At 43.0% G+C, this 142,228-nt stretch overlaps 9 protein-coding genes across 15 annotated transcripts; 4 read left to right on the top strand and 5 right to left on the bottom strand.

Annotated features, from left to right (window-relative positions):
• Nucleotides 1-14,061: 14,061 nt before the first annotated feature.
• Nucleotides 14,062-15,075, top strand: LOC6617781 (high mobility group nucleosome-binding domain-containing protein 5). The gene is made up of 2 exons (XM_002042057.1): nt 14,062-14,217; nt 14,383-15,075. The coding sequence occupies exons 1-2, from the start codon at nt 14,062-14,064 to the stop codon at nt 15,073-15,075; spliced, it is 849 nt and encodes a 282-aa protein (XP_002042093.1).
• A 6,163-nt stretch (nt 15,076-21,238) lies between these two features.
• On the top strand, nt 21,239-25,423 carry LOC6617782 (V-type proton ATPase catalytic subunit A). The gene is made up of 5 exons (XM_002042058.2): nt 21,239-21,344; nt 22,493-22,591; nt 22,949-23,646; nt 23,755-24,732; nt 24,800-25,423. The coding sequence occupies exons 2-5, from the start codon at nt 22,516-22,518 to the stop codon at nt 24,890-24,892; spliced, it is 1,845 nt and encodes a 614-aa protein (XP_002042094.1). The 5' UTR covers nt 21,239-21,344; nt 22,493-22,515; the 3' UTR covers nt 24,893-25,423.
• A 112-nt stretch (nt 25,424-25,535) lies between these two features.
• LOC6617783 (V-type proton ATPase catalytic subunit A) lies at nt 25,536-28,158 on the top strand. Its single transcript, XM_002042059.2, has 2 exons — nt 25,536-26,892; nt 26,987-28,158. The coding sequence occupies exons 1-2, from the start codon at nt 25,744-25,746 to the stop codon at nt 28,067-28,069; spliced, it is 2,232 nt and encodes a 743-aa protein (XP_002042095.1). The 5' UTR covers nt 25,536-25,743; the 3' UTR covers nt 28,070-28,158.
• Nucleotides 28,159-41,463: 13,305 nt separating this feature from the next.
• LOC6617784 (protein YIPF5) lies at nt 41,464-48,355 on the bottom strand. Its single transcript, XM_002042060.2, has 6 exons — nt 48,182-48,355; nt 47,914-48,119; nt 47,453-47,487; nt 45,547-45,657; nt 45,212-45,396; nt 41,464-41,947 (listed from the first exon to the last, which is right to left on the bottom strand). The coding sequence occupies exons 1-6, from the start codon at nt 48,274-48,276 to the stop codon at nt 41,785-41,787; spliced, it is 795 nt and encodes a 264-aa protein (XP_002042096.1). The 5' UTR covers nt 48,277-48,355; the 3' UTR covers nt 41,464-41,784.
• Nucleotides 48,356-48,519: 164 nt separating this feature from the next.
• On the bottom strand, nt 48,520-51,810 carry LOC6617785 (V-type proton ATPase catalytic subunit A). The gene is made up of 5 exons (XM_002042061.2): nt 51,730-51,810; nt 51,262-51,396; nt 50,377-51,074; nt 49,314-50,291; nt 48,520-49,258 (listed from the first exon to the last, which is right to left on the bottom strand). Exons 2-5 carry the CDS (start codon nt 51,335-51,337, stop codon nt 49,166-49,168), a joined length of 1,845 nt encoding a protein of 614 aa, XP_002042097.1. The 5' UTR covers nt 51,338-51,396; nt 51,730-51,810; the 3' UTR covers nt 48,520-49,165.
• Nucleotides 51,811-52,202: 392 nt separating this feature from the next.
• LOC6617786 (serine/threonine-protein kinase Tor) lies at nt 52,203-60,936 on the top strand. Its single transcript, XM_002042062.2, has 7 exons — nt 52,203-52,716; nt 52,772-52,992; nt 53,163-53,729; nt 54,113-54,846; nt 54,903-56,844; nt 56,904-59,441; nt 59,507-60,936. Exons 1-7 carry the CDS (start codon nt 52,491-52,493, stop codon nt 60,671-60,673), a joined length of 7,395 nt encoding a protein of 2,464 aa, XP_002042098.2. The 5' UTR covers nt 52,203-52,490; the 3' UTR covers nt 60,674-60,936.
• A 139-nt stretch (nt 60,937-61,075) lies between these two features.
• Nucleotides 61,076-66,810, bottom strand: LOC6617789 (ubiquitin conjugation factor E4 B). 2 transcript variants are annotated; one of them, XM_002042065.2, is made up of 9 exons: nt 66,464-66,810; nt 65,540-65,867; nt 63,987-65,399; nt 63,354-63,925; nt 62,850-63,246; nt 62,672-62,784; nt 62,040-62,364; nt 61,640-61,982; nt 61,076-61,574 (listed from the first exon to the last, which is right to left on the bottom strand). In XM_002042065.2, the coding sequence occupies exons 2-9, from the start codon at nt 65,744-65,746 to the stop codon at nt 61,306-61,308; spliced, it is 3,639 nt and encodes a 1,212-aa protein (XP_002042101.1). In that variant the 5' UTR covers nt 65,747-65,867; nt 66,464-66,810; the 3' UTR covers nt 61,076-61,305. The 2 variants fall into 2 exon arrangements, with proteins under 2 accessions (XP_002042101.1, XP_032580935.1); XM_032725044.1 differs by having other exon boundaries at nt 65,540-65,870.
• A 386-nt stretch (nt 66,811-67,196) lies between these two features.
• LOC6617790 lies at nt 67,197-68,919 on the bottom strand. The gene is made up of 3 exons (XM_002042066.2): nt 67,836-68,919; nt 67,423-67,551; nt 67,197-67,354 (listed from the first exon to the last, which is right to left on the bottom strand). Exons 1-3 carry the CDS (start codon nt 68,781-68,783, stop codon nt 67,301-67,303), a joined length of 1,131 nt encoding a protein of 376 aa, XP_002042102.1. The 5' UTR covers nt 68,784-68,919; the 3' UTR covers nt 67,197-67,300.
• Nucleotides 68,920-69,495: 576 nt separating this feature from the next.
• LOC6617792 lies at nt 69,496-107,275 on the bottom strand. 6 transcript variants are annotated; one of them, XM_032724732.1, is made up of 7 exons: nt 106,347-107,265; nt 97,260-97,301; nt 77,286-78,959; nt 76,434-77,208; nt 75,387-76,117; nt 74,125-75,322; nt 69,496-73,129 (listed from the first exon to the last, which is right to left on the bottom strand). In XM_032724732.1, the coding sequence occupies exons 3-7, from the start codon at nt 78,896-78,898 to the stop codon at nt 70,955-70,957; spliced, it is 6,492 nt and encodes a 2,163-aa protein (XP_032580623.1). In that variant the 5' UTR covers nt 78,899-78,959; nt 97,260-97,301; nt 106,347-107,265; the 3' UTR covers nt 69,496-70,954. The 6 variants fall into 6 exon arrangements, with proteins under 6 accessions (XP_032580623.1, XP_002042104.2, XP_032580745.1 ...); XM_002042068.2 differs by having other exon boundaries at nt 75,387-76,129; nt 106,347-107,264; XM_032724854.1 differs by having other exon boundaries at nt 74,644-75,322; nt 106,347-107,263.
• Between the last annotated feature and the right edge of the window lie 34,953 nt (nt 107,276-142,228).

Consider the following 142,228-nt stretch of genomic DNA (forward strand, 5'->3'; position numbering starts at 1 on the left):
ATCTTAAAATAAACTGCAGCTGCGCGTAAAAAGTGACAAGTTTTGAGCGGACGAGGACAGTTCTCAACTAAAAGGAACATGTGTCCGCTGTCCGCAGTCTTCAGTTTTCCTGCTTCCCCGGATTTTCCAGGATCCGGCACCACTCTTAGTTCCTTCACTTATTGGCACTCGGACTTTTCAGCACGTGACATATTTTGCAACATAAATGTGCTGTTCTTTTCCCTCTATTTGCGGATTTTGGCTTAAACTTAAGACAAGGTTGCGTAAGGCAAAAAAAAAAAAAACGGAGCAGAAAAACCTAAGGGGTCAATATGTTGACATATTGTGTGGTTTCCATTTGGCCATGATGAGGGGCAAAATTTGAGAAACGAAAGATTTTCAGGGCTGTTAACATTTTTCTTGTTGTTTCTTAAAAAAGAAACAAGCTTAATTGAAAACGAGCATATAAACCTTAAGGTATTTTATCAATTTTTAACTGTCAACCTTAAAAGCCAAGAAAATGGCAAAAAGGTAAGCCAAAATCAATAAGAAGGTAAGTTTTAAATTTCGCACCTCGAAGCCCGTAGAACTTCTTCGACTCAAATCCTTACTTTTTTGAACTCCCTCCTTTGAAATTCAGTTGCATTTGCTCAGCTGACAATTCATCTCTGAAGAAAGTTACGCGAAATATTCCCCCGTTTTTTGGCCATCCAGATGGCTTTTTTGGGAGTGAGATTGCGCCTGTGGTTAAAGGAAAATGCAAATGCGAAGGCAATTTATCAGCTTGGCGGCAACATTCAAAATTAAACGCAATCACATACAAAAACCCAAAAGTGCGAACAAGAATCGGGAATGGGGGAAAAACTAAAAGAAAAGACGGACGAAGGCTGAGCTGAAAAAAAAAAAATACAATTGAAAACTTTTGCAATACGCGGCTGAGCGAATGAAGGAAAGCGGGCTTTCCACTTGGCGGGGAAAATGAGAACTCAGCTCGGTGCGTTTTCATATCAAACTTTGGCTATTGCATTTTCATGTGTCTTACTTTCTTTTCACTGATAAGACGCCGGAGACGCGGAGTGCGGAGAGTGGGGTAGTCGGCGCATATCGTTGTCAGCCAAATGCACTTTAGCCGAGTTATCAAAGAGTTGAAATTGCATTGCCCAGGCCCAATGCGTCGCCAGCCAAGGAAAAGAGGAAGGCGCCACTTTTAGCAACAATTTCAAGCGCATTATCCAAAAAGGCTCCGAAAGGAAGTGAGCAGAGAATGCAGCTGCTGAGCTGCAAGCAGGACTATGCCCCTATGACACTGGACATTTTCAAATATGGTCACATTTTTTTTCAAGCAAAAATGTGTAAGCAGGACTATGACACTAGACATTTTCAAATATGGTCACATTTTTTCGAGCACAATACCAATACTGTGTGACACTTGAAACAACTGAGTTCGCAATTTGCAATAAGTTTAGTGTGCAAGACCTGTTAATTTTGCAAGGTATTACCAGTTTATTTCTAATATAAAATACAAATCGAATGCGTAGTGTCATAGCAGCTTAAGCTGGAGCAAAGGAGGAGCCGCATCCGCACTGCGCTCCAGAGGCACAAAAGACAAAAGTCAAACTTGGCTGCTCAGACAAAGCCGGCGTCGGTCTGTTTATCTTGTAAGGTAAATCATTCGAGACTGAAAGTCAAACAGCAGCCAAGGGAGCCCACGAGAAATCGAGGAGGGACTCAAAATGTGGGGCTGTGCGAAACTTTGGCCAAAGTAGTAGAGGCGACAAAGGCGGGAATTGAATTCAAACAATAGCCGTCATGGGACACAACCGAGTTGCACCATCTCCTGCTGCACCTGCTCCTGCTTCGGATATTCCCGCACCTTCCCTCACCAACATCCATCGACTCTGCCGCATTGCGTCGCTGTCGTGTCCTGCAAATTAGTTGCATATTAAAAATGCGTTGGCCAAACAATGACGAGTGCCTTGGGTGAAGCCGAAGCCAAAATTTCTTAGAAGTACTTTAGAGCCAGGAACCTTGTCAGGCACACTTGGAAAACTTGTATTTATCAAGTACTGGAGGTTATCCTTTAATAAGGATATTGTAGAATTATATAAATATAACAAATATTTATGCAAAATATTACTAAAGAAAGAAAAGACCCACATTGAGAAAAGATTTATTTTTAACAGTGCTAGAATGTGTTACAAGTGCTCAAGAATTTTGATGATTTTAACTTCGATTTTCTTCAAGTGCACTGCTTATCGAAAAGTCGCTGCACCCCTCCGCTGCCCCTCCCCCTCATTGAGCACTCGATTGCAAAAGCGGCAGCAGGACTAAGTTTTGCGCTGGCGTCGCTGCTGCCGCCGCTGCCATCAAATGAGAAAAGTTTAAATGACGCTGCAGTTTGCAAATGCCAAGCCGTTAAAAATGGGGATATCTGTATAAGGAGTCGGAGGATTTGCTGGGTCCGTAACAGGGGCAGCTGATTGGACAGGATGCGGGGAGGCAGAAGCACCCAAAGGACGAGGACGAGGACCAGGACCCCGCGAAGGAGCAACAGGAGGAGCAGCTCGAAAGGGCCGAAAGGAATGCCATTTAAGTGACGGTGAAGAGGGAGGTGCTGAAGATGGAGCACTGGAGGCAGCCCAATTTGTTATCTGCGGGAAAGTCGTGGACCATGGTCAGGGAATCATCAGTTAGCCGCCCGTCGCAGTGGCCTGATCCTGGACAATGAGGAGATGGGAAATGGGGTTAAGATGATGGACGATGCGGCAGGGAGACAGCCAGATAAATGAGCAAATTTTTCCAGATTCGAATGGAAGAACTCATTCGATGGTGTGGGAAAATACAAATTTGGGAACAAATTATTTATAGCTCCAACTTAAATTAAATCGTTTAACCATTTGCGTGCGAAATGGCAAACTAAACTTAATTATTTTCAGCTCTATTTAAATAATAATTTCAAGGTAAGGGAGAACATATCTAAAAATTAAGGTACCATATTTTTAGATACTTCAGATTAAAGGGAAATATATATACAATTTTTTCTGGTCCTCGTGCCATATTCCGATCAACTTTTCCGCACTCTTTTATCCCCTTCAGTTCATCCATAACCGGCATTAAAACGCAATCAGTGTTTAGCATGCTCAATTCTTATTTTCCTACTTGTTTCTCCTGCTTACACTAAAATCACTTCAGATCCTTCGTGGATGTGGATGTACTATGTGCGGGGGCAGGGATTTTCCCCATTTTCCGACACAGCCACGACGGCAAGTTGGGTTCCACGTTTTCCTATTTTTTGGCTTCCCACGCGACTTTGTCTAACTTTTTCATTAAATGTATTTCAATACTTTTCGGACCACACCCTTGAACTCTCCACCAAGAGCACTGCCAATTTTTCCACTTGACCAATTCATTTTTGGCCAACTCCGACCATACTCCACCCCACACCCCCGCTTGGTCCACCCACCCAAATTTGATTTTGTTTTTTCTTCGCACCAACTTTTAGTTGATTTAGCTGCCCCGCGACGCGAATTGAACTCGCTTGCTCTGCTCAACTGATTGCTTACAGTGAGTGCAAACAGTATTCTGATTGGTTCAGGGCAATCAGTGGCTGGGGATCGCAGAACTACAGCGGGATTTCACCATTTTTCTTGCACTTTTTGCAAAGCGGTCAGAGCTGAAAGGAAACATTCAATTCCAAATTGAACGCAGGAGCTGGTTGCAGAATTATACATTATAGTTATTGCTTGATTTTGCTCCTAGCCAAATCAATACTTATTTTGTTCATTTTAAAATCGAAAGAGCTATTTATTTTTTTCAGCCAATTAATATTGAAATAAATTCAAATGACACGGTTAAAAGCCAACCAGCTTCATATGGCCAGCATGTGGTTTTACTTTAATTTGGCTGCAAACTTTGCACGCCCACTGTTTGGGGGCAGTTTCAGCCAAGGATGTTCGAAATGAAACTCGGCCGTCAAGGTGATTGTTTTCAAAACTCAAGCGCTTCAGTTGGTTTACTTAGAGGGCCAAGTTTACAACAGTTTCGGAGCTGGCCGACAATCCGTGCCATCCACTTTTCTGGAGGTCTTTGAAGGCATTTGTAGGCGTTCGGATTAACTGGCATATACATATACATTTTTACGGTCAATTGCCGTTTGTCTGTCTGTCTGTCCTGTGGACTTCAACCCCAACCCCAACCCCATACTCAGGCACATACCCTTTAACCCCAGTTGCCCCAATTCGCTGGTTTGTTCTCCTGTTACTCTGTTTGTTTGTTTGCCCAACTCGAATTTGATTCGACGAAAACGAGAAATAAAAAAAAAATAAAACAAGTAGAACCCAAAGAGATTTGTGTGTGCGAGTCGAGCCGCCTGGCGACGAACTTTTGACCGGGGCGAACGCTGAGGAAAAGTTTTTAATTTTATTTATTGAAAAGTTTGTCCTGTTATTTATTTGCTAGCCATGTTGAAAATATGACCAAACACGGTTGGGCCGCTCAACTAGCTTAAAGCCACTTTTGCCCCATTTCACTTTGTTTGACTTGCAGATGGAACCGAAAACTGAAAACACAAACTGAACCAGAAGCTTTTAATATCTTTCCTCTCACACTACAAGAAAATCCCACTGAAAACCATTAGACATTCAGGTGTGTAATCGCACTAAAGCCAAACAAAAATATATATACCAAAAGTTCACACAGATTTGATTTACTTTAACCTGGAAATATTGTTTGCTGCATGAATAGACTTTCAAAATTAGTACATATATTTAAGCCAAATGGAACATAAAAATACCACCTAAATAAATGATGCAGAGAATAGAGAAAGCAAATTTAAACCATTTCAAAATAAGCTCTTAAGATGGTCTAATTATTTTTCTTAGTGGTGGCTCTTAGGCTTTTTGCCGGACATGCCGGGGCTTCATTAAAAACTCATTGCCACTTGCAAGTTTCGTTTATCATTAGAAGGATCTGTCAACTGTTACGGTTTTACAGTTTTCAACAGTTTTCCAGGAGTGGCGGCGGAGGGTTTGCGGAAAAACTCGCCAAAAATGTTGTTTGTTTGCTTCGGAAAAGTTTCTGTCCGAAGCCCATTTAAAAATAGCTTAAGACATGGACATGGAGGGCCAGTCCCTCGACAAACTTTTAGCTATGAGTACCATAAATTATGGTTAGTTAAAAGTTGATATAGCCGAAAGAAAAACATGCTCAACCATTGACGGTACAGTCGCGTTCCCTAATTAACAGTTGACTTTGGGATTTCCTTTGCCCAAAATGGAACTAGATTCGCAGATAGCTTTTCTTGGGTTTCAAATTAATTGCAAAAACAGGAACTTAAGAAAAAATTATATTTATATTAGAATATCGTCACAAAATGAAACTCTGTACAATCAACGATGGTACAACAGAATGTTAGCAAAATCACTGTTAAACTGTCCAGAAGTATGCAACATACTTTTGAGCACTATGAATTCTTTTAAATCATACAAAAATAGGACAATAGGTACATAATCCATATTCCCTTTACAACACTTACCAACAAGATGAGCTTAAAATCATAAATGCAATGCTTCATTTAACTTGACTGCTCATAAATTTGCGCAAATCATTTTAAGGAAAGACGAAAGCTAAGAGCACAAAATTTTACATTTTTAATTGCTCGTTGCGTTTGTTTTGTCAACGCTTGTTGTTGTTGTTGTTAATCTAATTTACTGCCTGCAACTTTGTCTCCTCAGCTACTGTTTTTTGGTTTTATTTATTTATTTATTTACTTTCGTTCTTTTTTTTTTTGGGTTTCTGTTTTTGTTTCGGCGGGCGGAATATGAGATGGAATACAAGTCTATGGGGCCACGCATTATAATGGGAGGAACATTCTAATTAACTTTTGTTTTAGCACAAACTTGAGTGGAGTGGCGTGCTGCTGCCTTTTGCAAGTCATGGGAATGGTCTTGTGTCTAGTGGATACAACAATGACTGGAGGAGCATATACTCACACTCACACTCGTACTCATTTATGAACTTGTGCCCTTGCAGTGAAATTAACATTGACAAAGCAACAAGAACAACACGAAGGATGCTTACTCCACACAGTTTTTTTTTTACTGAGGACAGGCAATTAAAATCGCTTTGTGTGCTTGGGTTTATTGTTTTTCGGTAGATTTTTTGTACTTCGAGGTTTTTTTTTTTGTAATTTTTTTGGCGCTACTCCGTCGCTTGGCGCTTTTGTTTGTCTTTGCGCTTATTTGACAATTTTATTCGCCTTTTTGTGCTTTTTCCTTTTTTAATTCAACTTTGTTTGCACATAATTTTTCGGAAACAAGCGTCAGAAGGCAAACAAATGCATGAATAAATACACACGAGATGAAACAAATGACAATGAATGCGAATGAGTGAATTGTTGCTGTTCATATAACCGCTTTCATTGTTGGTTTTTGTATGAAAAATGCTAAAGTCAAACAAAACACTGCCTGACGTTTTATTTCCTCTGATTTGATTTCATTTGATTTGATTGCTTAGCCGGAGGCAAAAACGGTAGAATGACTATTGGAGTTTAATGATTGATTATATTGTTGCAGCCCAGTTAACAGGAAATGGGTGTGAAATCTAAAGCGAAAATGTAAACACAATTTGTATTTTCTTAGTTGAAAAAAACATCATGTTTCGTCACAATAGTTGATATCAGAAATTGTATGTGTTGAGGTGCGTTCGTCACTAGTTTAAAACTCGCTTACTTTCAAATACAAAATATCATTCAATGAGTTAGTATCGTTTAAGTTAAAGTTAAATTTAAGTCCAATAATGCATAATAATGTTTACGCCCAGCAAAAATATCCAAGTAAGCTGAAATAAGCTAAACAAGCAAAAACGATTTTGAAAGCGACATACCAAGTCAATTTTCGACTCAATTTCAGCGAGTTTATCATGGGATAATTCTCCTTAAATATTGAAGATGATTTTTGCGTCCACCCCTTCACCCCCCTTGACAATATTTCGCCGCCCTCTCCTTAAATATCAGCATAAAGTTCTCCTCTGGGTAAGCTCTTTGCATAGACTACTTCAAAGTAACAATCTCTGGCCTTTGATTTGTGCACAAATAACCATAAACAAATTACAAATTAATAACATACTTCACTGCTTAGTGGCAGACAGGGACATTGTGTCTGTGTGTGTGTGTGCGGAAGGAGAGAAAAAAGCTTTGGCCATAACTTGGAGCTATCAAATGTTGCCGTTGAGAAACAGCCGGGATAGCAGCCACACTCGAAGAAAAGTTGATACATTACTTTGAACATATTCTTGGAAAAATGTTGAAAGCGTTGTTTTTTGGAGAGCCTTTTTAATATTTTTTCAGTAGGAAAGGATGCCCCTAATTACCTACAAAATAATAATAATAATAGATACTTTACTTGACTTTATATAGAAAATCTGTATATTTATCTGGCCTTGTTCCAATATAATACAAATTTTTTATACGGTGCAATGGGAGTCAAGTTCTGGACCAGGACCAAAAACCGGGGCCACAGACAAAATAGGCAGAGAAGTGGGAAAATATTGGGATGAGCAGGAGGACAACAGAATGCGGTATAAATTTACATATTTTATTGAAAATTGAATAGCGCCAAGCAGCAGCAGAAGCCACCAGCTCCTCGTCCAGACAACAACAGGAATAACAAAGTTAACAAAATCCAGAAGAGCATATCATCTGCCCCCGAAAACCCCATGAAACATAGATCCCCGAAGAACAAAAAGCAGTGTGCAGAAAAGAATGAAAGTTTTAATACGAAAGAAGCATTCAATAGAAAGGCAAGCACAATAATAACAAAGGGAGCAGTTGGGGGGTTGGATGGCTTTTCCGAGGGGAAAACTGGGAGTCATGACTAGATGAAAATATGACAGTAAGTTATATGCCAAAGCCAAAACAGGAAAAGAAGCGGAAATGGTGGCAGTAGCAGAAACAGGAGTATCGACAAACTGCCGAGCACCGCATCGAAAATGGTCTTTGCAAATTTAAGCGGTCATTTAATAATTGAACAAATGCTACTAAACATTAAAGAAATAACTTGGTTCGTGGTTGGAATAATTTTAGCTTAATAACTGCATTTAGCTGTACATTGTTGTAAAATATTAAATTGTTATGGCCTGTCATGAAATGATATAAAAACGCATTTGAAAGCGTACAAGCAGATTATAATAAAATTTAAAATATAAATGGCTAGATGTATTGAAAAAGTGTTGAGTAAATTAAGCATTGAACAAATATTAACTTAATAGGTGCATTTATTGTTGTACATTGTTTTATAATTCCGCATTGTTACATTTTAAAGTGAGTTAAGCCAAACCAATTAAACAATAAATGCATATTTAACAAATAAATAATGTAAAAAGTGCAGCCGATTTCCTTTAATTTGCAATTATAGTATTTTTTTAAAGTTTTCGAACGAAATTCCTATATCCGATTTCTTATGACTATCCCTAGATACCCAATAATACCCAGGGCATTGGAACATTGCAATTTGTAGTTGGTAGTTTTGGTGGAGGAGGAGGTGTTACTGCAGTTGTTGTGTTGGCTGATTCCGATTCCGAAGCGGATTCTGCGCTTGGCCTCGCTTACACGGAGATTCATTTCAAATCAATACACATAAAGAATAAAGGTAGCAAAACCACTGAACCACTGAGCACACGATAGGAAAAACGGATGGGCTTGAGGTCGGTGTTGCAAGCAGGGAAAATGGAATAGCTGAATCGAAATAAGCTGATGTCGGTGTGAGTGCCTTCGCAGGGCATCGCATAATTTAGACAATGTCTGTCAATGAAGTCGACCAATTCGATTCCAGCGCCATTCTCCGAAATTCTGCATTCAATTTGGGAATCTATCTCAGGTGTCGAAACAATGTGAGATATTTGCCATGTGCCTGGAAAGCTGTCATAAACTTCGATTATGCCAGGAGGAATCATATATAAGGCTGAGATCACTAGAGACGTCTAGTAATACCGTGAATTAAGCTTATGGTTGAATTATCGCTTGATGGGTTGGCAAGGAGACTGTTACTCATATTTAGCACATACACAAGTCAGTAACTTAACAGCCAAATAAAAAAGCTCAACTTTTAATAACTAATTCTGTGAGCCAAATAACCACCGTGAAAATCTATAATTCTGCTCTATGTAATGAAAAGTTTTGCCTTGGAAATCATAGCACGACAATCCCTTTAATATGCCGCATCAACCTGTCTTTTCAGCTGTAAAAAAAACAATGTAATTCCAGACTAAAGTTCGCTACCATAACACCTGAGCATGAAAACCGCCAGCAGACAGACATATTGCTCATACGCCACGGTGGTCGCATTCTCACTCACTCTCTTTCTCTTCTCTCGCCAATGTGAGTTAATTAGCTTTATTCCGCAAGTTTAGCTGCTTTCAACTTTACTTATCGATTTGCGAGGACACCCATTTCCTTTTCCACCTCGTCTTAAAGTCAAGCCGCAGAATCTCTTTTCTCCCAGGGCAAAGACTCGGTGTTTGGCCTTAATGAAAACTCACGCTTTAACAACCAACACACATCAAATCCACGCCCTCAGCAAAATCATTTAAAATTGTACAGACACATGCCACGCCCTTGCCGCTCCAGCCCTCACACACACACACGAACACACAGTAACGCACATGGGACTGTAAGAAGAAGTATCAGCCGCAGAGACTGAAGGTGAAATTGTTGCTAAAAATGCGGAGCGTAAAAGTGCAGCGTACGTGCAAAATGTACCACAAACAGGGGCGTAGCTGAAAGGGGTGTGTAAGTCATGTTGCCCCATGGAAAGCCAACAAACCCGGGCTCAAAGTTTTCAATGCGCGCGTACCGAAAACAAAAGGTTTTTTATTGAATTTTGAAATGCTGCGCTGAGGTGAAGTTCCTTCTGTTCGCCTCCAACCGCACAACACCCACCACCCACCGCCCACTCCCCGTTTCACTTCCGTCAACCCATCGACCCACATTTCAATACCGCTCGTACAGGTGTATGTGTGCGTTTAGTGAAAAAGCCGCGACTGTCACGCTGCATTTGCTGTAAGTTGGAGCAGCATCAGCCAGAAGAATACCTCAGCCAGGTGCGACTTGGGCTCAAGCAAAGCCAGCACGTGCCAGCGGGGGGTATGCACTTTAAAAAATATTATGGCATGTTCCTAGCAGTTTAATGTACTTTTTTTGATAAGTTGAACATGTCTTTAGAATGTACTGAGTTTGATGTTTAGCTAAGTCACTTATAAGGTTTTAGGGGCGATAGTTATATTATATATAATATATATTTACAAGCCAATCTTAAGTATTTGGCATAATGCAAGCAAAGCTGCTTGCCCCAAAAGTATGCAATGAAAATTTATTAACCAATACTCTGATTCTGCACTCTTTTCCTATGCACCCCCATATTTATAGATGCAATTTTGTAAGTTTTTTCCCTTACTGCATTGGAATCTGTAACCCGCGGGGTGGCAGATTTTCCACATCGCTAGTGCGATCAAAGTTTAGCGGGGATATTTTAAAGCTTGTCAAAAACGCTGCAATAAATAAACGTGGCTAGCTAAAGACCCCACCCTTAAACGTCTTGAGGCAGCTGGAAAAATGCGGCAATCCAAGGGCTCTGGGTCTGTGGTGGAAAACATTTGAAAGCGCTTGCGGGTAAATAACGTTTAACGGACATGCTTGCACCTTCGGCTAGTTGCCCCAGACAGCTGTCAGGTATTTAAAGTAGCAAGGTGAAAGGAAAGCAACTGGAGCGAAGAGCATTTAATTCACATGAAAAATTGAATACATATATAAATGTCTTTTGCATAGCATCTGCAGTGAAATTCTCAGCTCAAAGGCTATTAGAATGCCATTTAAATGCATTTTGCTGTTATTGATTAATGCAAAGCGGTTTACCTTAAATAAAAATGGCTTACTTTTGGCTTGGATCCTTCTTCATTCCGACGACCTTCAATGGATAATGACTTCTCTCATTCAGGAACGCACTACACAAAAACTGTCTACCAAATTAGGGCCAAAGTTGTTGGGCCAAATCGAAGGAATTACTTAGAAATGTCCAGGCAAATGAAATGATTACCTGGAGAGGATTCCGAGATTTCTTTTCATGGCAAAACCCACACATTGAGCCACAATTAAGCCTTTAGTCAATGCCTCTTGATCATTCCCCTTTGCGACGTGATTACATAAATCCCAAGCAAAAAAAGAAGTACGAGCTGTGGAGGTCGTGGGCGAACCTTTTTTGATTATGATTGGGACACATGGTGAAATGACTGCTGGTCAACTCAATATGGCTAAAAGCCAAGCGAGTTGGCCAGCAGGTCCTTGGGTATTAGGCTAATTGCTGAACCAACCTGAAAAGATATCCGGATGCGGATTGAATCTGTGGAGTGGATGCAGCTCCTTGACTCATGTCAATGCCAAGCTCAGTTTAATCAACGTTCCACAGACTTTTTCTCCCTCACTTAGTTTTTGCCGACATTTTTTAAGTCCTATAGTTTCGCATACTCTTTCTGTAAGCTGTCTTTCCATGCGAATGCAATTGAAAAAAGATGCTCTAAAAATATATCTATTAAAATCCTGAGATACCAAATAGTGCATTCCATAAAGAATTTATAAATTTATAAATCCGCGCAATTTCATACAACATATTTTGATTTATTTTATTGTAAACTGAAAGATTTTATCATTTGGGGTTATTTTATATTTGGGACATTATACAAATAACAGTTTCCAATATCGGTGACTTTTCATAATGCCATGATTTTGCATTGAGCTTAAGAAGTAGATTTTTTTTCGTTAGAGTATTCGCAGCGTACCCTTGTTGTTTATTCTTTTTTTTTTTTTTGTATATATGCATCCTGATGTTGGCAAATTAATTCAGGAAATTCAATAAAAACAAGCACCAAAACATGGCAAACAAAACTCGTCGAGTCGTCGAGAATTTGCCCTCAATGCTCGCAGCTCCATGCAATCAAAGAGTGCATAGATAAATCACCCGGCTAAATCCAGAGGGTCTGGGACATGGGCGGGTAGTTGGGTAGGGGTTTTCTGGATGCCTGTGCCGGGTGGCGGTGGGTTAAAAAACACGGCCAAAATGTCAATGCAAATTTAATGGCTGACAATTTATATGCATGCCAAGTGACTTTTGGCCAACTACTGAACTTTGTGTGAATGCGAAAGCAGCCGGGAAACTGGGGACAGTTTGGAGTAGCAGCGGCACAAAAACCGGATGCGGATGGTGGGTAGATTCGATGGTTGGGCTAGAAAAAAGTTCCGAAGGTGCCAAGTGGCTGTCAAACTTTTGCCAGCAAGCGGGCAAGTAGGAATTCTCCTCGCCCAAAATCGAATCGAATGGAATGAAAATGCGAAATCGAATCGAATTCCTCGTTTTGGTCCTTGCTGCCGCGGCTCATAAATTAAGCCGATGCATTCCCCTTCCGCCCACCGCCGCCCATGTCCTTCCGCTCTCCCTGCACTCCATGTTAACATTAACGGTTTATTTATGCCGCCGCCGACATTTAAAATGCATTTCCTGCGACCAGGTTGGCCTTGGTCCCTCAGTTGAAACCAGCAGGCCAAGAGAAATGGCCAAAAAGCGATGGATAAACAGAGCTGGGGAAAAAAAAGAGGATTAAGAGGCGCTGAACGTGAAGTCGAGGGGCCGAAGAAACAACTTTAAGACGTGTATTTATAACGCAACCGGGCAACTTTATGGCGACGCATCGGGCGCATAAATACGGAAAGGTGTCGACGTGACTCCGGAAATAGCCAGTGACGTAGTCCCGAAAATGCCTCCGGGAGTAGTTAAGAACGCCAGGAAGTGGGTCAACTAAAAGTTAAATTTAATTTCGAATAATTTCCATCTAATGCCAGTTGGCAATTCAATAATTTGGCGAGATAAGAATAGTTTGAATCAGTACAAATCGAAAGAGTTATTTATCACAATTGAAATTTAACACGGCAATACCACTTCTTACATGGCCGTCACTTACAACCCACATTTGTCAATTTATGTAATTTGCCTACACATTTGCTTTCCGGTATTGCCACTAAAACGCAGTCCTATCACTTCTTATATTAGCCCAAATTTTGTGGTCAAGTCCCCTTTGTCGTTATCAATCAACCGCATACAAGACACTCACAAGTGGTTAATAAATTATTAATTAAGTTGAAAATCAAGACAGCAATGCTCATGATTGATGGGTATTCGGAGAGGGATGGGAGGAGCTCCTGCCGCCGAACTCAGCCAATCGAAAGGCAATAATGCCCATTGTGCCACTTGGGCATTTGGTCTCGGTCTTCTGGCCTGGTGATTTCCAATGACAACAACAATGGGGCCAGTGGAATTGGATCGGTTTTGCAATGTGCAGCGTAACAAAGTCGCTTGTTTTGGCCAACGGCAGCAACAGTGGCAAGAAAGAGCTACCAAACCGCAAGAAGTTGGCCCGATCGAAGGGTTTTTTGTCGGGAACAACGTTATGCACTTAAAGACAAAAGAAATATGGCAAACAACCAACCGAAAAACAAAAAACAAATAATGAAGAAAAAGGGTAGGAATGCTGTACATTAAAATACTTCGACCATTTGACACCTCTTATAAGATGCACAATATTTTATGAAAATATAACCATATATCAAATACGTTTTGTAAATTGCAAGATACGCAAAATCAATTCATGCCATGGAATATAATCAGTATGTGTACTGAGATAATGAAATGAATTTTGAATTTAATATACAACAAATACTTAGAAATGGCGAAAATTCTTAGAAATATTTAATATACGATTTAATTTTCAAAACAATACATACCTTTGCAATACCTACTACTAAACGCAATACACCGAAACGAAACCAAAATAAAAAGGGGTGCAAAAAGCTGGCAGCAAAGTTGGCAAATCAGCCGCAAACTGTGGCAGGGCGAGAAGGGTTTGGATAAAAAGCTTCGGCGGCTTGAGGCGAGTCCAGTAGACTGCGATAAGCGGGCGTGGCAGCCACACCAGAAGTAGGGGAAAAAACCAGCGGGCAACAGCAGCCAGCCAGGATAACACGGAGCAGCAGTGGCATCAGCAATGTGGCCGGCTTGGCAAGTGATAACGCTGCTGGGGCTTCTGGCCACGGCTTTGGCCCTCCACTCCACGCCAGATGGGGCAATGGCCATAAGCGCGGCGCTGCTCGGCCAGGACTTTGAGGATTTTCAGCCGTACTTCGCACATAAACAGGAGCAGGTATGGAATTCTAAATTTCTAGAGATTTAGCTGTCGTTACAAAAGAATAATTGAATTTAGGTACTTTAATTTCACTTTAAAGGTTATTAGATCTAAAAGTTATATTTTGTATATTAAGTATACGCCATGTTGCAGTCCCAATTTAATTTAACAACCATATTTTAGAAAGAAGATCAGCTAGTGGCCGCCACGAAGCACGAGGAGCATTCCGAGGGTGGCGAGGAGGAATCTGGGGAGGAGCACCACAGCGAGCACTTCCACAAGAAGGGGGGAAAGAGCAAGAAGGGTCACAAGCACGGCGAGCACTCCGAGAAGGGGGAGAAAGGTCACCACGACAAGGAGGGCAAGAAGGGGGAGCACGGCGAGGAGGAGGTTCACGAGAAGAAGCACAAGCACTCCGAGTCCCATCACAAGAAGAAGAAGAAGGGCTCCAAGGGCGAGAAGGGCAGCGAGTTCGAGGATCACGGCTCCTACAAGAAAGGACACTCCATCAAGGGCAAGCACAACGTCCACAAGCTGGACGAGAACAAGAAGGAGAAGAAGTTCTACGATGAGGATCACAATGAGGGCGACGAGGAAAAGCACGGCGGATTCGAGGAGTCCAAGAAGCACAAAAAGGGCAGCAGTTTCAAGAAGGGTCACCACAAAAAGGGCGGCCACGAGGAGCACTACGGCAAGAAGGGTCACAGCAAGAAGGGCCACAAAAAGAAGGGCCATAAGGGGCACAAGAAGAAGCACGAGGAGTCCAAGAAGTGGGGCCACAAGAAGGAGCACGGCAAGAAGGGCGGCGAGGAGCACAAGAAGAAGTGGCACAAGTCCCACAAACAGAGCAGCGAACACGATCATGGACATCATTAAATCTCAAGTGGACCAGCCTGCGATTTTTCATTATTTTGTTGTATTTTTTAGGCATTAAAAACAGATAACTCAGACCCAGTTAACAAGTAATTGTTTTACTCAGCGAAATAGCATTGTAGTTCTAGGTTTTTAAACAAACAAACCTAAAAAAATATGTAGCATAATTCTACTGACCTCCATAAATCATAGAATTTCTTCGCTAGTCTCAGCAGAATCTGTTCTTATGTAGGTTGTTTAATTTAATGTGCCATTCGTAATCTCCTCTCAATGCAGATAAATTATTTAAGAAGCAGAAATGACGTTCATGTTCCATATAGCCTAACATGTATAATGAACACAAAATGTCATTTGAGGATTTGCCATAGTTATCTTTAAATTACGACCTGCAAGCAGCAACTACTACTCATGTACGCAGCTGCTTAGAAAGAGATTATGCAGGATACACCCGCCCCGCACTCACACAAGCTCATCATGCAGATTAAAGAAAACATAATTAGGAGCAAAATCGTAGTCATCTTTGGCCAAGGGCTCACAGTTCAATTGGCGATGCCAGGTCCTTTCCCTGTGCCCTTTACCCTTTACCCATTGCAATGGCAATGCATTGCCCTTCGCCCCCACACACCTGCAACGAAGCTATGGCCAAGCGTTAAGTGAAATATGAATGTGCCAGGATGAAAGAGTGAGACCGAAGAGCAGGGCGGCTTAACCCGTTCGTGTCAAAGGTTAATTACGCATACTGCAGGTCATTCCCTTAGTCGCCTTCCTGTCGCAGCACACAAATACACGCACACACTCAGATATGCACACTTTAGCCCACATACGTGTATATGCATGTTTGCTTAGCCATTTCCGGTTCGATTTTAGCCCAAATCTTGTCCATTTTCTAGCCTAAGCAAACAACCGGAAACTGGCTTAGTTGGAGCAGCCGTTGTGGAGTCTTGGCAGGACAAGCGGCTCTGTTTGGTCTCATATGCTAATCCCTACGACCAGCGTCATAAATCATTTTCAACCAACTGGAGAATGGATGGTGGTCCAGGGACGGCTGGTCCGCAGGACAATGGGGTTCGGGGTTAAGCAAAGTTCGTCTGGGCCTAAAAGCATTTGACGATGCCCTCTCAGCATGTGAGTTCAAGCAAGCATTCAAAGCGCATCTTGATTTTGACTATATAATTTATGGCCTATTTTCATTAAAGCCAGCTTATTTTTTAAGTTATGAAATGGTATAGAATATAATAAGTCATGCCAAATTAGTAATTTTTTAAAGCATTTAAAGAAGCATCATTTTTAGAAGCCAAATTCCAGTTTATGTTTACTTACCGTGCTCAGGAGCATTTCCATCATCTACACTTTCGTGCGCATTCTTCACGGCGTTTTCCTTCTTTCCGCGGATGAGTTATGCTGCAATCTGTGGCAAGCAGGGTATAAAAAAAATGTATGCCAGATCCATGGGGATCTGAATCCTGCAATGCCCCACAACAATTGCAAGGACCAATAACAATGGTATGAATATAACAAAAGCTTCAGTCCCAGACCGAAAAGTAGCTTCAACTGGGACTCAAAAAGCGAGTTTTTGTGTGACTCAGCCTCCGTCTTTTTGGATTTTGTGTGAGTTGCAGCTGCAAGGTGAACAGTCAACAGTTGAAATTCGCCTAAACATAAAATGCACTGAAGTCAAAAATAAAAATAAAACAATTTTCTATGAAAGTGGAGTTTCATGGGAAACCTAAAATTCTATTGAATTTAGTTAATCTAAGCCCCTCTAATTAAAGTACTACAATTTAAGTGAGTACTGCTTTTCTTTCTGTGCAAGTGTGTGTGCGTATTTGTGGTATCTGTTATTGTTTTTGGAAAATTGCCTGAGCAGCAACGACAAATATGGCAGGAGCAACAAGAATCCCACATGGCCAGTGCAAATGCATTAAGGAAAGTGGCTGAGAGTGCAACAGTGGCGTCGGCTTAAAGGGGCTGCAATGCACAAGGGTGGCGGAGACGGGGGTGGTTTTGCCTAAAAGAGGGGAGCAAGCCAGGCGCTGCCGTGTGGCCTGGTGTATCAGCACTAAGAGATCATAATTCACACAAGTCGGCTAATAATTCAGTTAAGTTGAAATGCGCAACACACAAGTTGCACAGCTTCCACTGCAAGAGGGGGCGGGGGGTGGTTGCTACTGGAAAAGCGAACGGGGGGCTGGCGTTTGCGAGGGGGGTTCGAAGGGTAAGTGCCACCACACACATACGCTTGGGAGCCATTTGGAGGAGTGGTGGGGAATGGCGAGTGGCTCTCCAATTCGGGTTTATGGCATTTGTTTGAGAACTCGTTATAGAGGAGGGGCTATCAGTTGCGATTCAAAAATGATACATAAATTAATATTTAGTAATACTACTTAATTGCAACTCTAAGCTATTTCAATACATTTTGAAAAGAGTATATCAACAAATTGTATTGGGATATTACAATAAATCTTAAGAACTTATGAGTATGGTTTATAATTAAAATCAAGTATATTAATTAGTTTAGCATTTTACCATTAAATGATCGATAGTGCAGCAGTTTGAAGGGATTTCCAATGTTCTTGCAAATTAGTTTCAGTCTCCCAAGTGAATGAATGAATGGGTGTGTGTTCTGTGTGTGTGGAAAAGTTTATTGCTTATGGGGAGCAAAAGCTTGGACCTCCTTGTTGGCCCTAGATAAAGCCCGAGTTTTGGCCATGTTGTTGTTTGGCTCTTTGCGTTTGCCAAGTCTTAGCCCTGTTTGCTGTGGTAAAGTGCATCCTTTCTTTTTGCCCACAAGGCTTAACTAAAAGTAATTTGGTTTACTTAATAAAGTATAATATTACATAAGAAAAGCCGCCTACAATACCTTAAATCACAAACTCTTTAAAATGTACAATAAGCTTTCAAACCATTTTAAAACAAATTGAATTGTTTGATTAACAATGTAGTTGCATTGCTTATTATATAATTATATTACAAATTCTATCCCAGCGCGTTGACCTATGTCAATTAGCGTATAATTGAAATATTTATGCGCACATATGAAGGCCAACGAAAGGCAGAAATTCGACCATTAGAACCCAAAGGCCAAATGAGCTGGCACCCTTTGAGCCAGAAAACAGGGCGTGCTGGGGGCGATGCATCTGCTTGGGGACAATTAGGACAGCTCGTAAATATGCCAGAATGCGCTCGAATGCATCAATAAATGTGTCAATGATTAGGCACGCCGGGACAAAGGACACGATGGCCACGATGATGGCGCAAATCGAAATGTTGCACTCCACGTTGGTATGAGAGGGGGGGGGGGGGGGGGGGGGAGGGGGAGAGGGATGCCTAATGCAACTGCAGTGAAATGGGGCAGGGTAAGGGTAGTGAGGGGCACGATCGCCGAGGGACGAGGTGCGGTAACAGCAGGCCATAATCAAGCGAATGGAAGCGAAGTACAACGGCTGCACGATACTCAGTGCACTGGGAAAAATGGGAATTACTTATTAAATATATAAGATACCTATGAATATTGATTAGATCAATAGTAATTCTACCCAAAATATATCTGTAAAATATATAAAAAGTGCATTCACAACATACATGCCTATTATTATCACTCCTGTTATATGATATCTACACATTTTTAAGTACCATTGAGCTGATAAGCAGCTCGTTTTATCTTTTAGATAAGAAAAACGATAAACTGATAAATATGTGCGCCATTTCATATGGTTTTTATAATGCATGCAAAGAAACTTTTGGTGCAACTATCCACTTTCCACTATAAAATGTAAATAAAGAAATGTCTGAGTATTAAATATTTTCTAGTGCACACACACACACCCACATTCGGCACACACACACACACACACACATGGTAGTGCCATTGCAGTCAATTTATTGTGACCAATATTACGCCCGGACTGACTCTCCGGATAGCTCCCGTTTGTTGGTGCCGAGCGGGAGGAGGTGGGTGGCAAGTTGGTTGGGAGGGGGGGAGTTGGTCTCACTGGGTGCATGTAAATTGAAAATTATGGCAATGCGCAACAAGATTAGCCAATGGCCAATGGCTGCTGGCGGTGCTGGCGGTTCCGAGCCTTCCTAACAAGACCCAAATGAATTTATCGAGATGGGCGGCGATGCGGAGGGGCGACGGGCGGTACGCGAGTTGCACAGACATAAACTAAATGAATGCCCATGGCCGCCAAATGAAGTTATGACTTAATGTATACAGTTATCCATATATGTATCTATATGGAGGTCGAGCCAAACAGGCAGATAGCAGTCGAAATATCTCGCAGCGAGCATAAAGTTATTCCAAATATATGATATGCAGATTTGTGAGCAAAAGTTAGCACAGCCTGGAGCTCAAAAATGAATCAAAATCAGCGAACGGAAGGCAGTAGAACGCTAAATTATGTTAATTCCATTTAATGCTTAACTGAAACAATAGTTTTGGAATATATATCTATGTGTATTTGGAAAAAGAGATGCATTTCTGCTTAATGAAATGCGCTAACAATCGAAGTTTTCGATGCTACAAGAATACATCTTAGAAGTTTTTCACACTAAAATGTTGACAAAAACGCTGATTTCAATGCATATTTGTGATAAACACGACAAAGATTTTATCCAGGACACTCACATGCTATGAAAAACACTGGGAAGTGGCCCAGGAATCGAGTGGATAAGGGTGCATATCCCAGCTTCGATGTGTCAAATTCATTCCACTTTGGCGCTCTGCAGTCAGCAGAGTCAGTCGAGCACTTTTCTGCGCCATTTTGACACCGAATCAGAATCTGAAACACTCAGTCACTCACTCACTCACACACACACGCATACATCTGCAGTGAGGGGATTCCCCGTTCCCAGGGCTGATAGAAATTTGCAATGAATCGCAGGCAGATCCTCATGCCACATGCACTGCTGCCTTATTATGCAAATGCTGCGACTCGAGATGCGCTCTCGCCTGCCAACGTCATCGATTTATAAGTTATGCAAAGAGCGGGACAGAACTCACTTACCTACCCTCTGGCCCTGGCGTGTCCTTCGCATCCTTCGCATCTCGGAAACATAGAGGCTTTCGCTGTTCGACTTCTATGTTAGCATGGCTTTACGTTGTAGTTGCCACTTTTGCTGACTGCAATCTGAAAATTTAGCTAAATCAAGCTGAGTGCAGCGACACTGAAAAAAACTATCATGGATATATTTATCTGAAGTTTTCAAGCCATATTATGATTTAAAAGTAGTACAATTCTGTTGTTACCCCCACATGTAAAATATCTAACATAATAATTTAATCTAAAACACATTAAAATTCTTATAAACATATAGTTTGGTTATGCAAATTTTTCAATATTTCAATTAGCACATTCGTTTTTCTCTTTATCCTAACTAGAAGAACGGAAGAAAGAATAATGGATAAAATACAAAGGGGCAGGGCAGCAAAAACTTAAATCATTGGCAAATACCTTTTTACGATGCGGATTTTAATCAAAGTTTTTGCCAGCGTTGTGAGCTTCTTTTTTTAACTTAAATTTGTAGAAAAAAAGGAATCGACGATAAATAAACATTTTAAAATAATTGCTAACAGCGTGTTGTTGCGCTTTAGTGAACTTATTAGTCGACCCTCGCACCGGCCAATTTCCCCAATTGATTAATTCAAAATTGCATTTCTGGACATTTAAAAGGGAAACTAATAGCTTGTGTAATTAATTGATTGCCATTTTTATTGAGGGCATTTAACACCATAAAAAGGCAGCTTTAGGATGGTTTTGTATTTAAGCAATATATTCCTTGTTTAAGCATTTTTTTTATGAGTTAATAAATATTGTGTTCTGTAGAACCTAAAAAGTTCTTATTCATTTTGACCTATTTATGTACATATGCAGTTTGATTTATACCGATTGATCACCAATGAGTTAATAAATGGATTCATACAACTTCGAAAAGAGCTCGTTTACTCCCACAACTTCAGAATCAACCCACGAACTTCGTCAAGCCAGTGTGACCCCACCCGCTCTCTAGCTCGCTCTCGCTCCATCTCGCTTCCGCACATCGATTGACGAAAGCTTCGCTCGCACTCGATATCAGCTCACAACTTCGGTTGCAAGCTCGCTGCGGAAAGCTCGCGATCACACGGGTCGAAATCGAAATCGAATCGCGGTAGGGAGCTTTTCGAAGTGCGAGCGTCGACGTTTTATTTCTGCGGCTCAGTCGGTTTTAGTTCGTTCTGTTGGAGAAAAGCAGCAAATAACACGTTCGCAAGGTGAACGCGAAGACACAGCAAAGTAAGCCCCCCAACACCACACACACCCACCCACCCAAAGCAAATAAGTAACGATAAATAATGATTGGAAATCGGTTCTGAGCGATTTAAACAATTAGCCAAAGAAAGCGGCATTGAAATCCGCCTTGAATTCGCCCCGAAAAAGTGACGAAGCAGCGATCAAAGCGCAGAGCGAAAACACGCACACAGACTGCAAGTGTGTTAGATAATAAGTCCACACTTGAGTAAAATAATCCCAGAAAAAGCCGAGTATCAATTAGTTTTCGAAGGAGCTTAAAAAAGTGCGGTATGAAAACGTGAAAATTTGCGCGTGGAAAATTATTTTGCCTTGTCAGCTGACCCCCTTCCCCGTGTTCGCTCCATCCCTGTCGCACCGCGGGTCTTGTGATCGCCGCCGCTCTTGCGCTCGCTTGCTCTCCCATTTCGAAACTCGAAACAGAAGTGGGAGTTATTCGTATTCCGATAATGAAAAACCAATATGGAGAACGAGCGACGTAAAAAGGCGGCCCAATAATTTTTACCATTTCCCTTACCCACTTTTTTTTCATTTGTCAGCTGACGGCAATGACAGTAGTCTTGTGATCAACGTCAAAAGCAATTGTCAAATATTCGAACTCGAATGGAGAGCGAGAGAGCCAGAGCGGAGAGTTGCTCTCCCACTCCACCCTCTCTTGTTTTTCTTCGCTGATAAATATGAAAACCCGCATATTTTGAAAAACATGCATTTCAGTTACATTCCTCCGTTGAATTTGTTAACCTGTGCGTGTGTTTTCACAGCTATTATTTTATTTATTTAGCGATTAGTTGGACAAATTGCTCTCTTCGAACTTTCAAAGCTCTGTCACGTGAAACGAAAGCTCTGCTTTTAAAGTTTTACGCAGCATAATCAAAGAGGGGGAGTTAAAAAAAATAATTAAATCAATCGAAATTATTAGCTACTTAGCTTCAACTTTATAACCTATAATCGAAAAATCGAGAGCTGTGGACTCTCCAAAAACTTAACCTGTAAATGTAGCAGATACACCTGCCCCTTGTCAGCTGACAGAGGGCTGAGCAAGAAATTAGTGATAAGAAAATGTTCACCTTTATCTTTGCCCTTTTCCAGCCAGCATTTAACAATTTTCCCCTTCTATTTTCCCTCCATTGCAGTCGAAAAAACAGAATAAAGCAAAATGTCCAACCTTAAGCGTTTCGATGATGAGGAGCGTGAGTCCAAATATGGACGTGTCTTCGCTGTCTCCGGTCCTGGTAAGCACCCAACTATACTGATTAACCATAACTCATGCTATCTAAAAGTTATTAAAAATAAGTTAACAATACCTGTGAACTGGAAACCTCACTTTGATGAATAGTCTAGAACTTACACTTCTGTGTTTTGGTTTCATTTTTCAAAATTAAATTTTAATAAACTTAAAAATTAATTAATTACTTATTTCTTTGAACTTTTTCTATAATTCTACATTCATAAACATCATCGAGAATCATTAACAGTAAAAAGTTGTAAATGAAAATGATAAAGGCCGAAAAGGTTCCATCTTGGCTGAGTTATAAAAACTAAATGAATGAAATGTAGCCCCTCTAACCCAACTAACCGCTTCATTCCAGTCGTCACCGCCGAGGCCATGTCTGGATCTGCTATGTACGAGTTGGTCCGCGTCGGCTACTACGAGCTGGTGGGCGAGATCATCCGTCTGGAGGGTGACATGGCCACTATCCAGGTGTACGAGGAGACCTCTGGCGTGACTGTCGGCGATCCGGTGCTGCGTACCGGCAAGCCCCTCTCCGTGGAGCTGGGACCCGGTATCATGGGCAGCATCTTTGACGGTATCCAGCGTCCCCTGAAGGACATTAACGAGCTGACCGAGTCCATCTACATCCCCAAGGGTGTGAACGTGCCCAGTTTGTCGCGCGTGGCCAGCTGGGAGTTCAACCCCCTGAACGTCAAGGTCGGCTCCCACATCACCGGAGGTGACCTGTACGGTCTGGTGCATGAGAACACCCTGGTCAAGCACAAGATGATTGTGAACCCCCGCGCCAAGGGAACAGTGCGGTACATCGCCCCCTCCGGCAACTACAAGGTCGACGATGTCGTCCTGGAGACCGAGTTCGATGGAGAGATCACCAAGCACACCATGTTGCAGGTGTGGCCAGTGCGTCAGCCACGTCCCGTGACTGAAAAGCTGCCCGCCAACCATCCCCTGCTCACCGGACAGCGTGTGCTCGACTCGCTCTTCCCCTGTGTCCAGGGCGGTACCACTGCCATTCCCGGAGCTTTCGGTTGCGGCAAGACTGTGATCTCGCAGGTTAGAGTCCCATAAATTGAGAATTTAAGGAGCGCTGCCCCGTGTAGCCTCCATATACTCAAGTTTCGTAAATATACAATTCCTAATATATCCATTACTTGCTCGCAGGCTCTGTCCAAGTACTCCAACTCCGATGTCATCATCTACGTCGGTTGCGGTGAGCGTGGTAACGAGATGTCTGAGGTACTGCGTGACTTCCCCGAGCTGTCCGTGGAGATCGACGGTGTGACCGAGTCCATCATGAAGCGTACCGCCCTTGTGGCCAACACCTCCAACATGCCTGTGGCTGCTCGTGAGGCTTCCATCTACACTGGTATCACCTTGTCCGAATACTTCCGTGATATGGGTTACAACGTGTCCATGATGGCTGATTCCACCTCTCGTTGGGCTGAGGCTCTTCGTGAAATTTCTGGTCGTCTCGCTGAGATGCCTGCCGATTCCGGCTACCCAGCCTACTTGGGAGCTCGTCTGGCCTCCTTCTACGAGCGTGCCGGTCGCGTTAAGTGCTTGGGTAACCCCGAGCGCGAGGGATCCGTGTCCATTGTCGGAGCTGTGTCCCCTCCTGGTGGTGACTTCTCCGATCCCGTGACCTCCGCCACTCTGGGTATCGTGCAGGTGTTCTGGGGTCTGGACAAGAAGCTGGCCCAGCGCAAGCACTTCCCCTCGATCAACTGGCTCATCTCCTACTCGAAGTACATGCGTGCTCTGGATGACTTCTATGACAAGAACTTCCCCGAATTCGTGCCACTGCGTACCAAGGTCAAGGAGATCCTGCAGGAGGAGGAGGATCTGTCTGAGATCGTGCAACTGGTCGGCAAGGCTTCTCTGGCCGAGACCGACAAGATCACGCTGGAGGTGGCCAAGCTGCTGAAGGACGATTTCCTGCAGCAGAACTCCTACTCCTCGTACGATCGCTTCTGCCCCTTCTACAAGACCGTGGGCATGCTGAGGAACATCATCGACTTCTACGACATGGCCCGTCACTCCGTGGAGTCTACGGCTCAGTCTGAGAACAAGATCACCTGGAACGTGATTCGTGAGGCTATGGGCAACATTATGTACCAGCTGTCGTCCATGAAGTTCAAGGTGGGTTAACCCGCAGAATTATCCATTACCTAGACACTGTGTGACAACATTTTTCAATACATTTCAGGACCCTGTTAAGGATGGTGAGGCCAAGATCAAGGCTGACTTCGAGCAGCTGCACGAGGACCTGCAGCAGGCCTTCAGGAATCTGGAGGACTAGAGACCGCGCTGGCCCTACTTTTACACTCTAATCTTATATTTGTTATATAGTTAACGTTTAAAAATGAAAGCAGTCAAAAACCATCCGAAAAAGCCTAATCAAACACCAACAATTCCGTGCTGCATTCGATGAAAAACAAAAGTCCAACAAATACCACAACTTCTTGGTGCCTGCGAGAGATGTAAACATTCCGGCCTGCGGTTAATACTTTCCCCTAACCACGCCCCCTCCGCCCCTTGAGGGGCAACTCTAGGCAACAACAACTACAACGTCCTGCTATGTACTTCCATTTACAACAACAACACCAACACACACTTGAATAAAAGTACACGGACACCGGCGCCCACACACAACACATACATAAAAGACACAAATACAAATGCATGCATAAATAGTATTATTGTTTAATGAATGGAAATTCTTGTTTATTTGTGAAAAAGTAATGTTTTCTCCCTGTTTGTTTGTTAAATTTATGTAAATATTTAAAGTATGAAATATTAAATGTACGAATAAAGTGCAACAACAAATACATTTAATGTAATTGAAAGTGAATTTCCCTGGCAGCCGAACGGATATTAAAAATGTGTCACCTCGATAAAAAGATAATAAGTTAATAACATAAAATATTTTTTTAATTTAAAACCTTAATTGAATATACATACTTGACTATGTGAACAATGGTTTCAAAAAAGCTTAAATGGGAATATTTTTAAAAGGAATAGTCTAAAATCCTACATAATTTGCAGTAATCATCTTAGTCTTTCCATAAACTTCTGCCCCATTTATTTTATTTATTTGACAATATTAGTATAAATTGTACCAAGTGGAAAAATTGTATACATTTAAACCAAATGGAAAAGGAGTCCTGGGTTGCACCGCTTACCTCGTTCACCAACAGTAACGCAAGTAACGAAGACAGACCCCGCAACTCGGGATCAGTAAACCAAGATGGGGACCCAAGGTCCATGCCTCACCCAGCGGTTCAAGCTAAGAAGTGCACATGTCCCAGCTGCGCTTGCCAACGTAATGACCATAAAGCCAATCCGGTACCCCCTCCGCCTCAACCACGCAAGCCTGCAGCCGAGCCGGAAAGCCCCCACGATACAGTCAATGACCAGGACAGTTTGAAGGACATGAGACGTTCGACGGACCAATCCCACAAGAGCGCTCACATCGCATTGGAGAAGAATGAGGACTCGGGTTTTGTGATCGAGCAGGTGGTTGATATGCACAAATATTCGTCGGATGAGGAAGAGGAGGAGGAGACGATGGGACGCATTTTCGGAGTCTCCGGTCCGGTGGTCAATGCCGAGGAGATGGCCGGCGCAGCCATGTACGAGCTGGTTCGCGTCGGACACTCCCAGCTAGTTGGTGAGATCATTCGACTGGAGGGTGACATGGCCACCATTCAGGTTTACGAGGATACTTCGGGTGTGAGCGTGGGTGATCCCGTCTACCAGACGGGAAAACCGCTCTCCGTGGAATTGGGACCCGGCATCATGGGCAGCATCTTCGATGGTATCCAGCGACCATTGAGATCCATCAGTGAACTGACCAACTCCATATACGTGCCCAAGGGCATCGATACGCCCTCGCTGCCCAGGAACATTGCGTACGAATTCACACCCGGAAAATTGAAGATCGATGCTCTGATCAGCGGCGGGGACATCTATGGATCTGTTTTCGAAAACAGCATGATGCACGATCACCGCCTGATACTACCACCCCGCTGCAAGGGGCGCATCCGGTGGTTGGCCCCGCCCGGAAACTACTGCGTGGACGAGGTCATCGTGGAGACGGAGTTCAACGACGAGGTCACGAAGCACACCATGCTCCAGGTGTGGCCCGTACGCAAGTGTCGTCCGGTGGAGGATAAGCTCCCCAGCAATTCACCACTCCTGACTGGCCAGCGCGTCCTGGACGCCTTCTTTCCATGTGTCCAGGGCGGAACCACCGCCATTCCGGGAGCGTTTGGATGTGGAAAGACCGTCATCTCCCAGGTGAGAGGCTTGATCTTATATATTTTATATATATAAAGGCTTTCTAAGAGTTCAGTTGACAAATTGTTACATTCCAATCAACTTGTACCCCTAGGCCCTTTCCAAATACTCCAACTCCGATGTCATCATCTACGTGGGCTGCGGCGAGCGCGGAAACGAGATGTCCGAGGTTCTGCGGGACTTTCCGCAGCTTGAGGTTGAGGTCAACGGCACCATGGAGTCGATTATGAAGCGGACTGCCCTGGTGGCCAATACCTCCAATATGCCGGTGGCTGCCCGAGAAGCCTCCATCTACACGGGCATCACCCTCTCGGAATACTTCCGCGACATGGGCTACCATGTGTCCATGATGGCGGACTCCACATCTCGATGGGCGGAGGCGCTGCGTGAGATCTCTGGACGTCTGGCCGAGATGCCTGCGGATGCTGGCTATCCGGCTTACTTGGGGGCTCGACTGGCCTCCTTCTACGAGAGAGCCGGACTGGTGAAGTGCCTTGGCAGCCCCGATCGTGAGGGATCCGTGTCCATTGTGGGAGCTGTGTCGCCTCCCGGTGGTGACTTCTCTGATCCCGTGACCTCCGCCACCCTGAGCATCGTTCAGGTCTTTTGGGGTCTGGACAAGAAGCTGGCCCAGAGGAAGCACTTTCCATCGGTGAACTGGCTGCAATCGTACTCCAAGTACATGCGCACTCTGGACACTTACTACGAGGAGTCAAATCCGGAGTTCACCCATCTGCGAGCCAAGGCCAAGAAGGTGCTGCAGGAGGAGGATGACTTGGCGGAAATCGTTCAACTGGTGGGCAAGTCGTCGTTGAACGAGGAGGACAAGATCACCCTCGAGGTGGCCAAGATGCTGAAGGATGACTTCCTGCAGCAGAACTCTTATAGTCAATACGATGCCTACTGCCCCTTCTTCAAGACCATTGGCATGCTGAAGAACATGATGACCTTCTATGATGCGGCGATCCTGGCGGTGCAGAATACGGCGGAAAATGAGGCCCGTGTAACCTGGGGCTTGATCCGGATAAAAGCCGCTCATATTCTTTACGAGCTCTCCACCATGAAGTTCATTGATCCCAAGCTGGGTGAAGCGACTGTCCTGGAGAGCATGAACAAGCTACATGACAATATCCTTTCAACTTTCCGGGAGATAGAGGATAATGTCGAGGACTATTAGAAGTTGTATGGGTTAATTAAAGACTTAAATTATTGTATCGATTCGTATTTTAAAAATTAAAGTGCATCATCTGTCATAGAAATGTTATAAAGAAAGATGAAATGAAGTATTCCTAATTTTATATATTTTTACAGAAGGTAAATGGTATAACAAATGTATATATAAGGATATTACGATCTCTTTATTAAAACTACGATTTAATTAAATTATAAAAGAGAAGCCAACATTAGATAATCATAATCAAAAAAGTACTTACGTTTGCATGCGAGAGGAAACCACTTTGAACCGAACCGCCACCGAACAGCGATTATCGAGTAGTAATTGCAGCCAACTTATCGCAATCATTTTCCAGTTGATGAAAAGTCATTTACCCGCCGACGCGTTTTGCTCATTAGAAGCCATAATGGTGCATCGTCTGCCGGCTCTGAAAATTTCCACCCAGCTCCCCAGCTGTGGATGCCAGCCGCAATTAATCCTTTGCCCAACTACGGCGCGAACGCAAAGGAGATTATAAAAAATTTGGTTGATTTATAGGAAAAGTTTGTTAACGGACCGAATTTCCCAGCTCACACCTCTGGCAGCCGCAATCGGAAAAGCAAACGTCAAGGTTCTGTGAAGGGCTTTTTTCCGCAGCAAGGGAGCGAGAGATCGATTTCGATTCAATTAGTGGAAATTAAATGTAAGTATATATGTACAAGTCGCCACCGCGCTCGCTGCAATGCCACCCCTCCTCCCTGCCCAACGACCCCTTGTGCCACCCACTCGGTGGATTGCGATGATTACATTTCCGCAGTCGGCCCGAACCCGCCCACTATGGCAAACCAAGTCAGCCATAAAATGAGCGCCCAGCAAAAGAAGCAAGCCAAAAAATCAGAATCAGTTCAATTGCAAATTGAAAATCCCCTTACAACTTCCGTTTCCGCTATGCGAGGGGCCCTCACTGAGAGAAAAGTGCACTCGAAAAAAGGCGGGAACTAATTCTTTTCTATGTACATTGAAACGTATTAACAAATTAATTCGTGATATAATTATTAAGAAATTAATAAATAAGGCATGTATTTTAATCAAATAGCTTATATTTCTCATATGTTTATGTAAATTAAATGAGAATTTACTTTTTGTGTGTGTGTCTGCCTCTTGCAGACGTGTGCGTATGTGTGCGAGAGAGTGTTCAGTAGAGTGCAAGTGTATGTGTGGGAGTCTGGCTGCCATGACAAACGTGGCGTATGAGCAATGCGCGCTAATTGGCTGCCATTCGATGCTCGCTCAGTTCCGTTCCGTTTCGTTGGCATCGCTCTGGATCTCAGAGCAGGCGAGTATCCTTGCTCCACATCCCGACATCCTGCTCCCTGCCGTCTGCCATCCTCGAGTCCCTGAACCATTTGCCATTTGCGAGTAGCGAGCTGAAAGCTGCTTGGGCTCAGCTTGGGATTGCGTTGCTGATGGCGGAGTTTCACAGGACCAGAGTACTGAGTATGATGGGGTCGGGGTTCCTGGGGACTTATTGCATAATTTGAAGGGGTTAAGCCATTGAGCTTTAATGCAAAATTTCAATTGAACGTCAAACAGTCAATTCGCTTTAGCGGCGATAATCGTAAAAGGATAATGGCGCTAAAAGCGCATAAAAAGGCAGCAGTCAGGCGGCAAGGACTTTTGAAAGCCCCCCCCCCCCCCACTCCTTTCCCAGCGTGAGTATGTATGTGTGGGGGTGAGTGTCTTTTTTCCTTTTTCCGTCTGCTGCTTGGCCTAAGTGTGCACTCAATTAAAGGATTTCTTTTCGGGACAGAGGCTAACGGCCACACAATATTAGAATGGTTAGATAAGCCCGGCGCCCACTCGCTACCCTTTGCCAGATATTTGACCCTCTCGACATTTTTAAGCCGATCTGTGCGGTATCAGACTGGGCAAATACAAAACACAAGCAGGCTTTGGAAATTCGAGAAAATGCCATAAATAGTAACGTCTAAATATGGGCTTATTTAAAGAGCCATTCAGATTTGAGCTAAAGATTGCTTAAAATTAAGGCTCGGAATGCTAAAAAATAAGATTGCATTAACGCTTAAGAAACCTACTTTTACGTTTTATCTGCTTATGGCTAAAATATCTAATCTTATCTCCTAATAAACGTATAAAAATGTACCTACCATATATGCAAATACAATATTATATTATCAATTAATTGATTTATCGCAATTTTCTATAAACAAAAAGCATTTATCGCTTAATTAATAGATACGAGCTTAATTACTTAATGACGTTGCACTTCCGATTAAAATCGCTTACGTAACTAATCTAATCAAAAGCGCTTGATACTCATTAGCCCAAATAAACAAGCTAATAGATAGATCCAATGGGCTTTTAACAGATTATGCATTCCTCCATAATCTCAATTTACATGTTCACTGAACAATTAAAATTCAGAAAAATACGCCGACCTAGACATCGCAGGATCGTTCAACTCCTGGGACTTCTTTCGTGATATCCTATCTGTTAATTTAAGGTCTCAGCACCCAATCCTTAACCCATGCCCCCAACTCACCGCAATCGCTGACAAGTTTAACCCGAATGGGAAGCGTGTGCCGAGGCCAAGGACATGTTTCGCTGCTGGTTATTGTTGTTTCTGGTTGTTGTTCCTTGGCCGCAGGGCCAAAAGGATATCATAAGCACATAAGATGATGAAGTTGGAAATGCTGTGGAAAACCCGGTCTGAGTGGAAAACCAGGGCGCAACAAGGACATGAACAAATGGCAAAAAGGGGGCGTGGGAACACGGATGAGGGCAACTTAATTTGCAACTTATACGCAAAATCCTTTTGATTTTGTTATGTCGCCGCTTAAAGGTCTTCAGTGTCCCCTGGTATATCCTTTCCGCTGTGTGTGTGTGTGAGTCTCCCCGGCTAGCCTGCAGTTATTTACCAAACTTAAGGGTGCAACCTTTTCGCCTGGTTTTCCACGTTCTTTTCGGTTGTTCTTCGGTTTCGGCTTGGCCAAGTTTTCATTTTCGTTGGAAAAAAGGTCCGCTGATCATTGTCCTTTTTGGCCCTAACCATACACACACACACACATAGGCAAAGACATATCGGGCTGCTGTTTAAGGGAATTTAAATTAAGCCTATGCAAATTCGCCTCGGGATGCTTTTCTTTCTTCAGCGCCTGTTTTTCTTGATTTTTTAAGGGAGATTGAACCACCAACTACTGGCTGTATTAACGCCGCATTATGGCTGCAGTCACGCCCTTTTTTGGACTCGCCCATTTCTTACAGTAAGCCAAGAAAAAAGATTGTCAAAATATAAAATGATTGTTATTATTGTAGATTAACTAACTAATCAGTGCTAAGACAGACAGAAGTCTAAGAGCAATATATTACATACAAAACTAAATTTATTTGGATGTTAAAAGCTTGTCCCTTCGCCATGACCAGTTTATTGGGTTTCCACTGTGCGCACACATGAATCAGCGCCTTAATGTATGCTCTGAAAAATGCTATGAAAAAGTTTCTGCCATAAAAATTTGCTCGCTTCTTGGAGCTTTACAGACAGATGGAAGGGGGAACGGAAGTGGAGAGGGTGACTGGGGCAGGGGCTGGGAAACTGGGGGAAAGTCCTCTGCCACTTGCTGCGGCGTGTCGCCTGTCACACAACAACTGCCCTATCACTCACTTTCCCCCACTTTCCCTCACCGCTGCTCCGCAGATAATGAAATTGTTGCGAGCGCAGAGAGAAAAAGAAACTTTTCGCTGTGTTCTGTGTTCATCAGGCGAAGGCAGGCAAACATTTTAAATACAAAAGGATATGCGTGGGCCAGGACGAGGAGTCCTTTTACAGTGACATTGATGAAACGCTTGAAATTTACTGCGCTACGACCTCCTCCACGCCTTGTTTCGCTTTAAAATAAAGTAAAACGCACTCAACAAAATGTACAAAAATAATCTATGTACTATATGCATTTAATAATAGATTCAATAGGAAAAAAAGTAATTAAGCCTAATTAATAAACATTTTGTTAAAAAATTATTTCTTAAGCTGTTACTACGAGTATTTCAAAGATGAAAATTGTTTTGCTCAGTGTAAGGAAACCACTCTTTCTGTCCTTTTTTAAACTTTGTGGTTTCCTCGCATCCTGGTCCTTGCTCTGTTCCTGATTCTGTTTCTGCTTGCTGGCATTGTTGTGCTTACTTATCCCTGTCGAAAAATTGCCGAAACTTGGTGGAGCGCGTCCTTGAGGGGGAGAAAAAGGGGAGGGGAGGAACGTGGCTGACTGAATGAAAGGGAGCTCTCCAGCTTGTAGTCAGTGCATTTAGTCAAAAGTGATTGAAAAGGCATTTTGTTATAATGCCAACTTAATGACAACGAAATTACACCAAAAGCCAAGCCAAGGGAGCGGCAACAACAATCGCTGCTAAGCAAAATGAGTTTCCAAATACTTTGAGACCGAAACTTTGTCTCCGCCACGCATAGAGCACCCCAAAATACAACAATTTCCCGCCATTTTCCCCTAGCTGCTATTTTTAATAGAGTGTATGTGTGTGTGTGTGGGTGTCCGCGCTTTCCCGACCGCTTTTCCGGCCCGCCTTTTCCCCAAACACTCAGCTGGCCTGTCATGCTAGCAAAGCGTTTTAATTGTTTGTCGTGGCCATAGATTTCCCAGAATGTTTAAGTAATCGAATCAAGGCTGAAATCTTCTTTAAGATTAACTCGGTGCTGAAACTGATTGCAAAACTTTCGCCAACGGCTGCTAGACAGATAGAATTGAAGCTGAAGTCGGGATAATTAAATTGGTCGGGGAATTAAATGAGCGAAAACTTAGCTTAGCTTAAAGAGGAGAATATTTATTTCACTATATATATTCACTATATTTACATTATTCTTCAGGTAGTTTTTTTCATAATAGTAACTTATTAAACCCATTTTGAGTTGTAAGCAAGAAGTTAGTTATGGCGCTGTGAAAAAATGTACTCATAAATCCACATAATTCACTTAATTAAAATCAATATTCTCCATTCCTTGACTTTTACATTTCATTTTTTTTTAGTTTGCACAGCTTATCGCTTGTTTCCCAATTCCTGTGCAAATCGAATAGGTATTTCCTGCTGCTTGCACTTCATGGGCTCGATGAACTGAGAAATCCGAAAAGTTTTGGTGCCTTTCATTGTCAGGCTCTGGGTTAAAAGGGCAAAAGAGTTGCAATTATTCACATTGAATAAAACGCATCAGAGCGCACACACACACGCATGCATGCGCACAGATCTGCAGAAACTTTAACATAGTGAATATATATAAAATAGAATAAATTTATATAATTGCATTTAGAATATTCTCCAGGTCAAAAAATATCTTCTTTCCTAGTTTTATTGTTCAACAGAACAACATTTACATTTTAAAATAAATTCCATACTTAAAATTTCACTTCTTTTCAACAATTTGTGTAAATTTATATTTCATTTATTTATATTTATATTTAGTTTAAGTGTGATACTTAACTTTACTGCTATTATCTTTACCGCTGAAGCGCAGAGATTTCTGTGAACCAGAGAACTGCAGCAAGCCATTGGCAATCTAAGTGCACTCGTTAAACACTGGGTGTCTAGGCACCCGGGTGTACCGCTCTCTGTCCCTCTCACTGTCCCGCTCTCTGTCTGTATCCTCCGTTATGAGTGGAGAGTGTGATCGGCACCAGAGAACTGCAGCCCGCCACTGGCACTCTACGTCCACCCGATAAACACTCGGTACTCTAGGCACCCCGTGTTTTTTGACACCCTATTGCGGCAACACAAAATACTCGAGTGTTTTACCAACGTGGTGTTATTGTTACGAGTAAAAAAACCACCCGAGGCCTGCTGCGCAATAACCGTTTGGGTGAGTGGACGCACAGTCAAGGATCGGCCGCACGTCATTTTTTGTATGCGGGCTGCAGTTCTCTGGTCATTTTTTGTACGCCTAAAATTTGTATGGGTGGAAGCGTGACGGGTATAAGAAATGAAGGGTAAAAGGGAATACCCAGGAAAATTTTCGTGCTCATGTCTCTGCTCTTTGATGGACTCAATGTGTGCCACCCGTTATTATTGCCTTGTAATTTTTCACACGTCGCTAGCTGAATACTCTAATGAAAAATATTCTTACATAAAGTCATTTTTAAAATGAATTTTGTGACATTATGTACATAGATTCGTCTATTAGCATTATTACTATAACTATTATTTTTACTATAATCTATATTTAAATTATTAATAATAATATTTATTATTATTATTATGAATTAATTAATTTTATTATTTATTATTAATAATTAAATTATATATATATATATATATATATATATATATATTAATAATATATAATATTATAATATATAATATATATATATAATTAAAATAATATATAAAAATAAGATGAAGGGCATATTATACAACGTATTTGACAAAGTCTAGAGCCACGCCGAAAGAATAGTGTGTAAACGTATGAAGTGTAAAACGTATGGAGTTACGCATCTTGTCTTTGACTCGACTACCTACGAGACCACTCGAGTATTTTTGGAAACACCCGAGTATTTTTGGAAACACCCATGTGTTTAACGGTAAACCCATAAGTATTTTTGTCACTCATCCCTTTTTAGGCAGTGTGTGATCGGCACCCGCGACGCAGAGCACCGTATTGATTCGGGTGCGCGCACAACGGGGTGTCTTGTCTGCCTGTTCAGATTTATACTGTGTGTTTGTAAGTACCCGCGATGTGCGTGGCGGGTAGCACCCGCACACAAAATTGTAGGGTGTGAGTCGAGTGGTAAAAAAGTGCCACCCTTGCAGTTCTCTGATCGGCACCCGCGACGCAGAGTGATTGATTCGGTTGCCTGCACATGCAGATTTTTACTGGGTGCTTGTAAGTACCCGCGATGTGAGTGCTGAGTGGCCCAAATTGTGGACTTGAAATGCCACCCTTGTAGTTCTCTGCTGGGAAACTCCCTGCTAATCTGGCATCTCCATCTGGATTTGGACTTGGAGCACGTAGCCGAAAAGTATGCTATTGAAATATTTATGCATGCTCGCCTTGCTCGTTTTCTTTGTTTGCATCCGTCTACTTTGCATTCTTTCTGTGCCTGTGTGAGTGTGAATGTGTGTGTTAGAGAGAGAGAGGTGAGTGTGATTGTGTGTGTGCGGCTGATTAAGCATTAGACATACATATTTGCCTGCTGCTGCGACGAGTTCAAAGCGCATTAGGCATGCAAAACAAACACGTGCCGACACACAACACACTCTATCTGCCTCTTTCTTAGACACACACTAATGCAGAGGCGGGTTTTTGGGGGTTCTAACTTAGAACTTCTAACTGAATATTAATCATTGTGTTAATTATATTTTTAGCAAAGTATTTTTCAAATTCTATTATTTAAGAAAATATATTTTCGCATTCAAGTGTTTCTTTTTTGCATAAGGCATTTGTGGTATATGTACATATATAGAATCTTGTAATTCTGATTATGAAATGTAACTCACTTTTAATTTAAATTAAAAGAGTTGCATAAGACTGTTTGTTAACTATGTTAAATGCATTTGAAAAAATATGAAGCAGTTAACTTAGGTGGAGTTTAAACCCCTTGAATCCCCACCATTGATCGCTGCACATTTCACTGGCCTATGTGCCGCATTTTCCTATTAGCAGCCAGCCAGTCGAGCAATTCGCAACAAAATATGCAAATGCAGCCAAGCGAGTGAGCCCGAACCCCCTGCCAACCGGAGATCCCTTCGAAGCCCCCCCCCCCCCCCCCCTTTTTTTTTGGGTTCCCTGAAATCTGTCTTTGGCCGCATTGTTTTTCTGTCTGTTTGTTTGTTGTCGCCTGAATGGTTTCTAGCCGAACATTTGCCAGACAAATTTGCAGCACGTGATGCTACAAATAACAATATTAAATAACTCTGTCAAAGGGTGTGTTTGGCCAAAGTGTAACTGGGGGTAGGATATCATAAATTTGTAATAACCTGATTTCATTTCCCAATGAAATAAATAATTTAATAAATTTTAAGCCTAAGTGTGGAGTTACAAAACTGACTTTTCTTATCTGACTGCAACCAGCGCAAGAAATCAAAAACTGGAAAAACTCTGTATTGATTTGCATATTTCGAATCCTTAAGTCAACTTTCATACTCATGTTGAACTGAAACCAATTGCTCCCCAAAGTTACTATATATTTTGGACAAACTTGTCGCACTGATACGACCCATTGAAACCACTTTTTTGGCAGCTACTCACTCGATCCACCATTTTCCCCTTTGTTTCAATTATTCCTGCCTTATCTCAGTGAGTTCAGACCCGGAGAGTCCGGGAAGCAGCAAGGACTTTAAGGAGCTGGGTCTGAAGGACAAGAGAACTGTTATGTTGGCTTTTAATTGAATTTTGAAACCGCATAACTGAAATCGCAAAGCCAGCAGCCAAATCTTGACCTCCGCCTCGATTTCCCACTTCCATTCGACAGGCAATAAAAGTGTTGTAAAAATTTCGCCAAAAGTAATTTGCGCTAAGCAAGTTGGTTGCTTCAATCGGGCTATTATCAAAGCTTTATTACCCTATATAGGGATATTAAAAATATCAAATTGATATTATCAATTTCCAGAAGATATGTGTTAAAAGTACATAATTTATATGATTAAATTTTGTTTTAAATATTTATTTTATGAGAATTCAACCTATGTATATATATGCTGTCCCCTCCAATAGTTTGGCACCCCTTTGCAGCCTTACTTTTTGGAGGAAATCCACCCGGCGGATTACAGGCGATTGCCACTTGGCGATAGCACTGCCAACAGCTCGCCCGAGGTCCCCATCCTTCGGATGGTATCTACTGCCCCCCACTCCAACCCGTATGGCCCCGGTCAATTAGTTAGCGCATTAAAGGGGATTCCAGAGCTTTCGAGGAAGCGAGTTGGCCGGTCAAGGAATTTATTGGGCTCCCAAGTCCAAGTCGGTTATCGCTGTAACCAGGCTGCTGCTGTCTGGGTGGTTGTAGAGGGAACCATGCTCGGATCGACTCGCATCCGACTCCAGTTGAGTCGTAATTGACTTGTTGCCAAGTAATCGTTGCCTGTTAACTGCTGTTGTCAGGGGATTATCTACAGTTCAGTTGAAATCGACTGCTCCACACATCCCTAGGTAAGCTACAAGTCGAAGTTCAGTCAAGTGCATAAAAAGTGAAAAACAATAAACATCATTGGGTGGCTACTTTGGCCAGGACTCCGTTGGCCACCACTCAGTTGGGTGGGCTGATAATTTAAATTAATATCGAATGTCTAAGGCATTTCCCATTTCCTTTGCACAATACCATTTTAATTGGTGCACTGAGCAGTAAAGTTGTTGCTGCCCATTTTATTGGTTATAACAACAAGAATAAGTATTATAATTTAGGTATTTCTGAGGAGTTTCGATGGAATTTCATTCACTTTACTGCAAAAAAGGGACTTTTCACATTTTCCATCTATTTTAAAATGTTTTCAACAGAGTAGCGAAAGCACCTAATCTTTATCTGGAATTTATAGCTACTATATTTATCACAAATATATATGTATATACACCGAAATCATTACCAAGAGGCAGTGTTTCCATATTCTGAACTCCCAAATCCCTCCCACTGCATGACAACCAAACCACTCTTCAGCTAATTGGTTCTGCAATGGTCGAGTGTCCTAGAATATTTACCTGGTCCTTCGGCCATCCATCCATCATCTCGCCAACGTGCTCAATCTCTGTCTGCAACTGGCGCACCGGAAGTGTGGCCGCAGCAATCAACGCGCCAAGTTGCAAGCCCGCTCATCCCCTTTGTGCTGCACTGGTGGCCATTTTGGGAGCTTAACCATAAATGTTGCATTTCGCTTTTAAGCTGCAACCTAATGATGTGTGTGTGTGTGTGTGGTAGCCGATGCAGGAGGATCGAACCTCGGTGGTGGGTGATGGGCGGTGAGGCTTACCAGCAATTTGGGTTGGCTTTTCCCCAGTCAAATGGGGCTGCGAACTGGTAACAAGGCAGCATCTGGCCACCTTTTTACACGTGCCTCGACTGCGGCGCGTCCTTCAGCCAACCGCTCATCTCCGGCTAATTCTCTATGCATTTCAGTGCCGCAATTCAGGAAGAATCCACCTGCCATTATGGCCCCGCTGCCCCCATCGCTCCCCCCACCATTCGCATCCCTTTGGCCGGAGATGTGGTCCATTAGAATCTTCCACTTGTTGGTGCCCAGTTGGGTATCGGCATACTTTGGTGAGTAACTAGTCTTGCAGCTTAGTCTTCAATTAACTTATTGATAGTTACTTGAAAAGGTAAAAATTTATATTAAAACGAAGGGGCTTTAAGCGGAATTATCAAACATATTTTATTCAAAACAAAGTTGTTTTCATTCAAAAAACCTCTATTCTATCTTCGTTTAATACAATTATTTACATTTAAAGAATTTATATTTTAAATGTTTTTTTGATAAGCTGAAAGATGAAAATGTATGTATTCAATTAAATATTTCTTTGTATAACGAATCTTGACTTACTAGTGTGAAAAAGGCATGAAATGAGTAATGATTTGATAATAAAATTATATAAAAATTGCTACGATTTTGTTCTATTTTGTCACAGCGATGAATCCCTAGGACATGCCAATGTTAATATCATCACCATTTTTCATACAAAACTTAATACTCGATGGTGATTCACTGCTAAAAACGTAATGAAAGGATCTGCAGGATGGCTGACAGCTTGTTTCGTTTTTCCTCCTTCTTCGTTTACGTTTTTTTTTCGACCATTCAATGAGCTTTTAAGAGCGCTAATTAAAAATGTGGCAAATGTAACCAATGCAGACGCCTCCCCCCTCCACCCCTACCACCGCCTTTCATGCTATTAAGGCCTGGCCCGAAAGGATGCCACATAATGTGGCTGTCGTCTCCGTTTCTATTGGCCGCTCTTGAGCGTTTTGCGTTTCTGGGAGAGCGCAATTAACGCCTTTACTCTTGGCATTGGCAGCCCTGGAAAAACTAAGGAAAACCGCAGGAAAACCCTCGAAGCGCCAAACCCCGCAACGCTTTTCTTGCGCCCACCCAAAAGCCCCTGTGGTTATTGCGGCTTTGTTTGTGTGGAAAGCGTTTTAGATTGCATATTTATTAAAATGCAGCCAAAGTTGCAGCACATGAAAGCACAAACGCAAGACGAACGAGCCGAGGAAAAGCTAAAATGTAATAACTCTTGTTGGGAAAAATCCCAACGCACCCCCTTGCCGCTTTTCCCATCCCCTCCGCTTTTCCTGGGCTATGCATTTCCGTAAGCAGCTTTTGTCCGCAGGTGTTTGCTATTGTGTTGGCTCAACGCTTAACGCTCGATGGAGAGCGATGCGTTGCGGGAAAGGCACTGGCAAAAATTATAGATATTATTAAAAATATTTAAATATTTATATTTTTATTCAAGTTCATGTATTTATAGCAGCGAAAAAGGAAAGAAATTTGTATGACAGGAATTGGCAAAAATATCAATTAATGAAAAATTGAATTAACATAACTAATAGTATGATTACTGATAAAATGTAGAATTAAACCTTTTATATGTTAGAATTTTCATTAGTGTACCGGTTGAGCGCTCATTTCGTTGGCAAGGATTTTTCAAGACCAAGCTGCTTATTATCGCGAAAAATGAAAAACGAGAAAAAAAAGAAACGAGCGGCAACTAATAAGCTTATGGCCATGCAACCAGCCAGCCATCATCATCGTAGCCGGTTCCAGCTAATTGTGAGCTAATTCTAATTATCAGCAACACATTCGAGAGGCACTGGCTCTCAGTTTGGTCCTGGTTCCGGCATCAGGACTCCAACGACCCCGCCGCCCGTCCCCATCAACGTCTGTCAGCTAACGAGTGTTTATTAATAGCGCTAATGGCAAGCGACGCCTTTGATGAGCGTAAAATGCTTAAGCACACAGATCCTGACCGGGCTTTTGGCTCCTCCTTCTTCATTCGGGCCACGCAATTAGCGCACAAATATTTCCGCGTCTATATATATTTCTTCTCCTTTTTGTTTTATTTTTTTTTTGGTTGTTGTATTCCCGCTGCCTTTCCGTTTTGGCCATAAAAATGCTCAACCGAATTGTAGTAATTACAACAATTTGCATAAGAGGCAAAGGGGCAAAGTGGCGGGGGCGGAAATCAAAAAGCGCAAAGCGCACAGAAGTATGCTACGCATTTTGCAATTTATTCAGGCAGCCAAACGGGAAAAGGACAACCCAGAAATTCCGACCAAAAAAAACAAAAAAAAAATACAAAAGAGCGCTGTGAGAGAAAACGCTAATTATGTAATATGAAAATGGGAGGACAACGTTGAATTATTTGCATATGGTAAGGAGAACCTTTTCTTTTGCCACATCCTTTTTTTGGGGCATTTTTTATGCTGATTTGTTTTTTCAATCATTATCAAATTAAGTTAACACTCCGCATGAATTTTATTTAACAATTTTTATTACCTTTACCAGTGCGTTGCAATGCGAAAACCACACGCAAATCGAATCGGCATTCATACCTGGCCAGCATCTGCTGCACTTGAAATTTCAATTAGGCCAACGAATTCACAATTGAATAGATTCAAAAACCTACATTGCTTCGAGCACTTGATGTCGATTAGTTCCGCAAAGTGCAACAAACGAGCGGAAGGCAGCAGCAGGATTGTGAAAATCATAAATTCCAACAATCGGAGGTGGAAAATTCGATTCGATTTTCTTTCTACGTTCAGTTCGGCCAGGTAAACGTGCTGGAAATGGCACAAAAGTCCAAGGAGGAGATACCCGAGTGTTTCACCGGAATATGTAAACATTTCTGGCAACGATTCATGAATATGAACAAAGCCGATTGCCCAACAAGAAATGAAGGTGTGTCAAGCGATCTCGTAAATATTTAATTCCCATGCAACAGAACATGTAAAAATGCATACAAACTGCAACATTTAAGCTTAAAATCTTTTATATTTCATAATCTGAAACGTTTCATAATGAATACCAAACAGAAAGATTACTGTTTTGCTATGTTCTTTCCGATTATACTTAAATATAAATATTTTTATTAATTCACTTACCCCATTTTGTTTCGCATGTTGTCCAAAGCCCCTGCAATCGATTAACTATCCAGGTAAATTTGCGCCTGGCGATTCGTGGCATAATACCCGTATAAATACCCACAACGCAATACCAAAGTTCTTAAAACAAAAAACAATAATTGCACAAATATAGGGCGAACACGAAGAGTATTCCGAAAAAAAAAGCGGGGGGCATATTGCCTGAGTCGCGTTAATTTTGCATGCCCCAAAAAATGTTCAGTGCGGCGGAAACGGAAACGAGAGCGCGAAATTTCAATATGCTGCTTACCACGACTACAATTGTGCATGGCAAAAAACCAATTTCAATTTGTTAACCATTTTTTTTTATTCGCAATCAAATTTATTACATTGGCTGACAACAAAAGTATTGAGTAAACGCGGAGCTTGGCCACCGAAAAAGGAGAATGTGGAAAACAAATTCGCAATCGGCGCTTATTTTCTTAAAAATATACATATCCATATGTGGTTCGGGTTGGCTCCTCTTGTTGCTTCTCCTCCTGACATCCGTGTGTGTGTATTTATTGTGCTGCAAGAGTGTGTGTTTGCAGGACAATTAAAACCAGGCAAACACAACAACAGAGGGCGTGGTGGTGGTGGAATAGCAGCGGGGATCTCGTAGCCCTAGTAAATGGTAATCAACGCAAATCCTCCATAGAGCACCGCACACGGATAGGCAATCAGCAGCTGTTGATGGTCCATGGAGAAGGCGGTGGCGAACAGTTTCGAGGCCGATATGGCGCACCAGAATATGGAGATGCCGCTCACAATTAGGCCGAGTGTGCCCCTGCAAGAGTGAAACGAGATACCAACTCAGTCCAGATAGATATAGACGTCGGTGAAATCAATAAACAATGCATATGCATGAAGCACCGGCTCTACAGAGTCAGAAAAATCCCAGGCGGAAGTGTTCTTGATTCCTCTACAAATCTTACATACTTAGCGAAAAAGATTAAACTGATAGAAATTTGTGTATTTAGAATCTTTCAATATGATAGAACAGGAAATGAATTCATCTTCATTTGGAATCTTTATATGGATCTTTGTTACTAATAGTGAGGATAAGATGTGGAAAAACATAATATTTACATAAAATATAATTCAGATAGTTACTAATCTATTTCATTCGTCGATGTCCTTTTGAGATCCCAAGATAATTAAAATAATGACTGCTTTTGAAACAATTTTTCTCAGTTCATCGACTTGGGATATACTCTATTCGGCTGAGTGTTCATAAAAAAGGATGAGTGTGCATGTGGGTGTGGGGTAAGTCTGAGCGTGTGTGCGAATGAATGGGCAGGGCAAACAAAGACAGCAGGCGATGTGCCGGCAAAAGGATGTGCAAACATAGTCCAACTACAAAGCGCACACATAACCAACCAACCAACCAACCCACACACGCTCACACAGGGAAAGCCCAGCGGAAAATGAAAAATTGATTTCAAAGCGATATACGGAAAATGTTACCTTTATTCCCCAACGCACAAGTCGGCGAAAGATTAAAGGCAAGCTTGCGAAGATACAATCCGAATAATTACTTTGATTTGGTGGTTTCAAGCCATATTTTCCGTATTATCTCAGCAAAGCAATTACATGTTTACTTTGAACTTTACTAAAAACTTGAAAAACACACATAGTGTTAAGAATTTTAGGCCAACATCTGGAATCCAAATATTTTACGATCAATAAATCAAAAAAAGAAAACAATATCAAAGTTAATGACTCTATACGGTCAGCAAGGATAAACAAAATGTATACTTGAGTTAGACATAAGATTAAACACTTGAAAAGCGAAGGAAAAAAAGTTGTGATCCCAGCATCTCTTCGGTAAACCCATAAAATCCGACAAAGAAATCAATTTAGGAAACCAAAACATAAATCCCCATATTCCAGCGTTCCAATTTTCAGCTACACGCACCCGTTTAATGGATTGCCTTTCTGTGGTCTCGGCGGCTCAACTGTTCTCCTCTTTCCCATTTCCCGCCACTCAACTCAACTGGGCTCCCCGTTTTTTTTCTTTTCATGGTCCCTGCAATCTTTTCCAGAACTGTGTCGCCCGATGGTCACTGTGTCCAGCGCAATGCTGGTGCCAAGTGATTTTTTGGCCCCGAACTGGGCAGCTTAAATGGTCCGGCACTAGCCTAAAAACCAATCAAAACAATACTATGTAGGGCCGGATAACTCGACTGTCTGTGTAATTTTTGCGCACTTTTGCATCACCAAACAAACTCAATTAAAAAGTCTGTCTAAAAAAAAAGAAGAGGAAAAGGGAAATGGGCAGCGGGGAATCGCAAAAATATTTACTGTAGACTTGGCTGGCACTCGCAGGACTATATGAACATCAAAGCTAGCACGCACACACACACGCACACCACCCACAAAAGTGCAAGCGCTTAAAGCCAACAAATAAAAAATGCAAGCAAACAGGCAACCAAAATGGCAATTGCACTGGGCAGTTGGACAGTTTGGTGATAGGGTTGGGTTGTGGTCCGGAAATCGCTGGTGGTGGAGTGGATTGGATGGCAGGATGGGGCAAACAAAACGCGCTTGGTGTCGAGTAAGCTGGAGCAATAGTTGTTTTCCACACACACACACGCTCATTTCCACCCACGGCCACCCAGCGCAGCACTTAGTTTCCCCGCGCTGCTCTGAAATTATGACGTGCCAACGGGATGGTGGGTGGTGGCATGGAGGAGGTGCATCCACCAGAGAAAGCGCTAAAAACTCACGCAGCATTTGCGTGTTGCTCCTCGCATGGCCATCATAAAAAGCGTGGCGAGTGAGTGGAGTCAGTAAAAAAAAACCGGAAATAAAAACAGGAAAGGCGGGGAGGGGCGGAAAACGGCAGGGAAAAGTGGGCGGCGAGTGGGCGGAATGCCCGAGCCAGCAAGTGCTGGACACATATTTGAAAAGGAAACTACGTGAACGAAACTCAACGGGTGGCAAAACAGGACATGGAACGTTAGACAGATGGACACTGGACCGCCGGGCAGGAGCATTTCCACCAGCGAAACTGCCCACTTGGCCAAAAACCACCCACTCCAACCATTCGCAGCGCGAAAATTAAACGGCGCATAGTTGGCGTTATTTGGCTCCGCTTTTTGCCTGTCTTGCCTTGGCTTCAATGGAGTCCAAGCTCCTCGTCCTTCGTTTTGTCCGTCGTTGCGAGTCCTTGGTCCTTGGTCCTCGGTCCGCAGTCCGTAGTCTGTAGTTTGGCAGTTGTGGCCCTGGAGTGCACTAAAAGCGCAAATTAAGTTGGCTACTCGTTTTTATTCGCATCCGTGTGTATGCATCGCTGGCCCAAAACTGCAACAAAATTAAAAACCTAAATTGTGCGAAAAGAGCCAGGGGGAAATCAGGCCCAAAGGATGGGCAGATAAAGAAAAATTAAACGCTGGCCGATGAGGAATAGTAGTTGCATACTGGAAACTAAAAGGTCTGCTTCTAGCACACGTATTTATGATTGAAACTAAACAATCTCAAGTTGCCATCATAAGATTGAGATGCAAAAGATGTATGCTAAAAATAGAAATAGGAAAAGGAATAAAGTGATTTAAATTAGAAATTCGTTGGGGCCAATAACTTGAAAAGTCCTAATTGCTATTTACAAGCCCACTGGGGGATTTTCATCTTCGCAAGGGCAACTATTTCATTGCAGTTACATGACCGTATCAAACAGAACGGCAGACTCAAATCAAACAATCGAAAAACAACATCACCCGCCATAACAATAGTAATAACAGCCAGAAGTGATCAACTTGAATGGGCGAGGAGCAGCGGTAGCAGCAGACGGAGTCCAAGCATCAATAGAACAAATTTGAGCGGTTGGAGCGGATCGAAAACGTGCTGCAGTCGCAGCTGGACGAGCTTAGGCAAAAGTTTGTAATTACAGGCCACAAACAATGAGGATTCGACGCCAATGCATTGGCAACTTTTCAATTAAAAACATAAATATAAAGCACAGCGACTGATGGCATGAATGGCTCCACTGGCCAACGAAATGAATGGAGGGCAGATGAAAAGCCAGCGACTTGTGTCAACAATTACTTACTGAATGGTGATTAAAATGTTGATGCCCGACAGCACCACCATGGGCAGCAGACAATAGCCCAGCACGGAGACCACTGCACCGAAGGTAACCTGCGACCGGCTGACCATCAGGGACAGCAGGCAGTAGAAGAAGATGCAGCCCATTACGCCGATGCCGTAGATGTACGAGAAAGTCACCTTGCCGCTCTGTGGATAAATGAAATATATGTATAAATAAGATAAGTGATAAAACGTAGGCCATATTGCACAATATATAACTTTAAACGGAAATTCTTACTTGAAATATTCATAACAATTGATTTCAACCGCATTTAAAGTACAATCTGAAAAACTTACCAACAGCAGGAAGCCGCCAAGTGTGAGGCAAAAGACCAGTGGACCCGCCATGTCAGTATCCTGGAGGATTTGCTGGTCAGTACCGCGCAGCGGATTCAGCACGGCGAGTGTCTAGAGAGAGCGCGAGAGTAATACGATTAAAATTAGAGCAAGTGAAGGATTACACAAGGAGAGGGTTTGGGGGTAGGGTGAAGTCCGTCCGGCAACAGGCCATCATCACTCATGGAGCTTGCGGCAGGACATGGAATTCGGAACACGGGACTTTGGACCCGGGACATGGGACACTGGACACTACACAACACAATTCATTTGTTCGCACAGCGGTCATAAAACGAAGCCCAACTACCGTTTTCCAAACATTTGTTCTCTATGCGTTTTGGTTTTGCCCCTTGTTTTTGCACCGTGTGCAGTGGCAGAGAAATTTGAAAAATGGAAATTGATGATAAATGATATTGCTGACCAGCCAGCCATCCAGCCAGCTACCAAGTGAGCCGGGTCTTGGAAACTCGGCCAAAAGCTGTCAACGCATTTGACGCATGCGAATGTGGGCCAGGGACAAGAGCCATGAAATTTGATATTATAGTCGGGCAAAAGGACCCACTGAAAATTGTCGATGAAATTCCGAGTGTCTCTTTGTGGCTTTACCAACATTAATTGAGATTGAAAAGAATTTGAAGTGGAAAAATCCAGGCCATACATTGTGGTTGCAAATTAGTTTTCGATATCCAAAACTAGACCAAATTGGAGTTGTTTGTAGTGCCGCAGCCATATTCAAATGACCCTATTGCAAAGGGGAGAATTTGTATGCATACCATACGATTTTACTATACATTTTGTAATAGAGCTAAGTGTTTGTTAGTCGTTTTTTGTGCGGATGGATATTTCCCGTGAGTACGTAAAAGCCTTGAAAAGCCGCTGTTGACTTTGCCATTTGCCAACGATCCATTACTTTAACAAACAGGACCAGAGTCACACACAAATCTAACCATAATTCCCCCAGCTAGCTGATGAACAATTTAATTAGCATTTCATTTCATTTCGTTTCAGTTTTATGATGGCACACGGACTCATTAACATTAACATTTTCATTTTTCAATTAACACAAGCGTAATAAATTCCGTGCCGGAGCGAAAGAAATGAGAATCAGGCGCACGCAAATTTTTTACAAAATGGACAAAAATGCAGAAAGTTACACAGCGAACTGGACCGAATGCGAGGGGTAAAAAGTGTGCGAGAAAAACTTTAATTAAAAACACAAAAGTTGCTTTATTTATTTAAAAACAACTACGGCCACGCCGCCGGCGAGTGCAATGAAAAAATATGTCTTCATTAACGACACAAACCCGCAAGTGCAACGACAACATAGCACACAATATAAAATGCATACAAAAAGATGGCATAAAAGCGAAAAACAATAGAATTATTGCGCCAGGAGGAGATGCTTGCAATAAATACAAAAGCGAAATGCAAAAACATTTAAATTTCAATTAAAACGAAGTTGGCGGACGCGCCGGAAAAGCGCGGCCTAAAGTGGCCGCCCAGAAGGAACGCCACCCGTTGCGTTGCACAAATTAGAAAAAGGCACTGGGACGCAACCGGGACAGGATCCGGGGAAAATGCGTAAAGGCAAAGCAGGAATTACGCGGCGGGTGGAGTAATTGTCCGGGCAAACAAAGTGGGCAACTCAAAACTCGCAGCTCCTTTGTGGCGCGTGTTTGTGGAATCGGGCGCATAAAATATGCAATTTGCCTGGCTCCCCTCAAGATCTTCATTTGAAAATGCGTTCAAGAGCAGCGGGCTGGGGCAGGAAGGGCAGCTCCTCCACCATTGGGCAGCTCCAAAGGTGGAGTACGCAAATTACGAAAAGCTGCGGCGTAGCCTCCTTTGTTCTGCTTTCTTTACTTACCTTTTGGAAGATGTGATTCGGATTGATGCCCAGTTCTGGAATAAAAAAGAAGAAAAGGGGAAGTTCGTTATGCGATAAAAGATAAAGATGATGGTGAAATGTGAAAACTTATTTTACTCAAAATTGCAATATACATATAAGTATATAGAATGAATAAAAGTATCTGTTAGGTAAATTGATCATCATTAGATTCTTGAATTAAGTGACAATAACGATTTTAGTACTATAAATATTAATCTCCAATAGCCAAACTACTGGTCAGATATGCTGAGATTAGACGACGATATTATAACAATTAAAAACTTATAAAGAAAACCAAAACTTGGTTGCATGCAAATATATAGGTCTGTACAAGTTATAATTACTTTGGGCTCAAGTTCTCTAAACAAGTAACAGAAATCTAATAGGCTAAAGCTCGCAAGTACTTGAAGACTGTATGCCCATTTGTAACCGAATCTCACCTTCCAGCAGTGGGGGCTCATCATCGAATTCGTTGCCGGCTCCTCCGTCAGCAGCTGACTTTCCGCTCTTGTCCTGTCCGTAGCTCGTGTCGGTGTACGCCGTGGGATCGTAGAAGCCGCCCAATCCTTGGCTCGGCGGCTGGGCATACGACGCATCATAGTTCGGCGGCACTGAGGCCTGTGTGTTGTCGAAGGTTTGGAAATTGCTGCAAGCAAGTGGAGCAACAATTGTGAATGCTGTGAAGTGGAATTCCGGGTAACAACTCACAGTTCCTGGCCAAATTCTGGTATATCGAAGTTGTAGCTGGCATCGGCCGAGGGCGCGGAGCCGTAAAAGTCGTTGGGTCCGCCGAACTGAGACATGATTACTTTAATTTAAGCGTAATTCATATATTTACAAAATGATATTTAATTTAACAACACGTCAACTAGAGATGAACAATAGCTAAATGTAACCGATTAATTTCGACGTTGCATATCGCTTAAAGTAGTCGACGGATGATATCGGTGCTATCGGAAATCGATATTTTCTCGCCCATCGACTTGTTTTAAATTCAAAAAATTGCTCCACTTTATAAACAAGTAAATAAAAACCCGATCATTTTGTAACATTCATAATACATTTTATTTCCATAGCTCCATTTGCAACACACACAAGTTACTGAAATAGCTATCCTTTGGTAGTAGAGGTACATGCTTTTGGGGCTACGTTGTTATTGCGTTCTTTAAAGGTCTATAATATGTAGGAATATAATATTTTGTAATTTCGTAAAGATTCAAACGCCCTTTAGACTTGTCGTTTAGTTGGTTTAGTTTCACACAATAGGGTAACGAACACAATCGATAACTATATGAAAATTTACTAACAATACATAGCTGTGAATTATATTTATATATCAACATAGATAATTATACATATGTGTCGTATATGTATGGTATTTATGTATATGGCTGGTTTAACTGCGTTCCATTTGCGCTACCGACTAATTATTGTTCGTCTTTCCTTTCGTTTTGCGTATCTTCTTCTGGTGAATCGATTCTGACCTGACTAGACCTGAAGCGGGCCAAACTGTTTGTTAAACTTATAAGTAAACTTGGATTCAAATATCTTATTATGCATTATGTAAATATGACTAGATTGAATGGGGAATTCGAATAATAACCTAGCTTTGGTTTCTTATTTCGTTTGGTTTACTTCTTTATCCATTCCTCTCGCTAGGAAAGCCCGCAGTTGGTTTCTGGCCGTTTCCGCTTAGTCCTCCAGATTTCTGAAGGCCTGCTGCAGATCCTCGTACAGCTGGTCGTAGTCCGCCTTGATCTTTTGCTCGCCATCTTTCACAGGGTCCTTAAAATGTTCATTATTAATATAAATAATCATAGGAATATATAAACCCTCTCACCTTGAACTTCATCGACGACAGCTGGTACATAATTCCGCCCATCGATTCCCTGATAGTGTTCCATGTGATCTTGTTGTCCGACTGGGCTGTGGACTCAACGGCATGCCGGGCGGTCTCATAGAAGGCCATTATGTTTCTCAGCATGCCCACCGTCTTGTAGAAGGGACAAACGCGATCGTATGGTGAGTAGGAGTTCTGTTGCAGAAAGTCGTCCTTAAGCAGCTTGGCCACTTCCAGGGTCACCTTGTCGGTCTCGGCCAGCGATGCCTTGCCCACCAGCTGCACGATCTCGGACAGATCCTCCTCCTCCTGCAGGATCTCCTTGACCTTGGTACGCAGTGGCACGAACTCGGGGTAGTTCTTGTCGTAGTATTCATCCAGAGCACGCATGTACTTCGAGTAGGAGATGAGCCAGTTGATGGAGGGGAAGTGCTTGCGCTGGGCCAGCTTCTTGTCGAGACCCCAGAACACCTGCACGATACCCAGAGTGGCGGAGGTCACGGGATCGGAGAAGTCACCACCAGGAGGAGACACAGCTCCGACAATGGACACGGATCCCTCGCGCTCCGGGTTACCCAAACACTTGACGCGCCCAGCACGTTCGTAGAATGTGGCCAGACGAGCACCCAGATAAGCAGGGTAGCCGGAATCGGCAGGCATCTCAGCCAGACGACCCGAAATCTCACGAAGTGCCTCGGCCCAACGGGAGGTGGAATCAGCCATCATGGCTACGTTGTAGCCCATATCACGGAAGTATTCAGACAGAGTGATACCAGTGTAGATGGAGGCCTCACGAGCAGCCACAGGCATGTTGGAGGTGTTGGCCACCAGAGCAGTTCGCTTCATAATGGACTCGGTGACGCCATCGATCTCGCAGGTCAGTTCGGGGAAGTCACGCAGTACCTCAGACATCTCGTTACCACGTTCGCCACAACCGACGTAGATGATCACATCGGAGTTGGAGTACTTGGACAGGGCCTGCGGATGGTTGAAGTACAGATGGGAAGGAATAGCCATTTAATAAGATGTACGATGTGAATTAAACGAATAATTTGCAACTTGCCTGCGAAATGACGGTCTTGCCGCAGCCAAAGGCACCGGGGATGGCAGTGGTGCCGCCCTGGACGCAGGGGAAGAGCGAGTCAAGGACGCGTTGGCCCGTGAAGAGCGGATGGTTGGCTGGCAGCTTCTCTGTGACGGGACGTGGCTGACGCACCGGCCACACCTGCAACATGGTGTGCTTGGTGATCTCGCCATCGAACTCCGTCTCCAGGACAATGTCCTCCAGGTTGTAGTTGCCCGCGGGGGCAATGTATCGAACGGTTCCCTTAGCCCTGGGTGCCACAATCATGCGCTGCTTCACCAGCGTGTTCTCGTGTACCACTCCATAAAGATCTCCTCCGGTGATGTGGGATCCCACACGCACATTCAGCGGATTAAATTCCCACATCTCCGAGCGCGACAAAGCAGTTGTGTTGACACCTTTGGGTATATAAATGGAGTTGGTCATCACACCAATGTCCCTCAAAGGTCGTTGGATGCCGTCGAAGATGCTGCCCATTATGCCGGGTCCAAGTTCCACGGAGAGTGGCTTGCCGGTACGCAGCACCGGATCGCCCACGGTGACGCCCGAAGTCTCTTCGTACACCTGAATGGTGGCCATGTCGCCCTCCAGACGGATGATCTCGCCCACCAGCTCGTAGTAACCCACGCGGACTAGCTCGTACATAGCGGATCCAGACATGGCCTCCGCGGTGACCACTGAAGTGGGTTTCAAGTTGTTGGGGAAGGAAAAGCCGGACAAAAATGATTAGCATAATGAGGAAGATTATCCGGAACAGGAGGAAGAAGAAAGCATACAGAAATATTAAAAGGGGAAGCAGGATAATAAGGAAGGATTAGAGATCTTGGGGGTCAGCGCATGAAGGACGCTGGTGACGTCGCTTACCTGGTCCGGATACCGCGTAGACACGGCCATACTCCGACTCGCGCTCCTCGTCTTTGAATTTCCTCAAGTTGGACATGGTCGCGGTTGCTGCTCTTCTTCTTCTTCTGCTTCGGTAACGGTCAAATCGTTCGTTGGCTGTGGAAAAAAGTAACCGTTTTTCTTATAAACAAAAACACGCATTTTCCATGCCCCCGAACGAAAGAGCGTTTTCCGCGAGGAAAATCATAGGTGGCGCTGATGTGCAGCAGCAGCCCCCAGTGAAAAGCTTCACACCCCCGCAGCACAGCATCGATTTTCCAATACAATTTTCACACATGCCACCAACGGCAATCTGAATTTTCCACCTTTTACACATCACAAAAGCAATTTACACACTTCCTTTTCATTGCACACCTTGGGGTCAGTGTTCTAATTGTTTTGTGGCGTAAAAACTGTTTTTTCAGCTGCTCTAAAATTAAATAAGCTCACATTTGTTCCACCAGCTCTTATGAAAATTCTCCTGCTTTTTTGATTTCACTCTAGTATTGATCTATCGGTTATCGGCGAGGGCTCCAGGTTGTCATTAGAGATGGGCTCACATCGTACTCACACACGCACGCACGTCATGACAAATTAATAGTCGGATTCCACTAGCACATTCTGCCGTTAAATATTGAAGAACCTGTTGGTAATTAATATATATTTTCAATATGTTTGCATATCTCTGCTAATTCCCAAAGTCTTCAATGCAACTTGTTCACTCCAATATTATAAATGTTTTAATTTGTTTAAACTTGTTTTAAGTCAATTTCATTTTAATTGCTTATAATAAAGCACAAATTTAGTAATTACTTCAGTATCTCATTTTTAAATGTTCTCTAAAATTTGAAAAGTTTATAAGTCGGCGCAAATTCATAGAAGTATCTGCAAGAAAATATCGATTGTAAGTTCATCGAATTCTGTTTTACATCACTAATCGGCAGCGGCTGCAATAAATTTCCGTAAAAACCGAAGTAATCCGGAATTAAAGGAAGCAAACGACCTGCATCCGTGTGAGATCGTTCGGCATCGGTGCCGGCACATAAGATCCTATCAAGTGACCAGTGGAACAGTGCGTGCACCGCCCCAGGGCAACCGAAAAGATAACCTCCAAAGTCCGGAGACAGCAGGCAGATGCACCTGCTCCACCCTTTCCCATCCCAAATGCAAGTGAAAATCGCGTTTAAATAGTGAATAAACCCTGCCCAGCCATGTCGACGACGTCGGTGGTGCAGCAGTTCGTCAACGGGCTTAAGTCCCGCAACCGGAATGTCCAGAACAAGGCCACCCAGGATCTGCTCTTCTATGTAAAGACCGAGCTACGCGAGATGTCCCAGGAGGAGCTGGCGCAATTCTTCGACGAGTTCGATCACCACATTTTCACGATGGTGAATGCGACGGACATCAATGAGAAGAAAGGCGGTGCCTTGGCCATGAGTGAGTTCCTGGCTCGCCGGCAGTGCTTGAGAGGATTTAACGTCTTCCCTTTCAGAGTGCCTGATTAACTGCGAGGGCAGTCTAACTGCCAGGAAAGGCATTTCGCCCTATCTCAACCGCCTGCGCGATCTTCTGCTGATCAACGATGTGTCCGTCATGGAGATTGCCGCCCGCTCCCTGGTCAAGTTGGCCAACATGCCCACCTCCAAGGGCGCCGATTCCTTCGACTTTGATATTAAGAAGGCTTTTGAGGTGCTCAGAGGCGAGAGACAAGAGGTGAATCATAAGGGAAACCTAAAAATTAAGCTTTTAAGTCTGATTTCGAGATGAAGATGGAATAATTTTATAATAATGAAAGTAATAGTTGTAAACATGTCTAGAGTTATAGAAATGCATTTAATTCATTGAAAGCGAAATGTTTAAGCAAAAATGTGTTTATTTTTCAGTACCGCCGCCATTCAGCCGTCTTTATCCTCCGTGAGCTGGCGATCGCCCTGCCGACATACTTCTACCAGCACATCTTGACCTTCTTCGAGGTTATCTTTAACGCCATCTTCGATCCCAAACCTGCTATACGAGAGTCAGCTGGCGAGGCTTTGAGGGCGGCTTTGATTGTCACCGCTCAGCGAGAGAGCACCAAACAGTCCAGTGAACCACAGTGGTATAGAATCTGCTATGACGAGGCGAATGGGAGCTTCAATGCAGACTTGGCCTCTAGCAAGGATCAGAAGGGCGTGACCCGAGATGATCGCATTCACGGTGGCCTCGTCGTCTTCAACGAGCTCTTTCGCTGTGCCAATGCCACCTGGGAGCGGCGCTACACGTCGCTGAAGACGCTGTTCCCCAAGACCCAACACAACAAGTTCCTGGAGGCCAGCAGTTCGTCGAGTATGGGTTCCCAGCTGAATACTCTAGTGCCGCGGCTAAAGGTGCCCTTCATAGACAAGCTCGGCAGCTCCCAAACGCATTTGGGCGAGGGAGAGCATCACAAAGGAGTTGCCAAGTTCGCGAGCGTGAGTCTAACGATCAAATACCTCCACACACGAATGTATTTGTCATTTTCATTTATTTACCTTTTGGTTTACGTAGTATGTACACTTTACATGTATCTAAAAACCAAGCGATGCCTGACGGAAAGAAATCAGCTGACCTAATTATAGTTTTAAAATTGTGTAAAATGTCGAGGTATTCATATTTAGCAGTAGAGTGTGATACTTTACCAGTAGTAATTGTGGGGCGGCAATCAGGCAAGCGCTTTTTTATTAAAATTGTATATTTTTAATTTCTTAATCATAGAATAGAAATTTTAATGTTTGTTTATTATAAATACAAACTCTTCACTTATGTTTAAGCACCTTAAAACATACAAGTAACTAATAATATCGACATCCATCAGCACAACGTACTGGAGTCCGCCTATGCTCAGGAGATCCTTCAGGAGCACTACACCAATATTTGCGACAATGTCTTGGAGCAGCGAACTTCGAAGTCTCCTTATGTACAGCAGGCACTCCTTCAAATTCTGCCCCGATTGGCTGCTTTTAACCGTGCGGTGTTTGTGAAAAAATACCTTCAGACATGTGTGTCGCACTTAATGCAGATTCTGCGGGGCAAGGAGAAGGATCGCACGGTGGCCTACATTACCATTGGGTACATAGCTGTGGCGGTGCAGAGTGCGATCGAAGTTCATCTATCCAGTATAATGACCAGCGTGAAAGTCGCTTTGCCGGCAAAGGATTTGACCAGCAAACGAAAGGTACCAGTGGATCCTGCGGTCTTTGCCTGCATAACGCTCCTTGCGCATGCCGTTAAGTCGGAGATCGCCGACGATGTTAAGGATATCCTTGAGCAGATGTTCTACACGGGTCTCTCGCCAGCTCTGACTGTTTGCCTAAGAGAACTCTCCGAGAATGTGCCGCAGCTAAAGTCGGCCATTACAGAAGGATTGATCGGAATCCTATCCCAGGTGCTGATGAACAAGGCGGCTGTTTTACCATACACTGCTTTGCCAACGATCGCCATCGATGGCTCGCTAATGCAGAATGGTGACGGAGCCACCACAGTGCTAGCACTCAAAACGCTGGGTACCTTCAACTTTGAGGAGCAAAACATGCTGGACTTTGTGCAACGGTAAGCCTTAATTTAATATATTTTAGTTATAGTACAAGGTTTGATTTCTTTTTCAGATGCGCTGACTTCTTCATCGTTCACGAGCAGCAGGAGATTCGTTTGGAGGCAGTGCAAACATGCACACGACTCCTTAAATTGGCAGTGCAATCCTCTGAAAGTATGGAGAACTCCAAGACCCTCAGCGACACCGTTTCCCATGTGATTGAGCGCTTGCTTATGGTGGCCATTACTGATATGGACTGTAATGTGCGAATACGTATTCTACGTTCGCTGGACGAGACCTTTGATGGGAAACTTGCTCAGCCAGAGTCTCTAAATTCACTATTTATTACGTTGCACGACGAAATCTTTGAGATCCGGGAGCTGGCAATGGTGACCATTGGTAGATTGTCGTCCATAAACCCAGCTTATGTGATGCCCAAGCTAAGAACCACCATGATCGAGTTGATCACGGATCTGAAGTACTCGGGTATGAGTCGGAACAAGGAGCAGAGTGCAAAGATGCTTGACCATCTGGTCATAAGCACGCCCAGGCTAATATCCTCGTACATGAATCCGATCCTAAAAGCCTTAGTGCCCAAGTTGCATGAGCCGGAATCGAATCCAGGAGTTATTTTGAATGTGCTTCGCACCATTGGTGATCTAGCAGAGGTAAATGGAGGCTCCGATGAAATGGAATTGTGGGCAGATGACCTGCTGTCCATTTTACTCGAAATGCTGGGCGACGCTGGCAGTCCGGATAAGCGAGGAGTGGCTCTGTGGACCTTGGGACAGTTAATCAGTGCAACGGGCAGAGTGGTTAGCCCATATCACAAGTACCCCGTGCTCATAGACATTTTGATTAATTTCCTTAAAACGGAACAACGTCGATCCATACGAAGGGAAACGATACGAGTGCTGGGCTTGTTGGGAGCCATGGATCCTTACAAGCACAAGATGAACAAGGGCTTGATTGATAGCCAAAAGGATAATGTTTTAATAGCATACTCCGATGGCAAAGTCGATGAAAGTCAGGACATCTCCACCGCTGAGTTGCTGGTTAACATGGGTAACGCATTGGATGAGTATTATCCCGCTGTGGCCATAGCTGCCTTGATGAGGATTCTACGGGATCCCACGTTAAGTACACGTCACACCAGCGTGGTGCAGGCGGTTACTTTTATCTTCCAGAGCCTGGGCATCAAATGTGTGCCGTACTTGGCCCAAGTGCTTCCAAATTTGCTGGACAATGTACGCACTGCGGATAATAATCTGAGGGAGTTTCTCTTCCAGCAGCTCGCCATTCTGGTGGCTTTTGTGAAGCTGCACATCATCAGCTACATGGGAGATATTTTCAAGTTGATCAAAGAGTTTTGGACCATAAATACGCCTCTGCAAAACACTCTAATCAATTTGATTGAACAGATCGCCGTGGCTTTGGGATGCGAGTTTAGGGATTACTTGGCGGAGCTGATCCCACAAATTCTGCGAGTGTTGCAGCACGATAACTCCAAGGATAGAATGGTCACGAGAAGGCTGCTCCAAGCTCTCCAAAAGTTTGGCAGCACTTTGGGTTACTATCTGCCGCTGATTTTGCCTCCGATCGTGAAACTCTTCGATTCTCCGTACGTACCACGGCAGGTGTCACTGGTAGCCCTGGAAACGATCAACAATCTAGCCTGTCAGCTGGACTTCACCGACTTTTCCTCGCGCATCATACATCCGTTGGTTCGAGTGCTGGACGCTGAACCAGAACTTCGGGACCAAGCTATGACAACCCTTCGCTCACTGGTAAAGCAACTGGGCAATAAGTACCTCGTGTTCGTGCCTATGGTCCAGCGCACTCTCAACAAGCATCGCATTGCGGATCCCGAGTATGAGGACCTACTGAGTCGGATTAAGTCCAACAGCACACGGGCGGATTCCTATGGGGCCGGGGAGTCTGCTCTGCGGCCGGCCAGGTCCAAAAACAACGAGCCATTTGTGACCGACCGTAATAGCAATAATAAAAATCTGCAGGTTCGTAGATAATAGTTTATTGTTTTGTTCGAGCTATAAAATTTTTAATTTTCCTGTAGGTCACCACAAACGAACTACGAACGGCGTGGCAGGTGACGCGGCGGGTGTCCAAGGACGACTGGGTGGAGTGGCTAAAGCGGTTGTCCATTGGCCTGCTAAAGGAATCGCCTTCGCACGCACTGAGAGCCTGTCGTTCGTTGGCCCAAGAGTACGATACGCTGTTGCGAGATCTTTTTAACGCCGCATTTATCTCCTGTTGGACGGAACTTTCGCCGGATTTGAAAAACGAGCTAACACAGTCGCTGATTCAAGCTCTGCAAGTTACCGACATGCCGGAAATAACCCAGACAATCCTCAACTTGGCCGAGTTTATGGAGCATTGCGACCGGGATCCAATACCAATAGAAACTAAGCTATTGGGTACTCGAGCGATGGCTTGCAGAGCTTATGCCAAGGCATTGCGCTACAAGGAGGAGGAGTTCCTTCTGCGAGAAGATTCCCAAGTTTTTGAGTCCTTGATTTTAATCAACAACAAGCTGCAGCAAAGAGAAGCAGCGGAAGGTCTGCTCACAAGGTATCGAAATGCAGCCAACGAACTAAATGTTCAAGGAAGATGGTATGAAAAGCTTCACAATTGGGATGAGGCGCTGGAACACTATGAAAGGAATCTAAAGACGAATTCCTCAGACTTGGAGGCGCGACTCGGTCACATGCGCTGCTTGGAGGCCCTCGGAGATTGGTCGGAGCTGAGCAACGTGACCAAGCATGAGTGGGAAACCTTCGGTGCGGAGGCCAAATCAAGAGCAGGTCCCTTGGCTGCGGTGGCTGCTTGGGGTCTCCAGGATTGGGAGGCTATGCGGGAGTACGTAAGGTGTATACCAGAGGATACCCAAGATGGAAGCTACTATCGTGCTGTTCTAGCCGTGCATCATGACGACTTTGAGACCGCTCAGCGCCTCATTGACGAAACGAGGGACCTCCTGGACACGGAGCTCACATCAATGGCGGGCGAGTCTTATGAAAGAGCTTACGGAGCCATGGTTTGTGTACAAATGCTGGCGGAGCTGGAGGAGGTCATCCAATACAAGCTGATCCCCGAGAGGCGAGAGCCCTTAAAGACCATGTGGTGGAAGCGTCTTCAAGGAGGCCAGCGACTAGTAGAAGACTGGCGAAGGATCATCCAGGTGCACTCGCTGGTGGTAAAACCGCACGACGACATACACACCTGGCTGAAGTACGCTAGTCTGTGCAGGAAGAGCGGCTCCCTGCACTTGTCCCATAAAACTCTGGTAATGCTTCTAGGCACCGATCCCAAGCTTAATCCGAACCAGCCACTGCCGTGTAATCAACCGCAGGTGACCTATGCGTACACCAAGTACATGGCTGCCAATAATCAGCTGCAGGAAGCGTATGAGCAGTTGACGCACTTCGTCAGCACCTATAGTCAGGAGCTAAGCTGTTTACCTCCGGAAGCACTAAAGCAACAAGATCAGCGACTCATGGCCCGCTGCTATCTGCGCATGGCCACCTGGCAGAACAAGCTGCAGGACAGCATCAGACCGGATGCCATTCAAGGCGCTCTCGAGTGCTTCGAAAAGGCCACCAGCTATGATCCCAACTGGTACAAGGCCTGGCATCTGTGGGCATACATGAACTTTAAGGTGGTGCAGGCCCAAAAATCGGCGCTGGACAAACAACAGCCTCCGGGAGCCAGCATGGGCCTCGACAGTGATCTAATGATCATACAGCGATACGCCGTTCCGGCAGTTCAGGGATTCTTCCGTTCAATCAGCCTTATAAAAGGCAATTCGCTGCAGGATACGCTACGCTTGTTAACTCTTTGGTTTGACTATGGCAACCATGCGGAGGTGTACGAGGCGCTGCTCTCTGGAATGAAGCTGATCGAGATCAACACCTGGCTTCAGGTTATCCCGCAGCTTATTGCCCGCATCGATACCCACCGTCAGTTGGTGGGTCAACTGATCCACCAGCTCCTTATGGATATAGGAAAGAATCACCCGCAGGCTCTGGTCTATCCTCTAACAGTCGCTTCCAAGTCAGCATCCTTGGCGCGCAGGAACGCCGCCTTTAAGATCCTCGACTCGATGACGAAACACTCGCCCACCTTGGTGGAGCAGGCGGTCATGTGCAGTGAGGAGCTCATCCGAGTGGCGATTCTGTGGCACGAACAGTGGCACGAAGGTTTGGAGGAAGCCTCGCGACTTTACTTTGGAGATCGTAACGTAAAGGGCATGTTCGAGATTTTGGAGCCACTGCATGCTATGCTGGAGAGGGGACCGCAAACGCTCAAGGAGACATCCTTCTCGCAGGCCTATGGACGCGAGCTGACGGAGGCGTACGAGTGGTCGCAGCGGTACAAGACATCGGCGGTGGTGATGGATCTGGATCGAGCGTGGGACATCTACTATCACGTCTTCCAAAAGATCTCGCGCCAGCTGCCACAGCTTACCTCTCTGGAGCTGCCGTATGTCTCGCCCAAACTGACGACGTGCAAAGATCTCGAACTGGCCGTGCCCGGGTCCTACAATCCTGGCCAGGAGCTCATCCGTATTAGTATCATTAAAACCAACCTACAGGTAACATTTTCTTTGGATTTCTTAATGGCTTCAAGTTTCTGCAAGTTTCTATACATATATTTTAGGTGATTACTTCCAAGCAGCGCCCGCGAAAACTGTGCATACGCGGCTCCAATGGCAAGGACTATATGTACCTTCTAAAGGGACACGAGGATCTTCGTCAGGACGAACGCGTGATGCAGCTATTCTCCCTGGTGAACACATTGCTGTTGGATGACCCCGACACTTTCCGTCGTAACTTGGCCATCCAGCGGTATGCGGTTATCCCGCTCAGTACCAACTCGGGTCTTATTGGTTGGGTGCCACATTGTGACACCCTGCATACGCTAATCCGCGACTACCGCGACAAGAAGAAGGTGCCACTAAATCAGGAGCATCGCACAATGCTTAATTTTGCGCCAGACTATGATCACCTCACGCTGATGCAGAAGGTGGAAGTATTCGAGCATGCGTTGGGTCAGACGCAAGGCGACGACTTGGCCAAGCTGCTGTGGCTCAAGTCTCCGTCCTCCGAATTGTGGTTTGAGCGGAGAAACAACTACACCCGCTCACTGGCAGTCATGTCAATGGTTGGATATATCCTGGGTCTGGGCGATCGTCATCCATCGAACCTTATGTTGGATCGTATGAGCGGCAAGATACTGCACATAGACTTTGGCGACTGCTTCGAGGTGGCCATGACGCGCGAAAAGTTTCCCGAAAAGATACCCTTCCGTCTCACCCGGATGCTAATCAAGGCGATGGAGGTCACGGGCATCGAGGGCACCTACAGACGCACCTGCGAAAGCGTGATGCTGGTGCTTCGCCGCAACAAGGATTCCCTGATGGCGGTGCTGGAGGCCTTTGTCTACGATCCACTGCTCAACTGGAGACTGTTGGATGTTGACAAGAAGGGCAACGATGCGGTGGCTGGGGCGGGTGCTCCAGGTGGACGTGGCGGTTCCGGAATGCAAGACAGTCTCAGTAACTCCGTGGAGGACTCCCTGCCCATGGCCAAGTCGAAGCCATACGATCCGACGCTGCAGCAAGGCGGCCTGCACAACAACGTGGCCGACGAGACGAACAGCAAAGCCAGCCAGGTAATCAAGCGGGTCAAGTGCAAGCTAACAGGCACCGACTTCCAGACGGAAAAGAGCGTAAACGAGCAGTCGCAGGTGGAGCTGCTCATCCAGCAGGCGACCAATAACGAGAACCTTTGCCAGTGCTACATTGGCTGGTGTCCGTTTTGGTAGGTCAACCGATCCGGCAGAGATCCCGTGCGACAACCGGCAATTGACTGAGCGAGATTACGAACTTACGATTACTACTACTAACTGAATTGGGTGCAAGCATCTCTGGAGAGGATTCCGAGGTGACTGCAAACTGTGCATTAGGTATAAAATATTTTTATAATTTATGTTAGAGGTACGCTTAATTATCTATTATTTGTAAATCAGATTGGAAACTAGATTCCAACTTTGTATAAACCATTAAAAACCGTGAAACAGAAAATCAATTAGACCATTTGTGTTATTCATTATTTTTTATTTGGAAATCCAATTGCAAGTAAATTCAATTTTTTAAATCACCAAATTACCCGCACAACTCGGTATTGTGTCGTTTTTTTCGCAACCAAGTAGAAAAACAACGAAAGATTTGCGAAAATTTTCAATATTTTTCAAACATCTAAATTATTAGGACTCCTAACGGGAGCGGTGATTAATGGTAACCGATACTTGCAGGCCACCCAAAAATCGGGCGGACCACAAATAAACTAAGTCCTGCACAAAGAATATTTATATTTATATGTAGAAGATAGGTAGACACTAAAACTGCACATTAAACTAGTCCTAAGTATAGCAGTATGGGTTGCAGGGTGCGCGACCTAGCAGTTGTTCCGCTTGCCACGCTGCTCCTTGCGCCAGGCGTCGATGCGCTGCTTCAGCTCAATGTTGGCCACCAGCATGTCCTCGGTGAGTGGCTGCCGGTTGAACGGGTCCGTGCAGCTGTTGAGCAAGTGGCGGATGATAATCGCCCGATCCATCACCGTGCCGGAGGGAAGCACCACTGGGTCCGACATTAGCGTGTCCATCAGCGGATCCTTAAACTCATCGGGTGCGTCGGCGCATTCATCTTCAGTCTGTTGGTTGGTAACTGCAAGGGAAACGTTTGCATTTGCATTTCAATCAGATTTATTTAGTGGTTTCTTAAGTTCTTACCATAGATTTCGTGAGCTCTCTGTGTGAGCGCCTTGAATCGCTCTACCTCCACCGCCGATCGGAGGGCCAGTCGGTTTATCCTCGATGCTGCCTCGTTGCAAATTTGAAGGTCGAAGGAGCGCTCGTCGGCAGCCAGGGCCTCAGCGAATCTATCACAGTCCAGGTGGAGATATATGTCGAAGATCTGGGCCAGCAGACTGCGTGGCTCCCAGCCGTATTTTGCCGGGTTCTTGACCTTCAGGTCGTTGCACTTGGGCCCGGCCAGTTGTTTCAGATTGAAATTCAGCATGGAGCTCAGTCGATCTACGAGCTCGTCGCGCATGAACGGCTCCTTAATGTCGCTCTAAAATTGATAATCGGTTTAAATTTAAGATGCACACGTATTCTCTTCTTCACTCACTGTCAGATAGTGAAACAGATCGACTGTCTCGCGAGCCAAGGTCAAGTAGGAGCGACACTGGCGCTCATCCGTCGCCAGCTGAGTAAGTCGGCTCTGCTGCTGCTCCGCGCTCATCTTGCTGAGATTAGCCTTATCCGAGAGCAGCTGCTGGGTCTGATGGATGCGCTTCAGGTTCTCCAAGCACTCGTCCAGCAAAAAGGTGGTGTCGTTCATCAGCATATTGACAAACTTCACGAACTGATTTCCCACCCGGGATTCACAAATGACGGCCTGCCGGTGGATGGGGTTCTCCCACATGGATTTAAACAGATGGCTAATATGGTATCTGTACAGGAATAATATTTGATTAATTACACGTGTTTGTAAATCATTCATTAAGCGAATTGAGAGAGTGCTTTTCATTTATGCGTATTAGTAAGAGATTACGAGTTTATGTATATTCATGTTTGTATTGCCAAGATAAATCACTTAAAAAGCATTTAGCTTTATATAAAAGAATGTTTGTTTATCTACGCCTCAAATAACTTTCGGAACTTTTCCGTGCGGCGTTACCAAAATGAGGGTGTGTAACCGTCGATATGACTCATTCTAAATTATGAAGGTAGCTCGGTTGGGTTCATTGGCATACTCACCTAATGGTAAACTTATCGTAAAACTCAGTGCTTTGGCCCGTTGTCTCTACGTCCACATAGAATCTCATCAGTGAGCTGACCAGGGCGTTCTGGGCCAACTCATGGTTCCACATCTGTTTGGAGCACACAAACAAAGCTTTAGAAATATGACACTTAGGGGATTGTAACCGGAACCTACCGCCGCGTTAATCGAGTTGGCTGGCTTCAAGGAGAACACAAACATCACCTCAACCAGCTTGGCAGTCACATAGGGATTCTTGATGAGGTGCGATGCGCAGACGCAGGTTAGCAGCCAGGTGATGATCGAGTGGTCGATGCCCTGACGGATGTCCATGTTGGCATGCTGCATGGTGAACAGGATGAACTCAGCGATGTCATCGATATACCACTCGGGCAGTGCGGAAAATGAATCCGTTGGTAATAGCTGCTGCACGGGCAGCTGGGAGATGAAGGGTCCCCCGATCGGGCGTCCCTCGAACTGGTATAGCATGAACTCGCAGACAGTGGAGTAGAATTCCGTGCAGCGCTGGAGCAGGGCCGGATCCAAAAGAGTGATCTCGCAGCAGGTTTTTGATCTGAAATTGGGAAGGGATACCAAATTAGATCCAAAGATGCGTCACACTTAGGTGGAAGTGACTCATAAAACGTGTGAAGAACACGAAATGATTTTTAATTGACTTACCGATTCAGCTTTCGCAGTTGCTTTTCCCAGCGTTCCTTAAACTGATTATTACGGTTGGCGTAGCGGGAGTTCATCCAATGGGACTTGGTACGGTCCAGCTCGTCGATGAGTTTCTGCAGCTCTTTAATGGCGCGCACCTTTTGACGGTAACGCTGGATGGCAGGCAGGTAGCCCAGATGATGGGCCTGTAGGGTGAGGAACCAACACTGCGTCTGGAAGTTTGTGTTCTCAACGGGCTGGCTAAAATCACGGGCCAGGAAGTTGCGATACTCCTCCTCGCTGTACCTAATCTTCGTGTCCTGCTCGATGTTAACGAGCGAGTTCTTGTAGTAATGGAAATTGGGCTCAATGCGGTCCAATTTGATCTTCACCGACAGCTGCTGCAGCACGCTCATCAGGTTAATCATAAAGCCGTCCCTGGCCAGCAGCTTTTCGTCGCTGGCGAACTGCACACGACGATCGTTGTGCCGAAGGATACTGGCGATGTATTCTAGTGTCTTGGGACGACTACTAGCATTTACGCACAGCGAATGGAACACTACGTGCATGTGAGTGCGCATTGAGTGCAGCTCCTAAATGATTAAAAATTCATGCAATGATTACATTGTTTAACATTAGTACTTAATTACTCACCCATCGCAATCGAGAGCTGGAGGCATCCTCAAGCTTGTTCTTTGTGGTAAACTCCGCAAACTTGATGTTCTCCTCAGCGAACAGCGACACGGAGAGGAAGGGTCCCAGAAAGCTGCATTTTACTATTTCGCGACCGGAGATCTTTGTGCAGATTGGTGGCAGGAAGTTGGGCTGCCTGGAAACGAGATCTGCGATGGGTCGCACACTGCCCACCTTAATGACCACCAGTTTGGACAGCCACTCGATTTGCTGTACACTGATCTTGGAAGTGCAGATATTGCGCTGCATTCCGGCGAAGAGACCACGAAGCACCTGACTGAAAATTGTGTCGAATGTATCGCGATCCTGGTGCGTGTGGGCTATCAAGTCGATGAGGAAAGGCTCGCTCACCTTGGCCATGTACATCAGATCCAGCAGAGCAGACTGATCCATGTGGCTGTTGAGATTCTGGTAAATGCGATCGGTGAGCACCAGGACGGTCATTCGCATCACATGTTCGAACGCCAGCTGCAGAGCAGGCTGGGTGAGCGGCGTCTTTCGGCAGCACTCTGTCTGATAGTTCTGGTAGCAACTGATTAAATAGAGCAGCACGTGGTGTTTGGTGGTGGCCACGATGCTAAGCACTGGTGGAGCCACGCAGTTACCGGCTGCTTCGCTACTAGTCGCTTCAATTGGTCCAGATGCGCCAGCAGCCGCAGTTTCTCCGCTGGCAGTTGCTCCTCCGGTGGCTACTGCGTTGGCAAGGATTTCCTGTACTTCCGTATCATCTGATTTAATTTTCTTGGCAGAGGAGAACTCTTTATCGTCCGCTTTAACGGAAACGCCCTCTCCTTCGATCAGCTCACCGTTGTAGATCTTCAAAGCAGCCTCCATGAGCACATTGGCCACAATGCACTCGAAGTCGAATCTGCGGTGCGGCTGCTGCTCCAGGAAGCTGGCACTCTGTGCACAAATGATGGACCCGCTACCGTACTCATTCCACGTGGCATTCAGCAGGCTGGAGAGCAGCTGTTCGTTCTGCTCATCCGCACTTTTTTTTGGGCCGACTACAGTTTCAATGGACAACTCGGCATTTCCAGCTGATATCTTGCAACTCTGCAGCACACTCCTTTTGGTGGCCTCGGCTGTTGGCAGGCTGAGCGCTGGCGTCATATCCACATCTTGCACTGGTGTCGAGACCACCGACTTCATCTCCACATCCATGTCCGGTTTTCCGCTCAGTTCCCTCCAGGCGGGCGCCGAAGTGGGCAGTGTCACCTCCTTTTCGCCGGGCGTGGCCTCACGTACCAGTCGAGACTCGCCAGAGACGTTGGTCGGCTTCCGTGGCGCCTTCTGAGGACTAGTAGTCAGGGGCGCCAGGACATTCTGGATGCCACCTCGGGCGGCCAAAGTCCGAAGACGACGGGCGCGCATCTGAAAGAATTTAAGAGGTTAGTTCCACCAATTTAAGTATATTCATTTTCGTTTTTACAAAAGAGTTTGCTTGTATTAATGATTTAGATAACTTTAAATCGATAATTTGTCGCTTCATTAAGTTTACGAAAACAATATACCTCTTCTGCGGATAATTCGGTGACCACCACAGCCTCGGCCGTCTGTTGTGGCTGCACATCGGGGTTGGGCTGCTCAGGCTGTTCCTGACCGGGCATCTCGCCCTGCGGCAACTGGGGCTGCTGATCCTGTTCGTGGTCCTGATCCTGCTCCTGATCATCATCCTCCTCCTCCTCCATGGGCTTTTGTGGCGGCTCTTCTTCCGGCATTTCTCGGATCCGCTGGGACTCTGGGAAACAATGCGCAGTTGTGCTACCAAATCTGTTTTCGCCTCTCTCACTGTTTTTGTTTGTTTGTGGCGTAGTAGTTTTTCCGCCGCTTCTTCTGATGCTGCTGCAAAATAAGAGGCGATGATGTGGGTTAATGAACCAAACAAAAGCACGCGCAGTCGACAAATAAATAAAATTAAAACAAAGTCCAGCGGTCAACGTCAAGTTCACGAGGAGACAATGCCGCCATCGCGAAAACCAGATGGATTGGTCGTTTCTCTTTGTGCTACGCAACTACGCACTACGACGGATGATGTGCAGCAACCTGGGAGCATACCAGGACAACTGACCTGCCGCACACAGTCACCATGCGAATCTCAAAAGCGGACGCAGATCGGCCGAGGTTGACAAAAAGTGCACGGCTGCAACTATTTTTAGAAGGGGATTTCTCGAGCACTGGCGCTGCACTGCACCCAAAACAAGTAAACAATATCATAACATATGCGGAATCGGATGGCGAAACCTTATATAATGGTTAGGGATAGCCGATCGAATAGGATCGGATCGGCACGGGATATCGCCAGCTCATTTGCGCATTTAAGACGGCGGATAAAGTACACAAAATCGTGGGATATATAATCGGACATTGGGCCAATGTGAGAGGGTGTGTGAAATGCGGAAAATCGCGGATTGTGCCGCACATATATTCGCACTTACCTGACTCTACGGACCGACTTTCACCTGCTGCGAAACTTATTGGTTGAGCTACGGCCCGTAACTATTGCATTTTACGGAATTCTATCTGGTTTCGACAATGCAACCGAGCAATTCCACGTCTAGTGACCACGCAAAAAATTTCTCTTTTGTTCGTCGAGCTTCGAGGGGATTGGTTATCGGCACTAGGCTGGCTATATCTATGGGGGGATCGCCCGAATGCGATCCGTATATCGACACAACTGCTTCACTGGCCAGACGATGGGCTCAAAAAATACAGACCTCCGAACTCTGCTCCAATTGAATTACTTATAATTTTTGGGTTTCGCGTCAGTCGACGAACTCAGTTTCAGTTTGGTCTGGTGGCCGACAGTCACACTGGCCGCGGCGTGGTCACACTTAAAGATGGAATGTTCGCCGATAGTTGCTTTAACCCTTGCAGGGCCCTCATATTTTTGTTTTCATTATCGAATTTAAAATTTCGTTAAACATGCGAAAAGTTGTGAATCATTTGAATACTACTGCCTTAAATTGCAATACCGTTCTTAAAGAATGTATTATCAATTTATATGCTTGAAAATATCTGAAACTATTTTTTTGTTTCTGGTGATAGTCGTTTGAAAATATCTGAAATTGCTAGGAGCGAACTTAATCTACTGACTTACGACGGAAGACAAAAATTAGGCCTACCAAAATATTTATATCCCTTATGACACATAATGAAAAGAAAGTGTTGTTTAGTTATTTTTGTTCAACAAAAGAAAATCATTTACTTCATTTTACAAAAATGTTACAATTATGTGGAACCTAATTATGAACCTAATACCTAAGTAACCGCTACTAGAAATCCGTGTATCGCTGTCGCAGACTCTGCCGTTTGGCAACGTGATGCATCTGCAAAACACAAGCATTAGAATTTCAAACTGGCATTATATGTGGTTTTAATTAAGATAAGAACTAACCAAGCGCTGCTGACGTCGTTCTCGATTCATTTCGTAGGCCTTGAGCAGCGAGGGGCACGTGCGCTTGATGAACTCCTCCGATTCCCAGAAGAGTCCGCCTTGGTTCTCGTAGCGCAGAAGAAATTCAACCTGCAAGGATATTAAGGTTATTAAATGATATCCACAATTGGGATAGAGGACAAACGACATATGATTCAGACTGGTTTAAGAGTTTTCGTACGCTTTATAAAGTAAAAAAAGCTGATCTTTGATTTATTTATTTTGTAAAAGCACTTTAAACAGACTCTTAGAATTTTTGTTTCCTAAATATGATACCAACAGTCTTGTAAATGAAACTGTTATCGAATTCATGGAAAATATGTGAACCCTAAACCGCACTGATAGTTTATTTCTTTAAAATGGCAAAAACGTACCTTTCCCGCCTTGGTCTCCTTGCCCAGAATGCGTTCAATGCCGTTCTCGGGCTTGATGCGTCTGAAGAAGTCCTCGTCGTTGTACTCGGTGACCACCTCCTCGCCGACTTCGTTTAGCATGTCCTCGATGCTGAGCAGTCCATCCTGCAGCCGCTCGCCGTTCTGTTCGACGCGCTGCACGTACGTCAACGGGTGCTGTTTGAGGTAATCCTCCGCCTCGGCGATTGTCTTGGCCAAATCGAACTCCTCCTCCGCCTCCTCTTGCTCATCGTCATCGTTGTCCTCGTACTCACCGTCCAGCTCCATGCCATCACAGTTAGCGCCGCTGGGCGAGGAGGTTCGTTTGGTATGCATGGAGCGTCGCTTTCTTTTCATCCAGTTCCCGCCGTCGTTCTCCTTGACGTCCGGATGGAAGCGTACCTTCTTCACGCGGACGGACGACGAGGCGGAATCTGTTGTTTCGGGGGTGGACTTGTCGGGTGTCTGCTGCGACTCCAACATACTGCCGCTGATGCTACTGGAGGCGGACGTGGGTGTTGATGTGGATGTGGATGCAGATACGGAGGCGCCGGTGCTCTCCGCCAGCGTGGTTTCCTTGAGGTTCTGTGAGATAAGCTTGACTTTCGTCTCGAAGGCAGTGCATGGAGATGTGGGCGATTTGCTGGCCGGATGTTCTGGTGGGGATTGGCTGCTCTGCGGACTGTCGCCCTCGCCCCGCGTACCCGACGCAGCTTCAGTCTTGTGATCCTCCTGCTTGCCGGCTCCCTCCATCGAACCGGATTCCTTGTTAATCGATTCCGCAGCGGAATCCCTGCTGCAGTTGTCCAGATCTCCGACTGTGGAGTCTCCGTCGCCCGTCGTCGTTGTCTCCACCATCACACACTTGATTTGCATAGATTTGTCCAGCGAGTCACTGCCAGCAGAGTCATCATTGGACTTGGTATCCATGTGGTTGGGTGGCTCCGTTTTCTCTGCGTTGGCTCTCGCTCGTTTTGCGGCTCTGCTAAAGTTCAGTTTTGGCTAAATGCATCGCAATTCAATTGTAATCTTTCAACAAAACGGCTTTCTCAGTGTTACCGTACCGTCAACTATAATAAATACCCTCAAATTTGCGTAGCTGACTTGGCAGCGATTGTGAAACGGTGGGAATAGCAACAGAGGGCTAAATATTATATGTATATAATTTTATATTTTTTTGGCTGCTTTGATTATTTACAGTGGATACGAACGATATTTTTTCTATAATGTAATTTCTATTTGAATTAAGTTATTATTTAAGTAAGTCAGCGGGAGTAATCTTAAATAGCATTGCATATCCCTTTTGGATCTTTATTCCCTTTTCTTTATTTAAAAAAAGAGTAAAATAATCAAATGTTCCATATTCCATCATTCCACAGAGTTGCCGTATCTTGAAATACACATTTAAATTGGGTTACCGTTATACCGTTACACAGGCTACCTTTCAAATTCAATTTTCATTAACAAGGAATGCTTGATTTGATTTTTGATGTTTGATTTCAGAAAAGAAATAAGGAAAGAAATAAAAAAAATGTTGTGCTTTTAATTTCATAAAAGTCAATGAAATATTTTGCATTATCATTTGAATTTCCCGATTGGTCAATTGCGTTTAAAAAAAAGTACCAAACATACAGATAATCGGTCAATTGTAAATGCAACTTGTGTTGTTTTTATTTGATTTCTTTATTAACAATTGTTTTTGTACATTTTCTCTTTTGTAATTCAATGCCGTAAATCTTATTGTGTGTTTGTGTGGTGTGTGTGTAAGTGTTGCGTGTGGCTGTGTGCGCAGTAAACAAAACTAAGTTATTTACACTAGCTTTAAGTTTAAATGTAGTTCAATGTTAAGGACTATTTAATATATAATATATTGTGTGTATAGATATTCGTATCGATATAAGATGTATATATGCATATCAAAGGCGGTTTGCAGTTATATCCAAGTTAGATTCTGTATACATATCGCTTGTTTGCGCTATATCTTCTGGTTTTGATTTGCTTTGTTTTCAAATGTTTCCTTGCATTAAGTTTAAACTATTTAAATATGGCCCCGCTATTCCACATGTGTTCTTTTTGTTTGCTTACAGTTTAATGATAACATTTTGTTTGTAGTGTTAACGCCTACACTGTGCTACAAAGACGCCGTTTGCTGGAAAACATTCGCATTAATGATGAGAACATAACTAATCCGTAGTAGAAACTAATTACTATTAACTAATTTTAACCGTGTGCTGCACTTGTAAAAAATAATATTGCAAATATTGCAAAAATTTCCCTATTCTCTGTTGATTTTTCAATTGCATTTTGAAATGTGTTTCTTTTCGTTTCTATAGTTTTTGTTTTTGCAGCAGCAGTGTGTAAATATATATATGTATAGATTTATATAGTATGTATATAGTACCATATTCATTGCATGATAGACGCGCTCACTTTCTTTTTGTTTTTTATTTTTTTTTGCATTTACAATTATCAATAATCACAGTTCCCATTCGAAAAATTAAACGAATTATATGTAGCAAGACATAATTTTGAATTTATCTCTTTTTCTCCTGTACAAAGTTGATTTCCTTGAAACGCTTTTGGATCTTGCTCGGATTGGGTTGGTTTTCCAATTTCATATATTAAGCCGATGGTAAATATATAGGTTCTATATTAAAATGCCTTCTATAGTTATCTCTTTGATAAGTTACAATACGATTAGTTTAAATTACATTTTGCACCCTTCTAGCAAGTAATTACATTAAGAATTCCGGCTTATCCCATTTGCAAAGTATTCGAATAATGGTATTTCATTCCATTTTGTTTATAAATTATTGTTACGTAACACTAACTTAGGTTCTAGAAAAAACGTAAGTGTGCAGGAACATGTTCCAACTAGGTGTGTATAAGTGGGTGTGTGTTAGTGACAATAGAAATCCTAAAACAGGTGCCTAAAACGATTTCCCAACTCCACTAACGCATACCCCAAAAAAAATGGAAAAGCAAAGGCAACAACAAAATATTAACAAAACCAAAACTCACTTAAATCGAAATATAACCATAAGCTTAGTTGGATAAATTATGGATTAAATTAAATAAAAGATTCGACCCCTGGGTGTGGCCTACTTTCTGGAAATGACTTTGCCCGTCTGGGCATTGACCAGTATCATTTTGTCCGGTGTTGCGGGTCGCTCCTGGCCGGAGGTGGAAGTGGCGTCCTCCGTCTGGTTGGCACTTCCCCGGAGGATCCTTCTGCGCAGGCGATCGCTGATGTTCTCGCTCTTCTGGGACTCTGAATTGGCGCCCTCATCCTGGGAGAGCTTTACACTCAAACCGCCATCGTTCTTGTACAGAATCAACTTGGTGCTGGACTTCTTGGCGGACGACTCCTCCATCCCCTCGTCAGATGGCTGTTCATCTGGGCTGTTGCTGCTCGGCTGCTGTTGCTGCTGCACATTGGCGTTCATCACATTGTCCTGGTTGTTATTGTGCTCGGTCTGCTCCGCCTTTGAGTCAGCGGTTTCCTCCAGTTCCTGCTCCACGCTGATCTCCAGCTGATCGTAGCAGGTGAAGAACTCCACAGACTTCAGCTTCTCACTGGCATTGAAATGCAGAGCCGTGTGCTCCTCCATTTCCGCCTCCTCATTGGCATTGTAATCACAGTGGGCACATTTCTGGTAGTTGGGAGGTGGAGGATTCACGCACGCGTGCTTCTGGAGATGCTGCATCAGCTCCTCGTGATGCTGCGTTTCGAATGGACAGTGGAGACAGCGTTCCGGTGCCGGAATGGACTGGGGCATGTCAACGGATCCTGCATCACTGCTGCCATCTGCGGCCAAATCACTGGTGGCCACCGAAGCGCTGGTCGACGGCGTGGAGCTGCTACGTCGCTCCTCGTCCTCCTCCGGGGCTTCCGTCTCGTTTTTGGTCACCGATACTTCCCGGGGAAGTGCGATCATCTGGCCACCGCCCGATTCCAGCTGCTTCTTGAGCAGAGAGTTCTGGTTGTCAAAACCACCAGTCGAGGTACTAACTGCACCTCCGGTAGTCTGCTGCAGCAGTTGCAAGCTCAGCTCATTGTCCACCACCCAAATGGTCTCGGGACCGGTCAGCTGCAGCAACTTGGGTGCCGGATACTCGACATCCTCCTTGCAGTTCCGGTACAGCTCCTGGCACTTCTCCTGGTAGTGGGACATGTGCACCGCACGGTGCAGTTGCAGCAGGGTCTCCTCCGACGTACGATACTCACAGTAGGCGCAGACATAGCTCGGATCCTGGTCCTCCGGCTCCTGGTCGCTGTGTGCCAGCAAATGCTGCTCCAGCTCTTGCTTGGCATTGCGCTCGTCATTGTGCTTCTGGGCAAAGCGAGCCGGACACCTGGGACAGTAGCTGATCAGCTTGTACTGGTACTCCGGCGGCAGTTGCTGTGGATTGAGCTCCGCATCAGAGGCGGCATCCATCTGGATCTGGGACAAGTCGATGGAGAGTGGTGTTGAGGCGGGCAGTTGTTGCACCTGCTTGGCAGCTGCGGCCAACTGCAGGGCCACACTGAAGTCCAGACCCAGCGAGGCAGCTCCGCCTCCTCCTACACCTCCGGCTGCTCCTGCGGCTGCACCTGCTCCCGATGCCACCATCTGCTGCTGGTGCATCGTTCTCATGTGGCTGCTCAGATGCTGCTTTTTGGCACACACAAATGTGCACAGCCGGCACTCGTACTGCGTGGGCTTGTGGAGCGACACATGGTAGTTCATCTGGGATTTGCTCTCCGAGATGTACGGACAGACCGGACACTTCTGCTGCTTGCTCTTTGTATTGTTGCCGCCGCCGCTGGATCCGATGGAGTGCTCCGCCGCGGTCGGCAGGCGGGTGATCTCGATCTGGTCGTTCTGCTGAAGCTGCAGCAACTCATCGGCGCTGCTGTTGGCCACCACTGCTTTGCAGGCTGCTGCCCAATAGGCCGCCGCCGCTTGGATATCCTGCTGGGTGTTGGCCGCATTCACCACGGCTGCGGCGCTGGCGGAGAGTGGTGTGTGGAAGATCTGCTCCAGCTGCTTGGTGGTCAGCAGCAGGGGCTGGGCACTATTGCTGTTCATGTTGCTGTTGGCATTCGTGTTGCTGCCCGACTTTAGGATGTTGCTGGTGATGGGATTCGACGGATTGTGGATGTGGGACTGGGATTCGTTGCTGGCACCTGCTCCCAGGGGTCTGTAGATGGGTGGTGCGTTCGCCGAGACACTGGCTCCTCGCTCAAGGGTCTCGATCCGAATATCCCCGGAATGCTTTAAGCGACAGTGCCGCTGTTTTGGGGAAAACAAGGGAAATAAGTCAACAATTAGTACAACTTTTGTATTGGTAAATGTCATTCAGTGTGTGTCCTTCTGTTTTCATGTATATGTATGTATGGTGGGTGTATGTGTGTGTGAGTGTGTATGTACGTATTATGTGTGTGCCCTTATTCAGGGATAATAAGCCATGAGTTTAGCCCAATCGAAAACCCTCTCACCGTAATGGGAATCCCTTTAAGGTTAGCTTTATATTTTTATGGTGTCATGGGTTTTTTTGGTTTTGTTTATGATTTTGGATTTATGGATTACACTTAGTTCGAGAGGTAAATAGAGAGCAAGCAATACTTTCACCAATGATTTGCTTATAGTTAATAAACGTTTATCATATAAGTGTACAACAAAAGCAAGACCAGACACCACACATTTAAACAGTCAAAATCGGGATAATTAAAGATGGGGCTTACAAAATAGACTTTGCATATTTACCAGCGCAGCGCAAGGACTACGGACACAGATGGAGTGGTGAGATGGGTGGCAGAAGGTATCGGATCGGGGACTGCAAATTGTCTAGGTTGTGTGTTAAGCTAGTAGGAGATCTTGTTTGGACTTCCTAAGAATCCTAGTGGCTCTTTTGAACTATTGGATGTAGGCACTTTGGCTGATTTACACTACATTCATTCTTTTCTTAATCATTCACAAGTTCTTCAAGATTAGATAAATACTTATAAACCCATTTGATAAAATATAATTTTCAATGAATAAATATAGATAATTTCTAGAATATTAAAAAATTATACAAAAAATTGTTAAACTGGAAAACATTAACTTTTCTAATCTTATATTTAGATCTGTACTGCGGAATGCTTCTATAAAAAGTTTAGGGTAATAAATATCTCCAATCCTATGGATAGAGTTCGGGTCAAAAACGAAACTTTCGGGGATTGGCGGCTCGTTTCGGTTTTTCAATGGGACAAAACACAAATCCATTAAAGTGCACTGGGCCATACCTGGATGACATGCTTCCAATTCGAGACCTGGTGGCAGTGGCCGCAGCGATACGGCGACGGCTCGCGTCGATCGCCATCGGCCATGGTCAGCAAGCTGGGACTACCTGGACTATGGCTATGGAATCTCGTCTGCGGATGCGACATCTGCGCAACGGTTGGCGCATGCTTCTGAGGCGCCATGGCAGCCATGTAGGCGGAGGCGGAGGATGAGGTTGCCGGCGGCGGTGGCGACGATGTGGTGGAGGACGCCGAGGCCGATGAAGTGGAGGCCACCGAAGACGATGATGACGACGACGATGACGAGGGAAAGGAATTGGAGCTGGGATTGGCTTTCGTGTTAGTGCTTATGGTGTGGACATGGGTTAGACCCGACGCCAGGTGGCAACCATCACCGGCCATGTGTGAGGGTGGAGCATGTTTTTGGTCATTGTGATGGGATGAGGATGATCTGTGGTTACCCACACCCAGTGGATGAGCCAGCGGTGTGGCAGTAGAAATAGGAGTAGGAGTGGTAGTTACTGGCAAAGGCGATGCATTGGGCTTGCTGACTGAGTTGGTGGGAGGTGGTGGTGGTGTTGTGGTATTGTTGGTGGATGAGGCGACGTAGACGGCATCCAGCCGGAGTCCATTTCCCACAACCGAGTTACTGTTAGCGTTAGAAGTATGATTTCCATTTGTGGCACTGCGCGGTGAGGTGAGCAGATCCTGCAGCGATCTGGCGGTGTTGTCTTTGGTGGTTCTACTAGTGGTTGAGTTCGTGGTGGTGGTGTTCGGCGACGTCAGACTGTCGGCACTTGCCTCGTTTTGACTCGCTTTCTGCTCACCGTGCTCTAAAATGGAGGCGGCACTGGCTTTCGTCGTATTGGCTTGTGGCTTTCCGCCCGCCAACGCCAAAGCAAGTCCGCTCAGAGCGCTGGCGTTCGGAGTGGGCGAGTGCTGGGCCTCCTGGATGGCCCGCTGCAGCAGTCCGGCCGAGATGGCCGGACTCGTTCCGGCGGAGCCGGAGTTGGGCGACGACTGTGACTGCGTCTGCGACAGGCACATGGCCGCAAAGACCTTGTTCATGTAGAATTGTGGATTACCGCCCACGGATACTTGCAGTGGAGAAGTGCTGGAGTTCCCAGAGTTGGACTTCGGATAGCTGGCGTCCTGGTAGTGAATCTTCACGTGCGCCAGCACAGCATCGCGATTCTGGTGCCTATTGGTTGAATGTAAAACATCAGTACATGAAAATAGTAGTTTCCCCCCTTTCCGGAACTCACCCGAAGTTACACTTGCGGCACCGATAGACGGTCCTCTTCTCATTGCCCTCCTGGTGGACCTCGGTGATCAGGTCGTCGCTGGGCTTGCCCTGCATCACGGATGCTTGATTGGATCGCTTCACCGGAGAAATGGTCACAGAGGGCGTGATCATCGTGGACTGGTGCTCCTTCTGCTGGTGCTGCTGGTGTTGCTGTTGCGCCATGGCGGCATTCATCATGGTGGCCAGCAAGGGAATCCGTATTAGGTTGTCCGCCAAATGGGCATCGTCCAGTACATTGGGTTTGTTGGGAAGCACTGGTTCCAATGTGATATCCTGCCCGGAAACTGAGCCGACTTTGGCATAGTCCTTGAGGAAGGCCAACGAGGCCACCTGGTTCGGTGTCATCTCGCCGGACTTCATCAGTTTGGGATCACCATCCTCCTCAGTTACCTTCATCAGGGTAATGTATTTGTTGTACTTGGTGTAGTTCCTACGGCCCGTCTCGTCGTTCATCAGAACCTTGGCCGTCTTGTGCGAGGGATCGCGGATCGTCTTCAATCGGATGTGCTTGGTGATGTCCCAGCGCCAGTTGGAGCGGTACGAGCAGAGGGAGCACTCAAAGGGCTTCTTGTTTAGATGGCCCACGATGTGGACGTGGAAGCGGGACGCCGTGGAGGCCCAGAAGCTGCAGTGCGGACACTTGTACACCTTCTTCAGCGAGGAGTTGGCTGCCTCTTCCTCCGGTGTCATCTTTTTGGTTACCTGCAGTGCGTGAAAGAGTCAAATTTCATTTTGACGTGGCATATGCTCGTGCTGGGTCAGGGGATTCGACAAAATGATACCCTAAGAAACTGAGGAAACCAAACAGTTAAGATTCTAATCCTTGCAGTTAAATCTCCGAACTAATCTTCTTTAAAGAAATCTTCTTATCCCAATGAAAAAAGTCCTAATAAAATAGTCTTTTCTTCTAAAAAGTTAATAAAAACTTTAAATTTAACATTTTTTTTTTATTTTCCAATAAATACATAACTGTGGGGGAACTGTGCTAAGTGGACTCCGGACTTACCTCGCCGTATCCGGGTGCCGTTTCTACGCCGTAGTAGCTGTTCTCCTCGTTGCTGGCCGCCTGACTTCCGGTTGGGGACTTGACCAGGTTGTGGTTGTTCTTCTCCTGCTGCATGGATGCGGCTGCTGCGGCGACAATCTCCTTGGTGGCCTTGTTCCAGATGCACACCCGCTGCTGCTGGACGGCCGCCTGCTGCTGGAGGCTCTGCGAGTCCGGGCGCCGATCGCCGCTCTCGCCGGAATTCGAGTCGTACATCTCGTTGGCGCAACGGATCGCCTCGACGCACTGCTTCAGATGGTGCATCAGATCCGTGGAGGACTTGCAGCGGTGCCGGCAGTGCTGGCAACGCGTCGATCCTGTCACACTGAGATTCAGGGCCGAATGGGAGTGATGGTCCTCGTCGTCCTCATCGATCTCCAGCCGATCGTCGGCATCGTCCTCGTGCAGTCCAGCATCATCCTCGTCGATGATCACCGCCGAGGCGTGACAGCTCTTGCCGTGGATGATCGACTCCGAAAGGCACTTGGCCACATGACCGCACTGGCACACCAGATTCTCGTGCTGCGCCCCAGTCTTCAGTTTGTCCATGAAGCTGGACTTCTTGGTCATTTGGCTGCGCGTCGAGTTCTGGGAGGCCACCGTCGTTGCCGGCGACAATTGTGGCACATCCGACTTGTCAAGCATCTCCGAGATCTGTTTCTCATTGAAGAACATGGAGGCAATCTCCGTTAGGGAACTGCGCGAGGCATTCGTCTCCTTCGAAAGGTTTAATACGCTGAGGAGAAGGAAAGAAATGTGATTAGGATTGTTTGGTGATCTTTCTTTGGTGATGGGGGGTCTTAAGATACTTACTCTTTGGCCCCCTTGCTGATCGGTATGAGATTGGGCATGGTTCGCTGTGCCCTCGGCGTGGGCGTGCCCACACTGGAGGTGTCCGAGGAGCATCCGCCCTTCTGCGAGAGATCTGTGGGCTCCTCCTCATCATCGTACTTGCTCCGTTTGCCATAGTGATGGAGGTGAATCGGTTGCTCCTCCCCTCCGCTCATTGCGTCGTCGGCATCCTCGACGCCGTCCAGTTCGTCATCGACATTGTTGTTGTTGTATTGATCCTCCAGCTCGGCGGAATCGCTGAGGAAGTCCTCGCACATCTCGCTCGCTCCGACTTTATTCTGGCGTCTTGGCCAAATGGAGCCGGCATTGCCGACTGGCGGCACATGGTGGTTCATCTCGTGGACCGTCAGCGATTGCTTGATGTCCGCGGTAAAGTCGCAGGCGGCGCATTTAAAGGCTCCCGCACCGCCGTGATTCTTCATGTGCCTGTCCAGATTCCATTTGTAGGGCGTGCGGAAGTCGCAGGTGACGCACTTGATCATCGGCATGGAGTGATACTTGACGTGCTTGCTGAAGCGCGCCTTGATGTGGGTCACATAGCTGCACTTGTCGCAGCGGAAGAACTTGGTCTTGCCGTGCTCGGCCAGCTCGTGGGCTCGCAGTTGGGTTCGATAAAGGGTGGTGAACTCGCAGGCGCTGCACTTGAGCAGCCGGTTCTGGGGCTCCTCCCCGTTGGAGGGTGGCGTTGCCGAGCCACTGGTGGGCGAAGGAGTTGGTGGTTCGGCGGGCGACTGGCGCTCGTAGTCGCGAAGGACTTGCATTTGTCGCTCATACGCACTGGTGGCCACCAGTTCCAGTTCCCGCTGCTGTTCGCGCTGCTGCTCCTCGCGCTGTCGCTGGTTGAAGGCCTGAATGTCCCGCTGCAGCTTCTCCTCCTGCAGGAGCAGCTCCCGCTTCACTTGCTCCAGCGTGGGCACATCCGGCACCGTGACTGTCAGGGATTGGCCACCCATTACACCCACGCTCTCCTCCAGTCGCCGCTTGCGTGCCTCCCGGCTCATACCCCTCTTGCCCCTGGCCTGACCATGACCACTGGGAATGCCGTCCGTGCAGCCGTGCACCATCTTCATGTGCCGCACCAGCTTCTGGAAATGTCGCGAGGCGTACAGGCACAGCTTGCACTTGTTGATCACTATCTTCTCGCCGTGCACGTCGCGCAGGTGCGTCAAGTGGTACCGCGGATTTTGTGTGAAGTACGCACAGTGGTTGCAGCTATAGTTCCGCTTGATCTTGCACTGCGGCAGGCCCTCCTCCTTGGCATCCATGCCAATGGCAACCTGCTGTGGCTGCTGTTGCTGCTGCTGCTGCACGCTGTTCACAACGGCAACTGCAGCTGCCGCTTGGCGCTGTTGTTGCAGCAACTGCTGCAGCCGGAAGCGCTCCACATGTCGCTCCAGTAGTGATGAGCCCGCCTGTGCTGCTGGCGTATTGCTGGTCGAGTTGCTCGTCATGTGTCCCGTGTTCCCGCTGGCGGGTTGGTGGCCACCCTGCTCCGTATACAGCTGATTGCCGCTGACCACGCTGCGCACGATCAGCGTGTCTCCTGAACGCTGCACCATTGAAGGCAGGTCCATGTTGCTCCCGGTCTGATGGTCTTCTGTCCTGGCAACTCCCTCAAGACTGGCTAGTGGTTAGCTGCAAGAGGGGGAAATGTAATCCAGTTAGATGTGGTTGAAAGTAATCTCATTTAAGCCACATGGCAGCTACACCATCGTGGAATGTTTGCTCCCTTTATTCAATATGGTGAAACTCTATTTAACTCTTTAAGTTGAGATGACCCATTTTAAGCATCAGTTAAAGGCAAATTATTAAGCAACCAATGTTAAATATTCCGCCAGTTCTTTATACTACCACTATCGTATTCTTGGGCATCAAACTGGAAAAAAGGACAGAGGAAATGAAATCCCATATGCGATACAAAGGATGTCTTAAATGCAGATTTCAACACTTGCCCAACTCATTACACATACATTAACACAGGCACACATGAATCGCCGCCTGTGTCTGTGTGTGTCAGTCTCATAAATATTTCAGCATTTTCCCCTCGAAACGCCAACATCCCCCGCTCCGGGCAACCTTTATCAGCAAAAGTTGGTTCGCTTTTGCCAACTTGCTTGGCAGGATATTAAAATGAAATGTTTTCTGTCCGCCGAAAATGCGACAAAGTAGCGTAAAATCAACAGAAAGTCGGGGAAATTGGGCAACGGAAAATGGAAAATCATTCGAGAGTTTTGACAGGGAAAACGAACCCAAAGAGTCGCCTCAAATCTCAGAGGTAAACGTATTGTAGTTTGTGCGTAACACAAATCCATTTTGGGGCTAATTGGAGTTGGCCAAGTTGAAAAAGGGAAACGGAGGATGAGTCCGAGTAAGGGAGCTGGAAAATTTCAATGCTCCCACACAAGCCCATACTTATAAAGGGTCAGGATCCAATGAAGGTCAACTTTTTTTTTCCAAGTGGAGCCACCGTTTGCATGAGTGCACTGGAAGGGAGGAAATACGTGGGCGCTTTCCCCACTTGCGGCTAATCCTTGGGGTGTCGTTTTTATCAAATGCAGTAATTTTGCTTTTTAAGCGTTTTTTATTGCCCACCCGCAACACACATGAGTGAGTGTGTGTGTGTGTGTGTGTGCGAAAGTCCTTTCCGCACAGCAACCGCAATTGTGTTTTGGCTTAGAGGAGGACCATCGAAAAAGGAAGAAACAATTTGATGGAGCATCTCTCTGGTGCCATCATTTAAGTAACATATTTAATTATAAAAAGAGATGGCGCGAAAATACATTAAGATAAACATATATATCCTGCACACACACAAACACTCTCGTGTAGGCTGTGTACTCTTGACATTCAACACGTTTATTGTCGCAGAGCAACAAGCTCATCATCCTCCCAGCATCCTTCATCCTACATCCTCATCAGCGTCAAGGCGGAACTCATTAACAACACGAGAGAGAGAGGAGGGGGAGAGGCCCCCAAGTGGGTGTGCGTGTGTGTAAGTGCGTTCGTGTGGGTGGTTGGGTGGCTGCAGGGCTGGCAGTACAAGATGCACAACAGTCACTGTTAGCGATCACTGGACGGAAGGACACACTCCATATTAATTTAACCTGAGGTTGGCCAGGTGAGCTCTAATTCAGGCACTTGTATTTCGAAATATCTGCATTGGTACCTTACGGTAGAAGGATTCATTTCGAAAGAAGGTATTTTAAATACATAATAAATGTTATTCCATTTTCATGCTTCTAAGAGCATCATTGAATATCCAGATTCACTTTAAGGTACCTAGGTACTATATATGCAGTGATTTTAAAATTGAGTTTAGCACACGCCTTAGTCACGGTTTCTGGTAGCCCTCGTTCTGGACAGGATCGCCTTATACTAATGCATTGTTGACACCGCGCTTATTACGGAAGGCACTGGAGAAAATACGTCGACGAGCTGCTTCCTGCTTATTTGCCTTTGTTTACGTTTTGTTTTCCTTATTTTTGATGTTTTCTTTTTTCTCCTCAGTTTTCAGTTGTTGTTGCCCTATTGTTATTGTTGTTCTTGGCTGTGTAAATACGCTTATATACACACACACACAGGCACAGACACACAACCTGCTTATGCGGCAACACGTTTTGCTTTGAAATTTTAATTTCTCACGCGACGCCAAAAAGTATGCTACAAAGGATGAGGCAAGGATGTGCTGGGTGAAAGGGGCTGGCGTACGCACTTGGCGTTCCCAAGCTGTTACCATTGTTTGCTCTTGTTGTTGTTGTTGTTTTTCTTGCTGCTGTTGCAGCCTACGCGGACTTAATTAATCTTGCTGTGGGCTTAGCCCGTTGTCCTGGCAGTGCTCGGTTATCCCGGTTATCCTCCACCCTTTCCCGCAACCAAATCCCCCCTTGTCAACTGATTTGACGCTCTAAGACTTCTTTTCCGCCTTTTCGGTCTGTTTCTGTTCTGTTTTTTGGTGATAATGAGGCGACAGGACTACGCCTTTTTTTCAGCGGCTGCATTAAAAACTGTTGAGCGTTGGCGGTTTGATTGATGGTTCGCAGGCCCAGAGTCCTAAAACGTTTCAGCTTTTTAGCTTTTTGTCACTTTAATTAACAACCGCACAGACTTAGCGCTTTTGTTACTTTAAATAAATATGTTTTTGGAATATTCTATCTATCTGGGTTCTAGTTTCTGACAAAATTTTGAATATTACCATCTTTAATGAAATTATTACTGGATCCACTTCCCTAATTGCTTCATTCGTCAACCTTGTAAAATGTAAAAGTTGCATAATTTGTTCATTACAGCGACATAAATGTCGTGAATTTTCGGTTCGAATTTTCGAAGCTTAATTGGCACTGCAATCGTTAAGTTTCTGTGGACCAAGTGGCGTTCGGGTAGCCAATTTCCTTGTTTGGTCATTTGGAGCAGCAGGAGGACGGGCAACCGGAAAGGGAAGTGGAGCGACAGGAAATGGGAGAACGGAAGCTGTGTTGTTGCTACAAATTAACTGCAAACTGAAGTGAAGTAAATAAGAAATGCGCCAGAGGGAGAAAGGTTTCCACGAACGGTCGACAAAATGTTTATTCATCATCAATTTGTTTATTCGATGGCAACTAACGCTTTCGATGCTCTTCATGCTGGCCATTTCGTTTTAATTTCATGATCCTTTCGAGAGGAAGTTATCGCCACAGTTTACTGCTTTGCGAATTGCCATTGAAAACGTTATAACAGCCATCGTAAAAATGCGATGTAGCTGCGAGTAATCGGCAAGTTTATAATTAAGAGCGTTTGGAATATCTCCTTCTTAAACACAATTTGCTGCTTTAAAAATTTTTGCTCAAATTGCCTACGTTTAAGTTTAAAAACAAGTTATCCAGATTTTTGCCACTTCCCCATCGCACTAAATAAAGTTGATGAGGGGCGGAAAAGTTTTTGCCATTCTTGGTCTGGGTGTTATTACTTAAAGATTCTGTTGCTAAAACTAAAACGTCGAGGCAGTCAAAACTTTTACAAAACAGTCAGCCACTCCACTTCCTCGACATCCATAAGGATCAACGGGGCCGACGCATTTATATTGCCTTCACATAAATCTCAACAGACGTCAAAGTTTATTTCGCATTTTTGAAATTAAATAAAGATTTGTCACGTAGAAATCCATTTGCTGAAAGTCACCCACACATACACGTATTGAGTTGTCCCTAGCACACGCACACTGATGAGACGGCATAAAGTAAAACTGTATTTCCTTATTTCCTGCTCTCTTTTCCCTATTCTCCTAGACAAATACCAAGGTCGAAACCTTGCCTGCTAAGATATTCGAGCACTTGGCATTTTCAATTTTTTTTTGTCGCGGAAAAAAAGTTGACCGGAATTCGCCGGACTTTCCACTTCCGTTTTACATTTCAGTTGAGTGGCCGGAATGTGCTGTGAAATCTAAATTAAGTACTTATCAAAGTGCTACGAAAAGTCCGCATTTTTCGTTGGCTTTTTTCCTCATTTGGGAATTACTAGGGGCGTTGGTACGAGCATATGCTGGCATATGTTGACAGTCACCTGCTGTGCCCTCTGGCTACGAATGTGTGAATATATTTCCGTGGTCGCCCGATTTGATGAGACCCGCCCACAAGTCGCCCTGTTCCTTCATACATAAACATGACGCGAAGTTGTCAGTTTCACCTCTTGACACTCATACGCCATGTTGTCCATCCGCAACTTATATTTTTTCCAGCTATATACGTTCCTCTTACAGCTAGGAAATATTTGGGCTTAAAAAGTGGAGACCGAAATTAAATTATAAACAAACATATGCTTCGAGAGCAGCAGTTTGTAATAATAAATGGGTAAAAAACAGCCTATAGAGTGCATATAAAAATGGGCGAAAAGAAAAACCACGAGGTGGTGAAAATCTGAGAGACATCTATGAAACCGCGCACATGCAAATTAATAGGCAGCACAAAAATGGCAGGACAACGTTGCTAATGCGCCCCGTTTGCATTGTCTGCTCGCACACAGCTACACACACACACACACTTACACTTGGTTCGCTTGTCGTCGGATTTAACAGAAAGATTTTCTTTTTTTTTAACGAAACAGGAACAACAAAAAAAACTTCTCTCTTTTTAGCGCTCTTTTATTTCCCTCTCTCTCTCTCTCTTTGCCAATGTCTTTTTCGCGATTATTTCGCAGCCGTCACACAACGAGTCGGTCTAGCGGTCCAACAACAACTGAAGAAGTGACCGCCGTGGTTGGATTTTCACAGTGAAAATTCTGTGAATAGGATGCTGCTGTTGGTGCTGCCTCAACTGCGGATGCTGTTGGTAAGTTGGCCTCTCTTGTTCTGCAGATGCAAGACTGTTAAAGGATGCCTAACAGTTGGAATTTTCGTGAAGAGAAGCTCTAAGAGATACAGAACAAAAGAGAGAGAGACCACTCTCTTCGTGAATGTAAGACAACAGAGAAAATCGAAGGATGTTAAGCACATCGGTTAGATAAAAAATATATTTTGGAGCTCAGCAGGGTTTTTTTTTATAATTTCGAAAGACATATACTAAAATATATATTTTTTGAGAAATATAAGAAAATTGAAATAGTGTTATAAAAATATTTAATAATGTATTGTCTTAAATTTCCGTTCTAAGCCTGATCATCTTATTAACTTATTCATAACTTATTTAAGTGTTTTTCAATTCCGCAAGCAAAGACAATCGGTGTAAACCGCAAAACCTGTTAAAAGGCAAGACAACATCTCCATTTACACCATTTTAATTTGTGGCAATCCGAATGACATTTTACCGCACTTAATTTGTTAACCAGGCAGAAGAACGAGATCCACTTGAAAAGAAAAGCTGACGGGCAAAAAGGAAAGCCATCGGGGGAAAATAATGTGGAAATCAAGCGCACTTCAGCCGGGCGGCAGTTGTCGAGGAGCCTAAGCCGAAACCGTAAAATGAGACGAGCTGCTATGCGGGTTCCAGTTCAGCATGGGTTCGGTTTTTGGGATGGCTTCGTTTTGGTCCTTGGGCTGAGGGCTGTGCCACTGTTCCGTGTCCTTTTTCAAGGCAATCAACACAAATGCTACTTAAAAATTTATTTGTGACACGCACGAGACGCAGACACAAAGGGAGCGGGTGATGGCCGGAAAGAGAATCCAACTGAAGGCGTTGCAAAGCACAAACACTTAATACGCAGACTGTGGCAGCCAGACACACACACACACAGGCAAACGCACCCGCAGATACACACACACAGACATAGACGGACGCATGAGGCGCCGACAAAAAAGGACAATCAACATTTTAACACGTTTAAGGCAAAAGGATACAACGTGGAGGAGGGGCGCTCCAGTTGAGAAATGTGTTGCGGTCATGCATTTTTATTCCCTCTGCACTGCAAATTATTAAACATTAGAACTGGTAAAAATGGAAAAGAACGAATGTTTCTTCGTTGCCAAGTCCTCTTCTAAACCAAAAATTGACATTATTTTTCCATGTGCACACAAAAAAGGGAAAGAGAGGTCAGAGCAACGGGTTGGAAGGACATGCAAGCCCGGAAGGACAGGAAGCATCCATGGCCAGCATCAGACACGGACACTTGACATTTAAGCCTGCCATTGAGACGGGTCCTGTATGGTTTTCCTAACCATTCTGCACTAACCATAGGCTTGTGATAAATGTGGCACATTTTTGTGCCTTCAGTTAATTCCTCAGATTTTTACTGCATTTATGAATAGGACATGCTCAACAAGCTCACGTTTCTACGTCAAATATTGACCAGATGGGAGTAGTAGTTAAACTGCAGTTCGTACTGACACAAATCTTTTAAGCAACTTCTCGGTAAACTTTTCTAATCAAACACTCGGCCACGGAAGCGTGAAGAGTGTTTTTCGGATATGTGGGAAAATGGGTGTGTTTAAGTCCATGTCTAGCCAAAAACTCGACTTGTTTGTTTGCCTGTTGCCCCGATGGAGCTGCACTTGTATCCTGCAGCTCGGCTCTTTTCCACCCAGCTAAATGAAGCAGCTCAATTTCGCCCACAGAGTGAAGAGAAAGTTCCTCGAGTGCAGCATGTGGAGATTGAAGATTTTCCATCTGCAATCCTATGGGTACACAGAGACCTCCATCCATGGCGATGTGGTTGCAAAAAGTGTTGCTTGGTCAGTGCATGAGGCAATGTGGGCGAGGGATTCTGCCAAGGAGGTGTAATGAAGCCGCACAAATGCACACAACATTGTTCAGGGGTTCAGGTTTTTTGCAGTAATCAAAAAGAGGAAAAATGAAAAGTAATTTGTTGCAGTTTGTTTGCTTGACCCGAGACTGACATGGGAAAGTTAAAGTCGTATTGTTTAAAAGTTGGGTAATTTCGATTGGTTAAGAGAGTGCAGAGTTAAATTCGTTAATAATGGCACGTGCCACTTTATTATAAAACAGATCCCAGCCACTTTATATCGATATTCATATATCTCTTGGCCATTTAAGGACAAATGATATTTATGTATTGTATCATAACCCAAAACTGGCAAAGGAAGGGCTGAAATGAAATATCAGTCATAAACAATGAAAATGGTAAGCAAATATATTCCTTATGTTGAGGCCAAATCATCACCATCAATAAGTCAATAGCTTTTTCATTCAGATGCCTTTTGTCAAAAATCGAATTGGCAATATTTCATTTATATTTCATAGCCTATTTTTTAGGGATTTAAATTTGCTATTGCCATGCTGGTGGCAACTCCATGGCTTCACACGCAAATTCGATTGGTTCTCAAAGGGGTAAAACACGCATACACGTGTACTTTACTTTCATACTTTTTTCCTGTGGTATGTGCGGCAAGGAGGCAGGATGCACACGCTCGCCTCAAAGTTGCTGCAAGTTGCAGTCAAAGCCGCAGCCGCAACCAAGAGCGGTACTTCATCAAACGAGCAACTTGCCGCAAGGTAACACACACAGTTCCACACACTCAAATGCCAGACAATTGCAGGAGCAATAATAAATTCAGAACTTAAACATAAGCTCCATTTAAACAATATGCTGTCATTATAATTTCAAAGTTACAGACGTTAAGCGCTCTAAAAATTCTAACATATTTTTGTGTTTACCATAAATTCATTTGCTAACTGCCATCTTAAGTGCTATAACCTTGCCCGCTGCTGTGCGTGTATATATACCATGTAGTTAAGAACTCTTTGCTTTGGCTGCAGCCAGCAACTGGGAGCTCGCCTTTTGTAGACACGTGCACAGTTATAAAAGCATATAAAATTTCCTATTTAACTTCCGGCATGTTTCAGCACACACACACACGCAAAGCATGCACACACAGCAATAGGGATATATAAAGTCGGGTCTGACATGGTAAGTCTAAAGAAAACATATCCGTGACAAAGTAAACCACCTGCAGGTGCAACCAACAATAATAATACTTTTAGTAGTTGATTTTTTTCATTCACTTTCCACTTTTTCTGCCATGGTTTTGCTCCGGATTTTTCCTTTTTCGCAGTTTTTCCCCCAACGACTTGCAACTGAGTTTTGGCTTTGACAAGATGGCAGAGGCACTAAGCGAACGACAAGAAATTGAATTCGGCTGCAGGTGGCAGGTAACACCTATTCCCCCACCCAGCACCACCCACTTTCCGCCCAGCTCGGCAGGATGTGTGACAGGCTTTTGAGCTGAGTTTTTGCGGCACCTTGACAGCCGCAGGATTTAGCGGTCCCCAGTCGGGACTTTAATATTTAATAAGCTGACTTCGGTCTAGGCAAGTTCAGAGCAGAGCTAAACCAAAATACCCCATTGGCTCTAAAAAGGAAAAAGAAAAAACGAAAGGTAGCAGCAGAAGCAGCAAAAGCCGTCTTCAATTATGCAAAAGAGGCGTGGCGTAAAGGCAAGTTGGCCCAGACGGTGACATGGCCAATGAATTGGGAAAAAAAAACAAGACCAAGGCCGGATGAAAATTATGCAGTGGTGTGGCAGATTGCAAAAGGTTTTATTCTGCGGCGAAAGGTAGCAAGAAACTTGGTGGTCTGCTTACTTAGTATAATCCAAGGTGCGGAAACTTAAACCAGAACTAAATGAAAATGCTCACTAATATGCTTTAAATGAATTAAATCAACTATTTTAAACTCTCATTTATAGTTTTTTTTTAAATGAATAAATTTCATATCTTTCTTAGCTTTAACTGGTATGCTTTAATTTCGATATACTTTTCCATTTTTCCTCGTTCTTTATGTTAACATAAGGAACAGCCTTCGCTAAACTTGCACTCCATAAATTCATTAGCTTTCTATCCGCATTTCCAGCCGCCTTTAATCATCAACAGTGCCGTCTTGCTATTTAGCACATCACCCCTAATTATTCACTTCGTCACATATTATCACGTAATGCCTGCCAAGTTTCCATGTTTGTTGGCCGGCTGAGTTCATGGCGGCGCATATTTTAGCACACACGACTCGCCTTCAAGGACTCGACATTTGGGTTCTATTCCATATTCCATACCATCTTGGTCTTTTGGTTTTTGGTCTTTAGTGTTTTGGCCTTTTTGTCTGGGATTTTGTTAGGCACGTTCGATGCTGTCGCCCACGGTTCATATGCACGTTTTTGGTGTTCTTGGGCGGCCAAGTTTATTGTTTGTTGTCGGCACATTAATCATAATTTAACGATTAGCGCAAGTTTTGTTTATTAAATATTCTTCGAGCGGAGTCGAGTGGCGAGTGTGGTTAAAATTTATGGAGCAACAGCGACAACGTCGCCGATGCCACGCGTCGATATGCCACAAAACTGTCATAAATTGCAATTATTTTCACAAAAGCAGAGAAACAATTTATGCATCGCTTTTGCTTTAAGCAAATTTATGGTTCACTCTTTAATTAATTATGTCGCAGACGAAGGGCGTGGCATTGAAATTAGCATATTTTGGATAACAATATTGCACAGTCGAATAAGAAATGTTTGGCCAGATATTTTCAGATATATCCCGCTGTTCACATCTTGTTTTATGTCCTCGGAAAGGAAAAAGGAGATATGCCCCTTTTCTGAGAATTTTTCCACCCATCTTGGTTTATTTTTATTTTGGTTTTTTCTTTGATCAACGTGGTATGAAAATTTCACAGTCGCTTTCATTTTGTACTAAAAGGTTTGCTTAGATCAAAGTAAAGTACATGATTGTGTAACTTCACTTTCTGAATCATTTTGAATGTGAAATACAAGATCCTCGAATTCTAAGTGTGGTGATTAATAAGTTCAAAATTTTATTTAGCATTTGAACTCTACACACTATGCACTATAATATTTCTGCATTTTAAATGAAACACACACTACGATCAGCGGATGACACATTGTGGATCATCCACAATATCTCTTCCCAGACTCAAAAAGAGAAAAACACAGAGTGGAAGAGATAAAAAGACAAATGCAAATTTGAATGACCGTGTGCGGTGAGATATTTAGCATTTGACATTGGTCTATTTGTTCCAGCCAGGGATTGAGGAGATAAGGAGTGCGCGGTGTTTACGGGCTGAGGCTCCGACACCTGGGCTATCTACTACTATCTGCCTGGTAAGGTCAGCCACTTGGGCCTGTACGAAACTAATTGATAATCAAACAATTGTCCACAGTCAGACGGACGCACACACACACTCTCGCTTGTTTATCTGCCTGCAATCGCTAATTAGTTGCATTGTCCGAGACGAGGTCAACGCTGCGTATGCGCAATGTGCAAATATGGCACGGAGAAGTGTGATATGGCGCAAAGAATATACGATTCACACATGCACACACTGCACTGCAATCGCAATGAGAACGCACAAGTTCAAGTTTATTACGCATACGCACCGTTTGCCGTTGAATGGTCGAATCGAGAAGAGCGCAGAGTGCAGAGCGCAGAGAGTGCAATTCTAATTCTAATTTATTGATGCCAGTCAATGCCATGGCATGCCTATAAATGTATCTGTATCTGTATCTGTAGCTGTAGTCGGCCGTGACAACAATTGTTGTTGCTTTGGCTGCGTTTTAGCAATTTGCAATTGGTTCAAGATCAGCAGCAAAAATCGTTTTGGCTCTGCAGCAGCATTGCGTGCAGAACGCAGGGGCACAGAAGGAAATTCAGGGGACGGAGTGGTGGTTAAACCAAAGTTTTGGCCTTGTGACAATTGATTTTCGCAGCCACAAAGAGCGACAACGACAGCAATGATTATAAAACCAAAACCAGAGTGAACCACTTTGGCATCCACTCTTGTGGTTAAAGCCTGATTCATAATTTATTCTTAGCGGCGGAGGCCTGAATCGCTTTGGAAAATCACAATAACATTAATGACTCAAAATGAAAACAGCATTTAAAGCCAAACGAGCACTTTAAATGCTCTACAATAATAATAGTTTACATGAACATTTAATAGTGTTTCTCATAAATAGTTAATAGCATTAACGTGGATGTAATGGATTCACTAAATTATAACGTAGATGCTTTCATAGAGGGTATCAAAGATCCATGGCAACGTTCCAGTTATTATCAGAGCTGACTTCTTGAGTCATTTGAGTCGCAGTTTGGCATTGCGGTTGCCATTGGAGCAGCAGCAGCAGCAGCAGAAAATCGCAACAGCAGCCGCCGCAGCAGCAGCAGCAACTACTGATGATGAGTGCACAATCGAGGCTGCCAAGTTGCTCAATGCTATCTCATCGCAGCGTGTCTCCTTGCCCGCTCGCCTGCCGTCTCTCTCTGGCATCGTGTTGCTATCTCAGTTGCAGCAGCTTTCAGGGTCCCTGGTGCATCTAAATAAACAGAGTCCCTCTAGTATATACAAATTCTGTTTTAGTGTGTTATGGTCTGGCATTCGATGACTTTGAGAACTGTGTTTGCTGAATGACAGCGCTCGCTTGTTGATACCATTGGAACCTATATAGATTATGGGCACAATATCTGAAATTACTACATAGAAGGCCCACCGCTGGGTGGCCAAACACTTGCACTTCGAGTGCCGCACACTGAAAAGTTCGACTTGCCAAGGCTTTTATAACTGAACCTATACGAACACGCACATATACGCGTATATACAGACAGGCTCTCTATCCATTGGCATGATAAAGTGGGCAATGGCAGGAAGGCACACGTACATCAATTTTCATTTACTTATGAAAATTAATAGCAGTTCGCTTAACTTGCGCTCGAGTTTTCCCAGCCAGGAGCAGATTGAGCGGCCTCAAAAGGGGTGTGAGTTTGGGTTGGAGTGGGTGGCTTCTGTGCGTGGCTAGCCATTAATCAGTGAGAGAGAATGTTGCCACAAACAAAATTAAATTGCTGCCTGCAGCTGATGGAAAACGTTCCCCTTTTCCACACACCACCCACTACCCTTTCTCTAGCTGCATTTTCTTTATTTTATTGCCACTTTTAATGCGGCATTTTTCCTTTTTTTAATTTTCCGCTCTTGGCTTGACAATTTCATTAAAATATTATTAATTATTGCATCTCGCAATTAATATAATTCTGCCCACTATCAAATTGCAGTCATAAATACATTGTGATTGGTTTTTGGTCCAGGCAGAGAATTAAATTGGTAATATGAATGCATCAAGCATAAACGTATTAAAGAGAGAGGAAAAAATGAAAGGATTTTCACGAAATAAAAATATTTCGAGGGGAATTTCTGTTGAGCCCATTAACGTATTGTTTGCGAATATAAAATTCGAAACATATTGAATCAAATTGTATAACAAGCTTAATTTAATAAAGCTTTTTCGGAAATAATAGCACATTTGCATATAAAATGTTGGAAAAATCGCAAAAACGGTTTTTATTACAATTATTTAATTGAAGAGAAAAATGTCAGCGAAGTGTTGTTTAATCTAGAAGGACACTTTTTGCTTTAAACACTAAAAAGATCTTTTATCTTTAATTCGATGTTTTCAACATTGTTTTTAGTAGGCCGTATGTGATTTCCCAATTTTATGGCATTAATCAACAATATTTCTCAAGATCCTTTTCAGGCTCGCTTTGATTGCCGCAAAAAACCTGAAAGTTGCATAACTCTTCCCACTTTTCGAGGGATCGAGCAGAGCGAGGTGCACGCAACATGTTGCAAGGCTGTGCGGTCTTAACTGCCGATCCCCTCATGATCGCCAGATGGTTGCTTGTTGGCCAATGTCAATCAAACACATGTGTGCGCGAACTTGACTTTCAATGCGAGGCGCACAAGGCGAAAGCTGCGCAGCTCTGCCGACGTCGACTGTGATCGCCGAGGCGCTGCAGCAGCAGCAACCTTGACCCGGTTCTTGAAACTGCAATGGTAGCAGCAGCAAGACGCAACAAACATCAGCTGCAGCAGCACTTGTGCAACATTGAGAGAGGCTGACAAACAGGTTTCGCGTTGTGCCGGCAAATGCAGCGCGACTTTTGAGGGGGCGGAAGGGGCTGGGGAGGCCGGCTTCGCTTCTTTTTTTTTCGGTTTTCAAACCGCGCGCATGCGCACAATTCGCAATGCGTCAACACGCATTTATTAGCTTGCTAGTTGTACGTGCACAGAAAAAAAGTGTTAAAAATATTAAACAGTGAATTAAATTTTTTTATTTGATGGTGATGCCATAAATGACTTTTTTTTACCAATAAATGGAAGTATAACATGTATGCTAACAAAATAATAAATTAATTATATTAAATTTGACATTTATACGACATTTCTACGTTTTCTCAAAAAAAGTCATATATATGTACATATGGAAAAACTTTTTATAAATATTTACGCAGCTGTACATAAATATTTTTCAATAAGAAACAAATATATTTGTAATAAATAAAATATTTTCTTTTTCAAATTTTACTTTTTGGAATTTATGGCACTTAAATATCGCTCTTTTGCGTTATTACTGACGTCTCAATGTGGCAATCGGCGATGGTCAACTGGAATTGAAATTGACTTGCCCACGATGTCCACCATTCGGCGTCGAGTGACGTCAGCCAGTTGTCAGCATTGTTGCTGCCGTTGTTGTAAGGAGAAGGTCGAGGTTAATTAAGTTGTCTTTGCCAGTGGCAACCTTGTTTGTTCGCAGTTGCAGTCTTGACATTTTGGCTCGAGCAAGTCGCCCCTCTTTGTGTCATCTCCTTGCGTTTTAACTGCATTTCCTTCATGCCTCCCGATGCTGCTACGAACGCATTTTGCTGTTTAATTGCTCTGCAATTTGATTAAAATTAAACTGCATTTGCGGTTCTTCGCCAGTTGGCAGTTGCTCTAAGAGGAATTCCCTACCGATTTTCTTGATTTTCCCCATTTCCACTTCTGTCACGTTGCTGGCAGCATATTTTCTTATTAAATTCCAATTCGCAAACGTGAGTGAGCGAGTTTTCCTTTCCCCTTTTTTTCCTTTTTTTGCTGCCCCGAGCGACAGCCGTGCAAATTTAGTCACAAATTGGTAAAGTGAGTGCAGTTGAAAGGCGTCAAGTTGATGCTGAAGGTCCCTATACACACACACGTGTGCACAAAGGAAATCAATGCCATGGCACCAAATTCAAAAGTGGAATTAAAGGACAAAATTTAGGTTGCCAGTGTTTGTTTTAATTTAGCAGCAAAAGTTAAAGAAATTGTGGTTTTTATTTTTTAAAAAATATAAAATTCAGCAAACTTGCTCACCAGAAAGGAAACCAAAACATAATGGAAACTTATTGTCTCTAGAAAGTTGTCAAGGAAATCATTGAACCACAAGAAAAGTGAAAAAATAAATGCATTAAAGTTTTATCTATGAAGGAGTTGAATGTTTATATTGGTTTAAAATTTAATCGCAAATATTTATTCCCCATTCAACAATTTACGTGGACTCTTTGCTTAATTATTCGATCAAAGCGACCGCTGGCCAAAAATAAACCGGAAAAACCCCAAAAGGGAAGCAACAAGTGAACATCAATGCCACCCTTAAAAAACCCCCGAAAAGAGCAAAAGGGAAAATACCGCAAAGGAAAAAACAACAAACAAACTTTTCCTGCTATTTGCTTAATTAAATGCGCAACGTGGGGGGAAATGGCGAGGGCAGGCGGGGTCAGCAGATATTACGCAAAGCTCAAAATAATCAACGAAAAATTCCAGCGCAGATAAGTAAGAGTGTATTTGATTACAATACATTAATAAGAAGCGGCGGCAGCAGGCGAAAGGTAAAAAACCATCGAGGATAACGCGGAAAAGCCACGCCATAGAAAAGTCCTTTTGCGAGCAGCCGCAGCGGAAAATGCCGCAAAAGGGAATGGTGCAAAAGGTGGAAAGCAAAGTGCCAGAAATCAAGCAATAATAAGGCGCAAAAAGTTAAAGTAAAAAAGATTATTTAATATAAACAAAAGAAAGGCTTTAAACTATATATATTTTCAATTTTTAAATAAGACATTCCGCCCTGACACCAAAAAAATTCTATAAAAATAATAAAATATCTTTAAATTTAGTGCAAGACAATACTCAGTTTCTTCATTTCTAACAGTTGGTAGTGGATCTTATCTATCTATTTCTGATTTTTCAAAATTATGCTATATATATATATATGATGTATGCTTATGCAAATATTATATTCAGTTTGTTTACTGAGAAGCAGATAAGCTATTTTGTAGCAGTGTATGCACAGCAATAACAACAATATTTGTGGGAGCCCCAACAGCATCTGCAGGTGAATCATTAAGGCTCCAACTGCGGGTCGGACTAAGCTGTAATTAATGAGCAAGTGGAACATCGTTGAGTCGGGCGCCGAGCAAATTAACTTGAACTGACTGCTCAGGTGAGTAAAGGGATGAATATGAGGGGTTGGATGGCAGTCAAAGGTTGGGGGTTCAAGTGCAATTAAAGCAACGCCGCATTTTGTCTTGTAATCATCTAATTTTTACCCCGCCCTCTTTTCACTGCTGACGCGGGCAAAAGAAAGCGAAAACCGCACGAAAGTGAATATAGAGTATACAGAAAATATCTCAGAATTGAATGGGGAAAAGTCCACTTTCCACTTGCGAAAACTTGTTAAGTTTCAAGGTATTCATTCCAATGGGGAATTTGCTGATGCCGACTTGATTGGTTTGGTTCTGCCAATCAAGAAAGTTAAGATGCATTATGATCGGAGATAAGTTTGATATCGCCTTGTAATTAAAGGAATTTTATTATCTGAGGTTTCAAAGCAATAACTCAATAACTTTCGCAGCGTAGTAATACTGTTTACTCGAACTTCTTAATTAAATCGCATCACCTTGCCCATCAGAGTTTAATTAAATGCATACATGAATAGTCTTAAGCCATCTAATTCGATTCCAGGAATGGTTTATTATACCGCTTCGATGAATCGCAATTAATCTGGAGAGAAAATCGATTGAGACACTGGCTCTCAGGTTTCAGCAGTTCTTGCCTCTGGCCTTCTTACGATCTAACGATTGAGACTAATCTTACTTTTGATTGCCACGTTTTCCATTCATGGTTACCTCTTTTGATTCGCCGCATCCTCATGACCTTCAGCTGCCACATCCTTATTAAGCTGTATCTGAGGCTTTTGTTGTGAAAGCCTCAAAGTTTTCACGCCCCCAACTCCAGTTAATTATTAAGTAGAATACACAAATTTATGGTGAGCACCGAGTTGAAGGTAACATAGCCCCCGGCCACGCCCACTTCGCCCCCACTTCGAGTGTTTGTTGTGTGCGTAGAGGTGTAAACGTGCGGATTAAGTGTCTCAGTGTCTGCTCCCGGCCTAGAAGATGTATATCATTGGGGTTTCGGGAAGGGGGCGTGGCGGAAAATACATCCCCAGTTTTTCCTCTTCTTTAACCACACGAAATTTCCGCTTCGTCCTTAACTTTGCTAATTTTTGTTGCTGTTGTTTTGGGTTTCCGGCTCCTCAAGGTGAGCAGTGAAAAATTGATGAGATTTTGTTTGCTTTGGTTTTGAAGCTAAAGTTTGTCGACACTTGAACTTTTCCATCCTGCTGTTGGAGAGGATTTTGAAAAGGAATTTCCGCTCAAAGGGCTAGGTGAGCAAAGGAATACGGAAAGAGTTTTCTATTTAGATAGTTCAATTGGCGTGCCAAAAGCCGAACAGAAAAAAGGCTGTCTAAAAGGGAAGAGACAGGAAAAGAAAAACTGTCATAAGAATGGTGCCTGGGTACAGTGATAGCCAAGACAATATATAATAAATGTATAAAATACATCATTAAAGCATAGTCACTTTAAGTTTATCACAGCAATGAAATACAATTCTCCATACTTAAATTATGGCTATAAAAAGTTGTGCACATAAAGCATTTTTGATTTAGGATAATCCTATTTCGAAGAAGGTCGCATTAGAGCTATTATGTGTATTGCAGTTGTATATGCTCGCATTCATTCATATTCAAGCTGGAGCTCCATGCAAATAAAAAAATAAAGAAAAATTCTGGACATGAATTTATAACGAGTCTGCCTAAGCCATATTGATTGAGGCTGGGAAATAAAGCGACATGCAGTAAGAAAGGGACCGAATGAAGGGGAAATGGACGGGGAAAACTGAGACAGAGTTGACTGAGCACTTGGAAATTGCCAGCATTTCTCCAACATTTCTCCCGGTCGCAGCGAAGTATGCAAGGAAAGGGAAATAAACGACAGTCGCATGCAGGAAATCAAACTTCACTTTTGATTGAGTTTCGTTTGGAACCATAAGCATAACCATAAGCCGATTTGCGGTCTCTTTAGAACTTTGTCTTTCTCTTAGCCGCCTTCCCTCGTTTTAATTGAATTTTTTCTGAACTTGATCTGGATTTTCCTTGACCAAAATTTGAACTAAAGTTACTTAACGGGTTAAAGGGACACTCGACATGCCAAGGATATTTCTATATAACGGCGCACACACAAATGAATATCAATGAACCGTCATAAAAGCAGCATCCGGTGCGAGCGAGAGAGCAACTGCCAATGACAAGACTGACACGTAGGCAAACATTTAAGCACCCAACAACAACAGATGCAGGCAAACACACACCAACACAACAGGCTCGAACATACATACACAGGCAACGATTCACAGACACATAAGATTTACACTTGACAGCGGGCCATGGGCGTAGGGCATGGTATTTAAAAGGGAGTCTTTTCTTTAAGTGATAAACTTATGTAATGTAAAACTTAATATTAGCTAAAGAAATGTATAATAACAAATCTTAGAGAAAGTCTATTTTTAAGCTTAAGCCCAAAGAGTTACGCTACCCAGGTGTCGCATTAAACTTTGTCATCTTTTGCCCCGAAAAGGTCAGCTTATCTAATCACAGTGAAACCTTCTGACCCCCCTTTGCTGCGCTCCTTCTTCGGGTTCCTATGACAAGCACGCTCGGGTCACTTTCGCCCTGCCAATGACATGTGATTTCAACTAATGACAGCTTTTCGGGGCGTTTGTCATCGCAACAACAGCAGTCATGGAAAGTCGGAACCCAAACCAGATTTCGACCCATAACAGACTGAGAGGCAGACTGACAATAACAAGCTTAAAATTTAATGAAATTTTCATGTGCTGGGCCGAATTTCCCTTCGAGCCCATAATAATTCAATGTGAGTGTGCTGGCCCGTAACACATGGCGTATGATTAATGTGGTAGGGTAGACCAGAAAAAAAAGGTTCCTAGAAAGTTGAGCCTGTCAATTAGTTGAACTTTTGTCAGATATTCAAAAGAAAAACTGTGAAATTGTTTAACCAACACTCTCACAAACATGTTTTACTTTATTTGCTTTGAAAATTGCCAGTATCTGCATTTGAATGGGACACCATTTTTTCGCTTTAGTAACGGCTGAGTTCTCGTATTTTCCCTTACATTTTGAGTCCTTGTGGTGTCAATATGTATTTTTGATTAGCTTCAATTTCATGCGTTTTTGGGTCATGCCTTTTGGCAGCCACCCAGCGAACCCCAATAAAAACTTTGAATTTGCATATGCAATAAATTTTTAATGAGCCTTAATGCAGAGCATACCCCACATGTATTTGGGGCACGTAATTTTCCACTTACCGATATGTATAAAGGAGTGTTCCTCGCCTTTGAACATGTCAACTGCAAAGAGAGAGCAAGGAAGTATATGGTAAGTATATATATCAGAACATGAATGGTAAATAGCAGATTATCGTATACTATCCATAATATTCAAATAGATTCATAACATTTTGTAGTTTGCATGTTTATTTTTTCTTGCATCACGTTTGTGCCATATGAAAGCACAGGCTTGAAATGAAAATGTTCTAAACACTTAGTGCCAATGGCCCAGATATCGTTTGCTCGCTGATGCATTAAGTGATGCACTTCACACCACATTCACACAAGCTCCTCAAACACTCACACACACAAACGCGCGAATTTTCCGACACACTCTTATTGGAACTTTCATCGTTGACAAGCGCTTCCCTTTGACCCTAAACGCAGGCGCTATTGGTCGCTTGACTGATTGATTGATTGACTGATGGATGGTGGGCGAAATGGTTGATTGGATGCATCAATTCGAAATTGGGATTTAGTTGTCAAGTGGGTCGTGCACTCTCACATTGACACACTATGATGCCGGACAACATCGTAAGTAGCATACAGTTGTGGGCTAATAACAACATGTATTTCAGTAGATCTTATTGTTACCTAACTTAAAAATGGAGAAGATACCAACGTTTTTCCTTTCTTGTTTTGGTCAGCAATTCAAGGCAACAAAAGCGGCCTCAAATGTGACCTTTTGTTTGGTTCCCCGCCACAAAGTATTATCCTCACACTCGCTCTCTTTAGCCGACGTTCCCATTCTTCCTTCTAATGTTAATGGCTTGTCTTGGCATACAATTGGCTGCTGTTGTTTTGCTGGTTTCCCTCCCACAATGTTGGCCTAATTAGCAGCTCAAAGAGAACGACCATTTGCCACAGTCACACTTCCACACTCACACACACACACACAGACAACCACCGCTCACATGAGCATTAAGGATAAGCCAAATGTTGGCTTGCATTTATCACGCATACGCCGTGCTAGCCAAAAAACCACTTTGTGTGGGTAGAGACGGAAAGTGCCAAAGAAATGGTGGCGGGGCGACTAAAAATGTAATTTTGGCATTAGGCGAGCTTGGCAAACATAAAATTACCTTGATTAGAAACTCAAATGCGGCTCATGCCGAATAAACGAGAGTAGAGGGAGATATGTGTGCCATGGGGATCTGGCGATTGCCACGTGGCCATATACATATATCAGCACCGACCTAAGCCTAAAACGACTTTGGCCCGCGCCGGAGCCACCCCCTCTGCTTTTGGGCCAACCTCAAGCCCATATATCAACGTGCACCTGTGCCAAAAGGGAGGCTGCGGGGCAATGGGAATAAAGCCAGAACTAAATGATGCTGCCTTGGGTGTTGGCCGCCATCTGAGGAATGGCTGAGGTTTTGTGTGCTGGGGAATGGGGGTGGGTGTAGAAGTGGAGGTGGTGGAGTAGCCCAGTGGGTGGGAGTGTTCTGCGGTGTGAATACGCACATTCATGCATCGCCTGTTACCTTGAGGCGGGCCAAGTCGCAATAAAATCCAAGCGTCACACATAAAAAAAGCAAGGAGCCGATGATAAAGAAAACCTGTTAAAAGTCGACACGAAAATGCACTATTGGCCATTAAAATATATGTGAAAATATAAAAAGTATATCAATAACTTTATATTAAAACATACATACGCTTAATATCAATACACTTTCGAGTATATATACATTTTTATAAAACATTCAACTTTTGTTTATAACTTATGTTAGATATACTGCTTGTATACTGTAACATGCAGACAGACCATTGAAAACCACCAAAATATTTCATATCCTGACTGAAGGATACTTGTACACATAGGTGAAAATTGTGCAAGCTGCTGAGGCATGTCCTCAACTTCCCTTACCCCTGCTCGTCATCATTCCGTATCAATTACATAACATATCCGTCTGTGTGTGTGCGTTAGCGTTTAGTTTTTATGTTTAGCCATAACAAACACCAAAATGGTAGGGGAACAGGTGGGCTGTGTGGGTGGAAGAGTCCTGCAGACACAAGGCTAATCAACGAAATTGCTGCTGGCTTTTAGGCGGCCAGCATATGGCTGGCATAACCTCAGCTGAACCCTCTGTTCGGCACTTCAAGCTTTGATAAGAGGGCGTGGCATGATTGATGAACCATTGAATGACCCCAAGAGTACTGCAGTAAATCCCTCCACTTGTCCACGACTTTGTTTCGTGCCGGAAAACTTTGAATGAAATGAGTGTTATAAAGTTTTGTGCCACCCCTTAATCTCTTTTCGCAACATTGAAAAAAATTTGCAATGCAGCATGAAAAGTGGCACAAAAGCCCTGACGGTAAAGTTTTTTATTCGTTGCTCTTTTTTCAACAGCAGCTAAAAATTAAAATGAAGCTAAGCAGCAGCTGCAGCAGTTTGCATAGCCAGGATTCTATCGCCATTCGGGAATGGCATTAACAAACTTTCAGGTCAGTTAAAAGGCAAAGTTGCCAGCACCCAAGGTGAGTCAATCAACAAAAGGATTTCAGCCAGCTGCAGCTATCTTTTATTTACGGCATTTTTGGTGAGGTTTATTTACTGTCCATTTAAAAGTTTAAAGATAAGAACTGAACCAACCGAAATCGCAGTTTATTGCTAAGTTTCGTTCATTTAATAACACGAATCTAAAGTAAGAAACATTTTGGGAGCTCATTAGAAACTCATTCTTTAATTAAAATCCTATTGTTTATATTGCATGGTTTAATGGCCTTCAAGAGTCTATGCAGATCAAACATATGTTCTCATTGAAGGGCACTTTCATTACAAGCCAAAAGCCCTCGACAGCGCCAATCAACATCGCTATGTGCCAGCAAACAAAGCACTTGAAGGGCTCGAAATTCGCTTGGCTTTGTCATTAGGCGACAAGTCGAAAGGACATACTTGAGCGAGTATAGGCGTACTTTCTGAATAGATGTGGAACCATATTCAAAACACGCAACACTTGTCAGCAGCAGGCGTCGGCAATCATTCAACATGAAAACTCAACCGGGGAAAACAATGAACTGCACAGAAAAAAATATAGCTATCGAATTCATATGAGCATATTATGACAAATATTTTTATAAAAAAATGTATTTTTTTATTTTATTCATTACATTTTGTAATAATGTAAACCTTTTTATCTAACATTCACTTCCTAACTATGAATACCTGGTCCAGAATGATTGTTCACTTCTGTGTGCCTATGATTTCAAATGAGATGATTTCTTTAGTCCTTGACTTTGAGCTGAGCATTTTTTCTCCTTTTCCTGGGCTGTCATCATTAAAGCATCCCCCATCGCAACGTTTCCCTTTGTTGCTCCTGTTGCTTACGACTTTTAGTTGCCGCTCGAAGGCATTTGGCACATGATTTTGGCCCTGCGAGCAGTTAACAGCAGTCCTTACCACTCATTCCACGACCAATATATTTCTGTGTGCACGTTTACACCTTAACACCTGCAATGACTTTGTTGACAGCTGAGTGGGTTGACGGTTGAAGCCAAGGAGGGAATTAGGGCGCAGCAGCTTATTATTATATGTGTCATTTTATGAGAAGATCGTCGGTTGTTGTTGATATAAGTATTAATTTAAACTATTTGTTTATGATAGAACAAGTAATGGTATTTACTTTAAGGAATCCACTTTCCAAGCTGTTATTCATTATTCATCATTTCATTCGATTTCAAATATGCCGCCTGAGCATTTGTGTTGCCTACTTGTGAGCGCAATTGGGGTACAAAGGCAAACAATTGTTTGGAGGTCGACTCTCAATTGCCTGGACTAAGCCCCCAGAGAGTCTGTTTGTATTGGTGCTCCTTTGTTTGTTTGGTTGGCTTGCACTTCACTTAATTGAATCAGTGTGATTGACATGTCTCATCTACATACATACATACATATATGTATGGATTGGCATGGAATGGAGGCGAATTTGTGTGCTCAGAGATGATCTCTGGCCAGCTTTGGTCTGAATGTGCTAGTGCAGGGGTGTCCTTTAGTGCAGCATTCACAATGTTCATCAATTATCAACTAAGAAGGACCCGGCGAGAGGGAGACCAGAGCACAAACAGAAAAAGCAATAAATCTAAACAAAAGGCCTACCGGGCCAAAGCGAATGATATGGGAGGCCAGCAAGGACGTGGCCATAGATTATGCCCATGTATTCAGCAGCTAGAAAGTCTTGTTTATGACCACCTTTACCTGCGTTACCAGTTTCCCTCCGGACAAAACAGGGATCAAAGGTCAATGTGAATTGGCTCCAGATTTTTGGTTCATTGCCTGTTGGGGCTATATAGCACTCCATACCATACACATGGAGCAGCTGGATTTTGGTATATATGACTAAGAAATCCCTGATTTTTGCAATGTTTCTCCTCCGCTCCAAATTGGTTCAGGCAAAAGACGAAAAGTTAGACCAACTAACCGGCAGGCAAAAACTACAAGCTGGCACTTTTTTGGACGCTCAAAAAGGCAATATTCCGGGAAGTTTAGGTGAAAAGTGGCAGTGTTGAAGCCTTGTACAAATACAATTTAAGTAAAACAAGCTTGGCAACAAAGTTTGTGCAGTGGAAAATGTTCACTTCCCTTACTTCACTTTTTTCTACTCGTTTTTTTGCTCGCTCTGCAGTTTTGCCTTTAGATGCAGTCACATGTGTGTGTTGTCTGAAGAAAGGGTGCAAAAGCCAGGAAAAAGGGGCGTGGAGTGTGTAAAAGGAGAAGTGAAAGGAAGGATCAAAACGAGTAAAAAGCCAGAAGGACAAAAGCGCAGAAGAAAAGCGCTTGCCAAGGAAAACTCATTGATTGCAACACTCAGACAAGAGAGAAGGACACCGAGATGAGGGGCAAAAAGAGGGCGGCCAAATGGGGGCGTGAGTGGGCGTTCAAAGGCGTTCACATGGCAAACATAAGTCGCACACTCAAATCAATAGCTTTGACAGCTTGGCATTGTTTGAAAAACGAACCGAAAGAGTCAAGCCAAGGAAAGAAGGTTGATCGAATAAGAGATACGCAAGTGCAGGGGCGTGGTGGCGGGCTTTTCCAAAGGGGTGAGAGAGCGTGCTGCCCCTGTGTGTGTGCCAATTGCATTCATTTGACTTGACTTGGCTGCCAATTGTCTCGTTGCAATGGAAAATTTCTGCCAGACGTCATTGAAAAATCGAAAACACACATAAAACTAAGAAACCAAATGGATAGAAAATCGAAATTCGAATGCTAAAGAGCTTCTCTCAATTTGTGAATATTTGAAATCATTGTATATATGAGATTTTCTGGGTCGATTGAAAGGAAACCAGTCAGCTAGATTGTCGAACAAAGCTTGGATTTCAAAGATTTTTCCTTAATTTCTGTGTGTGCTTGAAATGCTGTTATATTTTCGGAAAATGTTGCCACCGGCACGTGCTATTTCTGCACAATTTCCTCGCATCTGGCAGAGGAAAAATAAATAAATAACATTAAGCAGATGAGTAATGCAAAATTAAAGAGACAGCAGGCAATGAGAGCAAATCGGCAAAGAAAAGAGAAAAACAAATTGTTCAAGGATTGCAAATTGCAATTACAAAAGGCAGCAACAACAAATCGGCTAAAGCTGCCAGACGAACCAGCAACAACAACAAGAACAACAACAGCCATCACATCAACAATGAAATGGCAAAGTAAAAAGATAAAAACTACCTTGGCCCAGTATTGAAAGCGCCTATAAAACTCATCGCCCCAGTGTGTGGGTGTGTCTTATACGTTGATACTATATCCGTGCATATAGTAGATACAGATACTTGTGCAGGGACCAACTGATTCTGCCTCTGCCACTGCCGCAGCAGCAACAACACCAATAACCAGTCAGAATAAATGTCGTTGCACACCATCGAACCACCCCGCTTCACCCCTCTCCTACGTAGCAAAGTGCATTGAAGACGTGACCAAGTCGCCAAAAAAAAAACACAACCAAGACAACTTTCGTTTCATTTCATTTAAGTTTCAGTGCAACGTGGCGTATGGTTATTATGGTTCTGTTTGTTACACTGGAAAAAACTAACATATATATATCGAAAATGATATATTTAAAGAAGACATGATCATCACCCATTTAACGAGGCTAATATTATATAATTAGATTCTGGTTATACTTTTTTTTTAAATATTCGAATAGTTCAAAAACTTTTTACGGTGTTGCTAGCATAAAACTGAGGAGTTTCCAACATGAGCAGAAGGACGGTTGATCAGGGGTGTTCAACAGTGTTATCAGTGACAAAGTTTGCCCAAGTCAAGCACTCGACATATTTGTCGACTAAAGATTGGAGGAGGCACCACCAACCAGTAGACGGCACAGAAAAAGTGCAAACAAGAAATATAAAAAAAAAAGATGGAAAATAAGGGAAAACCTGTCCAACCTCAATGCTGTCGCTGCAGCCTGATAAGACACACACATACTGTGCAAATTGGCCAAGTCATAAAGGCGAACTCAATTTGCTGTTGATCACGTTCCTTTTTAGCCATTTCCCGCAGACCAACTAGTGCAACAATGGAAATCTTTTTATTACCAAAGAAGTGGGCCAGCCAAATAGAAGAGTAAAGCTAAAAGAAATACAATTAAAATTATTTATTAGCCAGCCGACAACAGAAATTGGCCGAGAAGGGATGATTGGGAGGCTGAAATTTTGGACGATGGGCTGAGCAGCGAGAACTGGCGCACATTTGGCCATGTCTTTTTGGCCAGTTGCCAACCATAACAGAGCGGCAGTGGCAGCAGCAACAATGCGACCAAGTTTTGCTACGCCCATTCTGTTGCCTTTTTGGCTTCTTGGTCTAGAGCTTATTTATGTGCGTTGGCTGCAAAATATGGCGCAGAAAACATTTTCCTCTATTGCCAGCTTTTCATTTTCTTTTTCCATTTTTTTTTTATTTTTGCAGCAGCCAGCAGCATCTTGTATATTTTTTTCTGGCTTATTTACTGCACAAGTAGCCAAAGCTAATTCGGTGGCCATCGAGGGGGTGGCGCGGCCAGACTGCATTCGGCATTCTTAACAATGTTTATGGAAGGCAAATATTTGTTGACTATTGCCTGACATGGAGTGGCAGTTCTTCAAAGGCTGTAGCTATCGTCGTTGGATAGCAATTTTCGTCAACTTAGCCAATTAATTATAATCGATTATAAATGATTGGTGTTTTTTATATTCACTTTGACTTGTTAACATTCCTTGGATGATATTTTAATAAGTCTTAGAGAATTTCATATATGAGCTATGAATTCGTCACCATCCAATATGGGAATCTCTCGTGTTGCTGGACAACTTAAAATGCCATGTAATCACATTGGCTGCGGCTTAGGTTTCTTCGGTGGCTCAGCCTCAGCCACTCTTATCAGCAGAAAAGAAACAAGAAGCCCGAAGAACGCTGAACGAAGAATGTTGAACCAAAAAGTTTCAGCAAGCAGTGATAAGTTAAGTCACTGAACTCGATCTCCACAGAAGCACACAGCACACGGTTCTTATCAGGAGCGCGCATTATTTGCTTTACCCAATAATTTTCGGGGCGCTGCCTCTAAAATAATTGCCAAAAATGCTATGGTTATGGGAAGTGAAAGTGGAAGGTTGATTGACAAATCGTGGGAACGATATACAGATGTGTATCTAAGAAGGAAGGGCATCGCAGGACAGGAGCAGGGTTCAATTACCTTGCGGCGCGAAGGTAAACGAGCCAGATAATAGATTCGGCGATGTGAATAAACTCATTTCTCTGCTGCACTCGCATCACATCATTTGCCCTGATGTATTACCTCTCCCAAAAACAGATTTGCTAATTAAATGGCAGCCATATGTATAAGGCGTATTTCCAACAAAAATTAATTAAGGAATTGTCACATCAATCAGACGGCAAATTATGGGCTCTCGTCTTTCTTTGCATCTCCTTGTGCACAAGAATTTTTAAATAAACAAATAAAATGCAGAAAATAGATTTATGCCCGTGTGCAGCAAAATTTATGACAGATGTAAAAAATGTCCCTCGTTCTATAATATCTTTTCTTTCACGGTTTTATGTGTGACGTTGATTCCGGTGGCAGAAGTGGGATTTGCCATCCGAGAATCGCGAACTGAGACTGACCAGCTGCCGGTGGCCATATTCATGGCCCTGACTGACACTTTCACTTATAAGGAAATTGTACAAAAAAAAAATATAGCAAAAATGGGGGAGTGCAGAAAACACTTGCGTTGATAATGAGAAAAGTTTCGTCTTTTTGTTCTGCCTACACTTGTTGTTCTTTCTTGCAATGCTTTCTTTTGTTTGGACGATGATCCTTGGTCTGGTAATGAGATATGCACTTGGCGACTTTTGTTTACAGTGCTTCGTCTTATTTGTTTCTAAGGGGCTAGGGGGGAGTGGGCTCAAGTATTATTCTTTGTAAAGATCTCGCACTTGGCTGTGTCCAGGTGTTGTGGCCTGTTCGAAATGGATTCATTTTCTTGGGAAAATCTGCTGGGCTTTTTCAATTATCCAACCACCAGCTGGTTATGTTTATTCCAATTAAAATCCGTTGACCAGGTTTTTTAAACAAGTCTGATTCTAAAACCTTATGGGCTTATGTTCCAGTTGACTTACAAACAATTCTTTGTAATATGAACTTTTGGGGTTTTTCCAGAAAATAGCGTCATAACAATTACTGAATTTTTGTTTACTTATCACTCACCGACCTAAACCTAATCTAAAATAATTTCAAATAAATGAGAAACTAACAAAAATTGTATTTTTAATTTTAATATTAAATTTTAAACATAAAACATTGACCTGCATTCACTTAAGTTCCAAGATATTCAATTTCACTGACTTAATTTATTTCCAATATTTCAATATTTTCACTTAATATTGTGTAAAGAAACAAACGCCAATATTTCTTGTTTACACTTTTCTCATGGCCTTTTGCTTGTTCACAAGCGTATTCTTACATTGGCCAACCTGTCGTATGCTTAATGACGTGTGCATAATATAAATATTTTGCGACGGCAATAAATGGTTTTCTTTATGTCAGCTACAATCTATTACTCAACAATCACAGAGATCACAAACATTCGTTGTTTACCAACCTTTTGTGAAATTATTTCCTTATGCCCTCCAGATCGATCGGCAACGAATAATATGTATTTATATATAAAATTCACTAGCACGGATATCCAAAATGCTGCTGAAGTATTCCAAAATGCAAAGTTTACGGAGTATCCACGACTTAATTTATTTTAACACTTTAATGCGGAACTAATGGATTCCGCCTCTTGTACTTCTGTTTATTTTGTATTCCAAAAAAACGAAAATCTGTATAAAATGCACGAAATGCGAGTAGAATTATTCTCTTCTCTCGTTTCGTCGGTTGTTTATGTTTTGGCAGAGATTTATAAATATTTTTGCACTACACTTTGACACTTTGCTTTTCCAGATTGAATATACAATTCAACAAAATGCAGTTTTGTGTTGAGATGGGCAGCAAAATAATCCCATTTGCTTCTTCTGTGTTGCGGTTTTGTATTTGTTGCTATATTTTTAGAACACGCACTTTTTCGAAGTGAAATTCTTGTTTAATTTGTTTTTTTTTTTGGCACTTTCGAGTTTCTACCCTTTTGGTTTTCGGTTTATTTCTGTTTCGGCGGCATCACTTTTTGTGTGTTGCCTTCTATTTTAAGCAGTAGAAATATTCTGCGGTCAGCGATTTAAAAATAACAATAGCTCCACGAGCAGGAAAATCGAATGCACTTCTTGTTTCACTGGGATTTTGTTTTCTATTTATTTGGCTTGAAGAATTGGAATATTGACTTCCAGTCGCAGAGATGAATTCGTGTTGTTTTGATTTGACTTTGATTGGAGCTGTTTCTTATTTGTGCTGGCGTTTCCACTCGAAGAACGCGATTGTGCTTCAGTTGTTTAGCGATTTCGGAAGCGAGCTTCTTCGGCTGCTCAAGAGTCCACGTTAAACCGCTGCGGCGTTCCACTCACTTCGATGAACATCTTGTAACTATTTTCAAAAAGCGCACGAACGCAGCTGCAGAGCGACAGCCAACCAACCAGCCAACGCCAACCAGTCGGTGGCACAAGCCATAAGAACCGAACCAGAGAGCCGAGCGGAGCGGACAAGAGAGCTCCACGCTTAAGAGAGCGACGAAGAAGCGAAGGGGAGCAGGAGCATCAGCGGTGCTGCTGCTGGTGCTGTTGTGTTGAAGAATGTTGAAGAACGCAGATGCTCTGCTGTAACACTGCCGAAGCGAAAGCCGAGCGCCAGCCGAAGTCGCACGAACAGCTGGTTGGTGGGGGGCATGCGAAAGAGACAGTCCGAGAGCGCGAGAGCAAGCGAACGAGGAAAGAGCGCCAAGCCAAGCCCCACAGTGCAGTTTCCAAACAGCCGCACCACCTCCCACCTCCCTCCCAACCGCATACCCACCAGCTCACCGTTCTGCTAACCCACTGTTAGCCGCTCTGTTAGCACCGGCCGTTTGTTGTTCTTGCCTGATAGAAGCCATATGTTCGCAAATTTCATGGCTAAATGCCCAATCTAATTGCCCAAAGAAGCCACATAATAGCATCACAGCCCAACCACTTTCCCCTTTATCGGGTATGAATATTTTGTTTTTACTATTCGAATTTTTTGATAAGAATGCTTAACGAATTCCCAAAATCCTGATCCAGTATGCGTAACAAGTAACAAAACGGCTATGAATCAGTCGGAAGTCGGAATTTTCCAATATTGACAACTACAATTGTAAGCAGAATTTATATTGTTTTTTATTATTGTTTTTCAAAACAATTAGACATCGTGGGTAGGATTGGAACTTATTAAACGAATCACTGCTAGAGCTCCCCACCGTCCAATCAAAACTTGGTTGTTTCCAAGTCTAATTTACGGATAAGTCCTGTTGTTTGGTCTTACCAATTGCTCGCAAAGTTTGCCATTTGCTTGGGCTCGATTGTTTCTTCCCGGTCATTAAAGTCACTGAAAGTATTAACCGAACAACACAAATAACTATGAACGGACAACAATGAGGCTTAAGCACAATAAGCGCTTATTAAATGCCCTGAATGCGAATCAAGTTTCAGCTAAATGGAAAGTGCCAGTCGAGGACGCGGGCAAAGTAGCGGTAAAAACAATGAAAATGCCATGGCCGGAAATTCATGCAACGGAAGTTGAAGAAAAGAAGAAGAAGAAGCAGTTGCGCAAGATGGGGTTGGCGATGGGCTGCTGCCAATGCCACTTGGGAGCCTCAGTCACCTGCAAGACAGTTCCCAGTCGCCACCCCCTCGGTGTTTTCCCCTTCTCCCAAAACAATGATGGCCAGCTGCTACTCAATGAGGTTTCCTTAACCAGGCTATCTCTTTGAGTTCCTTTTGTTTCAAATTTCCAGCATTATAACTTAGCGGAAATATTTTTTAGTTTTAAATTAAATCCCTTTTGTTTTGCGTAACAGTTAAATTTACTGCAAGTTTAATAATCCACATAAATATAAAGAAAAAACAGTAAAAAAAATTCATATTCGTTGAAAAATGTCAGACTTAAATATTTAAGTGCATCCAGCTTCAATCTTCTTATTACGCATTGTGTGGATAATATTGTGAATATCCTAGCAAAAAAGAAGTTGGTCCTTAAATATGCATCCCGGCTTAAAACTTTCATCCGCCTGCTAGTCTTTCGTTTTTGCTTTCACATCCGTTTGGCCCATATCCTGACTCAACCCGTTTCAAGCATCTTTTTGCTCGTTTTACCATTTCTCCCTCGAGTTTCCCTCAAACTCAACAGTCATCCGAAAATTTTGCATGCCTTGGCAGAAACAAAGCGAGCGCAAAATATTCTGCCGCCTGGGAATTGAAATGGCTAAAGCAAGTGGAGGACAGGACAAAGAAGCGGATGCTCTCCGGCTCGATTGAATTTCATGCGAAATGCTTTCGTATCAGGCGAAAGGATAAAGGATACAAGATGCCACACGAAATTTGCCAAGAATCAGCACGAACCGACTGCTGCAATCGAAGGAATTCTAAAAATCAAAAATAATATTCTAAGGCATAAATCAAGGCGGACCAATACGTCCCGCTCCACCCGGTTTGATAAATGACCGCCTCGGCACTTAGCACGTGCTCTCAGTCAGTCCTGGGAGTCAGTCACTCAGCTTGTCCAGGCACAAGGACACATATGTATACACGGGGACCCTTGCAAATGTTATTTATGGGGCTATGGGCGAATGCAATTTGTTGTGGTCAACAAATCGCTACACACGAAACTCTGTTTTGTGGCCAAAAATGAGCAAGATCATTAGAGAGTCGGACGGATGATGGGGATGGGGACCAAAGGTTTATTAGTCACTTCCAAGGAATGCGAATCCCAAAATCCCGAGTGGCGTTGGCGTTGGCGATGGCACCAACGAAAAGGTGAAGGCGAGGCTCCAAATATCACAAACTCTGCGCTAAAAGCAGCCAAAGAAACGAGCTTAAGCCAAATGGCGTTAATCCATGAATTATTGCCTAAAAGCATGCCAAAGCGCATTAAAGTCGAGGGGTGACAATGACATCGAGGAACTCTGGAGGCGAGGAGGACTCCCCCTGGACCGAAAGGTGAGCGGATCAGGCAGGTAGCCAAAGGACAAGCCAGCAACAAGATATCAATATTAGAGAGTCTCGAGAAGTGGGATACTCTCCAAAATAAACACAATTTTTTTGTAAAAGGAAGGGGCTACATTTTATTAATATACATTAAAGGAAAGCTTAAATTTAGTAAAATGCTAGATCGAGCTGAACTATAAAACGAAAGCATTTAAAAATGATTTAATAAAAGTTTACAAATCGAGCTGCAAAACTTAAATACCCCACATATCCCCTGAGCATTAGGAATGCCCATGAAAGTGCCAATGGGGAACATGAAACATACATTTTGATTTTTTAACTCAAAAAAGACACGGCGATAAAACAGAAAAAAGAGCAAAAAAAAAAGCAAAAAGGCAAAAGTAAAAAACACTGACCGCAAAATAAATAAGAGCCCAACGATAATAAAAAGGGGTAAAGCGAGACAAATGTTTTGGACCGCACCCATCAGCAGAAGCGGACCAATCAGCCACGCCCCCGCGCTGCGGCGCATCCCCCCGCCCTAGGCTATATATATACATATATACATGTATATCGCACTTTTCTGTGTGTCACAAGTTTAGAGTTATTCATATCGTTTTTTGCAAACCGCTTTTTGTTGTACGAGCATTTCTGTTGTTTTTATGAGTATTGACATTATAATCAACGCCGTTTTCAATTTCAACCAACCTTCCTGGGCCACAAAAAAAAACTCCTGTTTACTTTTGGGTTGGTTTCTGCTCCTTTTTATTTCCACTCTTCTTTTGGCCAAAAAAAAATATGTAAATTATAGCTGAGTGTATATGTGTGTGTGCCTTTGGGCCATGCGTCAGTCACCTGAGTATTTCATTTTTTCCATGCTGAATGCTCCCGTTTTTATTGGTCCGACAGATAGTTTTGGAGCTGAGCTAATGCCAAATCCCCAAAGAATTTCGATTTGAGACGTATTCCATTTCCATTTGGCTGATGGCCAGGCTGGGAATCTTGCTGGAAGTTGAGTGGAAAGTTTCTTGGGGGAATTTATGACTTTAAAAAATGTCTTTAAGTTCGATTAGTTATTCTTTCACATTTTTACTAGAACAACCCACATTTTACATTTTTTTATTTACAATTCAACAGAACATGCTTCCTCCTATTCTATATATACCTACTTACAGGTCAAGCATCTCACTGGAACTCTTCTGGCTGACAATTAGCTTAAACTGTTCCCCGGGCGACCTAAATCAATATTGGGCCACTGACCAAGTCTGGCCATCATTGTGATTTATGGTGCACCTACTCCGCCCCCCAAACAAAAATGCTGCAGTTGAGTCAATATTTTTGCAGTGAGCAGACCTATTCGATTTCAGACCTCCATCTCCAAATTCTGGGATTTGAGGTGGGGGCTGTGGCGGGCGTAAGTTGACCTTTGTTTCAAAAGCAAACAATGACAATGAACGATGTGAAAGACAAACCCAAAGCACAAAACCCAAAACCGAGAACCAAATGAAAGTCCAAACGAATTAAGTTATGGTTATTGACATTTAATGCACACATTTCACTTGCTCCCTTCTGGATTCCCGTTGACAGACGAGCTCTGTTCGAAAAGTGCCTCCGAAGGGGGTGGTGGTTAAGTCCAGCTAAGCGTTTAATATGATCCCAGCGAGACTGCAGCACGTACATACATATATACCAGCAAACAAACGGCTCCTGCCGCTTGTATCTGTACCTGCAGCTCTGCATTTGAATCTGTGAGTTTGTCTGTCAGTTTTGGGTCGGACATTTGATGCTCTGAACAAACATTTTTTTTCAACATTTACGGATTGCACCAAAGCTGCTGGTAAGCTGAGATTCTACATTTTTATAGCACCAATCTTCGATTACCTAACATATTTGATGTTGAGTGAATCGCAGAGTGTTAGGGTATACTCGATTCGTTGAAAGGAGGAAGTGTTTCCCTCCTTGAAATTTCTCCCTTGCACTCTTAATATATCCAATCTATATACCATAAATTATTATTAGATTAGGATCTTTTAAAATTCTACGGCTATTTCCGCTGCATCTTCGCTGTCCCTCACCTTGCAATCCAAACGCCGACCACATCCATCATTACAAATTTTCCATTGTCTTGAATTTCAAGTGCAATGTCTGGCCGCCGCCACCTCCTCCGCTTAGCCACCCACAAGCGTCGGTTTGTTTCCCACCATGAGCTTTGTTGTTGTCTGGGTCACGTTGCCAATATAGTTGTTGTTACTACTTTTTCTTTTTATTGGCCACCCCCAGGGCCAAATCCACCCCCTTTGCCGCTAACCTTTTGCCAGACAATTAGTCTGCGCGCATGCGTCGCCAGCTTCATTGTCAACTTGGTTTTTTGGCTGGTCCGCCAATTGCCATCCGTCCGCACGTCCGTCCATTTGTTTGTCCGCCGGTTTCGTTGCCGTCGTCGTCGTCGTCGCTTTTCCCATATCCCAAGTATCGGGCGTAGTAAAATGTCAATTAAATTCAATTAAAATGCGCTGCGAGTCTTCGACGAAATGTTATTCACATTTCAAGGTTAATTTGACGTGCCGCCTCCAAAGCGCTTTGAAGAAGTGCCAAACTTTACAGCGGTTTTAGGCTTGATTTGTGTGTGCTTGGACCAACTGCAAAGTTCAATCGTTCATTTGGTTCCGCAACATTGGATTTATTTTATGCGCGATTTAGTTGAGGGCTAAGCAAGCTTAAGTACGGAATGGAAAAGTTTTTAATTGCCGATGGCAAAAAGTCCCCGCCATCGAAATCTGGAATTCTAGGGGATGTTTGTATGTGCAACCATTAAAGATATCAGCATTAATGGTTAAGCGATTTTTTTTAACAAATTTAAAACAAAAACTATAAAAGTTTATGCTTAAATAAATGAATCTCAAAGTGTACTATTTCTTCTGTATTTGAACATAAATGCATATGGCTCACTAAGTTAAAATGAAAATATTTGTGCTTTTATTATTTTTATTGATTAAAAACATTTAGGATAAAATCTCTCAAACTTCCATCGAGGCTAAATAAAATGTTATAAAAATCCAGCTGTGACCTAACCATAAACCACAACATTTTCACAGCGAATAGAAACGCAAGTGGCACACAAGGATATTATTAATAATAAATTGACTAAAACAGCATTAAGACAAAACCGAATTGTAATAAAAATTATTTAGCTGGCCACAAATTGAGGGAGTCGCTGTGCCCCAGATCCAGACCCCTCCCACCCCTCCGGGTCGGTGGCCACCCCCTGCGGCGTCAGCTGCCACTTAATGACTGAATGAATGGCCAACACGTTGCCGCGCGGTGGGCGTCAGGGGGCGCGGCTTCAGCGGGGGGAACGGCCCAACCGGTGGCAAGGGGGAAAGCATGGCCAACAAAGCATTTAATGTTTTTATTTGCGGGCGGCAGAACCTGAAAGTGGCAGCCTGTGCTCCTCTTTAGTGGGGCTTTGCGGCAGGACTCGTGACAAAACGGTTGCTGCCCAAGGGTGGGTCGTGCAACATGTTGTTGCTGTGCCGCAACGCTTTAAAGGGGATTTTTCCCAGAATTTAATTCGTTGGATTTGCCCCTAGAAACGGTTTACCCAACTCTGTGAGATTAATTGGAAGAGGCCCTCAATGATCCAAGGATCAGACCTGATGCCCGTTTGGCTTATGATTCGACAATTATCGAAATTATTGTGGGGCTTAGGCTGGTGTGGTTTCCAGGTGATTTCAATTGGATTATTGTAATTGATTTTGAGGGAATTGGTAATGCTATATCTGGACAAATGCAATTATGTGCCTATTTATGTCTAAGCATTGAGGGTAATTTGGATGGCACTTTAAACCAGTCCTTATACATTAAATTTCTAATATATTCATAATGATTTTAATTTATGAATAATATTTAAAATGTTTTTTAAGCTATACAAGCGTATCTAAAAAACTGAAACGTACTGTAAGTACTTTTGCTGTACCTTAAGTAGTTAAACTCGATTATTCCAATCCAGCAGCTCCACAATTTTCCCTGTCCACTCTAGCTCTCAATTTCCCCACCCAACTGGGCATATTTTCCCACATTTTCCACTGGCCAACAGCCTTGAACCCTCACCGCCTTCAGTCCACTGATCGCACATAGTAGTTCGTCTGTTCTCGTTTTCTCGCAATGAATTTCCATTTCATCTTTATTAGTTTGGCCTCCTTTTGGCGCGGTCTTTAAACAAGAACTTTGGCACAAATTGCACACGCAGAGCGAACATTCCGACTTGCCTCGAGATTTACAGAAGGCGAAACAGAAACGACCACAGAAACAGAATCACAATCTGAAATTTATGCAGTTCGTCCGCTGGTGACCACAAAAATAGAAGCCACTTCAAGGCGCTGACTGACTCAGCTTTACTGCTGCCGCTGCTGTCGGCCCAATGTTTGTTTAATCTGTCTGCCTTGGGATTTTCCTTTATTTCCCCGTCGCTTTTTGGGTCAGTTTTCAGTTTTTCAGTTTTGCGAAAAATTATAGAATTTATTTCTGCGCCTCTGCTTAATGCTGAATGCTCAGACCTCAGTCCATAGAAAAGGGAAGGCGGCGAAATGGCTCGTAAACATTTTAAGTCTGCGCTGGCCGGTGAGTGATTATTTGCCAAGTGTATCTGCACACGTCAAGCGATAAGCGAGTTAGCGAAATTAGCGACAAATCCCAGCCACGAAATATATGTTTAGATAGCTCGACAAGAGCCACAAAATAGAAAAACAGAGGAAAAGAGCCCACAAAAAGGGCCATCACGACTGGTCCGAGTGATATGATAAGCGGCAAGAACAGGCCAATCAACCCAAGACAATGTGTGCATAAGGTTAAGATCTGTTTAGATCCGCTAATCCAGCGACTTATCTAGATTCGTTCAACAAAATATGGATCAACAAAGATGATGACAAATGTATGGGAGTGTAGTCAGGCGATTCTTCACTTAAATATTTTGGTTTAAGAATCGTACTTATAAAGTCATTTATTTGACGCTAATGTAATCTTTGACTATTAATCATCATTTCTTTAATATATTTTTTTTTATTTGCATTGCGGTTATTAAACATTATACAAAGTTTACTTAATAGATATATAGAAAGTATATAACGTTCCAAAATAAATTTATTGAAGTAACAAGCGGGCAATCCACTGGCAATTTATGGTTCGACCTTAGAGGAAGTGCCTTCATCAGTGGCTACCAGTGCCATTTATAGAGTTTCCCAAATCTGCGCTGCTTTAGATACCTATTCGACAAATCGCTGACCATTTCGTCTTGAGCCTCAGAAGATACATATGTATCTGAAGCTGCGAAAGTCGACTAAATAAATAGTTACGAGTAAAAGCGGGATTTCGGGGATCAGCGGGGGCCAGGGCACTCTACACATGTGGCGCACAATTGCTACTAATTTAACGTTGGTTTTTCTTTCATTTTCCCTCTTGGCGCAAAGCTTTCCTATGCTTAAGTCTGCCTCCAAAGCTGACACTTTGCGCTGCTACTTACACACACATTACACTCGCACTTGTGTGTGGTATGCCCCCAGATACAGATGCGGCTGGAATGGGACCACACTTGAGAGCATTACTAATCTGTGTCTTTTTATAAAGCCACGCCACTGCGAGGTCAGGCCCCAGAAGAAGAAACCAGCAGCAGAAGTAGCAAAGCATCCACGCCAACGACGATGATTCGCCGGCAAAGTATATCTAATGAGACATAAGCGCAGAGCACTTCAGTGCCCAACTTAGTTGGACATCTCTCTCAGATTCTCGGCTTCTGGGGGCACTCCCCTGCTTTCTATTCTTAATACCCTACACAAGAGGCTATTCTTTATAGATAATTATGTCTTGAAATAGGCTTTAGATTGTTCTACTAAGACCTCATATATGGCATTCTAAGGTTAATATCATTAATTTAATTTAGTTTCGTTTTTAGAGACAAGAGTATAGCAAGTAGCTAATCAAGAACTATTAGTTTCTTGTACCCCTTTTACTTCTGATTGTCGCTCTCGGATTGGCCGCGTAAAACGTCACTTTGTGGACAATTTATGTAACCGAATGATTGTAGGCGTGCCAGCTACTCCTCAAGAAAGCCTCCTCTCCACAGAATATTACCTAAGACATAAAACATTTCCCAGGCGGGTGACAGAAAGCAGAAGTGCGGATCGGAGGGAGATATAGTAGTGGGAATGTGCATTGTAAAGATCTGGAAATCAACGCTGTGGCCCCAACCAGCGATAAGAATCTCAAGTGCAAAGCAGCCAGCGAAGCGTTCGACAAAAAAAAAAATAAACGAAACACAGATACAGATACACAGGCGCAGATAGAGATACAAATACAGATAGGGAAAAGTATCTGCTACTGCTGGTGGCTTTACAGCCTCAATAGTTGTCTGCTATTTGAATAAGTATTTTTCATTGAATTTCGTTTCGTCGTGGAAATTTTCAGAGTGAGAGAAGAGGGAAAAAACTAGTAATTAAGATGCACGAGGCAAACGGCGGAAGCGAAAAGATGGCGAACCTCTGCTCAAATTGTGGGCGGCTCTGTGGGAATGGGCGTGGCATGGAAAAGCTCGACGTCCGTTTCACATGAACAATTCGTGGCGATAATTTATAGAATAAATGAAATGCACTTCATGGCTATACACACACAAAAAAAAAGTACTATATACTAGAAAAAAAACTACCTCCGGCGGCGACCAAGTCCGTTCCGTAATTAATCTATCTGCGGTTTTTGACGTGCTTTGAATAGTCCCAGCGATTATGGCTCGCTGATCATCATCATCAGCATTAACATTAACATCAACATCAAAATCAACATCTCATCTCAGCTCAACTCAACTGAACTCATCATTGTGTGGGCTTACCACAAAAGGTACTGAGCTTATTAGATGCCACCTTCTTTTGACTTATGACAAAACAACAAAAGTGCGCACATATATACTAATAAACGAAGCGACAGCCAAAAGAATGCAACTTAATTTGTATGCCAAAAAATATAATAATAAAACGACCCAAAACAAAACGAAGCATAACGAAACGAAAGAAGCGACAAGTCAAACAAAAAGATGAGCACTCAGCAAAGGAACATCGGACAGCGAAATGTCTGCGAGTATCTCAGACTCGGACTCGGGACTCGGATTCAGAACCAGACTCGTATTCGGACTTCAAATGAAATCAAAAGTGCAAATGACAACAAAAGGCAGGAATCGGGGGACTCAGGTTTACGAGCAGGCCGAGATTGAAGAAGATTGAAGCACCGAGGGAAGGGCAGGCTGTTGGTTAATGAGAGCCAGCAAAAAAACTCAGATACAAGTACAATACCACGACGCAGAAGAACCAGCAAAGAAATTCATTTTTCGAGGTGGCACTGGACGATACTTATTGATTAGCATATTGCAAGTATTGAGAGGATAGGGTTCGACTGAAATATACTCTAGTTCTAGTTGTAATGAACAATCATAAAATCTCAAATGAATAAGTTTTCTATAATTTTTATAAATTGGTAATGTAGCTTAGTTAAATATATAGATAAAGATATATATAAAGATGAATATTATAAGTTCTTTTTATAAACGAACACTAGACAAGTAAGCAAACACAGTTTTGATTTCAAAGGCATTGTAGCAACTTATGCTTGCTTTTATTCAAAATTTCGATTATTGACACAACTGAAGATCGTTTATTTGAACACGTTTCTCTCTCCAAGGCAATTGACAATTCTTATAAAACAAAATTTGTTGATATAGTATTGTTCACTGTGTAAACTCATTTGAAATTTGATGAACTAAATTGGAAAGTTTGTTGCTACTTTAGTATTTGTTAGAGTAGATATACTTCAAAATAAATATAATATTCAGCCATTGTATAATACTACTATAAACTTCATTAGTACAGGGTAGCACGGCAAAATGTAAATCACCGTGTGCAAAAAGTGAAGAGAAACCAACAGCAGCAACAAAAAAGCCAGTGCCAATAATCAATTGGAGTGTCTGTCTTGGGTTTTATTTTTTCGGGGCGTTAATGGGAGGTGGTGGGGTGGTGCTGTTGGTGGTTCTGTCGGTGGTTCTACTGTGGCTCGGTTTGGTTAGTTACCGCCAGCGGCGACCGCATAAAGTGGAAGACAAGTGGCGGCATGGACAAGTGCCATAGAAATTGCGATTGTCTGTGGGTGTGTGGTTGTGTGTGAATTTTTTGTGTGAGTGTGGGTATTGCACAAGAGCCAAATGAAAAGAACGCAATGCAAACGCAAGACACCAAAAAAGCAATAGCAAAAGCTAAAAGAATCCGAAGCAGAAGCAAGAAGAGGATGGAAGGCAAAGGCACAACTCAAGCACGCACTTCAGACGCAAAAGAGACGGACGGAGTGCCAAACGGACGGACAGTGCGGACGGACAGCGGTACAACGCAACAAGAAACGCCGGACGTTCTAACTTCAGATACTCTTTTAGTGGGGTCTGAGCTGAGGCATCCGTAAGATATAGTCATTATTCAGAAATCTTCAAATAACTTGGAACAGAAAAGTATAGTTAACAAATAGAAAGATTGGATTTTTTTATATTTTGAGATACATTTTGGTACATTATACTTACTCTACCCCATTTGCAAAGGGTATCAAAGAGATATAGACAAGGCACAGGCTTTTTTATAGCTGCTTGGTGATGAATGACTTGTGCGGTTTGGGCCTAAGGAGGCGGGGCTACGGGGCGTCAGGTGCGGAAATGTCATTTGAGCTGTGCATTGGATTCGATGACGGTATGGATGAAGATAATGATACCGATGATGATGATGACGATGACGAACTACGTCCATCCACGACGAGCTCTTGTTGTGCACGTTCCATCGTTCCGAGTTCCAACCATTACACATACGAACTTTCAATAGTACAAAAGTACGAAGAGCGAAAAAAAATCCATGAGGAGGAGCACAGTCACCAGTTAGCAGTTCAAGTGTTTTTCCAGAAGCAGAACAATGGAGCTGGAAGAAGCAGCAACAGCAGCAGCGACAAATAATGCAAACAAATTTTGAGATACGAGTACGAAGAGTTAATGAAATTATGTAATTGAAGCGACGGACTTTTGATGACAAAAAGAAATAAGTAAGTTCAAAAATTTAGCTAGAAAAAAAACTTAATTATATGAAACATTGATAAGTTAATTTAATATATCGAATATCTAATGTGCAAACTAAGTACTGATAGTTCCTTCAATGCCAAATCTCGGATCTCTCAAGAACAGATAAATGCATTAAAATAATTCACTTCCACCATCGCAATTAACGCCATGAAAACATTCGCAGTGTCAACGAGAGACTTGGCTGCAATCCATCAAATCGAAAGATTCAATACGAGCAAACTGAAGAAACAGTGGCGATCGGTTGAGAAAAGGAGAGGAGGGGAAGCCGATAGGTATAAACTTCCCATAATAGCGCTAATTGTATGATATTTAAAGTTGATTATTAAGCTGCCACTCAGAGAGCAAATAAAGCGCATTTAACAATAAAACAATTAGCTTTAGTAGTTTTTGTATATCAATAAAACATAACAGCAATTAAAATGTCACTGGCGAAAAATCACAAGCGACTGCAGTCGCTCCACCACTCGCACGAACTCATAGATACAGATACATTTGTATCTGGCCAGCGCGTATGGCATTGCAAAAAGTTTGTATGTTTGCCTCCGCGGGCTTCTGCTTACAGTTTCGCTCTAGCCGTACTTTTATTTATACGTATTTATGGTTGTGTAAATTTTAATTTAATTGCCAATGATACGCGTCATTCAAACCTCGATGCGATACATTACCGATGACGACGACGATTGACCACGACTGTGATGTTATCAAAAGTAATCAGACATGTACGAGCATGTGTGTTTGTGTGTGGATGGAGTTGAGAGTGTTAAGCGAATAATGCGGGGGATTTTTATGCTCTATGAAATGTGCAAATGTTACAATGCTGTGACCGATGGGATTGGCTGATATTTGAAAAGAGAATTTTATTACGATCCAGCGAGTTTATTGGGTTATTCAAAATGGATGTAATTTGTTTATCTAAATTTCATTTGATTTAGTCACTTCATTTCAATAACACAAGCTGTTGTTTGCTGCATTACTTAACCATTACGATACGTAATTAAGTCAGTCATATTTTACATAAATTGGAATCATAGTTTTAAATGCAAAATGAAAGAGCATCTGTAATTCGGCAATCGCCACTAGCTTGTGTTTTATTTTATTTGCCATTTTATTGGCGTATTTCAAAATTGTTTGGTGTTGCACGATAGCAGACGCACCGATACCGTATGAAATGACACTCGAGGGGCCACTTTTGCTCGAGTTTCCTTGGCCTGATGGATGACTTAAAGCTGCATTTCTGCTACTTCCAATTGAAATTCAGCTAGCTTTCAATTTAAGGTTCGCCAAAAGCGCTCAGCTAATGCGGATTCAAATTCAGGCTTGATAAATTGTTTGACAGCCCATTGAAGCGTGTAATTTTTCGCATTGTTTCACTTGCCATTTGAAATGAGTTTGCTGGCTAGTGATCTATCGCCGCCAACCGATCTAGCTCTGGCTTTCCTGTCTTTCTATGTGCCGGGTGTTAGATTTAATTTATGGCGCAACACAAACGCTCCATGCTCTACATATTCCGGCTACCAGTTGGTTAAAGGTGTGCCACCCCACCGAAACCGAAAATGTTTGGGTCGGTCAGAGACAAACATCATGCGCCCATTCCACGCGGTTCGATGCCATCCCATCCAATCGCTAATTGTCATCGACACGGGTCTTTGTTGTTCTGCAGCTGACTGAAATGAATGGATGGAAATTGGGGATGGGCCACCGGGTGCTTCTGTGACCGATGCACTGCACGAAAAATCGATCAGGCAACGATTTCAATATGCATTACCAAAAAAGAAAAACCATATATCCTGTTGGGACATGCAGTATATCTATATAAAATCCTTTCCATTGGTGCTGTGCTTCAGGCGCGCTTCGTCACTAAGTGAGTTTTAAAATGTTAAAAACTTATGTTATTTTTTTCCATGGACTTCTGTTGTTGTTGAAGTTCCTACTGCTGATGATCTCCATTCCATGGCAATTGCCTATCTGCCGAAAATTATCAGCCAGCGACTGAGTGACCTCGCCTCTTCTCTTCTCTTCTTTTCTTTTCTTTTATTTGGTATCTGCTGCTGCGACTGGCTTCGCATTTATTCAATTTATTTCTATTGCCGCCGCACTCATATCGCCAGTTTTCGTGCCGAGTTGAGCTAAGTTGCGTTGAGTTGAGTTGGGTTGAGCCAAGTCGTCTTCTTTAACATCTCCTTGGTCTTTGGCCACAATTGTCATTGTACTAATTCCATTAAATGATGGCGACTTGCGTGCTTTTGTAATTGAAGTGCTCGTGCAAATGGAAGAGGAAGCAGTACAGTCAAGCCACACTATGGCGAACGGCTACATATTTTGCCATAATAGGATAGGAAGACTTACAATAAGAGACAGTCTTTCGTTATTTAAATAATTGTAGGTCTTAATTTTCTTCAATTTATCATGTTATCAATAAACCTAACTTAAGGATCTGCAGTTATAGCCTTAGAGAATCTTCACAGTGAAAATAGAGCTTCGGCAATGGCACAAAGCATCAGCATACGTAAAGTAGCGCTGGCGTAGAAGATTTGGACTTAATAAATAGCGGCTAAGACGGGGGTGGGGAGGAAGTGGATCCGGAGGTGACTGAATAGTGTCTGAAAAGCTGAGACATCGGTCGAAAAAGAGCAGCTCAATAACTAAGCCACGCCCCTTTCGGTCCACATATGCGTGCTCGAGTGTTCAGTCTGCTCGAATTGAGACATTCAACGCCATCGATGTTGCTGCTGATGCGGTTGCTGCTGCTGCTGCTGATGTTGCCGCCGTATATGTTGCTGCTGGCTCGCTCTTATCTGTTGCTCGAAATTCCTTCAAGAACGATGGGATGTCTGCTATACCCTTTTATCAATAATTCTTATAGCACAAATAAATAGAATTCTTCAAAAAGAAGGGATGAACTCGGAAATGCCTATACATTATGAGTGAGTACTTACATTTATGAGAAATTTTAGTTTGCTTTTAATTAATAGTAAACTTGGAAATCAAATTATATTTGTTAAATGTTCAGCTCATAACTTTCCAGCATGCACTTATAATATCTCTATAATTTAATAAATAGTATACATACATATAGTCGCCAAGCTTCTAACAAATTAGTGTATTCCAGTCGGCTGCTTTAGCTTTTCACGCGCTTTTCCCCCCGTTTAACCTCTTTTCCACCCATTTTTCTTTGCTCTTGTAACGAATGCTTATCGTGAGGGCAAAAGCAAAGCCAAAACGAGGCCGTCGTTGTTGCTGCTGTAGAATGCAATTTTCTAATAATTTCGTTTTTTCATTTTGCGTTGTTTTTTTTTTTATGCCATATATGAATGTGCGCACTTGTAATCACCATTAAAAGCGCTTGAAACTTTCTGCTCGCTTCCTTTGAGTTCCAGCGACTGCCCCCTGACCCACCGTGCACCACCCTGCACCACCCTGTGCCACCACCCAACCACCCACACATATTTACTTATGCAACCCACAACAGCTTCCCGCCAAATCGTCCCTCTAATCGCCGAACTGCAGCTGCTCAAGTTCTAATGAATATGTTAAATCTGACCTAATTTTACAGCGTAGAAAAAAAGTTCAAAATTGTTCGCTCAAATGCATTCGCATAATTGGATGCAGCAGAAGGGGGCGGGACAAAGGGGCGTGTCTGCAGTAATGTGTGCATTTTAAGTGTTGGCGTGGTGTGCAAAGTCTGGGGCGAAGGGCAAAATAAAAACGTTGATACGAGCAAAGCCTTTTTTTTCAGTCAATTTCGTGTTGAAAAGTTTGCAAGATTTACGGAAGAACATTTTTAGTTTTCGAACATTTTGGGCAGATACTCGGAAATGTAGATTGTTCCTATCTAAAATGGAAAAGTTTTGCAATAAGGATACAACTTTTCTGGTAAAAATAGTTTTATAAAATGACTCCAAGAAATATTAATATATATCTGAGCGTTTTCTAATCTACTGAGAATGGCTGTTTTTTTTTGCCCTTTTTATTTTGAAACAATTTAAATGATTTTTTATGCTTTAAACCTCATCAAAAGCAAATTAATAGATCCAAGCTGTAACCACAAAAAACAATCATATCGGCGTCGTACTTTATTTTTAAAGCACCTTTAACACGCTTAATATTCCCACAGCGTCAATTCGAAAACAATTCACTCAAAGTCAAAGAATAATAAAAACAATCAAAGAACAAACCAAATTAAAAAGCAATTCCCAGCTTGGAGCGCCATAAGAAGTTCCGTGCTGTAACCAAGTGGACAACACTTACAACCTATCAAAAGCATCCCGGCCACCCAATGAAATGTCTCAATTTTGCGCTCGACAAAACTCCAAAAGCAGACCATATAATAAACACATAAAAGTAAATAAAAATCGCAATAAAAAACAACAAGAATACAAAATATCTAACGAACTGAGAGTGGACAAGCCGAAGTGGAGATGATGAAAATATCGGGCATTGCCAAAAATACAAAAAATGGCTTTTTCTGCCAAACCAGCAATAAAGTCGAAAAGCAGTTTATCAAATCTCCACGCACCGAGGGGGTGGGATTTTCCGGGGAGGGGGTGGGGTGTCGCTTTTCTGGGGCGATGTCTCCCTGTTGCCACAAAACAAACAACACAAGCCCCTGACGATTACGCATCGTGTGTCGTCGCCAGTTTCCTGACCAAATAAACAATGGAAAATAAGAAAAAGAGGCCGAAGGCGATTTTTTAATACCCTTGAAGCATTAGGAATTAAATTTTAGAGAACTACAATACATAGATATATAGATTCTTTAAAATATAAGTATTAAATATTATTTAAATAATTTATAAACTTGCTTACGTGAATTTATTATAAAACATTTTAAATTTTCAAAATTGTTTATTAGGGTTTTTAAAACGATAATTTCTTATTTAGTATATAAATCCGTTTACTGCTCAGTTTCTTGTTTCGCAGCATTTAAAAATAAACTTACTGTTAACAAACAATTAAAAGAATACTTACAAAGATTCCTCGGGGCGTCGCAAACTTCTGGCCAATTTCATGGAGCCATTTGTAATGGCCTTGCAACATCCCAATTCCCGGAAAACTTTTGCCGCTGTCTTCTCGTCAAAAGGACACGCTAGCCGCAAAATGCGGGGATGGCGGCCAAAAAACTGGAGATTTAATGAAAAAAGCGTTAAATGTCTTAATTTTTCCTTGCCGTCTTTCTGCGAGGAGGGAGTAAAACGCATGACTGTCAATTTTCGCAAAAAGTTTTTTAAGAAACTGGAAACTCAAAACAGTTGGTTGGGTGAAATGAAGGGAGAGCCGGAGTTCAATGAGCCGCACAATGAGCAATGGGTCAGGCGGAGCACTTGTGTGGTCAGTTTTTGGTTTGAATTATTGACATTTGTGTCAGCTACCCCTCCCTCCCTGGAAAAATACTGCCCACCATCCAAAGTTCTGGGGCAGCGTTTCCGATTTCTGTGGCGACAGCTGTGTAGAGTGGATAGGGCTGGGATCAAATGGAGTGGCATGGGCATTGGCTATTTGAGGAATTTATGCAATTCCAAGTGACTTCTGTGCGATTGTCCGAGTCTTTGCCGTTTGGAATTTGTGGTTTGTAGGAATTTTTAATTGGCGAACAGCGGGGTTGTGAGTGCAAATGAAATGCAAACATTAATGAATAGCCAAAGAGTTGATAAATAGTTTGGCTAAAATGGCATGAAATCGATTTAAATTCAGTCATTGCCAAAGCAATGAATAGCTGCGGTATTTAAAATTCATCATTGCTATTTACAAAATGCTGATATTTATTCAAAAATGTTCAATTATCACTTGTTATAAGCTTGAATGCCAATTAAATTAGTAATATGAGCATGTTTATATATATGAATTATATATATTATGATTTCAAATCATTTAAATATTCACAAATTTGTGCGAAGGAGAAAAACAAATAGTTTGCATTTTCTATAATTTTTATTCGACTTAATTATATTTAATGCTACCCATAAATTGCATTTGAGGACTCAATAAAACAAGAATGTGCTGGGGCAACTTTCACATCACCATTAAGTGATGACTAATTAGGGAATTTGGCTAACTTTCCGTTTCGCCAGTAACCCTCTGCAATTGTTAACAATTATTGTGCGTGTATATAGTATAGACTTGCATGTTTATATATATTTCGCTGTGTGGCTGGGCTTTTTTGTTATGGCAACAGCTGCTGGGTGCTGCGGCGGCTGTTGCAGTCCGACAATAAATAAACAGCGGGCCACTTGAAATTGGATCGCCAAAAAAGAAAAATAAGCAACGAGACAGACGGCAGCCATAAACCCGCACACCATCCACCAAACACCATATACCACACACACACACAAGCACGAAAACAAACACTCGCCAAGGGAGTTTTCACTTTTCTGACACTTGACTTTACTTGGTTTGTCCAGGGTCCGAAGTCGGTTGACCCTGCCCCCTGCCCCCAAAAAGCCCCCCAAATGCCCCACCATGCTGGCGATGATGTCACAGCCACTGGCCATAATAACTCATAAATGAAAAGTGAAAATCGTGAGGAGGCCCTGCCTTCTGCTCGCCGTAGAAAGTTGCGTAAATTCTTCGGCCCTGGGGGCTTCGCATTGGGATCGGGGCTACTGACTGGAGCTGGAGCTGGGGCTTAACTTAAATATTTGTTGAATTGTCACGCTTCTTTACATCATCAGCATCTTGGGGCCGATTGCCATCGGACTCATCATCGTCGGCGCTGTCTTCACCTTCATTCCGGCCGCATCCTGCGTACGTTTTTGAGGACAGCTCTCGATTTGTTTTATTTTCCATATCACACGGATGGGAGAAGAGCATTCAATGCAAGCGAATTTAAATACCCTACGAGTTCTGAGCTACATTGAATCATTTACTCATCGGATACTTGGTATAAGGTAACATATTAGCAATGTTTATTTGATGGTTACTTGATGCAAACATGCATCTTAAACTAATGTTCTTATAGATTTAAAAAAAAGTAACAAATTTAAAATAGTTAACGGAAGTCGTTCTAGGTTATATGTATATGTATTATTATAATATTTTTATTTATTTTTCATTTTTATCTCTCTTACCTCTCTTATCTCTTTATCTCAACTGTATCTATTTCCTTCCCATACAAAGAGTAACTTAACTTCGAGTCACTTTTTGATAATCTCTTATTGAAGCACTCTTATTCGTTTTGTATCTATTGACCGCACATTCCGACACTTGCATTCGTTGACGCCCCAGTCTCGAATTTTATTCCACAGCTGAGCCGAATCCGTATTTGAATCTCAGTTTGCAGCTGAAGCTGAATATAAAGCTTTTACTGCTGCTGTTTCTTCCCTGCGGCAATTATGAAACGGCAGGCAGCAGACGGCGACTGTCGTTGACATTGATAAAATCGTTGGGCGCGTGCTGCGCCCAGACGACAGATCCGATGGATTCAGACACAATCCGAGATACGGATGCCAGAAGGTAAAAAAGGGTCCAAAAGTTGCTGGAAAAGCAGCAACGCTGGCACGGGTACTTATCGCTGGCGGCACACAAGCGTTTTTCCGGCACTCCGACTTTTGCTTTCATCGCAACGGGCTTGGACTTCTAAGAAAATTGCTTCCATTGACCGAATGCTATCCACATTCGAAGTCGTCTGCATTCGCTTAGCATATATTTCAAGCTTTTTGCCTGACATTCACTTTTTAGCTGCTCTGCTGTAATTTATGTTGCTACAGTTCTAACACGGGTCACGTCGCAGACAGAAAGGCCAATAATCTGCTTGAATGGTTAAAATATTCTTTAACTTTCAGGAGAAGCTTCAAGACACAACTTAAGTTTACAATACTCCGAAACTTATGATCTCTAATATGAGCTTAGCTTTCAATCAATTATTAATTGCTTCAAGGTCTTGTTATTTGATCCAAGAGAACCAAAAATAAACACCATAGACTCTAACACATGTTGAACTTAACTTGAAACATTTGCGAGCCTAAGAACCCATAGACCTACACATTTGTTTCCCCTTTTCGGTTGTTTGGCTTTGGATTTTCGGGTGGATGTTTGTTGCCGCCTGGGAACCGGTAGCGACGTCATTTAAATAAACAATGTGCACTGGTTCAAATTTATGCGCATATCAAGCTGACAAGGTTATGAAAATGCTAACACAGCCAGCGACTGCCTGACAGCCTGGTTTTCAGTTCCTGTGCACTCCACTTTTCCCCCAGCTTTCCACTCTAGGAAACCCGTCTCCGAATCCTTCAGCTGCTTACCCGTAGGCTTCGCCGAGCTTAAGGCTGTATCTGTATGTCTTTACCTTTCCTCTTAGGCACAACTCACCTATGATTCATATCTGATGTCCTGAGTTCCATCCTCAGCTGGATGAATAACTTTTTGGAGGTGGAGGCGGTGGAACTGTTAGCTGGCATAATTGAAATGTAAATTCTGGGCTGGTGTTTTCAGATGCAGAAAAGTGAGGTGGCTCGAGTGAAATTAATATTTTGTTTGTCATCTAACAAAATAAACTAGAAATGGCATAAGAAATTAAGGTGCAAAAACAAAACCAGCTAGTGTGTGAAAGTGTGATTGTTTTGATTTTTATAGAGTTGGATGGCAAAAGTTCTTGTAAACTTTTTGGTAAATAGTATTTATATGGTAATGGGAAAAAAATGTGAAATTTCTTTCTTAAAATTTCAAGTATTCTATAGTTTTTACCACAGCAACATTTATTTCATCAGCTGCAGTTCGCCGGCTAGGAAATAAGCACAACTACTCTAACCCCTTCATCTAGAGACAAAGCAACTCATTTCCCTAAGCATATGCAAAATACATATTTAGCACATTTTTTGCTGGCATTTTTATTTTTCTGGTTATTAGGTGGAATAGTACATCTTTATGGCGGCCATTTGGTTACACATTTGGTAACTGGCGTCGCTCTCACGAAACGTGACTTTGCCTGCATTTTTGCGCCACTTGCGGGTGGATATCACCGCCCATTTCCCCCTTTTTTCCACCACCAACCACCGCCCAGCGGCACCACCCCCGCCCCGCGCTTGATCCACAAAGCAGACACACTTGTGTAAGACCCACTTTGGTGGTTTCATAATCAACACATCCAAGTGCCGACGACTACGACGACGGCCATTTTGCGGCCACCATCAAAAAAATGCCCAGCAGAAGTGCCAACCATCCACCCACTGGGAAAACTCTTAGGAAAACTCTGCCCCCCGCTTCCCGCTCCACACTTTCATTCGCCCAGTCGGCCTGCATAAAACGCTGCTTATTAAATTTCGCTCAATTTTAATAAGCAACTTTTTTTGTGCGCACATTCCCAAGAAACAAAGTGAAAAATGCTGCAATTATGAGCATTTTTCCTCCTCCTCAACGAAATATTTGTAAATCTGTGAAAGATGCTCTTAAAATATAAAAAAAAATTTTAAAAGAAAAAAGAAAACATTAATAAACAAATTAAGCAAATTTAAGCTCCTCACAATTGCCAAAGCAATCGTTTTAGCGACCATACCCTTTTCTAACCCAAGTAAAAGATAGTGTATTTGAACACTTAGTAAAACAAAATAAAAACAGCAACGGACTGTGATGGCTTTTAATGAATTTTTCACGCGCGCTTTTGCAAATGAAACTCATTTTGCCGGGGCACGTTCTTCCCTCTCGCTTTTGGCGGGGAGCGTTTTAAGCAGATTTGCTCGCATGAAAGCGAAAACTAGCGAGACTAAAATGTTATTACGCATACGCTCCGTTGGTCGACGGATGGCCCCTAAATTTGGGTCAATTTTAGTTGTTTTTCGTACACGAAAAATTTCCAAGCGCAAGTGTTTCAGTTTTATTCGTTTTTTCATAAGGAGCCTCAGCTTGGGAGACAGTTCATCGACTGAAAAATGTTTAAACAAAAGCTGAAGAAGCAACAAGCTTTTCTCTAGTTTTTGCAAACGAAATGAAAGAAATGAGTTCACGTGCCCTCCCCGTTTATTTTAATTGTAAGATATTGTTGTTGCTGCTTTCCTTTATTTATATTTCCCTTCTTTTTATTTTATTTTTTTTTTTTTGCTCTGTTGGCTAACAAATAAAACAGAAATGAGCTGGGTTTTGTGGCCTAATTAGTTTCACCTGTGTCAATGTGCAAACAAAGCCGCCAAAGCATATGGAATGTATGCCAGGAGCTTTTGTTGCTGCTGCTGCTGCTGATGAAGAAGACAACAACGGACATGTACACAAATATATATGGTATAATATTCAATGGGAGCCAGACAAACGAGACTGCATCCAAAACAATGCCAGCATTTACTGAAAAATCCATCTAGGGTAAGAGCTTCATTTGTGCTTTCTACAGAAGAAGCACCTATAAAGGAATAATAATCTCCACCGGTGAATGCTCCTATATTTTTGTTTTCATAATCACTGCTCCAAATGAAATAATTTAAGAAGAATACTTGAAGTAAAAATAAAAGATAATCATCGTATGCTTATGAGTCATATATTTTATTTTAAAGATGATTAAACTGAAGCCATTAGAAAATAATGTAATCATGTAAGTCTAACATATTTAAATGTGTGCGCGGCGTGGGTGCAATAATCAAAATGGGTTGACTATGAATCCAAATGATTCATAGTCACACTGCATGACTATTTTTCTCTTTGCTGATAAGAACGAACCTTTTCCTAAGTATGACTGTGCTAAACAACAAAGAGCACACTCAGTTCGTGTGATGGCATTACTAAAAATTTAGTACACATTTTGCTTAATATAGTTTCTTATCCTTATCATTCTTTATTTTTGGCTCGAGCACATCTCTTGCATAAAATGTTCAGACTTTGAATAATGCAGATTGTCGCACCGTGAGTAAATCCCAATCTGAATCATACAGGCATATCCCAATCGGCTATCGAGCCGAACTTGTGGGTATCTTGCGAATGCTAAGCACATAACCGGGAACTACACACACTTAAATCGGTTTCATTGTCACTTCCGAGAAGTGTTTACCCCTAAGTCTGGCTCCATATAAATGGTTCTTGGTCAGTCCAGCCATAACTCGATTTCTTGGAATCTACTAGCATAATAAAACTTTAAGTCGTACACGTAAGACCAAATAAATTACGAATCAGGCAAACAAGAACCTGCAATCCCGCTCGACTCGAATAAATAAATAAATAAATAAAAATATCTGCAGAAAATAGAGAAACAAAGAGCCCAGCCATATAGCAAGGTAAAAAAATGTAAATTATTGAACGAATTAATTCAAAGTTCAAGTCGCACGTTCAACGTGCGAAAAAGACAAACGCAAATAACAAGACAAAATAAACAACAAGAAGGCAAACGAAAGCAAAAGTTGCCGAGAATTCGTGGCACAAGGAAAACCAGACTAGAATAAATTTTTAATTTCAATTTCAGAATCAACAGCGCAGACTTCGATGTGGATACACCATTGCGCATAAACTTTCTTTGGTTCCTCCGATAGACCTAAATCTGGTTTTCGAGCGGTATGTGTGGTATTTCTGAATACACTTAAAGAATTTTGATCATATGAACTTATGCAAAGATGAATTTTACACTCATCGAATCAATTCTGACCGGAAACTGTATTGCTTGAAAGAATTGAAACTGAAATATTAAATAATAATAAATGCTTTTAACTTGTATTTTTTCCAGTGTACCACATACGTATACGTACCACATACGTCTGCTAATTGCGTAGGCGCTGTCCCGCATGACCAACTAGATTTTTCAGTGGCTACTGGGCATTAGAGGGGGACAGAGGTGGGTTTTGGAGCCCTAGGTGGGTCTAGTCTCGCCTGAGTTGTAGGTGAAGGTCACCATTCTGTTGTTCTATTTACGTTCTGTTATGTTAATTCTAGCTGGTAGTTCGCTTTGCCATTCCCATGTACATCAAAGTTGTGTGTTTTATGACTATTTCTTAACTTGTATACATTAATTATTTAAAAATTTCCTTATCGTTTCTTATAGTTCGTTTCATTGGACACGCGCCTTGGTAAGATTCCATTGGGATTTCTTTGGGTTACTAGAGTACTTCAATGATGCTCCATGGACCAATTTTACTGCGGATGGTTCTCAATGGGAATTCTTTAAAGTGCATTAATTCAAGGCATAGTTTATATGTAGATAAGGCTTAGAAATCTGGTAGGAAAAAAATTTAAACCGAATCTAAACAGATTCGTGCTGAAATCTACAAAACCGGAAGACTTCACCACTCTTATCTATGAAAACATGCTAAACATTTTGCACGTGGAATATCTCACCATGCTGTAAACTACCAGAAAATTACGTATCCGCCGCGTGTTGCGTGTCTCATGAAGATTCACGGCTAAGAGAAGAGCACACCGATAGAAAGAGAGACGAAGAGAGGCCGGTGTGAGAAAATAGCTGAAGAAACGACTGCAAATTGTATGGCATTAAGAGACACTGTTGCCAGAGCTAAGTGCTTTTAATGTTTATTAATTATGCAATTAAATTTTGCTGGTCATTTAATTGTTTAATACTCATATACAATACAATATACCACAAGTTTATATGGTAGGCGAGTGGACGAGACACATTTGGCCGTCCAGCTTCTGCGGTTTTCTCCACTGCCCGATCTTTGTAATGAGGCGACTAATGCGCATTTAATTTGACACATTTGACTTGGCTTTTCGACTTGACGACGACGCGGGCTCGTGCCTAATGGGCCAGTCTTTTACAGCTCTTAGCCAAGTGGAATTATGTCAGCTAATTATTTAGTTAACATCGTTATGCGCCCGACTCCGACAAACAATTGTGAGCAATTTTTCTATTCATTGAGTGGAAATTGTTTTTGTACAGCGTTTTGTTAGGTGCGCGCCGCTGTGCTGGCATATAATTTTCAAGACCCTGAGACCGAGCCAAGGTCAGAGTATTTAGCATTAGTTAGATGGCTCTGTCTTTTTTGTGCACTTTTGGGAGTCACGAACCGGCACGGAAGACGTCACCGCCAACGGCTCACAATGAGCAAACAGAACTCTTCTTTAGTTCGCTTTCATTTCCAGATACGTAGATACATACTCTTAGACTTTGTATACCCGTACAAGACTCGGCTCCGCCGAAGGCCATATAAATTATGATAATCATAAGAATTACTTGTGTCTCCCTCAGCCGCCCTCAGCAAAAAATTCTTCTGCCTCTTAGCCTCATTTGCGTCTTTGCATGTTATGTAATAAAACTGAAAAGGGAACAGTCACAGAAAGGGGAGGGGCGAATATGTGAATGTTTGTGCGAATTTTCAACAAAATTGAATCGAAACAGCGGCTTGGTATTTTTTACGATTTACGTGCTTTACTTTAAAAATTCTTGAATTCATTTCCTTTGCGGTCTGCGATTTAATTCTGCAATGGATTCCTTATAAAGCACATACATATACTCGTATGTACACCCAGCCACTTTTTTCCTTCCTTTCGTTGGCTTTAAAATTGATAAATGTTCTTTAGGTTTCTTGGAGAAGGGTCCTCTTTGCCCGAACAAATCATTTGAGCAGCGAAAATGCATTTTGATGGGCATTAAAGCTTTTGAATCGGGCTTATCGATAAGCTCTTTTGTGCTGCCAATGGAATTATTTATGGACTCTCGATGAAAGATGTTTTCAATGGGGTCGATTCGGTTCTTAGGAAATTTATGTATATAGTATGCGGCTTAACAGAAAGTTTGTTGTAAAATAAATGAGGGAGAAATAATCTAAGAAATAAAACGAAACCTTGCTTATTCAATTTGTCATAACTCTGAAATCACATTTGTAGAAACAGAAAGTACTTGATTTTTTTTTATTTCAACTATAACAAATTTTTCTTTATGTTAACTTTGATTTATGCCTTCCAAGTCTCCAACCGCTTTGTTTGCCATTTCTTGGTATTCAATACCTGATGAGACCGCCGTATGATTAATGGTCTCGATAAGCTCAGATGAAAAATATTTAATTATTTCATTTAACCAAAACAGAACTTGTCACATTATTTATCTGCATGACATGGCCAAACAATTTCAATTGTCACAGTATTTATTTTATTTCGTCTGCCCCATTGTTGTTGGCACAATCGACCAAATTTGTGGAAGCCATTTGATTTCAATCGTTTGCGTATCGATTTAAAATTCAATGCATTCTGCATCCGCCATCAGCCACGCCCACGCTTCAACGGATGGCTCGGACGCCCCAAAAATGGATTCACCAAATCGTTTTTGGTTGATTTTTATATTCCATAGCCATCGATGAACTGCAGCTTTTGTGTCATGTACAACATGCTGAAGTCACTGGCGTTGATGATGATGATGTTATCGACGATGATGATCACCACGACGATTGCTTGTCTGACTTCTGCGCTTTAAATTTATTAAATTCATCAGCTCTGACAGTTGACAAAACAAATCGCCGCCTCAGAACGGTAGCGGCAAACAAATTGCTGGCCAAAAATGTGACAAAGTCTGATCTAAAATAAAATATGGCAATACGAAGACATGAATTCGGAGTGTACATTCAATGATGAAGTGGCTTATTGTAGTTGGTATACCCTATATGGGTACTGCTATGCAAATGTAAAGAAGTGGAAAGCCTTAAAATTATTATAAATTATAATTAAACGTAAATCTATATATAATGTGTAGCTTATGTTTCCCCTCTTTCAGATATTTCAAGTAGGTATTCCTTGTTCACTTTTAAGGTGTGCAAGGGTATTTAAATAGTCGGCCCGACTTAAAGTTAACCACTCTTTATTCTTGTTTGTGAAGCTGCTGCAGCCGTCCAATCATCGACCACACGTTTGGCATATGAAATGATTTGTGCCCATTGTTCGATTGTTGGACGTGTCGACTCCTCGGGCTTTGTGGCTTCATTGGGTTCCTGGCCCGTTCTGAATTGATTTGGCTCTGGATGCCGGTCGCCAGTTGCCAGTTGCCGGTGGTTGCCTGTCGTCCGCTGTCGATGGCGCGTATTGATAATTGAAATCAGGCATGAAATCGCTGCGGCCACTTGAGTTATGGCGTTTGCCTGGCGCTTTTGTTCTCGCCACACTCTCTCCGTGCACTTGGCCACCCCAAAGACATCCGACACAGTAGCCGCTGAAAATTTGCATAACAATTTAAAATTCTCGGGCAGTAACGAGAAGGATGGAGGCTTCCCTGGCCCGCAATCCCCCATTGCATCTGATTGATTGCTCCACACGCTTGGGCGCTTTGATTGTAAGCAAATTCCCACTTTGGCCATGGGGCTATTTAAAAATTCAAACTTTTTTGGGCCTGCAATTAACAAGAAGAGGCATCCTTTCCCTCCTCCTGAACCTCCTATACATATGTGATGGAAAAACTGCGAATTTGTTGTGTCTTTGCAGGCACGTGGCTTGTTTCTTCTTTTGGTTTTATTTATTCTGTACATGCCACACCCACGACTGGATATATGCCTGCAGCTAAAAAACTTGACAGGTCACAAAGTGGAGGAGCAGGAGCCACAAGTTGGAGACAGCTGAAACGAGCATTCAGGGCACAAATTTGCCAAAGATCGCAAAATGTGAAAGCAGTCGAAAGAAAATTTGGTTTGAGTAAACGTTACCTAAATAAATCAAATGTGCATATACTCTGTTTGATATTTAATTTAAACTCGATATAAACTAAATATTACATGCATTACATTTAAAGGTGGTCAGTAGTTTGCCTCAACGTTATCCTTGAGAGATAAAAAACCCAGGAAAGGGTATTAACAAGGGCATTTACGGCAACCTTGGGGCCACCAAGGATGACAAGAGATGAGGGCGAGGTTACCTCAGAGTCAGCATCTGGCAAAGACAGTTGTTAGTTGAGTTTCCTTTATGGCTGCCACGAGGGTGGTCTGCATCGTTTCGGTTTTCCTCCGCTGCCTGTGCTCAACTTCTGCAGTTGCATTTATTAGTTCTTGCGAAAATGTTTTACGCTTCAGCGGAGCAATTAGCGTTGCTTTGGTTAAACGAAACGAGTTGAGGGAAAAATGCTGGGAAATAGGGTAGGAAAATGAAAGAAAACCCTTACCAAGAGATGAAACAATCATTCTATGTTGTGTAGAAATCAGTGAGAGTGTGCAACCAAACTAATATTTCAGTTTATGAAGACTTCAATGCCTTCAATGTGAAACTTTTGGAGCTTTTAATAAAATGACTTTGCAGCATGTGCCTGGCAGGAATGACATATTTTGAGCGAAAACTTCCGATCGATGACTTAGCCATGGCTTCATGACACTTTTGACACTATGTGTGCATCTGGCACAGCTCCCGATAACCCGATGGAAGCCCCTAGAAATCCGCCATGTAGTATATAAACCAAGACCAGAGTGTTTAAAATTCTATCTACGGACCGCACAAGTGTCCGTGTTTGCATTGCCGCGCTCGTTTGTCGTCTATTTGCTTAGACATTGCGCTCGCATCGTTTGGAATCGCATCGCTTGGCCTGGCGCACATGGCGTATGCGTAACCTTGAGCTTTGTATTCCGATGATATTGCACAGGCAAGTTGCTAGCAGACCGACATCGATGATGATGATGATGATGTTTCCACTGCTGCTGCTGCAGAATCGGCCAGCTAACGACACGCATATGACTGCAATATGCTTGAAAAATATAACAATTATGGCTTGTTAAGAATTCCGTCCCTCTCGACATTTCCCTCCATCTCTTTTTATGGCCATGCAGTGCAATTAGTTACTTGAGTGTTGAGTACACAGCGGACTCGTAATCGATTCGAATGATTATGGACGTCTAGTTCTTCGAGGTCTCGACGGACAGTCGATTTGCAGTGGAGTTTAAGAGATAAGCTCTACGCAACTTAAGTTTTAAATTATACATGTACACCAACAAAAACATATTTCTAAATAGAGCAATTTTTATTGAATAGCAATAATTAGAAAAGGCTATAATCTTTTGATGAAATGGTTTGATTATCCTTGTTGTTGTGGTTTTCCTTGTGATTTACACATTGGGATCACATACTTATTGAGCTTGCCCAAGCCAACTCTACACGATCGATTTGCCAGTGCCATCACTGCGTATGCGTAATCGAATCATCCATATTGCGCATACGCAATGAAATCCACTCGCAACTTCAACCTTGCTACTTCCAAGCTAACGATCTTCCGGCTGGCATAAGTACAAAGGAAATTGGCGATAGCGAAAACAACTTCGGCAGCATCAATAACAAATAACTACAACCGGTCAGCTGCATTAATGCCAAGAATTTCTAATAGGAAATGCCGAACGAACAGAAAAATACTGAAATTGCTCCAGCAACTCGACAAAAGCAGCCAGCCATTTAAAAATAAAAAAGGCGCGACATTGCGGGGTTGGGGGGCTTACAAAAAAAAAGTTTTGCTTACGTGACCACAGCAGCAGCAAAAGATTTACACGTCTGACCTTGGGGGCGAAAATCTTGCTGCAATCTTCAATAATAAAATTAAATATAATTGCCGGAGGGAGACGATAGAATAGAGAGCTGCTTCCAGCACCAACACCAAATGCAACAACTATAATGGCAAATGCAAAAGCAAACTGCCAATCAAATTGTCAGTCAAGTGGAAAAGAGCAAAAACTGCAACACGAGCGGGCCAGCAAAGAAATTTCCACAAGGCGAAACTTCTCGCTCTTCCCCATCACAGAACTGAATAGAATAGAACTGAAATGAACTGAGAGATCGGGCAGAAAACTAACACCCCGGCCATATATAGCATATAGTATAGATGGGATGTGTGCGAAACTTGGCAAAAACAAATAGTGCAAAGACCTTGAAACGCTGCTGGGATTGGAGGCATCCGAAACAACAACAAAATGCAAAATCACCCTGGAATAACCGGCAACAACTAAGCTAAAAAAAAAAGAAAACAACAACAACAACAGCAAACTAAACAACAAAAATTACAAAATGCAACACGCAAACTTAGAACCGAAACGAGCGAAACAAATCGACAGGCGGATGCAACGGCAACAATGGCATCAGCCGCAGCGCTGTTAAAAATAAAGAAATAAATAAACAAAAACTACTTGCAACTACATATTTCTAAAGAAACCACTGGGAACATTGCCTCACCATCGACGACGAATTGAAATGACCCTTTTTAGCATTGATAATCAAAAGTTTTGATAAGAAATCAGCCAAGAATATCATGAAAATATTACAGCATTTATAACGACATCAAACACGGTTTATGTTCATTTAAGCAAAGTAAAATCATAAAAAATATTTACGTTCATAGCATTTACTTAATTTAAAAATGCATAAATCTAGCTTTAATCGTTTCTGTTTGAACAAACACAAAGAAAAAATCTATTTTCTTGTTTATTAACTTGGCCGGCAAACATGGCCAACACCTGCCTTTCCAACTTGAAATAATGGCTAATCAAACATTAAAGCCAATTGAATATTAATCACACTATTAGACGCTCGTGCTTGTTAATTATTTGTTAGGGTATTTCAAGTTGACCTCAAAAGCTATCCCAAAGATGCATTCTGCAGCGGCGGCAGCTAAGCAATTTGTAAAATGAGCGGATTGCAGATTGCGAAATCGCAGGGTGGCAGCCAGGGGATGGAAGCTGGTAAAGCAAAAGGCTTGTGGTTATGGGTTTGTACTTGGCACCAGCTCATTTCATTATCATCTTCATTAGGAGAGTGCGAGGGGTTGCGGCTCGGGTGTTGCGGGGGTTGGAGGTTGCAGATGCAGCGAGGGCTGCGAGATAAGCTGAGGCGGATTCGGATTCTCCATTGCATTTTAGATTCAGTAAAGCTCCGCGCCGTCGTCGTCGTCTTATGGCGCAGTAAAGATTTATTTTCCATAGTCGCTGCTTTGCCGCCTGCCCGTACAGTGGCCACTCCCTAAGAGATATTCGGCTAATACAAATATATGAGAAATATATGAAAAGTTGCTACGCAACACTGTCATATTTTTCTGTCGAAGTTTTTCAAAGTTTCCTACCCTTTTTGACGTTTCAAACATTTTGTTTTAAAGTTAAAAAAAAATTACATTTTCTTTATTTATATAAAAAATCGTCGTTTTTGTTTGTAAGTTTTTTCGAACTTTCAAATGAAATTTTAAACATTCAAACATAAAATTTTGTATGAATGGTTTTGCTGTACCTAAAAGCGTAATAACTTTCTTACACTTATAATTTTGAAGTTATATTATTTCAGAATTCTTGGGAATATAATACATAAACTTAAAAAGTGCTTGTAAAATTACAAAAACCTGCCACAGCATGTGTGCTGCTTATTAGCCACCGCCACTGTGTTTCTGTTTTAGTTTAGCAATAACTTTTTGCTGCTGTTGTTGTGCGGAAATTTCGCAGTGCTTTTTTTATATTTTTTGTTGCTCAGCAACGCCCATTTGACCGCAGTGCAAGAGTGCGAAAGAGATGGACGACGAGCGGGACGAGGAGGGCGCGAAGCTGGACGGCAACTAAATCATGTGACTTTTTCCTCCGCCTTAACAGAAACGCTTTTTGTCGTCCCCTAAATGGACTTCTAAAGTGGATTTTTTTTATGCGAGAATTTCGGTTATTAAGCAAAGTTCAGAACAATGCAGTTTTGCTGATTTGTTGCTGCCGCCGCCGATGAGTTAAAGTCGCATTTTTTATGGGAAAGGGGAATTTTTGAGACCGGCTTGCTGGGGTTAAGGGTTGGTGGGAACAAGGGTTGCGGCTTTGGTATTGTGGTTCGTCAAATGGAAATTGAGCTGGGAATTACCTTAACCTGAGAGGAAACTATTCTATCTATTGAAAGATTCAACTTATTAGCCATGAATTCTGGGAATTCAGCTAAAACGAGCTCTACTCTAAATGGGCTGATTATTCCAAGTTGTCATTAATGACAGGAATCTGTAGGGACTTGCATTGTTAACGAAGTGCTTTATTTATTGTTGCAAGAATTCTCATTAGTTATAGGTAATTTTGTGTTTGGTGATTTTCCGGAATAAATTTTAATTATAAATAACTATCATGTGTTGTATAAATTTTTAATGTAATTACAATTTTGGATATTTCTTTAGAAAATAGAGCTGTTAAAGCTAAAAGCCCTCTAGTGGCTAAATTAATTGCTCACAGAATTCGGGCATGGAAATTGGTTTATTAACTCACAATTTCCAACTAATACGTAGGTTATGGCATGCCCATTTAAACCCAATTTTGCACTAACGACGTCTAATTAATTGCACAAATAGCTACGATTCAGTGAAGGTTCCTTCATCCAAACCATGTCCTTTCCAACATCCCAACTCTGGTTTATTGTTAGACAAGAATATTGATGAGGGGACAAGGACAGCGTCTGGTTTCAATGGAGCAGGAAGACTTGACTGATGGAACCATAATCGTTGCCATTAGCTACCCCTCACTGGATTGAGCTTATTGAATGAAATACAAAACTATGAGAGTTCTCGACTGGACTGGACTGAACTGACTGACTTACTGGCCTTGGGCACAAGATTGGCCAAGTTTATGCTAAAAGCAGAATATGCAATAAAAGCCAAGGCAGAAATCAAGTTGACAAAAAGGTCGGAGCTGGCGACGGTTTCTTTAGCTTATTATGAATGCATATTTCAGACTTAATCCCAAAGTGGCAAAACGAGAATGTTGCAGGACGGAATCGGATTGGATGGTACGGCTTTTGGGCAGCCGGCATCCAATGTGGCAACATTCACATCAAGTATCTTGTATCTTGTATCTCGGATCGCTCTGGTTTCGTTTCGCTTCTTGTTCCCTGGCTTTTTGGCCCGGTCAACTGGTTTGAGTGTAGCTTCTTCTTTTAATCGAGTTCATCATTGTTCATTATTGTCGCCACGACTCTTGCAAGTGTTTAATTTTATGCCGCCTGCTGCTGCGACTGCTGCTGCTGCCGCCGCTGCTGCTGCTGCTGTTTCTGCCTCGAAGGTCAACAAGTGCCAAGGAGGAATTGGCCTGGCCAAAAACTGGAACTTTTTCGATTTCATATGCCTACGCCTTCGATGGAAATTTTAATAAGCAACCGAAGGTCAGCAACAGGAGATTTTTAGCCTGCGGTTTGGTCAACAATTTTGCCTTTCATTTTCTGGCTTCTCCTGGTCGAAGCCACTCGGAGCCACATCAAAAACCCGAGGAACTTCCACAAGGAATTCTAATCAGAAAAGTTTTCTCGGTCCGTGCAGCTGGGCCTGGGAAAATCATTTGGTCGAGAGCCAGCAATTTCCACAAGGTTACCTCGTCGTAAGCCTCAATTTGTTACAACCAACAACCGCACACGATGACAATTGCATGTCACATTCAGTTTCCATCTATCCCTCAGCAAGTGCACGCGAAGAGCACCTGAGTGGCCCACCTGAGAAACCGATCAACTTTCGGGGGTGGACAGGTGGGCGTGGCACGCCCCGAGTTGACACACAAATTAGTGGCTACCCAGCGGGCTGGCACTTCAAGTTCAAGACAGAAAAAAACACCAGGTAATTTGCATCTGTTAGCCAGAGATGAGGGACAGCGAAAAAAGTGAGAAAAGATAAAGAGAAATTACAGGTGCGGAAGTCGAAGTTAAAACACACTTTCAATATCCTTTATAGCATTAAATTAAGCCGCTTATTTAGTGTGTAAATTGTGCTGTTAATGAACAAAGCCTGCTTAGTTAATTGTAAGTTAAGGATTAAATTTCACAAATTGAACAATTTACGTTGGTGATAAGCTTTTTGTTACCGAATTATTAAGTCATAGAATATCTGCTCTCAATTCAAATATCCCTTTCCTGCGCGAGGGTATGAAAAGATCTCCGAATGCAATTGCAAATTCAAGTGCATACACAAATTACCAATGCAAACAGACAATAGCTAACTGCAAACAGCATTGGAGGCTCTCGACTAGGCATATTGAGTCACCAAGCATGATGGCCATCATGGCCGGCGGATACATTTGTATCTGGAGTGTGTGCGGCTACAGATAGACCAGATAGATCTACAGATACAAATGCCCAAACACATGCAGATACGTATCTCGTTGCTGGCCGCGCTCGAATTACAAAAAAAATCGTGCAAATTGTATTTGCTCTTTTTGGGTACAAATACTCAATCACTCGGCCGGGTTTAGTGTGTCATTTTCCAGATACAGATACATATACTTACGCTCACAGAACGTGTTTAACCATGATGGACAAGGGCAAGGGATTTTTCACACTCTGCCGTTTGCATAATTGATTCAAACAGATTCGATTGGAGGTCGATAGATTTGCTGTTTTTGCGGCCGCTGCTGGTATCTCTCAAGAACTTTAATGAGATGTCAGGTGAATAGATAGATTGGGTTAATTCTGGGGTAAACAAAATTGCCATGAAATCGGTCTAATTAGCTGAAATCAAACGTTGGAACTGGTCGCGCTTTAAATGTGAGTTTAATTTAGGTGGATATTCATGGAAACGAAATATTTAAAGCCAGTATGTTGACAGTACAAGAACAGCTCGATTATAATTGTATACTTAAAAAATATTTTTAGTTTATTCTACATCAAATAATTAAACATAAATTCAGATTATACAATAAGTCTCAAATTTTTGGCTAACTCACAGAAGTTTTTATTCAAACATATTTTCTTTTTAATTGGATACTTCACCGGCTATTTTCATCCATTATCTGATCAAAGAATACCAAGTATTAATTCCATTTGGACGTCGTTCATGCCTATTAATATCTTGACTTTTAGCTCAAGAGGCAAACAACAAATGGCCAACAGTGGCGAATTTAAATGAATTGATGCAAATGCAAATGCAGAGAACAAACAAATGATTGACATAAATTACAGAAAATGGCTGCCACGGCTAACCATGAAGATCATTTAACGTTGGCTTCTGCAAAATCTATCTTTGTATTTGCTGCAATTGAAATCATAAATTCTAGCAGCTTAATGACCAGAGTCAAAGTGGAGTCAAGCCAAGTGGAAAATTGACTAAGAGGGGTAAGAGTCGAGGCTTTGTTAGCTTTGTTCGGTTTGGTTTTGTAATTATATTTTGAACTTTGCCGCCAAGCTGCAAAACGTGCCTAATTGATATTCTTAATGGCCATACACACAGATAGTCGGAGACTCGCGTCGGCGACTGAGCAATTCACACTTCATTTGAAAATTTGCATACATAAATGCCAATACAGATTGCATGTGATGGCCCAGAGCCCGGCCAAAGATTCCAGATTAACCAAGTTTTAATCGATGGTAGCTTTAAGCTTTAAATTGCATTTTACACTGCAATAAGGTAAAGAAGATAAATCCAATTAATGCACTTGCTAGTTAAGTCTTTTTGTATTTTGT

The sequence above is a fragment of the Drosophila sechellia genome, chromosome 2L (assembly GCF_004382195.2).
Source record: "Drosophila sechellia strain sech25 chromosome 2L, ASM438219v1, whole genome shotgun sequence".
NCBI lineage: Eukaryota > Metazoa > Arthropoda > Insecta > Diptera > Drosophilidae > Drosophila > Drosophila sechellia.

Bases quoted from the DNA above. Each gene is read 5' to 3' on its own strand.
- LOC6617781 (XM_002042057.1), top strand. From the start codon at position 14,062: ATGTGGCCGGCTTGGCAAGTGATAACGCTGCTGGGGCTTCTGGCCACG. The intron at 14,218-14,382 runs GTATGGAATTCT...ACCATATTTTAG, and splicing joins TCGCACATAAACAGGAGCAG to AAAGAAGATCAGCTAGTGGC.
- LOC6617782 (XM_002042058.2), top strand. From the start codon at position 22,516: ATGTCCAACCTTAAGCGTTTCGATGATGAGGAGCGTGAGTCCAAATAT. The intron at 22,592-22,948 runs GTAAGCACCCAA...GCTTCATTCCAG, and splicing joins CTTCGCTGTCTCCGGTCCTG to TCGTCACCGCCGAGGCCATG. The intron at 23,647-23,754 runs GTTAGAGTCCCA...ACTTGCTCGCAG, and splicing joins GCAAGACTGTGATCTCGCAG to GCTCTGTCCAAGTACTCCAA.
- LOC6617783 (XM_002042059.2), top strand. From the start codon at position 25,744: ATGGAAAAGGAGTCCTGGGTTGCACCGCTTACCTCGTTCACCAACAGT. The intron at 26,893-26,986 runs GTGAGAGGCTTG...TTGTACCCCTAG, and splicing joins GAAAGACCGTCATCTCCCAG to GCCCTTTCCAAATACTCCAA.
- LOC6617784 (XM_002042060.2), bottom strand. From the start codon at position 48,276: ATGTCTCAGTTCGGCGGACCCAACGACTTTTACGGCTCCGCGCCCTCG. The intron at 45,658-47,452 runs GTAAGTAAAGAA...CGCTCTCTCTAG, and splicing joins CGAATCACATCTTCCAAAAG to ACACTCGCCGTGCTGAATCC. The intron at 45,397-45,546 runs GTAAGTTTTTCA...ATTTATCCACAG, and splicing joins TTGGCGGCTTCCTGCTGTTG to AGCGGCAAGGTGACTTTCTC.
- LOC6617785 (XM_002042061.2), bottom strand. From the start codon at position 51,337: ATGTCCAACTTGAGGAAATTCAAAGACGAGGAGCGCGAGTCGGAGTAT. The intron at 51,075-51,261 runs GTAAGCGACGTC...AACCCACTTCAG, and splicing joins CTACGCGGTATCCGGACCAG to TGGTCACCGCGGAGGCCATG. The intron at 49,259-49,313 runs GTGAGAGGGTTT...GAACATTTTAAG, and splicing joins TGTCGTCGATGAAGTTCAAG to GACCCTGTGAAAGATGGCGA.
- LOC6617786 (XM_002042062.2), top strand. From the start codon at position 52,491: ATGTCGACGACGTCGGTGGTGCAGCAGTTCGTCAACGGGCTTAAGTCC. The intron at 52,717-52,771 runs GTGAGTTCCTGG...CTTCCCTTTCAG, and splicing joins AGGCGGTGCCTTGGCCATGA to AGTGCCTGATTAACTGCGAG. The intron at 56,845-56,903 runs GTTCGTAGATAA...ATTTTCCTGTAG, and splicing joins GCAATAATAAAAATCTGCAG to GTCACCACAAACGAACTACG.
- LOC6617789 (XM_002042065.2), bottom strand. From the start codon at position 65,746: ATGCCGGAAGAAGAGCCGCCACAAAAGCCCATGGAGGAGGAGGAGGAT. The intron at 63,926-63,986 runs GTGAGTAATTAA...TTAATCATTTAG, and splicing joins CCAGCTCTCGATTGCGATGG to GAGCTGCACTCAATGCGCAC. The intron at 62,365-62,671 runs GTGAGTATGCCA...ATTCCTGTACAG, and splicing joins TACGATAAGTTTACCATTAG to ATACCATATTAGCCATCTGT.
- LOC6617790 (XM_002042066.2), bottom strand. From the start codon at position 68,783: ATGGATACCAAGTCCAATGATGACTCTGCTGGCAGTGACTCGCTGGAC. The intron at 67,552-67,835 runs GTACGTTTTTGC...ATATCCTTGCAG, and splicing joins AGGAGACCAAGGCGGGAAAG to GTTGAATTTCTTCTGCGCTA. The intron at 67,355-67,422 runs GTTAGTTCTTAT...TGTGTTTTGCAG, and splicing joins AACGACGTCAGCAGCGCTTG to ATGCATCACGTTGCCAAACG.
- LOC6617792 (XM_002042068.2), bottom strand. From the start codon at position 78,898: ATGGACCTGCCTTCAATGGTGCAGCGTTCAGGAGACACGCTGATCGTG. The intron at 75,323-75,386 runs GTGAGTTCCGGA...TTCAACCAATAG, and splicing joins TGCCGCAAGTGTAACTTCGG to GCACCAGAATCGCGATGCTG. The intron at 73,130-74,124 runs GTATGGCCCAGT...TCCCCAAAACAG, and splicing joins ATTGGAAGCATGTCATCCAG to CGGCACTGTCGCTTAAAGCA.